The following is a 115,741-nucleotide window of genomic DNA, read 5'->3' on the forward strand; positions in this document are numbered from 1 at the left end:
AAATGAACCTTAAGTGCTTTCGTGATCTTGAGCAACTCCCTTGCTCTTCCTTAAAGTAATACAATCCTGTGCATTCATCAGTCAGACCTCAGTTTAATTTCTCATTCGAAGACAGCACTTAACAACACTCCCTCATTTGTGTGGTGCAAGGTCAAATTGGTCTCCTATCTTATGACTTTTAACCATAATCTAAATGCTACCAAATGAGGCAAGACTGCCATTGAAGTAATACATGGTCTGACTCACCACCTAGTGGAGAGAGACTGCATTTTATCTTTTATCGATTTTAGCCCCGGCCAGTGGAGCATTCATCCAGTGCGGAGCTAGACTGAGGATCTAACACCTGTGCAATCATATAAATGATCTGAAGCTGGCTTTTCAAGGAAAAGATCAACCAGAGTCTACACTTGGAATTCCTATTCATTGCAGAGATGTGCAAATCACTGTCATTTAATTAACTATCCATCATGAACTGTCCTAATTTGTAAAAAAAAGAGAGAGTCTGGCATCAGAGGTCAAGCCAATTTGCAAGTTAGTGTAATTTTATAATAATCCAAACTTTTATGACCAGTTCCACAGACAATTGCTAAACTATTATGCTATATGTTCTCTTTCTCTAGATACGTCCAAAAACATTACCAAGACATTAGCACATAATACTTGGTGCCATCAATTTATGTACAAATGGCTGTACTTGATAGAATGCAGATGTAATCTGGATGAAAAAACAAGATGCTGGAGGAACTCAGCAGGTCGGGCAGCATCCGTGGAGAAAAACAGACGGTCAACGTTTCGGGTCAGGACCCTTCTTCAGGATTTAAGATAGGAAAAGGGGAAGCCCAATATATAGGTGATAGGCAGATGTAGGTAAGAGATAGTGATAGGCAGATGTGGGGGAGGAGGAGAGAGCAGATCCACCAGGGGATGGGTCAAAGGTATGCAGGCAGGCAGCATGGGGGGTGGGGGGGGGGGGGTGGGGGGAGAGAAAAGGAGAGAGGAAAAAATATGGCGAGGTGAAAAAAGATAGGCTAAGAAAGGGAAGAAGAGGCAAGGTGGGGGGGGGGGGAGAGAAGGATTGGTTTACTTGAAGTGGGAGAATTCGATGTTCATGGCAACCAACTCACCCCCCCACCTTGCCTCTTTTCTTCCCTTTCCTAGTCTCCCTCTCTTTTCTCTCCTCACTATTTTTTCCCCTCTCCTTCCCCCATGCCACTTGCCTCCTTACCTTTGACCCATCCCCGGTGGATCTGCTCTCCCCTCCTCCCCCGCATCTGCCTATCACTATCTCTTACCTGCATCTACCTATCACCACTTTGTGCCCACCCTGCCTCCCCTCTTTTGTCCACTTGTCACTGCTCTGTTTCTCCCCCCTATATATTGGGCTTCCCTTTTTCCTATCTTCAGTCCTGAAGGGTCCGGACCCAAAACGTTGACCGTCTGTTTTTCTCTACGGATGCTACCTGACCTGCTGCAGTTCCTCCAGCATCCTGTTGTTTTTTTCCCAACTAGATTCCAGCATCTGCAGTCCTTTGGTTCTCTCAAATGTAATTAGGACTCTCATAGAAGAAGCAGTGAGCTGCTGGACAGTGATCAAGAACCGCTGATTGGAAATTTAACAGAAATGAACTTAAGTATCATTCTCAGCAGCAATCTGCAATTTAGAGAAACCAGAATTACAGGACCAACTGATGTATGGGAAATATTTCAATGGATTTGTTCATAAATCTCACTTCTACCAAAACATAAAAGAAAGCTCATTTTAAATCTTACAAAATTATCTACATTGACACACTGTCAGCAAGCATGCCTTGCCATGCAATTTGGATCACACTTGATTCAATCTCTCTGATCCTCTCAAGTGGTTTCCAGAAAATGTACATGCGATTTCCTCTGAATAAATTTTCCATGTCAAGAATATTGGATTTACCAAACAATATTTAAAATTAAACATGAAAACTTGTTTTTCCTCTTGTGGTGCTTTCATAGACATTATGATACAAACATTCCAACTTGATCAAAAATCACTTGATCTGGTTGATATTTTTCTCATTCTGGCTCCGAACCTAGGTTAGGTTGACTCTAATTTGGACCAAAGCAACTACCCCACTTTCACAGGGCCGAAAAGAGATGCATAAATACCGTCTGAAAAAGGTCGCATAGATGAAATACGTAGTACAAGGTCCACTGTGAAAGGCCGCTTTAAAGTAAACTAGATGAAAATCTCACAGCCATTTACTGCAGCATCCACTGATTTAAAAGGCTTGCAAACTACTGATGAATACCCCAAGGTTCCTCTCTACAGTCACTCATTTGGACAAACTGCCTGATAATAGATTGTGGCACAATGTAATCACATAATGGTTAAATTACAAGACTATCAGCAAGAAAAATTCAATTATTGGCTTTGCAAGTGTCCTTCACAAAAACCAACTCCAATCCTTTATCAATTTGGCCTAGTCTCAACTACTCTGTGAAGCACCCTATCAAGCCAAATCATTTATATAAAACCACATGCAGGTGCTGTTCATTTTACTGTTTCAAGAGAATCTGGGAAACAAATTGTACAAATATAACACAAGTTAAATTCAAAAGGAAACTTTGCCATTTACGTTCCATCAGACATGCAGTGCTCAGCTAGCAGACCATCAATATCAGAAATAAATATTCATTTCCTCCATCACCAGCAGGGAGTTTGTACTATCACGGAACACATTGCAGCAAGTTACCAAGGCTTTATCCAACAGCAGCTCATGAACCACAATTTGCACCTAACTTAATGAAAGCAAAATGCACATGGAACACCAGCACTTGACAAACCACTTCAAAGTGGCACACCATCTTAATGTGGGCATGGATTACCACTCAGCCAATGCTGGAATGAAATCCTGGAATCATTGCCCTTGTGATTGACATGGAGGGAAAAGCTTCAACCTGCAGAAAAGTAGAGATGATCTGTTCACTTAAGCAGAAAATTGTAAATAGAATTTAATCCAGAGAAGTGCAGGCTGATGCATTTGGGGAGCTCCAACTGTTCAAGGATATTTAGTGGTGTGGAGAAACAAAAGATGTCTGGAGATTTTTTTTTAAAAAAACTAACAGAACCAGTCGGAAACACACAAGCAGGCACTTTATGCAGGAACTGTGCATCTTGAGTTAAGGTACAGATTTGACACTGCATAGATTTCTGGTCAGCACATCATAGGAAAGACATCATGGCATTGGGAAGATTACAGGGAAAATTTACCAAGATGCTGCCAGCACTGGAAAATTGTCACTATGAGGAAAGATTATTGCTATGAGCCAAGACTGGGACAGAAAAAATTGAAGGGAGATTTCATTAAGTTGTGTCAACTTTTGAGACGCTGAGATAAAGTAAACAGGAAGGATCCATTTCTGTTAGTAAAGGAGTCAAAAGTTAGGGGGCATACATTTTAAGTATCTGTTCTCCATTTATTCTATATGTTTTCCAACCAGGGGGTGGTAAAGGTCTTAAAACTCATTTTCTGAAGGGGTAGTTTGGGCAGAAACCCTCACCACAGGCAAGTTATAGTTGGATGTACTTAAAGAACAGTGACCTACAGGTCAATGGACCTTGCGCTGGAAGGTGGAACGAGACACAATGTCCTCCTTGGGTAAATTTTCTTGGACTCCAGGAACAGTTGAACAACAATGTGGGAAAATCCTCAAAGCACTCATGCTCAAAAATTAGGACCATCTCTGGTGTTTCAAGGGAGATCATTAAATGTCAACATTACCCACATCTGAAAAGCAATGCCACTTCGACTAAAAATAAACCTGCCTCATTCCCAATCAGAACAAGATTTAACACAATGTGATATATTTCTCATCTGACTTGTACATGTCCTCTCAAATTGTTCCAATTGCTGAACCAACTGTAACCCTTTGGTAGCCAAGTTAAACTATGCTCTGATGTTCTGTCAAGCAAAAGCAGACAAGGATTTTAAATACCCACCTTCTCACAAAGCTCAAAATTCTAATGTCAATACATTCTGCATTCAACATGGAGTCAACGAGCATTGCCACAAGCAGCTTTAACTTACAGACGAGAACTTTCTGGCACAACCAACAGGGTATGCAAAAAAACATTTTTCCTTCTCAATGTATTCTTTTCAACTCTTCCAGACAGCCTTGAAACTCGTAATGCAAATACTATTCCTCACACAAATAGCTTACCTTTTCCACGTGCCACTAAATTAGGCATGCTCTTGTGAACTTGTTTTGTTTAAACAGATCCCGATCTCCATGCTGCTATCCCATGGGCATATAATATTTTAAAGCCATACAGGAAGACAACATTTTCTGGGAGTACATGTTCCCACCAAATTCTGCCCATATTTCATTCTGTGAGAAAAAAGAAAATAACTTTCAGAACAAAGGAAACATTCCAATCATTTATTTTCAAAGTGAATTCCATTTTCTAAAAAGAGTACCCGTGCTTATTTTGTACCTCAGCGAGAGCCAGGGTCTCTTGGTTTGGCATGGCATGCTCAAATGGCCCATTGTTTAAGAGGCAAAGATCCTTACCCATTTGTACTAAACCCCTGACTGGCACATTGCGAGATGAAAAGCACATTCTACAACAACAACAAAATAGTTTTTGCATTTAAAAAAAACCTATTGAGATTGTGAAACAGCAAGCAAATTATCTTCCAACAACCAAACCAATTTGATTCAACTACCTGGACATTGAAATACTTCTGATCTCTTCCTATTCAGGATCAATGCATACTTCCACCCATCTTCATGACATAACCAAGCTCTAACCTCTTTTCCTCTCCCACGAACTTAATGAAACCTGAGCCACCTTAACCACAGCACAAAGTCTTATATTATTCACTCAATTAGCTTCACTAACCTTCATATACAACACAAAAAATACAAGTTCATTGCCAGAAAACAACCAGTGATGTTAGCCCCGCTTAACATCTGGCATTTCTTGCAATCCTGCATCCTCTCATTCCCTTTGCTCTACAAATTTTTAAATCTCCCCTCCACTCATGATCTTCAATCTGTATAGAATAAACTGGTCTTTAAGTGCAGCTGCTCAAGTAGTCTCAGCATCTTTCAGCCAGTAACAAGGAGCGAAGGAAAAGTTAGATTTGTTGCCTGTTAATGCTAACCAACAATCCTCCCTATCACCTGTGTACAAGTGATATAACTACACTGCTATGTCTACTGAAAACATCAAAGAAACAGATGGAAATCTGACCCAAAAACAGAAAATGCTGGAAGCATATCAGGCAGCATTCATGGAAGGAGAAACATGATTAACATTTCAAGTCAAGGACCTTACTGTCTTCTGCCTGATCGATCAGCCCAAAGAACATAAAATAGGAATAAGCGTTCAGCCCCCAAAGACTGCTCTGCCATTCAAGATCATGCTTCATTGTTTACTTTCCCATACCAACTTAATCTCTCAATTTCCTGAAAATGAACAATTTCCTGAAAATGAACTAAAATCTACCCAACTCAGTCTTAAAAATACAAGGCCACTGACCCTCCACAGTCTTCCTGTGAATAGATTTCCACGATTCATCAGCCTTAAAGTGAAGAATTTCTCATTTCAATCAGAACAGCTGTTCCCTTGTTTAAATATCTTAGTTCCAAACATGGTAGTCTATATACTTTGTTAAGCCCTAGATGATCACCTGTAATTCTTCTTACTTCAAGATAGCCTTGGTCCTGTCTGTTTTCTCTCTCCCTGGGAGACAAACCCAACATACACACACACACATTAGGTTGGGAGACCAAACCTGCACATAATATTGCAGTCTCTTTGGAGTTCTATCACAATGAAATATTTTCACTTTATGGCAAAAAACCTCATGCCTATTTTCTATATTTTCAGGGATTCATGGACAAGGACACCTACACCATTGTGAACACCAATGCCTTTCCATCTCTTATCATTGAAGAACCAATTTTTCATTTATTCTTTCAAAAAGTGGATGATGTCACTCTCATAGCCAATTCCACTATATGCCACATCTTCACCCATTTAATATGTGCTTGTTTCTCTCCAAGTGTCTTTGCATCCTTCTCACAACCCACAATGCCAGTTTATCATCAGCAGCCTTCTTGGATCTATGACACTTCACTCCCTCATCCAAGTCATTGATAAAGATAGTGAACATACCTGCAGCATCCCACTAGTTATAGCATTCCAACACAGAAATGACTCATTTGTTCATACCCAGTTTTCTAACCAACTTTCAGTCCAATCTAATCTGCTTTCCCTCAATGTGGTAATCTTGTGGCATTCTATCAAAAATATTCTCAAAGTCCAAAGATACCAGAGCAACTGGTTTATCTTAAAACAATTCTGTTAGCTATAACCTCCAACCAAAATGTCCTGCTGTTTTTCATAAATCCATCTTGATTGCCCATTTAAATGGTCACATGATCTACTACCACTTTGAAGTGCTTAATAAACTAAAGCATTTTCCCCACTGCTATCAGAATCACTGATCTTTCACTTCACTGAATGCCATCATGCAATAGTTAGGATGATAATGAATTTCTGAGTACAGTCAAACTTTTATAAAAAAAATCTCCATACCCCCTCCCAGTTGCCACAATCAATTATTTGTGCAAGATCAAAAATGGCCACGTACGCTGGCTGGTGGTTCTTCCACAATTGTTCTTGCCTTTGTCAAGTAAGATGAAGTCCATTCCAACTCTGGACAGATGAATCCACATGAAGATATTGCAAAAGTAGGCCATTTGACCTTGTGAACTTGCTCCTCCGTTCATCAAGATCATGACTGATCTTCTACGTCAGTGCTATTTTCCAGCATTTTCTCAATATCCCTTGATTCCCTTAATATCAAGAAATCTATCAATTTCAGTTTTGAATGAAGTCAACTGCCAAACCTCCATACATGTCTCTGATATGGAATTCCAAACATCTACCACTCTAAGTGAAGTAATTTCTTCCCTTCAGTCCCCTGGTTGAATACTCTTTGACCAAGGGAAACATCCTCCCAGCATTCAGCTTGTCAAACCAATTAAGAATTTTGTATGTTTTTACGAGATCACTCGTCATTCTTCCAAACCTCAGAGAAAACAGTCCCAGCCAACTAAAGCTTGACCCACACAGAAAACCAGCCATCTTTGCAACCAATCTCATAAAGCCTCACTGTGTTCCCTAACTGATAAGCGCACCTTTTCATAGGCAAGGAGACCAAAACAATACTCCAGGTACTGTCTCACTAAGGCCTTACACAACTGCAGTTGGCCACTTTTACCCCTGTACTCAAATCCTCTCATCGAGTCCAACATATCATTTTTCTTTCCTACTCACTTTCTGCATTGGCATATTGGTTTTCAGTGATGGGTGTAATGGACACATAGGTTTCTTTGAACATCAAAGCTACCCAATCATTCAAAATTTAAAACACTGATTTTCTGTTTTGTGTACCCAAATGAATCACCTCACTTTTTCCTCATTATATTCCCTCTGCCATATTCTTGCCCAGTAATTCAGCTGTCTACATCCACAAAGTCCAACAACTCCAGCTATTTATCCCCACAATTAGCTTTCTGTCCAATAACCAATTTTCAGTCTATATCAGTGGATTATTCCCAATTCTGTGCATTACAACCTTGTTGACCAACCTCCTGCATACAACTTGATTGAAAATCCAAATACACCACATCCACTGGTTCCCCTCATTTTACTTGTCACATGATCTTAAAAAACATCCAATAAATTAGTCAAAACATGTTTTTTCTTTCATAAATCCATGCTGATTCTGCACAATCCTACTACTCTTTAAGGTGTTTCATTATTACTCATAATTCACAACTGAATCCAGCACCCTTCCTACCACTGACTTTAAACTGTCTGGTCACCAGTACCCATCGTCTCTCCCTCCTCTTTATTCAGTGGGGTAATATTTGTTACCCTCTAATCCACAGAAACAATTCTAGTATCTATATAACTTTGGAAAATAAGGCATTGACTATAACCAATTTTTCCAAAATTCTGGGATGCAAATCATCAGGTCTTTGGGGTTTATCAGCTTTCAGTCTCATCAAGTTATCTGGTATTCTGCAACTCAGGGAAGGAGCTCTTTGACCAGAATGATCGAGAAGAATTCTCGTAATGACTTAATGTGGCAGAAAGCACAAGGTTACTCCAGAATTACTGCAACCAGATGTCTTCTTTTGTGAAGATAGTTACATCTGCAGCACTAGGTCTCCTGGCACAATTATCTCTTCCCAAATCAAGAATAATAAGATTGTAAATTTTCACCTGAAGTACAGGTTTTAGTACTTAAGCGAAAATTTCATCTGCTCTGGACCCTTGTCTAACTGGTGGATAGTCCTTTCATCCTTTGGTCTGACTGGGGCACTGCCAGGATTTTAGCAGCTGCTGTGCTGTGAGTTGACTCAAAAGCACCACACATTGTCATGGCTATCCCTCGAGGTCAAGGATGATGGTCTTCGTTCCGTTGATCTATTTATGGGCTCTCAAGCCCACAGAGCGAAGACACCTGTGCATGTATTTGTTCAACGTGTACTTGATGTTGCACCACAAAAAGCACACGATACTTCACAAATCAACCAACTAATTCCAATGGCATGGAAACCACGACGATTGGAGCTGATGGATTTGTTGCAGCCTTCATCCACCTTCACAGCCGTTGAGTTCAAAATAACTTTGTCTGCCTGTTCCACCATTGAGGTCTTGGTTGGATTGTCCTTTGTCAGGGACCTCACCATCGACCTTACCGCCATGGGTGACCCTACCAGGAGCATAGCTCCAGACAGCATCTCTCTCGGGATCTCAGGACCACACAAGCTTCTCCACCACAACGAGGTGACAATCCATGGAGAAGACCACAAATCAGTCTGTCTCTATTAAGCAAATCTTTAAAGTGCTATCATCATTGGGTGCTGGCTGCCTCCATTTGTATCCTTCATTCTTGAATCAGTGGTATAGTCTGTGAATCCCAACCAACAATAACCATGAATCAGCCCTAAAGTCTGCCATAAATTATCAAATGATAAAGAGGCTCTTCACTTCTCTATCAGAAAAGAGAAGCATTGGTTTGATAACCAGTATATCTAGGAGCCAAGCAGATGATGCAGCAAGGCATTCTACTCCAACCTTGCAATGTTGCCCAGTTCCAGTGTCAATGCCACAGTCGGAAAGGATACAAATGCCTGGAATGGTGTGATTGGCAAGCAAGTCGCAGGTAAAATCAATTCCACCGAGGCCATCTATCAGAGGGAGGAGTGTATCACAGGTCAACTGTCAATTAGCAATAATAAGCTCATTATTCTCTCTGCCCGATCAAAGGGCAATTAAATTTATCACCCTTTGTAACATCCAGGCATTTCTCAAGTGATTATACTTGCCTACTGACAAATCTTGAGTAACAGCCTAACATCCCATATTCATATCAATAAATTGATGGCATGGAACTGGAATGAAGGGAAAAGTAGATTCATTTTAAAGAATACTTAATAAAAATTACAATTTGAAAGGGGAAAATGAACATGAGAAGACAGTGTTATAAAACAGAAATCAATTCCCCTCCAAATTTTGTACTGGACAAATGAGACAGGTGGGCAAATTTTAAGTCTGAAAACACTTACAAGTTTGCTTATCCAATTAAAACTAGAGAATTGGGTAAAAAGGACATGAAAAAAAACAGAACAGTCTTCACCATGATATTACAGAGGGACTTCTGTGTAATATGTGATTCTGAGTTGAGAAAACACCAAATAGATTGCTGAAACCCTATCTTCCCAGGCTGACTGTGGATGAACAAGTCATTTTTAAATCATTATGCAATTACAAAGAACCTCAAGCATGGAAAAGAAATTTAACCCAAATTGTCAGTGCTGGTTTTTCCTCCCATTCAAATACTCTCTTCTCACACTGCTCCCATATTTCATTCAAGAATGCAAGAAGTTCCTCAATACTCTGGTTGTACAGCTGCATGCAGTTCCATGTTCTCAACATTATTTGCATTAAAGGTTACTCCTATATTCTCATTCATGACTTTCATATATTTATTTCCTCTTGGTCTGGACTCACCCACCACTGGAGCCAGCTACCTCATCTCTCAAAGAAATCCCCCCCCCCCAGTCCCCAATTTTGAAGCCTTGTCCAGTCTCCTCTTACATTTTTAAGGAACAAGGGTCCTTGTTCATTCCAGCAACCTCTCAATTTTGGTAACAAGCTGGAACGTCTATTTTGTGCTGTCCAGGTTCTTGAATATCATTTTTGCATCAAGGAGACAAGAATTACACACAATATTCCAAGTGTGCTGCTAGTTGGAGCTTTACAAATTTTAAATAACCTCCCAGCTTTTGTTAGTGTAACTCTATAAATGATGTCAACCTAATTGGTTTGCAAGATTTTTCAGCCAGATTTTCACTGATTGCTTTTAATTTTTTTATTTCGAGTTTTTCTTTTGCCTCTCAGGCTAATTTCTTACCTTCCATGAACAAGCTGTTGTCTGGGACAAGGGCTGTGGAAAGATTACTTTATATTGAATGCACGTGATCTTGGTTCTTGAAACAAAGTGTGTAACATGGACCATAGTTTCTGAATTTTTTAAATATATGTAATTACAATTTTTTGTGAAATTTCAACATGACTTCAAAGATATGTAGCAAAACCAATAAAAATTGTAAACATGAAATGAAAAATGCAATTAATATTCATGGCTTATCTGACATGAGGAAGAAAGTTTAATGATTCTTGACGATCACCATGAGCAATACGGAATTGCTATCTCCAGTTATGTTGTTGCCTTGCTGAGTATTTCCAGCAACTTGACATAACATGTACTTAAAACAGTACTTGTTACAACCCAAGGACTTCTCAAAGTCAAACTAATTATTTTGTGATATACAGTCACTGTTAAAATGTGAGGAAACATGATAAATTTTTTACACCTCACACAAACAGCCATGCAGTAACTATAAATTAATTTTTGAGATGTTCATTGAGGGACAACTCTTAGTGAGAAAATCAGGAGAACTCCCCAGCTTTTCTACAAAGCACCTTGCAGTTTTCTGCATCCATCCAAGCAAGAAGTACGACTTAACTTTTGCATATGCTACAGAAATCACCATTCTCTCTGTGCTGCATTGGAAAACTTGTTTGGAAGATTTAATCAAATCTTTGGAAAGTTTTGATTTGAATTCACAAATTTCAGTATCAGTGAAACAAATCATAGAAACATAGAAAAGCAGGCACACACCTTATAAAACATCAAGTCTGCTCCACCATTCAATACGATTATGGCTGATCCTCCATTCAGTAAGTATTTTCCATTTTCTCCCCATACCTCTTGATGTATTTTGTGTTTAGAAACTATTCTCCATTAAATCTCAATTAAGGTACGACACTAGCATTTTTTTTCTAAAAATAGAAATAAATTTGCCTCCAAGTAAGTCATAAATTTCATTGTTTGACTTTCAAAATAAACTGTGCCCCTACCTCTTTCAACACACATCAGTGAAGCTGAACTCCAGATCAAATGCCAATACTTCATGTCGTAATTTCAAATGAATCAGGGAAAAAAATAAGTCTGATTTCCCATCTGAAGGCATAAATAATATGAAATAATAATACACGAGTACTATTAAACAACAAGCCAAAGTCTGTGCAGAATCTCTTTTGGAGGCGAGGCGAGGAAACTGTCACAGTTGGATGCAAAGTATTTATACACAAAAACAAGATAAAAACCTTAGATTTTGCATCAATAAAAGGTGGGGAATAATCCCACCGAAAAAAAAACCTTTGGATTTTAATGTGCGTGTTCGAGCTTTTGTTGAGATATCCATTTATATAATTTTATTTTACAAATACGAGATATACACACAAGATGCACTCACCATTGGCAGCATTTTTCCTATTTGGCTCTCACTCCTGTGAATAACAGAATAATATTAATACAAGCTATATTCAAAAGACACCAGGTCAATCTCCGGATTGTTGCTATAGGCAGAGACTAATTCCTCTTTTTTTAATGTTATTACCCCACAAATAATTAAACACAACTGTGCAAAACTGCACACTGCAGCTTCACATCCCGGATGTACCGCCTCCTATTACCTTCATCCTCGCCTCCTTTTGGTTCCCGCAGTTAGTTACCTTAACTCTCCGGAGATCCGATTGGATATGTATGATGTCAGTCAACTTCCCTCTAGACGCAATATCCGTTGTCAAATAACGACGGGCCGCGGAAGTTTTGTGAGCCATGCTGGGAATTGTAGTTTTCCCTCATGTTTTCGGTCAGTTACCAATATGGGAGCTGGCCCAGTATGAAGGAGTTCCTTTGGGTTAGATTCGGCAATTCTGCGGCACAGTTGATCCCTACAATACAATTCCAAAAGCAATGAAAATAAAGTCACAAACTATATGCAGGTGCCGAAAGGTGAATTATCACAACACTCAGATCGCAAATACACGCTTTCCTAAAAGCCTTTAATTACAGTGCACAGTTCAGAGCTTGACCACCAAATAATACCGCAGTAAATTCTGCACAAAGTCGAAATAATAAACTACCGTCAGTTGCTGCGTCTTTCTCTACAATAACCAGCCAGGCTAATTATTTTCTTGTTCCTGTACACATGCAGCCAAATTCTACTTCTCAGCTGGCCTTCCATACCATTTAATATTCCACCTAGTTTAATCCTACATTCCTTCTAGTTTAATTTCACCTACTTTAATCTCACCAAATTCAATTTTCATTAGTGGAGGATGTTTAGTGAAAGGACCATGCTTTCTTACACTTCAGTACAAGAGCCAAAGATGACTTGGGGACACGAGATCGCAAATGCTGGAATCTGAAGCAACACATAAAACACTGGAGGGACTCAGCAGGCCAGGCAGCATCCATGGAGGGAAGTGGACAGTCAACATTTTAGGCTGAGACCCTTCATCCAGACTAACAGATGAAGAAGCAACCTGATCAACCCATCTTCAGACATCAATTCCTTCATTTCAGCAATCAACTTAGTGAACCTTCTCTTTACCATCTCCATTACAGGTTGATCTTTCTTTAAATATGGACACCAAAACTATAAGCTGTACAGTTATTGCTTACATTCTAGCTTGAATGTCATTGTATAGCAAATGTAGAATGACAATGGACTTTTTAAGCACATGCAAATTTGAGATCCTCCTTCTATCTTGGAAGAGTCAAAAGTTTTAACAACATCAAAAAAAATCCATATGCAATAGTTGATGTTGCTTAATACATTTTCCTTGGAATTGCCAAGTGGAAAAGATCATGGCCATTGTATCTCTTAGTGGACAGAGTCCACTCGGTGATACTAGAGGAGCTTTTCAGCCAGTGAAAGGTGATAGTTTGAGGAAGGTACTTACGATGACTTTGCCCATGGCAGATAGGTAACCATTCTGTAACTCCCGCATTCTGACTTTTTTCCCTTCTTGAAGATGATCACAATGTGATGTTTGAGGTCCCTGGTGTGCTTTCCTCTTCAAAAAAAGATGAGGATTTATGCTAGAATTACTTTTCCATCATGTTTTATTACCGAACATGCTATATTTTAGAGCTGGACTGGGGATGGCACTGAGATTTTCCAGATGGTGTGCTCAGGTTTGGAGTTATGGATACTCATCTCCATGACAGTCCTGTAGATCTTCAAAGTGCTCTTTTCAGCAGGAGCTGATTACCCCTCTGTCCTTGATAAGCTCTCCTCTCAGCAGGAATGGTGTCTGGGTGTTTGGACCATGGATGGTCTTGACAGAGCTGACGAATCCAGGTATATCAATATAATGAATAAATACTGGTCCTCCTGCAGTCTTTCCAATTACCACCTGTTCTTTAGATTGCAAGTTTTCATTTGGACCTTCTCCTAACTGTAGATCTTTTTTTTACCCCCTTAAGTACAATGCTGTTTCCAATATAAAACCCTTTGTGTTTACAATCAACTAGTTCCTGAAATAATTGGATATTACTAGTGATAATAAAGCCCTGGTTTCTGGTTTTGGCAGCAGAACTGTGTGATTGCATGATTATGAGGAGCAAACCTCAATTCAGGTCAAATTTACCACTAAGGTTGTGATTTTGGGATATCACAGATGATCTGTTTTACCAACTTTCAATCCATTTTCCATGATAACCTTATCAAATACAAATATGTTGTTCTGAATCTTGACACCTCCAATTGACTCAGCATACATAATTGTCTGAGACAGTGAATTAGATTTTCCTCCAAATGGCATTATTCTAATTTAAAGTTTATACCTCTTCATTCTTGATTCGCAATCAGCTGAAATAATTTCCCTGCATCTTCTCTGCTGCATCTATTTTAATATTATAAACTTTTAACCTTTTGCACACAAGGGAATTTATACAATTACTCCTCACTATTTAATATTCTCAGCCCCATTCTGAGAAATCAACGTTGCATGCATCCAAGACCAATATATTTATAGTGAAGTTAAGTGTCCAGAATTGAACACAAGATGGATGGGTTCTCATCATGACTTACACAAATGATGAATAGGCACACTTTGCTCCCTTTCTAATGCAGCCACCTTGGAATAAAGGTCAACATTTAAAGAAGGAATCTCTGGAAATCATTAGAAAATTGGGAAAGTGTAATATACTGTCAACTTAAGTGTCATACAAACTGGAAATGGACCATAGAAAAATAGGTTAATAGTGGAGGTAGTTTGAAGGTCACATTAGAAGAGCAAAACAGTCATTAGGTTAGGGAAGTGCTTAGATTGCAAGGAATAGCCAGCTGGAGCAGATATAAACAAATGGAGGTTGGGATGTAGCTAAAGTGCAGGAGAGCTGATTATAAGATAAGCAGAGTCACAAACGAAGGGCAAGTCCAAAAATTAGAGCACCCAATTGCAGAGTGAATGGGGGAAATGGCTGTCTGGCAAAGGAAGGCGAAGTCCCATCTGTCAGGCAGATAGAGGCAACCCCTGCAGAGACAAAACAAAGATTAAATACTACAAAGTAGGTTAATGATAAAATTGTGCGATCCACATGTAACTATTGTAACATGAATTCGATAAATTGCTGGAAGTTTTCTGGGTCAATGACGTATCTTTGCACTCTCACTCGAAGTGCTCCCAGTTTACACTGCAACAGGGCCCAAATAAACCAATTTGTTTGAGAAACTCACCACTGCTGTACAAGAGATTTTTCTTTGTGTGCTGTTCCATTCTGAGCCATAATTAAGAGGGTGAATGGACCCCACATGAAAGCCAGATTCAGGGTGCAGGTTTAACACACAAATTCCTCCAACAATGTTCCATAAGCTTTATGATTGCCTTTTTAATCTATATTCCATTTTCTCACCATTCAGAAAATACTTGAATTCATCTTTCTTAGATCTACAACTTAAGCAATTTCAGCTGCCATAGTTTTAACAATTCAGCTAAAATAACAGAATTGTTAGCATACAGAAGGAGGCTCCTCCACCCATCAATTTTGTGCCAGCTACCAGTAGTGCAATCTGAGCAGCCTTAGATATAAATGCCTGAAATTGTTTAAGTTGCAGATCTAAGAAATATGAATTAAAGTATTTTCTGAATGGTGCTCTGCCCCCATGCCACGATTAATATTTATCCCTCAACTATCTATCCAATTACCTTCTGAAATCCATGATTTATTCCATATTCATTACCATGAAAGGCAGTGAGTTCCAGATTGTATCTTATAGTTAAAAGTTTTCCTCACATTCTTTGTATCATTGGCCAAGTTTTAAATGTATGCTGTCTGGTCCTTCACCCAAATGCTAATGGAAACGGCTTCCCTCTATTTACACCCGTTATGATCTTGTACACCTCTATCAAATATTCCCTCAACCTTCCTTCTCTATGGTTAGCAAACATTTCTCCAGCGCAACTTTAATCCATGCATGCTTTCAGATTGATTATTACATCTGTACTGTTCACTCTCCCCTCTCTCCCCTGTTAATTTGGTGCCACCTTCAAACAATACTTTATGATTTACTCCCTATTCCTTCATCCAAATTATTAATAAATGTGGTGAAAGGAAGAAGCAGATAAGATCCTTGGGAAATGCGTCTTGTCGCATCTTGGCAATCAGAGTATGTCTACTTTATCTTCCTCTTTGTCTTCTGTCTTGCATTCTATGACCAAGGCTAGCTGCAAATCCATAAGCCTGTATTTTTCTCAACAAACTTCTGTGTGGAGTCTAGCAAATGTCATATGGCACTCCATTTAGATAACAGCAAAAGACATTCCTTCTGTTTTGATCAACTGGATTTGAAATATTCCTAAATTCTGACAAGAACTGGCAAATCTGAAACTTTTACTTTCCAGAGATGCTAACTCACCTGTTGATTATTTACAGTTTTTCCTGTTTATCCTTCAGGTTACCAAACATGCATTTTCCTGTATGTATTGGTCAGACATTATTTACTTTTAATAAAGTCACACTAGCTCTCACATACTTGTTTGATAGTTCAAGTAGTTTGAGTTAATGGCAGATTCTAGGCACTTCTTGGTAACTGATATTGGCAGCCTGGAGTTACCCGTCTTCTCTCCCTTGCACTTAATAAGTAATTTGGTGACATTAACAATTTTCCATTTTAGCAGTATGATTCAAGAGCCAATTTTTGTTTTATCAATATTGAGCACATTTGTGTTATTTTGGGATTCTGTTCTTTCATTGGTACTGTATTCTCTTCCCCCACTGTGAAAAAGACATTCAGCAAATCTATCATTATCTTGTCATGTATCACCACTAAAGCTCATTCTGTTTACTGAGATCAATTCTCACTGAGCCATCCTCTTACTCTTAATGTATTTATCAAAGATTTAGGCTTAATTTATTTCATTGTCTCCTGTCCTTGATGTATACTGTGTTTGTTGCTTGACCCCCACTTCTCCCATTCTTGGTATCAAATCCCCTTTTGTCTCTCCAACAATTTGAAGCCCTCCAAACCTTAGAGATCCTTGCATTTCTCCAGTTTTATCCATTTGAACATCAGTATTTTCATGACTCCACCATATGCAGCCACACTTTCAGCTGTCCTGAAATAAGCCCCTGCAATTCCCTCCTTAAATCCTTTGTCATCTTCCTTTTTTAATTTACTCTTTAAACCCTATTGGACAACTGTCCAAACATCTTCTGATGTGGCACAGTATTAAACTTTGTCTGAGAAAGCTCCAAAAAAAACCCACGATATCTTATGATGCTGAAGGTGTTATATAAATCATCCATCTGGTTAAACTTGTTCTTTCCCTCATCTGTTCTTCCTTGCCTTCATTCCTGTTAAATAAAACCCTTAAGTCCTCCAGAAGGCTGTCTACTCATTGCTTCTATTACAGCTCTCCTGAAGATTCCTCCCTCACTACATTTTTCCAGTACATTGATGACTCTCACTGTTGCTATATGCTCATCTGAAAATTGCAACTCTGCTTCCAACTTCCATCCTTTTCACCTTAACATGGTTCAAATGCAACTCTTCACTTGCCTGATTTCAATATTTCTATTTCTAAGATCACACATGAGTTCGGTTAAAAAATGATGACAATGTTGAAAAATTAATATCCACACAAAAGTATTTAAACTAATAATATCACATAAAAGCTCTTCTTCCCTCTCCATGAAGAGTCCCTGGTGCAGTATGGATATCTGGAGTTGGCTCTCTGGTGAGCAGAAGACTGCACTTCAGTTTAACAATGAAGAAAAATTAATTGTAAAACTGAATTGCAGTCTTCTGCTCACCAGAAAGAAGACTACACCTGAGTTTTACAATTATGTGTTTGCCTGATGCCAGGTATAAGCAGATCACAGCAGAGGATCTGCTCCAACATTCCTGGTGCATTGTGTTTGGAAAAGATCGAGAAGGCAAAAAAGGAATGGGGGTGGGGGTTTTGATTAAAAGAAGCTATGTAACTGAAGGGCCAAAGGCAGAATAGATATTTAGTAAAATGAAGGGAACAAAAAAATTCAGAGTTATTGTACAAGAGGATATTGTACTGTATATATAGGTCACCAAACAGGTAGAAGAATCAAATTTGCTAGTAAATTAGACAACAATACAAGTTGTCAATGTTTACGGAAACTTTGCTAGATCTACTTCTGGGTTATAAAATTGGGCAAGTGGAGCAATTTGTGAATGGGGAATAGGAAATATTTCATAAGGCAGACAGCAATTGCAGGGGAATAAAAATTTCAGATCAACAATCTTCAGTCAACAATTTGTTGAAAGATCAATGGGCTGAAATGATAACTCAAGTTTCTCTCGCTAGATGCTGACTGACATGACCTAAATATCTATTCTACCTTTGGCCCTTCAATTACATCCTCACACCCACAGGAGCACAGGGTACAGTCAATTCATGGTGTACAGTCAGAGTCACCCCACACCAACAGATCACCAGGCAGTTCATAGTGTATACTCAGTGTCACTTCCCCTTCCCCCTCCACCGCCGCCACCATCCACCACATGGAATTAGTGTTGATAGGCATCATCAGCATGGAGAAGGTGGGCCGGCGAGCCCCATTTCCATGTTATGCAGATCTGATTCCACACCTTCTTTGATCAGAACTGCCACCTTATTACCTTATTATTATTATTACCATTATTATTGTTATTGCCGCTGCCAGCCACTGCCACCACCTTCTCTTTTTATTTCAAATTTCAGCATCTCCAGTATTTTAGTTCAGGGTCACAAAAGACTGTAGATGCTGAAATCTGGAGCAACAAGTAATCTGCTAGCGGAACTCAGTGGGTTGAGCAGCATCTGTGGGGGGGGGGGGGGGTGGGGGGAAGGAATTGTTGATGTTTCAAGTCAAAACCCTGCATCAGAACTAGGAGTGAAGAGGGGAGATAGCACGATAAAGAGGGAGAAAGGTGACGCGGACTGAGGAGTGAAAGATGACTGGCAGGTCAAGCTGGGTTGGGGAGAGGAGGACTGGAGTTGGAAGACGGTGACAGGTGGATGATAGATGGAGAGAAACAAAGAGGAAAAAAATGAGAGGCAGATGGAGTGAGGTGGTGGGAGAGAAGTGTTAAGGTTGGAGACAACTGCTGGAGGGTGATAAGCAGGAACACAAAGAGCTACCATTGCTGGAGTCAATGGTGGAGGAGGGGGGTGGGGGGGAAACCCTCCGGAGGGTTACCCATAATTAGAAAACAACAAGTTCATGCCATTTGGTTGTGGACTACCCAAGTGGAACAAGAGGTGTTGTTCCTCTAGTTTGCATTGGGCCTCACTCTGGCTGTGGAGAAGGCTGATCGGTGTGGGAACAGTGTTACGAACCAGCAACAAAAGAAACACTCCAAGTCATGTGATAAGTGCTAAAAACTACTTTATTAATAACTACTTATGATAATAAGAAAAAGTAAAAATGTTAGGTTAGAAGTAAAAATGTTAAACCTTGAACATTAACCCCAAAACTAAACTCGTAGTGTGTGTGTGGCAAAGTCCCAAACTCCAAGTCCAGGAATGGTTCTTAAAGTGAGCAAAGGCTTCTTCAACAACCACCGTTGTCTGAAGATAAAACGTAAATGTAGAGAGAACGTAGAGAATAATTGCAAAATCCAAATGTTCCACAATGGAACCCAAACAACACCTCAGTGTTTACTCGGTAGTGACTTCCTCACCCCAAAAAGCATCCGAATCGTGGCCGTCCACACAAATACCTGTTTCGCTCTACAGGTAGGCAACAAAGTGAACTCCACCGGATTACTCCCAATTTCCATACATGGATTGTAGCAACAGACACAGTTATTGTTTCTCATCCATCGATAGAGAAAACTAGCAGGCTGGTGTCTCTCTCTCTCTTCTCTGACTGACTTCGACTGACTTCTTCAACAACGTCATTACGTCCTTTATCATCTGTTGACATAAGCACACCACACACGCACACACACACCCCACTATGCTCTATCTTAAAGGGACATTCACCTAGTCCGTAACAACGGGAAGGGGAATTGAAATGGCATGTAACTGGGAGCTTGGGATAGCCATTGCGAAGAGAGCGTACGTGCTCTGTGGTGGTGCTCCAATGGTGACCCAGTTTGTGGTTAGTTTTGCTAATGAAGAGACTACTGGGAGCACCGAATGCAGATGAGGTTGGAGGATATCTCTGTCTCCACATTCACCATCCTCACACCCAGCTCCATATGCCTTTTTTCTCCTCTTGTCTGCTTCCACCTATCACGCACCTGCCTCTGTCTCCCAACTCCACCACTCCATCTTTCCCACCTGGCTTCATCTGCCCATCATCCCTCACCCCTTGTCAGTCCAATCATCATCTACCTGCACCTGTCTATACCTCTTCATACCAGCTATCTTCCCTGTTCCCTTTCAGTACTGATGCAGAGTCTGACCCAAAATGTTGACAATTCCTTTTCTCCCCATAAACACCGTTCGACCCACTGAGTTCCTCCAGCAGTTAGTTTGTTGCTTTTGGTTTGGGGTAATTGTTTAAGTTTTAGAATAATTATAGAGAAGAAACTAGCAAGCACTGTCCAAAAGAAAACTAATTTTTAGTAAATCAAATCAGGATCTGAAGGAAGGGAAAACAATAACTTAATGGATGAGATATAAAACAGGACACATTGCCTGAGGAATGGTATGGAATCCCAAAGCCGAAATCCAAGCCGCAGTTCCAGCAGCTTTTTGTATCACAACAATCAATTCCTTCACATCCTTAAATCAGGCACCTTGGGCTCAACCGTGGGGGGTTGAGCTGAACTGTGTTGTAGCCACCTCTCCATTCAACAAGTGCAGGTAGCCTGCAGGTTAACTAAAGCTATACATAAACATAGTATATCTGAAAGTCTGCTTCTCCTCATCATTAAATTTGCAATCCTGTACTTGCCAGTTTATCACACTACCCCACACTGCACCCTCCGACACTACACTGCTTCACCACCCTGCCCCATACTACACCCTCCGACACTGCACCACTTCACCACCCTGTCCCATACTACACCTCTGACACTACACTGCTTCACCACCCTGCCCCACACTGCACCCTCCGACACTACACTGCTTCACCACCCTGCCCCATACTACACCCTCCGACACTGCATTGCTTCACCACCCTGCCCCATACTACACCTCCGACACTACACTGCTTCACCACCCTGCCCCATACTGCACCCTCTGACACCGCACCGCTTCACCACCCTGCCTCATGCTGCACTCTCCGACACTGCACTTGCCTCACACCGCACCCTCCGACACTGCACTTGCCTCACACTGCACCTGCCTCACACTGCACCCGCCGATAGTGCACTGCTGCCCCACAATGCATCCTGACACTGCACTGTTGCCTCACACTGCAGCCTCCAACACTACACTGCTTCCCCACCCTGCACCCTCCAACACTACTACTGCCTCACACTGCACCCTCCAACACTACACTGCTTCACTACCCTGCCCCACACTGCACCCTCCGACACTGCACCACTTCACCACCCTGCCTCACATTGCACCCTCCCACACTGCGCTGCCTCACACTGCACCCTCCCACACTACACTGCTTCACCACCCTGCCTCACACTGCACCCTCCCACACTACACTGCTTCACCACCCTGCCTCACATTGCACCCTCCCACACTGCGCTGCCTCACACTGCACCCTCCCACACTGCGCTGCCTCACACTGCACCCTCCCACACTACACTGCTTCACCACCCTGCCTCACACTGCACCCTCCCACACTACACTGCTTCACCACCCTGCCTCACACTGCACCCTCCCACACTACACTGCTTCACCACCCTGCCTCACACTGCACCCTCCCACACTACACTGCTTCACCGACCTCTCCAGCGGGCCACTGGAGGCACGCGGACGCAGACGCGTCACGTGACCTAACCACGGCGTGAGCCGGCCGTTTGAAGCAGCGGGTCGCCACTGGGTGGTCGTAACCGTCCGACAGCGATTTCAGCGCAGCATCGCATTGCAAGTATTAATCTGAGCAACGTTTTATTGCAAGTGTTAACCCAGCAGGTATGAACCCAGCGTGAACCCAGGCAATATTGTGCAGTTGTTAACCTGACATAATATCGCACAGCAGGTGCTAATACATTATCACAGCGACTATTGATGTGACACGACATTGTACAGTGATATGGACGTATGAATGGGTTTAACACACACAAGATGGTGCAACAGTTATCGACCCGCGTATTGACCCACGCAATATCACACATTGGGGAAAAAATAGGTCCCCTTAAGGAGTAATGTGGTCGTCTGTGTGTGGAGAGATGGGAAATTAATATTTCTCGTCAATCTTTACCGAGGACAAGACCTTGGAAGCAAGGGAATTCAGGGAAAAGAGAACAGTGATGTCCTGAAACATATCAAAATTTAAAAAAAGAGGTGTTCATGGTCTTGAGGCACATAAAGCAGAATAAATCCCTGGGGCTTGACACGTGTAACCCAGCATATTGTGGGAAGCATGGGAAGATATTGCTGGGGTGCTGGCAGCGAATTTGGTATCATCAGTAGCCATGGGTGAGGTACCAGAAGAATGGAGGGTGGCTAATGTGCCTTTATTTAGGAAAGGCTGTAAGGACAGGCCAGGGAACAACAGGCCAGAGAGCCTAATATCAGTGGTGGAAAAGTTACTGGAGGGGATTCTGAGAGACAGAATTTACCTGCATTTGGAAAGACATGGACTCATTAGCAATAGTCGGTATGGCTTTGTGCGTGGGAAACCGTGTCTCATGAATTTGATTGAGTTATTTGAAGAGGTAATCAAGAATATTGATGAGGGCAGGTCGGTGGGTGTCTATATGGACTTTAGCAAGATTTTGACAAAGTCCCGCATGGCAGACTGGCATAGAAGGCATGGGATCCAGGTTGCGATAGCAAATTGGATACAAAATTGACTTGGTAGAAGGAGGCACAGGGTGGCACTGGAGGCTGTTTCTCAGATTTTAGATCTGCAACAAGTGGTGTACTGCAGGAATTGATGTGGGGTCTTTATTGTTCATCATTTACATTAATGATTTGGAAGAGAATGTAGATGGCATGATTAGTAAGTTTGCAAAAGACATCTACATTAGTGGTATAGTGGACAGGGAAGAAGGTTGTCTAAGGTTATAACAGGATCTAGATTAACTGGCATAGTGGACCAAGGAATGGCTGATGGAATTTAACTCAGACAAGTGCAAAGTGATGTACTTTGGAAAGTTAAACCAGGCCAGGTTATACACTTTGAATGGTAGGGCCCTGAGGAGAGTTATTGAACAGTGAGTCCCTGGGGTACAAGTACATAGTTCTCTGAAAGTGGTGATACAGGTAGATTGTCCTCATCTGACAAGGCATTGAATATGGGAGTTGGGACATGATGTTATAGTTGTACAAATCAATGGTTAGGCCATACTTGATTGTGTACAGTTCTCATCACCACACTATAGGAGGGATGTGATTTAAGCTAGAGAGAGTGCAGAAAAGATTTGTTATTAGTTATTAGCAGAAATTGGATAGGCTGGGAGTGTTTTCCCTGGAGTGAAGGAAGTTGAGGGGTGACCTTATAGAGATCCATAAGATCATGGGAGGCAGAGATAAAGTAGATGGTCACAGTCTTTTTCCCAGAGTAGGGGAGTCCAAAACTAGGTGGCATAGGTTTAAGGTGAGAGGGGAAAGATTTAAAAGGGACCTGAGAGGCAAGTTTTGCACACAGAACGTGGTGCGTATATGGAACGAGCTGCCAGAGGAAGTGGTAGAGGAGGGTACAATTACAACATTTAAAAGACACTTGGACAGATTAATGGATAGGAAAGGTTTTAAGGGATATGGGCCATGCAGGCAATTCGTACTAGCTCAGGAAGGCAACTTGGTAGACTTGGACGAGTTGGGCTGAAGGTCCTGTTTCTGTGCTATTATTGACTCTATTTACTCATTCTGGCACAATATTGTACAGTAGCTATTAACCACACAATAGTTTAAAACAGCTATTAATCTACAGAAAATCATAAAACAGGTAGAAGTTGGAGATAGCATTAAATTAAAGGAAAAGGATTATAATATTGGCAAACCTACCCACCCCCCACCCGCCAAGCCTGAGGAATGGGAAGATTTCTTAATTCAGTAAACGACCAGTGCTCAGGAAAAGGAAAGAAGTATGTGAGAAAAGGCTAGTAAGGAGCATAGAAACAGATTGTAGAGTTTTAATAGATGTGTGAAGAGGAAATGATTAGAGGAAGCAATTGTCTGTCCCTCACAGGATAAGACAGGGTAAATTGTATTGAGAAATAAAAAATGGCAGGGAAATTAAACAAATATTTTGTGTAGGCCTTTACAGAAGAACACAAAAATGCCTGAAAAGACTGGAGGACTACAGGCTTAGGGTATATGAGGTGCTGAAAGAAATTAGCATTTGTAAAATGCCAAATCTCCTAGACAAGCTAAGTGAATAGGCAAGGATATGGCCAAAGGAATATAATGTGGAAACACTTAGGTAGAGAAAATAGAAAGATGGAGTATTTTTTAAATGGCAAGAGATTGAAAAGTGTTGGTGTTCAGAGGTATTGGTGTTCTTGTACACACAGTACTATGAAGTTATTATGAAGAGCAGTGAACAATTAGGGCAAACAATATGCTGGTCTTTATTGAAAGGGGATTTGAGTACAGGAATAGAGTTAGCCATCACACTATATTATAGAGCTCTGGTGAGACCACATCTGGAAAATTCTGTGCAGCTCTGATATCACTACCTCAGAATGAATATCCTATGGTAGAGGGAGTGCAGCAAAGTTTCACCAGACTGATTCCTGGGATAGCACGTTTGTCATAGGAGGAAAGGTTAAGCAGATTCAGCCTGTACTGTCTTTAGTTTAAAAGAATGAGAATTTCATATGGGGCTTGACAGGGTAAATACACAGAGCTGACACCTCACTTAGTGCTGTCTAGGACTAAGGGTCACAACCTCAAAATAAAGAATTGGCTCTTCAGGACAGAGGCAAGGAGAGATTTATTCATTATAGGGTGGAGAATCTTTGGGGCTGATTAGTCTACTTCTGCTTATGTACACATGGTATTAACCTGACACAATATCATAGAACTAGTATTGAACCACACAATATTGTTCAGTGACTATTGACACAATGTGGTTTATACAGCAGTTATTAATCCACACAGTATCGCACAACTGATATCGATTCCGACACAATATCAAACAACAAGTATTGAACTACACGGTGCAGTAGGAATTGACCCACACAATATCATTCAGCAGGTGTTTACACAACACAATATTCCACAACATGTATTGACCCAACACAAAATCACACACCAACTATTGGCAATAACAATATTATACAGCTGATGGCAATCAATAGAATGTCATACAACCAACATAATATTTTGCAGTAGTTATTGAAGTGACACAATGCAGCAGATATTAATCAACACAATATTGGACAGCAGGTATTGATCGGGAACAATGTCATATACAAAGTGCTCACCCACACTATATTGTTCAGCAGGTATTGAACCAATATAATTTGTACAGCGAGTATTGCCCTGACACAGTATTAACCCACCCAACACCTTGCAACAGATACTGGCTGACACATTATCGGACAGCAGCTATTGATCTGACACAATATCAGACAGTAAGAATTGACCCATACAAAGTTGTTCAATAGATATTGACCTGTCACAACATTGTAGAACATGCATTGACCTGATGCAGTACCATACTGGCACATCACAGCATTGTATAGCTGCTGCTGGCCCATCATTATGTCATACAGTAGATACTGAGCAAACACAGTATGATATATTGACACTTTATTGATCAGCAGTTATTGAATCCAATAGAATTTGTACAGCAGCAATTGACCTGATACAATGTTGTATTGATTCACACATCATGCAACAGATACCTACTCTGGCACAATATTGAATAGCAGGTAATGACCCAACGTACTATCATACAGTAGGAGTTCACCCATGCAATGTCATACAACGGGTACTGACACAACACAGTATCACACAATAACTGTTAACACAACACAATGTGGTACAGCAAGTGTTGGACCAACATGACATCATACAGCAATCATTGACCCCACACAATATCCTTATACAGATATTCATCTGACCTTACGTGATTTATCCGTGAAGCTGTGGATAATGCCTTTCAGAAGGTTGTCATTCCACAGTTTGAGAGAGATGACAAAAAAAGAGCAGCAAGTAGTTCAGGAGACCCTGAAGGGCATCTTGCTTTCTTACCAGTATTCATTTCTGATTATTCACAAAAAGAGCTTTCCCCTAGGGAGCACAGTCTGAGCCAAGGCTGTACAGGGAGAAAGGAAAAACATCAAGAGAGTAAAAATGATAAGGGATACCGTCATTAGAAGAACAGGCAAGCATTTCAGGATGGTATATTGCCTCCTGATGCCGGGATTAAGTACGTAATTGAGCCACTGCAGAGGAAGGGCTCTAGATTTTTGGGATATTGGGACCATTTCAGGGAGAGTTGGAACTTGTACAAATGGACAGAATTCACCTCAACAGAGTCAGGAACAATGGGGCTGTGTGTTTGTGTTGGGGGGTGGTATTGACCTAATTTGGTTGGAGAATGTGCACAGGAAGATAACAATGAAAATGAAGAAAATAAAGGATGCAAAAGGCATAGGAGAAATAAAAAAGCACCTAAACAAGAAACACTTCTTTTAGAAAGGGCCAATCTAAGAGAAGGTACAAGGAAGTCAAAGATGGCTTTACGTTGGATTATTGTGTGGCAATAACAGTGAGCTGTCAAAAAAAAGGGTTCTAAAAAAGTGGGTTCTAAATATTCCTGGACACAAGATATGCAGAAAAGATTGGTAAGGGAAGAAAGGAGGGGGAGTGGCAGTATTGATAAAGGAGAATATTGCAGTGCCAGTGAGTGAGGATACGCTAGCAGGATTAAGAAGAAAATCTATCAGTTTAGTGTAAAGGAACAATAGAAATATGATTACTATAGGCTACTGACTAGTGGGTAGGATATTGAGGAGCAAATTTGCAGGGAAATTATGAAGATTGCAAAAGCCATTGAATAGTGCAGATGGGCACCTTAACTGTTTAAATATAAACTGCAATAACAATAATACAAGGGGCAAAGAAGAGGAAGAGCTTCTGAGATTTATTTATCCTTATGTTACTGGACCAGTGAGAATGCTGGCAGGTATCAGTGGGGACCATCTACGAAGCAATAATGGTAATTCCATTAGGCTTAGAATAGCTATGGAAAAGGGATATAGACCACTGCAAGGTAAAGGTAGTAATTTGAAGAAAGTCCAATTCCAATGGGATGACAACAGACTTGGCACTGATTAAACCTGGATTATTGGAGCTGTGAGGCAGCCCCACTATCTGCTGTGCTGCCTTGAAAACAAAAGTTCCCTGGATGCCTAAAAAGATGGAGAGGGAAAAAAGAACCTGTGACAGATGCTAGGTTATTAACAAAATTGAGAACCAGGCTGTTTACAGAAAGTTCAAAGGGGAAGTATAAAAGGAAATAGGACAGCCAAAGAGTGTGAGAAAAGATTGTCAGCAAACATAAAAGTGAATCCAAAAATGTTTAATTGGCAAATTAGCAGGAAAAGAGAAGAGACCAAAGTAAAAATCAACTTAAGGAGGCAAAGGGCATGTGGCGGTATTAAATGTGTACTTAACACAAGTGTTTACCAAGGAAGAAGTCTCAGCAAAGAAAGGTGTAGTTGAGATTTTGGTTGGGCTAAATGATCCCACAGTAGGGATCAACCCCACCAAAATATCCAATAGTAGGTAATTTTTCCCTTTCACTTTCCCACAGAAGATACCTGGTGCAGTATGCCTCAATATTATTGACTACCAAAGTTTACAAGCACACAGATGCAATCCTAAGGAAAGCGCACCAGTGTCTTTACTTTCTTAGGAGGTTGAGGAGATTCGGCTTGTCACCAAACACTCTACCAAGCTTCTACAGATGTACTGTTGAAAGTATCCTGACTGGTTGCATCATGGTCTGGTATTTGAATGGACAGGAATGTTAGAAGCTGCAGAGAGTAGTGAACTCTGCTGAATACATCATGGGCACATCTCTCCCTACCATTGGTAGTATCTACAGGAGGCACTGCCTCAAGTAGGCAACATCTATCATCAAAGGTCCTCACCATCTGAGCCATGACATCTTTTCACAGCTACCATCAGACAGGAGGTACAGAAGCCTGAAGTCCCACACTACCAGGTTCAAGAACAGTTACTTCCCTCCAACCGTCTGGCTCTTGAACCAACTGGAAAAATCTTAATCACTACAGTTCAGCAACACTATGACCACTTTGTACTAAAATAGACTTTGTTTTTTTTTCTAATTTTGTTCTTTCTTGTTTATGTTTTTCTTGCAAATGGTGTAGTGGTTAGTGTAATGCTATTACAGCACCAGCAACCTGGGTTCAATTCCCACTGCTGTCTGTAAGAAGTTTGTACATTCTCCCCATGTCTACATGGGTTTCCTCCAGGTGCTCCGGTTTCCTCCCACATTCCAAAGACGTACAGGTCAGGAGTTGTGGGCATGCTATGTTGGCACAGTAAGAGTGGCAACACTTGCGGGCTGTCCCCAGAACACCTTATGCAAAGATACATTTCACTGTGTGGTGTACATGTAATTAATAAAGAAATCTTAAATATGATGCTATGTGCCTGTAATGCTGCTGCAAGTAAGTTTTTCATTGCACCTGTGCATACATGTACTTGTGCATATGACAATAAAGTCGACTTTAACTTTGACTTTACAACAGCAAGTACTATCCCCACCACAAAATGGCATAGACCCTATCAACAATCAAAACAGAGCTTGCAACTCTTCACTTGTTCAATGTTCCTTCCTAATCATTACCACAGACACATTAATGATTTATTTCAAGATCATAAAATATTTACGAAATTTAAGGTTCAAAAAAATTGAGAGTTGTTTTAATGCATCTTTTAAAACATAAGAAAATAAGATCTAGGAGTGGAGGTATAGCATTCATTAATATCATGGCTGATCTTCTACCTCAACCCCTATGATCCCAAAAGTCAACAATTACCACAGTAACTTACCTTTATTGTTTTAGAACTATTTTTCAGGTGAAATGGCTGGAAGAAAAAAGGACATTCAAATTGAGGTATGACTAGATTATTTAAATTTAAATGATATTTTGAAATCTTGATAAATTTTAAGCATTAGTATTTTTCTCTGCCAGATTCCGATACACAATGAAGCAGAATGGGATGAAATGTTTGAAGCAAAAGGCTTATCAGGTTTGATTGTATCTTAATTTTTGGTAAAAATTTCGCCCTTAGTTGCTTAAGTATGATTATATTCACTTTTTTCAGTTAGTTTCACTTACAGTGCAAGGTAATAGGCTGAAAATGACATGGAGATCATATCATATGATTGCATGAAGTAACAAATCCTGTGCTATAATGAAAATGTCATCACTTTATTTTCATGTCTTCTTTAAAATAATCACAGATTGAGGGGGTTCTGCCAATCAAGTCTATGCTAGCTCTATGTAAGAGCAATCCAGCTAGTCCCAATGACCCAGTCTCTCTCCAAGCCCTTACAAGTACCTCTCCATTTCCCTTTTGAATACCAGCTGGCATTCCAGATGCTAACAATTTGCTAGATAAAAAATGATTTCCTTCAAATCATAATGAAAACAGCAGTTTACCTCTACTATGTGTGATGGTGCATCTCTAATAGCATGAACAGTCAAAAATAAGGCCTACATCTGTGTCTGTCCACAAACTCTTCCACTTATTGTCACTAGGAACCTCTGGGCATATCCTTACCATACTCATCATGTGTTAGTAGGGATTTCACTGGTTTTCACACCATATCTCATTGACAAGGGACAAGACCAGAGTCACAATAGTTAGATTCATAGAGTTATCCAGCATGGAAATAGGTCCTTCAACCCAATTCATCCATGCTAACCAAGGTGAATATCTGTGCTAATCCTATTAGCCTGAGTTTGGCCCATTTCCCTCTAAAACTTGTAAAGATTGTAATTGTACCTGCTTCTATCACTTCCTCCGACAGCTCATTCCATATACCCATCACCCTCTGTGTGGAAAACTTGCCTCTCAGATCCCCCTTAAATCTCTCCCCTCTCACCTAAAACCCACTACTTCTAGTTTTAGACTCCCCTACCATGGGAAGAAGACTGTGACTATCTATCCTATCTATGCCCCTCATAATTTTACAAACCTCTATAAGGTCACCCCTCAGCTTCCTTTGCTCCAAAATAGATGGAAGGTGTCTGTCAATAATGCTATCAAACAACTCTTACTTACAAACAACCTGATTCAGATACCTAGTCTGGATTTTGCCAGTTTTACTTTGCTCCATACCTCATCGCAATCTTGGTCTAAACGGTGAGCAAAGAGCTGAATTTCAAACCTGAGTGAGATTGACTGCCCTTGACATCAGGGCAGTGTGGTATCAAGGAGCTCTAGTAAAATAGAAGTCAATGGATGTTAAGGGGAAAACGCTGCAACAGATGGAGTCATATCTTGGACGAAGAAAGGTGGTTGAGGTTGTTGGAGATCAGTCAACTCCAGCCCCACAGCATCCTTGCAGGAGTTTTTCAGAGCAATGTCCTAGGCCTAACAATTAGTTGATTCATCAATGACGTTCCTTCCATCAAGAGCCAGAAGTGAGGATGTTTGCTGATGGTTACACAATGTTCAACTCTATTCACAACTCCTCAGCAAATGAAGGCAAAGTATCACAGATACTGAAAATTTGAAATAAAAATAGAAAATGATGGAAACACTCAGCAGGTCAGGCAGAGAGAAGCAGGGTTAACATTCTCCATCAGTGGCAATACATCTGATGGAAAGTCACTGACCTGAAACATTAACTCAGTTGCCCATTCCACTTATCTTCATCAAATGAAGTAGTCTTGAATGCAGCAAGATATACATAATATTTAGGTTGGGCTGATAAGCAGCAAGTAACATTTCTGCCACAAAAAATCCAGCAGCAACCATCTCTAGCAAAAGAGATTTTAACCATGTACTATAAATAATCAATGCCAAGTTTTCCACTAGAGGATGTGGATTTAAGATTTTTTTAAAGATATCTTTATTAGTCACATGTACATCGAAACACATAGTGAAATGCATCTTTTGTGTAGTGTTCTGGGACAGCCTGCAAGTGTCACCACGCTTCCAGTGCCAACATAGCATGCCCGCAACTTCCTAACCCATTCATCTTCCTAACCTGTACACCCAGAGGAAACCCACACAGACATGGGGAGAATGTACAAACTCCTTACAGACAGTGGCCGGAATTGAACCCTGGTCGCTGGCACAGTAATAGCATTATGCTAACCACTACACTACCATGGGAAAGAGTTAAGGGGGGCAAGTTTTTCACACAGAGGTGATGGGTATATGGAACGAGCTACCAGAGGAACCTCCAGAAGTGGTTACAATTAGAATGTTTAAAAGACATGTAGACATGTACACGGATAGAAAAGATTTAGATGGATATGGGCCAAACACAGGCTAGCTTGGACAAATATCTTGGTTGGCATGGATGAGTTGGGCAATGGACCCGTTTCCATGCTGTATAACTCTATGACTCATACGTACACCACTATTATACGTGACCTCATGGCCTGGCATATCTCACTTTATCATTACTACCATGCCAGGGAATGAACTGTGGTTCAATGAGAAGTGCAGAAGGTCATGCAGGGAGCAGCAGCTGGCATCCTAAATATGATGAAGTGCCTATTTAGTGAAGCTGCAAACCAAGACTACATGCATGTTAAACAGCAAAATGAGCATGCACTCATACAGAGCTAAGCAAATCTCACAGATCAAAACTCTGCAGTCCTATCACATCTAATCATGAATAGTGGTGGCAAAGTAAACTGCTGACAGAAAGAGGCAGCTCTAAGAATGTCCCCATTCTGCTGAGTACAGTATGTGAGTGCAATAAAGAGGGTTGAAGCAGTCACAACCATGTTCAACCAGATGTACCAAATACGTGAATCGATTTTGGCTTCATCCTGAGACCCCGACCATCATAGAAGCTAATCTTCAGCCAATTTGATTCAATCCATGTGATATTAAGAAACATGTGTGGGTACTGGATACAGCAAAGGCTATGTGACCAGCCAATATCTAACAAGCAGGTTAGACAAAGGAGAGTTGGATTTTATTTACTTGGATTTTCAGAAGGCCTTTGTCAAGTGCCACACACGAGGCTGCTAAACAAGCTAAGAGTCCATGGTGTTACAGGCAAGGTAATACCATGGATAGAAGATTAACTGACTGGCAGAAGTCAGAGAGTGGGGATAAAGGGTTCCTTTTCAGTATGGCTGCTGGTGACCAGTGGAATTCCACAGGGGTCACTATTGGGACCGCAACTTTTCACTTTACACATTAATGATCTGGACGATTCTTCAGCCAGAGGGTGGTGAATCTATGGAATTCATGGCACAGAGGGCTGTGGAGGCCAAGTCACTGGGTATATCTAAGGCAGAGATTGATAGGTTCTTAATTGGAAAGGAGGGTAAGGGTTATGGGGAGAAGGTGGGAGAATGGGGTTGAAAAAAATCAGCCATGATTGAATGCAGAGCAAACAATGGGCCGAATGGCCTAATTCTGCTCCTATATGCTATGGTCCTATCCTTACTGAAGACCTGCACTCCAGAATTAGTTGGACCTCTACCCAAGCTGTTCCAGCATGGTTATCTCAGTTGCACCTATGCATCAGTGTGGAAAATTGCAGAGGTATTGCCTATTCACAAAAAAGACAGGACAAATCTAATCTGATTAATTGCTGCCCAATCAGTGTATTCTAAATTGTTCGCAAAGTGATCGGAGGTGTCATTGACAGTTCAAACAGCACTTACCAAAAATCTGATCTCTTATCTTCAGCTTTAGTCTAAAAATGGACTAAAGAGCTGAATTCCAGAGCTGGGATGAGAATAATTTCCCTTGACATCAACATAACTTTTCACTGAGTGTAACATCAAGAAGGCAAAAAGTGAAGTCAATTCATTTATTTCAAGAATAAATTCAGAAAAATCATTAGAAGATGTGATAAAGCAGACTTTAGCAGAGCAACTATTGTGGAGCAGCCATTGTGAGAGTGGGCCAGTGTTTGAGTGGTAAGTAAAGAGGCTTCGGCAAGTAGAGGCCAGATAAGGTTCCTTGAATTTCCTTTTTAGTTTTAGAGCATTCAGGATGGCAGTTAGGGCAGTGGTATGCTCCTCCTGCAGGATGTGGGAGATCAGGGAGACTTCCAGTGTCCCTAAGAACTACACCTGTGGGAAGTGTGTCCATCTGCAGCTCCTGACTGACCATGTGAAGGTGTTGGAGCTGGACACACTCAGGATCATTCGAGATGCTGAGAGTTTCATAGATATGAGTTTTAGTGAGATGATCACACCTAAGGTACAGGCAGAATGTAGTTGGGTGACCACCAGAAAAGTAAAAGGGAGTAGACAGATAGTGCAGGATTTCCCTGTGGCCATTCCCCTCAAAATCAAGTATAGCATTTTGGATACTGTTGGGGGGGGGGGTGGGGGGAGGAGGGAATAACAATTCAGGAGAAGGCAGCAATAACCAGGTCTATGGTGCTAGCTCTGAGGCTCAGCAGGGGAGGGTGAAAGCTGACAGGACTATGGTGATAGAGGACTCATTAATTAGGGGGGCAGACAGGAGATTCCTTGGCTGCAAAAGGAACTCCAGAATGGTGTGTTATGTCCTTGGTGCCAGGGTCCAGTATTTCACAGAGCGGCTACAGAACGTTCTCAAGGGGGAAGGTAAGCAGCCAGAAGTTGTTGTGCACATTGGCACAAATGAGATAGGTAGAGAAAGGGATGAGGTCCTGCAGAGTGAATATAGGGAACTAGGGAAGAAGTTGAAAAGCAGGACTTTGAGGGTAGTAATCTCTGGATTACTTCCAGTGCCACATGCTACTGAGGGCAAGACTAGGAGGATATGGCAAATGAATGTGTGGCTGAAAATTGGTATGGGGGCAGGGATTCAGATTTTTGGACCATTGGGATTTCTTCTGGGGCAGAGGTAATCTGTACAAGAGGGACAAGTTACACCTGAACTGGAGGGGGACTAATATCCTGGCAGGCAAATTTGTTGGTGCTGCTACAGTGGGTTTAAACTAGATTGGCAGGGGGTGGGATCCCAAGCATTGGGGAGGCAAATGAGAGGCTGGAAAATGATGCAGAAGTCAGTGACAGCAAGTTGAATAGGCATGACCGGCAGAAGAATGGCCAGGAGCGAGGAAAACCTATTGGATTAAATTGCATTTATTTCAATGCAAGAGATCTGACAGGTCAGGCAGATGAACTTAGGACTGGGATATTATAGCCATTACAGAAACATGGCTAAGGGAGGGACAGGACTGGCAGCTTAATATTCAGGGGTACAGGTGCTTTAGGTGGGATAGAAGTGGAGAAAAGAGAGGGGGAGTTGCATTTTTGATTGAGGGAAATGTCACAGGACTAGTCAGAGATGAAATTACTGAAGGATCACCCAGTGAGGCTTTATGGGTGGAGCTGAGAAATAAGAAGGGGATGATCGCATGGTTAGGATTGTACTATAGACCCCCAAATAGTCAAGGAGAATTAGAAGAACAAATATGCAGGGAGATTGTGCAGAGTTGTAAGAATAATAGGATTGTCATTGTAGGGGATTTAAACTTTCCTAACATCGTCTGGGACTACCATACTGTTAAGGGCTAAGATGGGGTGGAATTTGTTAAGTGTGTTCAGCAAAGTTTCCTTGGGCAATATATAGAGGGCCCTACTAGGGAGAGGGCAAAGTTCCATATACTCTTGGGTAATAGGACAGGGCAAGTGACTGAGGTGACAGTGGGGGAGCACTTTGGGACAGTGACCATAGTTCAACTAGTTTTAAACTAGTTATGGAAAGGGACAGAACAGATCAACAGGTTCAAGTTCTAAATTGGGCAAGGTGAATTTCGACAGTATGAGACAGAAGCTTGCAAAGGTTGATTGAAGAAGGTTGTTTGCGGGCAAAAGGTCCACAGACAAGTGGGAGGCTTTTAAAGGTGAGATAGTGATAACTTAAGGTCTGCATGTTCCTGTTAGAGTGAAGGGCAAAGCTGGTAGGAGTAGGAACCCTGGATGACAAGGGATATTGAGGCCCTGGTCAGGAAAAAGAAGGCATGGGTCAGGTACAGGCAGCTGGGATCAAGCGAATCCCTGGAAGAGTATAAGGGATACAGGAGTGTACTCAAGAAGGAAATCAGGACGGCAAAAGGGGAGTATGAGATAATTTTGGCAGCGAAGATTAAGGAAAATCCAAAGAGGTGTTATAAATATATTAAGGGAAAAAGAGTAACGAGAGAGAGAATAGGGCCCCTCAATACCAAAGGGGATACCTTTGTGTGGAGCCGCAGGAGATGGGCAAGGTCCTTAATGAATATCTCTCCTCTGTTTTTACTGTGAAGAAAGACATGAAGACTTTGGAACTAGGAAAAGTAAATGGGAAGGTCTTGGGGATAATCCGCATTCCAGTAGAGGAGGTGCTGGATGTCTTAAAAGGTATGAAGGTAGACAGATCTCCAGGACCTGACCAGGTTTATTCAAAAACACTGTGGGAAGCTACAGAAGAAATTGCAGGAGCCCTGGCTGAGATATTTGAATCATTGTTAGCCAGGTGTGAGGTCCCAGTAGACTGGAGAGTAGCAAATGCTGTGCCTTTATTTAAGAAGGACAGCAAAGCTAAACCTGGGAACTATAGGCCAGAATCAGATTTGTTATCACTGACTTACATGACATGAAATTTGTTGTTTTGCGGCAGCGGTACAGTGCAATGACATCAAATTACTATAAATTACAAAAATAAATGGTGCAAAAAGTGGAATAACGGGTAGTGTTCATGGGTTCATGGAGCATTCAGAAATCTGATGGTGGAGGGGAAGAAGCTCTTTCTGAATCGTTGAGTGTGAGACTTGAGGCTCCTGTACCTACTCCCCGATGGTAGTAATGAGAAGAGGGCATGTTCCGATGGTGAGGGCCCTTAGTGAAGGATGCTGCCTTTTTGAGACGCTGCCTCTCGAAGTTGTCCTCAATAGTGGGGAGAATCATAGATTTAATAGATTAAAATAGGTTGTAAAGAACATTCATCTTCAGTTCACCACATATTTTAATATTGTCATTTTCTTAATATGTGAGTATGTAGTTCTGTAAGTTAATTACTGAATCTAATGCACAATATTTCAGTAGTGGATGTTCACCAAGGCTGGTGTGGACCATGTAAAGCAATCTTAAGTATGTTCAGAAGATTGAAAATGGAATTTGGGGATGAGCTGTTACATTTTCACACAGTAAGTATTTGTATAGTATAAAAAAATTGAAAAATGTTCCATTCAAAGCAAAAATTACTTGTTACAGCTTAATTTTACCTCCCAGGTTCAAGCCAGTCTTATTCCATTGCTACAAGGATTTGATGGAAAGTGTGAACCTGCCTTCTTATTTATTGTGGTGAGTTAAAAATATTAATGTTTACTGAAAGCAGTTATAGATTTATGAAATTTTTAAATGAGGAAGTCAAGATGAATTTCTATTAAACACAGGTTCAGTAATAAATGGAATATTGTGTCCAGCTGTGGGTGCTCCATTTAGGAAAGATATAATGGCTCTAAAAAAGGTACAGAAGAAATTTACTCAAAAGATTCAAAGGATGAGGGACTTCAGTTATGTTGATAGACTGGCAAAGCTGTGATTGTTCTCCTTGGAACAGAGGAGGTTGCAAGGGGATCTGACAGGGATAGTTAAAATATACTGTAAATGGCATAAATAGAGCAGACAGAGAGAAAAACTGTTCCTATTGGTGAAAGGATCAAGAACTGAGACATAGAATGAAAGTGATTGGTTGAAAAAAACCAAAAGTAATCTGAAGGAAAACATCTTGCACAACAAATAAGTAGGGTCTGGAACACACAGGGATGGTAGTGAAGGAAGATTCAGTTGTAGTATTCGGCAACTGAGTAAGTATCTGAAACGAAATAATTTGCAAGGCTATGGTGAGGGCAGGGGAGTGGAATTGACTGTAATGCTCTTACATAGAGCTGGTGCAGACATGAAAACCTGAATGGTTTCCTTCTGCACTAAGAATTCTGTGCAATTTTAAATTAATTTTCTTCTTTATCAGGCTGGTAAAATCGTGGATTATGTAAAAGGTGTCAATGCACCAGTTATTAATAAAAAAATTCTTGCATATTTGGAGATGGAAACTGAATACTATGAGAAAGGAGTAGAACGTCAAGAAGTAAGTATAATTAGCAACCTGTTATAGTTATGAAGAGATATCTTCTCCAAAATACTTTCTGATATCAGGATTCTGATACTGAGTTGCATCCAGAAAATGCTAATAAGTGCCGCATACATTCATTTTGAAAAGTCAATCTTTCAGCATCCATAACTTTATACTTAGTTGCAGCAACAATTTAAATAGATGAAATTAGGTACTCATATCGGTGAAGAAATTTAATTACATAATGCTCATATATTTACTGTTATAGAATTGAAAATTGTGAATTCTGACAAACACCATTTCCCATCAGTCTGATTATTTAACTGTCAGTTCCTGGGGTGTATCACCCTTTTCCCCCCAGTCTGTCCCCCGATATAAGTTCCACGTCACTATGCACATGATAATATTATTCCACATATAGCAGTCCTTTACAAATGTTGCATGGGAATTGAACCACTTTGTCCTGGGAGTACCTGTTCTTGGGCTCTTCTGGAACAACATTATCTTACCTGTAGGCCATCCTTTGGACCCCTCACTGGCACTGTGAATTATTCCCACATGGCCACCTTCCAAACTCCAGCCTGCCCTCTTGGTCTTGGTATTGTCCCAAGTTTCAGCTACCAAACTCTGATCTGGTGAAGAAGGCATTTGGCACATTGGCCTTCATCAGTCAGGGTATTGAGTATAGGAGTTGGGATGTTATGTTGCAGTTGTACAAGATATCGGTGAGGCCACACCTGGAGTATTGTGTACAATTTTGGATACCCTGTTATAGGAAAGATGTCATTAAGCTGGAAAGAGTGCAAAGAGATTTACAAGAATATTGCCAGGACTCGAGAGCCTGAGTTATAGGGGGAGGTTGGGCAGGCTTGGACGAAATTCCTTGGAGGGTAGGAGGCTGAGGGTATAGAGGTGTATAAAATCATGAGGGGTGTAGGTAGGGTGAATGCCCTCTCTTTTTCCCAGGGACAGGACCAAAGTGTCTGAGTTATAGAGAGGGCAAGGGTTCAAGGTGAGAGGGGAAAGATTTAAAAGGGACCTGAGGGACAACTTCTTCACGTAGAGGGTAATGCATATATGGAGCAAGCTGCCAGAGGAAGTGGTTGAGGCAGGTACAATAACAACATTTAAAAGATGCTTGGACAGGTACATGGATAGGGCAAGTTTAGGGAGATATGGGTCAAATGTGGGAAAATGGGACTAGTTTAGATGGGCATCTTGGTGGGCATGGCCGAGTTGGGCTGAAGGGTCTGTTTCCATGCTGTATGCTGATATTCCACTGCTCACCCAAGCCCCCTCACCCCACCCCCGAACATGGACTGCTCCACAGGTTAAAGTCATAAACTGGGACAGTGCCAATTTTGGAGGAATTGGCCAGGATCTTGCAGAAGTTGATTGGGTGAGACTGTTTGCTGGTAAAGGGACAACTAGCAAGTGGAAGGCTTTTAAAAGTATGAGATCAAGAATCCAGGGGTAGCATGTCCCTGCTAAGGTGAAGGGCAAGGCTGGCAAGTTTGGGGAACCCTGGTTGATGAGAGATATCGGGCTCTGGTCAGGAAATAGAAGGAGGCATACATTGGGTTTAGGCAATTGGGAGCAAGCGAATCCCTCAATGACTACTTAAGAAGGAAATCAAGAGGGTAAACGGAGGGTATGAAATGGATCTGGCAGGCAGGATTAAGGAAAATCCCAAGGAGTTCTATAGTCCTATATTAAGAGTTAAAGGATGGCTAAGGAGAGAATAGGTCCCCTTAAAAATCAGCATGGCCGTCTATGTGTGGAGTCACAGGAGATGGGCAAGATTTTCAACTAATATTTCTCTTCAGTTTTTACTGTGGGGAAAATGATGGATGGTAAAGAAATGAGGGAAATGAGTGATGATGTATTGGACCACATATGAATTATCAGGGAGGAGGTATTGGCGGTGTTAAAGTGCATTAAGGTGGATTAATCCCCAGGGCCTGACCAAGTACATCCTCGGACCTTGTGGAAATCTAGGGAAGAAATTGCGGAGGTACTTACAGAGATATTTGCTTCATCTTTAGCCAAAGGTGAAGTTCTGGAAGACTGGAGGGAGGCTAATGTTGTATCATTATATAATAAGGTCAACAAAAACAAGCCAGGGAGCTATAGGCCAGTGATTCTGACATTAGTGGTGGGTAAGTTACTATAAGGGATTCTGAGGGACACCATCTATCGACATTTGGACAGGCAAGGTCTAATTAGGGATAGTCAGCATGGCTTTGTGCATGGGAAATCGTGTCTGACAAATCTCTTAGAGTGTTTCAAAGAGGTAACCAAGAGGATAGATGAGTTTAGAGAAGTGGAACTTATTTATATGGACTTTAGCAAGGTCCTACATGGCAGTAGTCTGGAAGTTTAGATCGCGTGGGATCTGGGGAGACATAGCTAATTGGATTCATAATTGGCTCGATGATAGGAAGCAGAAAGTGATGGACAAAGCTTGTTTCTTAGACTGGAGGCCTGTGATTGGTGTTGTACCACAGGGGTCGCTGCTGGGCCTTTGTTGTTCTTGTGGGCTGCCCCCAGAACACTACACAAAAAGATGTATTTCACCGTGTGTTTCGATGTACACGTGACTAATAAAGATATCTTATCTTTATATAAATGATTTGGATGTGAATGTACAAGGCATGGTTAGTAAGTTTGCGGATTATACTAAAATAGGTGGTATCGTAGACAGTGAAGAAGGTTATCAAAAATTACAGGGGGATCTTGATCAGCTAGGTAAGTGGGCCGAGGATTTCAAATGGCTTTCAATTTGGACAAGTCCAAAGTGTTGCATTTTGAGAAGTCAAACCAGGGTAGGACTTATACAGTGAAAGGTCAGACCCTGGGGAATGTTGTAGAACAAAGGGACCCAGGAATGCAAGTACATAGATTGCTGAATACAGCATCATAGGAATACAGGGTGGTGAAGAAGGCATTTGGTATGCTGGCCTTCATCAGTCAGGGCACTGAGTATAGGAATTGGGACGTTATGTTTTAATTGTACTGTACAATTATTGTGTACAGTTTTGGTCACCCTGTTATAGCAAAGATGTCATTAAACTAGAAAGAGTGCAGAGAAGATTCACGTGGATGCTGTCAGGACTTGAGGGCCTGAATTATAGTGAGAACTTGGGCAGACTAGAACTTTATTTATCGTAATGTAGGATATTGAGGGTGATGTTATAGACGTGTATAAAATCATGAGGGGTATAAATATGGTGAACACACATTGTCCTTTTCCCAGGGAATGGGAACTAAAAACTAGAGGACATAGGTTTAAGGTGAGAGGTGAAAGATTTAAAAGAGATAAAGAGAATTGAGGGGCAACTTCACTCACACACACACATTCTCAAATCCTGCCATAGAAAGGTGAACATAGCAGCACACATTTAGTTCTGAAAATGTGCAATTCCCAGCCATTTGTGTTTGACTGCCAGTTTTTAGCAGAAGACCAGTGATTGAAATGGTCATTCAAACGGCTGTTTTTTTCTGCATATCATTACACTGAGTTCTTAGTAAACCTTCAACACATGTAACAACTGTACAGGAAATTCGTGAGACCGCACTCAGAGTACTGCATACATTTCTGGTTGCCGAGTTGAAGGAAGGTCGTCATTAAGCTGTAAAAATTTCATAAGGATGATACTGGGACTGGAGGGCTTGAGCTATAAGGAGAGACTGGATAAGCTGGGGCTTTATTCCCTGGAGTGTAGGAAGCTGATGGGTGTCCTTATGGTATATACAATCATAAGGAGCATAGATAAGGTGAATGGTCATAGGCTTTCTCCCAGGGTAGGGAGTCTAAAACTAGAGGGCAGAGATTTAAGATGAGAGGGGAAAGCTTTACAGGGTTCTGAGAGGCAAGTTTTTCACACAGAGGATGGTGAGTATATGGAATGAGCTGCCAGAGAAAGTTGTAGGGGTGGTTACAATTACAACATTTAAAAGGCATTTAAATGGGTACATGGATGGTAAAGGTTTAGAGGGATATGGGCCAAAAACAGGCAAATGGGATTAGCTCATGTCAGCAAATTGATCGGCATGGACAAGTAGGGCAAAAAAGGTCTGTTTTTGTGCTGTTTAACTCAATAATTCAATTATAGCCCTGCCTATGTTATTTATGCTTCACGATGTAGAAAATACATAGTTGCACCAGCAGAATAACATGAGTAAAATATCTGGAATGGAAATGATGATTAGTGTCCTGTTTTATATTTAACCAGATCCAAGCAGTTCAATTATATGATGTGGAAGATGAAATAGAAGAATTTATGCACGCAGCAACATCCAGACAAGTTGGTGAGTGATCCTGATGTAATAAAATATACCTTTTAAAATAAATGATAGAAGAGACATAGAAAGATACAGCAGAAATATACTCTTCAGCCCACCAAGTCCACGCTGACCATCAAGCACGCATTTTTATTCAATAATCATACACTAACCCACTTTATTCTCCCCAAATTCCCATCAACTGCTCTGGATTCTACCATCATATAAGCAGCATTCACAAAAAAACATAAACGTAAGTTAGATATAATTTTTACCAGAAGGAACACAAATAGAACAAAAAAAAAGTCCTAGTCACTTGGTTCATCTGCATGTTGGTTTTCAGTGACTTGTCTACATGAACTCCTAGGTTCCTTTGAAACCTTACTCAGCCTCTCATCACTTAAAAAATACTTTGCTTTTCTGTTTGGTTCATCAAAATGGATAACTTCTAATTTTTTAAAAGAAGAATAAGAGCTATCAGAGAGGGGAAAAAAACAAAAGAACTGTGAGGGGTAGAACAGCAGTTGCTGAAAATTTGAAACAAAAGAGAAAGCTAGAAATACCCAGCAGATCAAGCAGCAACTGTGAAGAGGAAAAACACTATCTGAAAAAGGGTCCATTCGGTCCACAAAGTTAACCCTGAGCTTCCAGTTACTTTCACCTTAATTCTCCATTCCACTCCTATTCTGACCTCTCTGTATTTAGCCTCCTATATTGTTCCAACGAAGAACTATGTTAGCTCAATGACCAGTGTTTTACCATCGGCACACTCAGCCCTCTACATCATATCCATTTATGACTATTTGTGATAGTAATTCATCCACCCCGTAGCAGAGGTGGTGTACCTTTGAATACAGGGTCTTTAACTTTTTAATATTTCTTTTACTCTTATTTTATTTCCACCTGCCTTTGTTCCTGCTGCCTATTCATTTTGCTTACTTCTTTTTCTTTTACAATATTTTTATTAAATCCACAAAAAAAATAGAGTACATGCATTAAAAAAGAGGATTAAAATACTACTGAATAGATTGTGTTAAATCATACCTAAGATCACAATACTCTAAATTAATAATCACATATGATAGTTAATAAAGAAAAAAATTGGAATATTTTATAAAAAAAAATCTACCCCCACTACCAAAAACCAAAGCTGCTTGATAAAAAAAACAAGGAAAAACCCTTGAAACATAACAATGTCAGCCAATGTCTGTATTTTAGTCACCAAATCAAAGGTTTTGAAAATAGTTCAAAAAAGGACCCCACAGGGTTTGAAAGTCTAAATTAGATTCAAGAATTGAACAATGGATCTTCTCTAGATTCAGGTATGACATAACATCCCATAACCATTGAGCATGTGTGGGCGGAATAACTTCCATCCACTTGAGCAACATAGCCCTCCTGGCTATAAGAGAAATAAAAGCCAGAATGTGTAGATCAGAAGCCTTCAAAGTTATATCTTTTTATCCAACAATCCCAAATAATGCAGTCAAAGGATTAAGTTTAAAATTTATTTTAAAAAGCACAGAAAAAGTTTGAAACACCTCTGTCCAATATTTTTTTAAGACTGACACATCCAGAACATGTGAATTAAAGAAGCTTCTCCGTTATTGCATTTGTCACAGTAAGGAGATATATCAGAATAAAAATGGGATAGTTTGTCTTTAGACAAGTGAGCTCTATGGACCACTTTAAATTGAAGGAGAGAATGACGGCGCATAATGACGAAGTATTAACCAATTTAAAAATTTCATTCCAAGTTTCCTCAGAGATTGACATTCGCAAATCTTGTTCCCAAGCATTTTTAATTTTATTAATGTTAGATATTGATCCATCGTGAAAAGGCTTCAAATTAAAAATTACATCTAATAAGTTTTTATCAGGACTCATGGGAAAAGAATGTAGTTGAGATCAAAGAAAGTCTCTAATTTGTAAATATCAGAAAAAATGAGCTTTTGGTAAATTATACTTGGTAGACAATTGTTCAAACGAAGAAAGGTGTCCACCAAACAGATCCTGAAAACAAGTAATACCCGATTTGTCCCACTCTTTAAAAACTGCATCAGTAATAGAAGGTTTAAAAAAATAATTAGAAAAAATGGGACTGGACAAAGAAAATCTCAATAAACCAAAATATTTTCTAAATTGTAACCAAATCCTCAAAGCGTGTTTAACTACTAAATTATCTGTTAGTTTATTTAATGATAAAAGAAGTGAAGAACCAAGCAGAGAAATAATAGAAAATTCTTTAACAGAGTTAGCTTCCGAAGAAACCCATACTGGACAAGCCTCTTGATTAGTGTAATGTAACGAAAATGTAAGATTTCATATATTGACTGCCCAGTAATAAAACCTAAAATTAGGTAGAGCTAAACCTCCATTCTTTTTAACCTTCTGAAGGTGAACTTTATTTAGTCTAGGATGTTTGTTATTCCATATGTAGGAAGATATAATTGAATCAAGAGAGTCAAAGAAAGACTTAGGAACAAAGACAGGTAAAGCCTGAAATAGATATATGAATTTGGGTAAAATATTCATTTTGATAGAATTAATTCGGCCAATCAATGATATAGAGAGAGGTGACCAACTTGATAAAACCCTTTTCACATAATACGATAAGGTGAGAAAATTTTCTTTAAATAAATGTTTATAGCTTTTGGTAATTGATATCCCCAGATAGGTAAGATGATTTGTTACAATTTTAAAAGGAATGTTAATATCAAGTGGTACCAGGTTATTCAAAGGAAAAAGTTCGCTCGTGTAAGTTCAATTTGTATCCTGAAAACTGACTAAAACAAGAAAGTAAAGAAAGCATAGGAGGTAACAAGGCTTCAACAACATTAGATATAAAAAGTAATAAATCATCAGCATATAACGAAACTTTATGGTTAATACCTCTTCTGGAGATACCAACGATATCTCTAGATTCTTGGAGAGAAATAGCCAAATCAAAGAGCAAAGGGCTCAAAGGACATCCCTGTCTGGTTCCACATTGAAGTTTAAAAAATTTAGAATTTTGAAAGTTAGTAAGAACTCGAGCAGAAGGGGATAAATAAAGTAATTTAATCCATTGGATAAAATCAGGACCAAAGTTAAATTTCTCTAAAGTTTTAAATAAGTAATTGCATTCAATCCGATCAAAGGCCTTCTCAGCATCTAGAGATATCCCACAATCCGATATTTCCTTAGACGGAGAATAGATAATATTCAATAAATGACAAATATTAAAATGAGAATATCGATTTTTAATAAAACCAGTCTGATCATCGGATATAATTGAAGGTAAAATGTTTTCCAATCTAAAGTTAGGCAGGGCCATACCACCATCCTTTTTTAGTTTTTGTAAGTATTTCTTACTTAATCTTGGGTTTTTATTCTGCCAAATATATGAAAGAATTTTAGAATCAATAGTGTCAAAAAAAGATTTCAGGACGAAAGTTGGAATCGCTTGAAATAAATATAAAAATTTTGGTAGAATATTCATCTTAACCGCATTAATTCGGCCTACCAATGATAAAGACAGAGGGGACCATTTAGTAAATAATTGTTTAACATGGTCAATTAAAGGCAATAGATTAGCTTTAAATAAGTCGTTATGTTTCTTGGTAATTTTAACACCTAAGTACATAAAATAGTCAGTTACCAATCTAAAAGGTAATTGCCTATAAATTGGGGTTTGCATATTTAATGGAAAAAGTTCACTCTTATTAAGATTTAATCTATAGCCAGAAAAAACACTAAACTGATCTAGTAGTGATAGTACTGCGGGGATGTAATATCATTTAAACGTAGGTAAAAAGAGAGTAATGAACAAACCATACTGGAAAGTACAATCAAAATGTACTCCAGTGGAGTTCCAGATAAGGTAACTAAGCAACAGCTTTGGCTGACAGCCCAAAATAGCTTCCCAGGAAGAAACCTACCCACCACCCAAAGACAGCAAGCCAGCAAAGAGACAGCTGGCACCTACCTAAAGACAGATTAACCCAAACTATCTCTGCTCAATAACTTTCAAGGTTAGTAAAATTAGAACCCAGTCATAACAATGAGCTAAAGAAACACGGTTACAAATGTAAAAAACAAGTGTCCTTATTTTGAAATGTATTTGAAAAAAATGATTAAAAAAAAATTGAAAAAGAATCAAAAAACATAAGCATCCAAAGTATTAGTAAGTGGTTACCAAAAAAATAAAAAACAGGAAATGTTCATAGAGAGGAGTATGAAATTATTCAATGGGAGTTTCCAAAAGAGCTGGGCTTCTCCGGGCGACTGAAACCATTTCTGCGAACCATTTTTCAGTATAATTCTGAGTCTTGCAGGGTAACGAAGAGACGGTTTGTAACCTTTCTGGTACAGATCCGACATGACCTTTTTAAACTTAACCCATTCGTTCATCACCTCGGGTGAGTAATCTTCAACGATTCTGATCTGACAATCTTGATAGTCACTCATTCCCCTTCGACGTGCTTCACGAATTAGAAGCTCCTTAGTTTGAAAATCATGGAGAGAGATGATGATTAATCTAGGTTTGACGCGTAGGGATTTTAAAAGCAAGTGATCAGTGTGCTCGATCAGTCTTAGGCAAAGATTCTAGAATATCAGGGAATAACTGAGTCAAAAGCTTTGCAAAGAATTCCGTAGGTTGATTACCTTCAGATCTTTCTGTTGAACCCAGAATTCGGAGATTGGATTTTCTGCACCTGTTTTCTAAGTCAGTAAGCTTCTGCTTTAATTTTTCATTATCTTTGGCTTGCTTTTTACAAAGGTTCTGTAAGTCATCAATTTTGCCATCCAAAACTGAAAGGTAGGCTTCATTCACTTTAATTTGTCCTCAATGATCTTCCAGGATTTTTTGAGTAGAGTCGGACTTGGAATTAAGCTGTTGAAGCTGCTTGAAAATAGCTTTCAGAGTTGCAGGAGGGACATCTTCCCTAGTGGTTTTTATAGCCTTAGCAACCCTTGTATTCATAATGAGATAAAAATCACATTTAAATTTGCTACTGAGGATGAAAGAGAAGGATTTCAAACCGGGTTGAAGAAGTAAAATATAGTGAGAGCAGCAGCAAATAGCTGTTACTCCACCAGCAGAGACTCTCCTGCTTACTTCACTTCTATCTTCCACCTTCAGCTTCCCTTCTCCTTACTTGATTCTCCTCTTAGATTCCTATCCCTCTTCCCTTTCCCAAAAATCTTAGCAAAATGCCCCTGGCATGGACTCCTGAAGACTGAATGATTTTTTAAGATTATTTTATGGGGATCTCCTTCAACCAAAACACTTGAGGAAATCATTTTTTGTTTAGGAGACCAAGAAATCCTCTAGAAGCAGGAAGCTGCTACATACCTTTTTACATAATAGACACCTAACATACACTATTAGTGGCATGGCCACCCAATAATTCCATTCTACGTTCTCTACAACATTCTGTGGAGCAGCTGGGATTGCCTATGGATATTATCTTGATACAACTGCTGGGATCACTGGCATAAACAATTCTGGGATTGTTGTTATCAAATCAAAAGAAACCTGTACTTACTGCAAGGACTGTAGTCTCTTAGTGTTACAGGATGTATACTTTGGTAATATTACAAGATGTTTTAATTGTTTTTTTTTTACAGACAAAATTTTTACTGTGGTGGTAATCAAACCAAATGCAGTTATTACTGGAATTGATAATAATATCAAAGAGCAGGTAAGTGATATAGGAACATACTAACATACCAATTCAGAGCAAGAATTAGGCCACTCAGCTCCTTAAGTCTGCTCTACCTATTCACAAGATCATAGCTGACCTGACTGTAACCTCACTCCTGTCTCACTGCTCCATGGTAGCCTTACACCATATTGCTTATTAAGTAACTATCTATCTATCTCTGCCTTAAAAATAGTTAAAGACCCTGCTTCCACTGCCCTTTGAGGAAGAGAATTCCAGTCATGACCCGTGAGAGAAAAAAAGTCACCATATCCCATCTTAAGTTTTATTTTTAAATAGTGACTCTAACTTCTAGATTCTCCACAAGATAAATATCCTCTCCATATCCACCCTTAGGGTCATAGGTTCTAAAGAGAATATGAGGACAAAAGAGAATATAGAAATACCCAGTAGATTTGGAACTTAAATGTTTCAGTGAAGTTACATCTCATATTTCTAAACCTCAGCGGGTGCAGAACACGCCTATCAAACCTTTCCTCATAAGACTGTTCAGCCTTTCCAGAAATTAGTGTAGTAAACCTCTGAACTGCTTCCAACACATTAACATCCATCTTTTTGTAAGGAGACCGATACTGTACATACTGCTCCAGATGTAATCTCAATGCCCTTCATGATTGAAGCATAACTTCCCTATTTTTGTATTCAATTCCCCTCGTAATAAATAATAACTTTCTGTTAGCTTTCCTAATTAATTGCTGCACCTGCAAGCTAGCTTTTTGGGAATCATGCATTAGAAAACCCAGATCCTATTGTTTTTTAGACCTCTGTGATCTCTCACCTTTTTGATAACATGTTTATGTCGTGGATATTTGTCCTGCCAAGTTAATAATTTCACATTTTCCAACATTACACTGAATTTGTCAAATCTTTGCGCACAACCTAACCTACTTATATCCTTTTGTAGCCTGCTTGCATCCTCTTGTGTTCTCTTCACAACAAGTCCAGTTGTCATATAATTCTAGTATTTTACTGCTTATTAAGAAACAATTATGTTTATTATGTTCTCTAAAGATTAGTGAGGCAGGATTGCAAATTATGGTAGAAGAAACAGCACAATTGACTGAGGAAGAAGCCAAAGAATTGTACGAATATAAAAAGCATCAGGTAAGCACTTTTCCAGAAGGGCAATAGTAGGTTATTGCTGATTATGCTACACAGCATTTAGGCATCAAATTATGTTGTAAAATAATTTGTGTATATTGAAGGTTTCAGAAGTTCTGTTTAAGAAGGGTATAACTGAAACAATGCACACTGCAGCTGCACATGGTGATTGTATGCTCATTGTCAGAAGAAAACAAACAAATAAGAAAAGAAGGCACAGTGGACATACAAAATTAGAAAATTGAAAAATTGAAGAACAAAAGTGGTAAAAAGGAAAGGTATAATGTTAACAGGTATTTAGAGATCTACAAAAGAATGCAAAGTAAAAATGAAGTCAGAGAAAAGAATAATTATGGATTGTATGCATATTTTGTAATTATTGCATTTAACAATTGTGTTCCACAGTTAATAGTTATAGGGTATAAGTGGTTAAGTTATCTGACTTTAATCTAGAGGCCTGAATTTGGATCCTACCTTAGCAGTTGTGGAGTTTGAACTCAGTTAATAATGTTGAATCTGGAATAGCAATGACTAGTTTTAGTAATGGTAACCAAAAAACTATTGCACTGTTGTAAAACCCCATCTGATTCACTAATGTCCTTTAGGGGAGAATATCTACCATCCTTATCTGGTTTGTCCTATATGCAACTCCAGTCCTACCACTGTGATTGGCTCTTAAAATGCCCTCTGAAATGGTCTAACGAACCTCTCAGCTGTCTAATCTAAGGATAATTAGGGATGGGAAATAAATGCTGGCCACAACAGTGCTGCCCAGATCCGATTAAATTAATATCCCTCTGATAGAATATTGTAACACTTCATTTGACTAACATTATGCTGTAGTTCTTACTTAATATTCAGATAACCTCTTTCTACTGCTGGATGTGGCAAGACAATAACACTTTCATTGGAAAAGTTAAAAGGCATCACGAGGGTCACTATTTACTAGATTTTCAACTCAGCCAGCCATATAATTACCATAGCTACATGAGCAGATCAGGGGTTGGGTATTTTGACTTGAGTGACTCACCTCATGACTTCACCATCTACATGCCTATGTCAAGGAATTCTCACTAATTGGTAGGATTGATGCAAATGTAAGAACACTCAAGAACTTAACAAAGGAACAAAACAGCACACTTGATTGGTAGTTCATCCATCACCAGTGCAGTATGGTACCAGTGAATGCTAACTTTAACATATGCTCACAGAGTCTAACAGCATGGAAACAAGTTCTTCTGTCCACCAAGCCTGTAATGACCATCAAGCACCTATTTGCACCAATCTATATGAATTCCATTTTATTCTCCCCACATTCCCATCATCTACCTCACAGATTCTACCACTCATCTACACACTAGGGGCAATTTACAGTGGCCACTTAACATACCAACTGACATGTATTTGGAACATAAAACATAGAACAGTACAGCACAGGAACAGGCCCTTCGGCCCACAATGTTGTGCTGAACTAATTAAGCTAATGATGCCCAATTATTAGCTTAATTAGCTAATTGGGCATCATATCCCTACAATCTCTGCATATACATGTGCCCATCTAGGAGCCTCAAAGTCCTCTATTGTATCTGCCTCCACCACCACCTCTGGCAGTGCATTCCAGGCACCCATCTCTCTCTCTCTGTAAAAACTTGCCCTGCAAATCTCCTTTGAACTTTCCCCTCTCACCTTAAATGTATGCCGTCTACTATTAGATATTTCAGCTCTGGGAAAAAGATACTGGCTGTCTACTCTAACTCTGCCTCTCATAATCTTATAAACTTCTATCAGGTCTCCCTTCAGCCTCTGCCACTCCAGAGAAAACAACCCTAGTTTGTTCAACCTCTCTTTTAGCATCTGCCCTCTAATCCAGGCAGAATCTTGGCAAACCTCTTCTGCACCCTCTCCAAAGCCTCCACATCCTTCCTATACTGGGGCAACTAGAATTGAATGCAATACTCTAGATGTGGCCCAACAAGAGTTTTATAAAGCTGCAACATAACTTGCTGACTCTTGAACTGAGTGCCTCAACTAATAAAGGCAAGCATGCCATACACCTTCTTTACCACCCTATCAACTTGTGTGTCCATTTTCAAGGAGCTATGGACTTGGACTGCAAGATCCCTCTGTACATCAATGCAGTTAAGAATCATTCCAATTAGCTATGTGCTTTCCATTTACATTTGATCTGCCAAAATGCAACACCTTACACTTCCCCAGATTAAATCTGCAACTGATCTATATCACACTGTATCCTTTGTCAATCTTAGAGCCATAGAGCCATACAGCATGGAAACAGGCCCTTAGGCCCTACTCATCCATGCCAATTATGTTGGCCAGCGAGCTAGTCCCATCTGCCCACATTTGGCCCATAGCCCTCTAAACCTCTCCTATCCATGAACTTATCTAAATGGCTTTTAAATGTTGCTAACGTGTCAGCCTCAACCACTATTTCTGGCAGCTCATTCCGAATACACACCACTCTTTGTGTGAAGAAGCTGCCCCCAATGTCCCTTGTAATTCTTTCGCCTCTGATCTTAAACCTATGCCGTCTTGTTTTTAGGGCCCCCCCCCCTTCTAGAAGAAGACTATGTACTTTCACCCTGTCTGTGCCCCTCATGATTTTATATACCTCTATCAAACCACCCCTCAATCTCCCACATTCCGGGGAATAAAGTCGTAGTCTATGCAACATCCTTGTAACTCAGGCCCCCAAGTCCAGACAACATCCTGGTAAATCTTTTTGGCATTCTTTCTAGTTGAATAACATCCTTCCTATAACAGGGTGACCAGAACTATACACAATACTCCAAGTGTGGCCTCACCAACTTCTTGTATAACTGCACTATCCACAACACCACCAGTCTTCATGTCATCTGCAAACTTACTAACAAACCCATCCACATTTTCATCCAGGTGATCTATATATATCACAACAGCAGAGGTCCCAGTATGGATCCCTGCAGAACACCACTAGTCACAAACCTCCAGCCAGAGTAAGACCCATTGACCACTACCCTCTGTCTTCTAAGGGCAAGCCAATTCTGAATCCAAACAATGAAGTCACCATGGATCCCATGCATCTTAATCTTCTGGATGAGCCTACCACGAGAGACCTTGTTGAATGCCTTAATAAAATTCATGTAGACAACATCCACTGCTTTACTTTCATCGATCACCTTTGTCACTTCATCAAAAAATTCAATCAAGTTACTAAAACATGACCCACCCCACACAAAGCCATGCTCACTATCCATAATTAGGCATGGTTTTCCAAATGTTTATAAATCCTATCCCTAAGAATCCTCTCCATTAGCTTCCCTACCATTGATGCGAGGCTCACAGTCTATAATTTCCAGGATTATCCCTATTTCCCTTCTTGAACTAAGGAACAATACTAGCTACTCACCAGTTCTATAGGACCTCACCTATGGCTAGAGGGGATGCAGATATGATGGTCAAGGCCCCAGCATTCTCATCTCATGCCTCTTTCAATAAGCTAGAGTATACCTCATGAAGCCCTTCACTATCCTCTATGTCCTTCCACTTGGTGAATACCGACACAAAGTACTCATTTAGGACCTCGCCCACATCCTCCACCTCCAAGCACATGTTTCCTCCTTTATCCTTGAGTGGTCCAACCCTCTCCTTCATTATCCTCTTGTTCTCGATGTATGTATAGAATGCCTCGGGATTCTTTTTAATCCTACTTGACAAGGATTTTTCATGGCCCCTTCTGACTGTAGTAGGGCTGTATTATAGACACCCCCCTATTAGTCAGCAGGAAATTGAGGTGCAGGTGTGTAAAGAAATTGCTCATAGTTGTAAAAATAACAGGATTGTATTAGTGGGAGATTTAAATTTCCCCAGGCCACCCAGAGTGTTAAGGGCCTGGATGGGTGGAATTTGTGAAAAGTATCAAGGAAAGTTTCCTAAGTCAATATATAGAGGGACCTACTCAGGAGGGTGCAATACTGGACCTCTTGGAGAACGAGGCATGGTAAGTAACAGAGGTGGCAGTCGGGGAGCACTTTGGCTCCAGTGATCATAATTCTATCCGTTTTAAGATAGTGATGGAAAAGGATAGGACAGGCCTACAGGTTAGGGTCCTAAACTGGAGCAGGACTAATTTTGAGGAAGTTAGACAGGATCTATAGGACCTCAGATTGGGAGAGCCTGTTTGAAGGGAGAGGAATGAATGGCAAGTGGGAGGCTTTTAAGAGTGAGATATCAGGAGTCCAGGGGCAGCATGTTACTTGGTAAACCTGGCAAGTTTAGGGAACACTGGCCGACGAGAGATACTGAAGCTCTGGTCAAGTAAAAGAAGGAAGCATGTATTGAGTGTAGGAGGTCGAGGACAAGTGAATCCTTTGATGACTATAAAAATATTAGGAGTACATTAAGAGGGAAATCAGGAGGGCAAAGGGAGGGTATGAGATGGATTTGGCAGGTAAGGTTAAGGAAAATCCCAAGAAGTTCTCTAGTTATATTAAGAATAAAAGGGTGGCTAGGGAGAGAGTAGGTCCCCTTAAAGTTCAGCAGGGCCACCTACTGTATGCCTCAAGCCACAGGAGATAGGTGGGATTTTCAAGGAACATTTATCCTCGGTGTTTACTGAGCAGAAAATCAGGGTTGCTCAAGAAATAAGGGAAACAAGTGGAGATGTTTTGGAGAACATTCATATTTCCAGGGAGGAGATATTTGCAGCCTTACAGCGCATTAAGTTGGATAAATCCCCAGGGCCTGACCGAGTACATCCTTGGACTTTGTGGGAGGCTAGGGAAGAAATTGCGCAAGCCTTTTTGGAGATATTTGCTTCATGGTTAGCCACTGACGAAGTTCCTGAAGACTGGAAGGTGGCTAACATCATTCTGTTGTTTAAGAAGGGTATCAAAGACAAGCCAGGGAACAATAGGCTGGTCAGTCTGACATCAGTGGTGGGGAAATTACTGGAGGGAATTCTGAGAGACAGGATCCACCAGAATTTGGATAGACAGAGTCTGATTAGGAGGAGTCAACATGGCTTTGTGCATAGGAAGTCGTGTTTGACGAATCTTTTAGAGTTCTTTGAAGATGTAACCAAAAGTGTGGATGAGGGTAGGACAGTGGATGTTGTCTCTTTGAACTTTAGCAAGGCTTTTGACAAGGTCCCGCATGGCAGGCTGGTCTGGAAGGTTAGGTCCCGTGAAATCTAGGGAGAGCTATTTAGGTGGATTCAAGATTGGCTTGGAGGTAGGAAGCAGATGGTGGTGGTTGATGGTTGTTGCTCGGAATGGAGACCAGTGACTAGTGGTGTGCCACAAGGGTCGATGTTGGGACCCTTTTTATTCATTATTTATGTAAATGATTTGGATGTGAATGCACAAGGCTTCGTCAGCAAGTTTGCAGATGACACGAAATTAGGTGGTGTTGTTGATAATGAAGAAGGTTATCGTAGATTACGGGGGATCTTGATCAGTTAGGGAAATGGGCTGAGGAGTGGCAAATGGATTTCAATGCAGATAAGTGTGAGGTGACGCATTTTGAAAAGTCAAACCGGAGTAGGACTTATACAATGAATGGTCGGGCACTGGGGAGTGTAATGGAACAGAGGGAGCTAGGAATAAAAGTGCATAGTTCATTGAAGGTGGTGTCACAGGTACACAGAGTTGTGAAAAATGTGTTTAACGCACCAGCCATCATTAGTTAGGGCATTGAGTACAGGAGCTGGGACATAATGTTGCAGTTGTATAAGTCGTTGGTGAGGTCGCACTTGGATAACTGTGTATGGTTTTGGTCACGCCGTTATAGGAAAGATGTGGTTAAATTCAAAAGAGTGCAGAAAAGATTCATGAGGATATTGCCAGGACTAGAGGGCCTGAGTTATGGGGAGAGGTTGACCAGGTTAGGCCTTTATTCCTTGGAACATAAGAGATTGAGGGGTGACCTTATAGAAATATTTAAAATTATGAGAGGCACAGATAAGGTGTTGACCTGAGGGGCAACTTTTCCACACAGAGGGTGGTAAGTGTGTGGAATGAACTGCCAGAGGAAGTGGTTGAGGTAGGTACAATAATAGCATTTAAGAAGCACTTGGACAGGTACATGGAGGGAAGGGGCCTGGAGGGATATGGGACAAATGCAGGAAATTGGGACTAGCTGGGTGGACAATGTGGTCGGCATGGACTCATTGGACTGAAGTGCCTGTATCCATGCTGTATTGCTTTATGGCTCTATGACTCTCCTAATTCCTTCTTGTTTTCTAACAACTTTATATTCCTCAAGGGCCCTGTTTGATTTTAGCTTCCTAAACCTTACGTATGCTGGGATGTGGGAGGAAACGAGTCAACCGGGGAAATATAGCTGGTAACAGGCAAACTCTGCACAGGTAGCACCAGAGGTCAGGATTGAACCCGAATCATTGGAGCTCTGAGGCAGCAGCTCCATTGCTTAACTGATCTACTAACAGTGTGACTGTGTCATCAGAATTTGCCAAAAGTTCTTAGACAGCACCATCCCAACCCTCAACCTTTACTGTCCAGAAAGTTAAGGGAAGCAAGTGCATGGGAATATCATCATCTTCGGGACACAGTCCATCCTGACTTGGAAATATTTCACAGCTTCTTAATTGTTGCTGGGTTAAACTCATGTAACTACCTGCTTAACAGCGTATTGGAACTACCTTCATCATTGCAGTGGCTCATTAAGGTGACGTGCAATATGTGATAGGAAATAAATCCATTCCAGAAATAAATAAAAATTACTACATTGATTTTATGGTCTTATGCAATCAGAAAATTGCACCATTGCACCAGAGGGGGTATAGAGAAGATTCACCAGGATGTTGCTTGGGATGGAGAGTTTCAGCTTTGAGGAAGGACCTGATGGACAGGGTTTGTTTTATCTGGAGTCAAGACTGGTGGGGACATGACTGAGGTATACAAAATTATGAGGGGCACAGATAGGGTAGATCTGCAAAAGACATTTCTCTTTAGCAGAAATGTCTATATTGGACAGTATAGGTTTAAGCTTAGGGGTTGGAGATTTAGAAGGGATTTGAAGAAGAACCTTTGATATACAGGGGGTGTTTGAAACTTGGAACTCCCTGCTTGATGCCTTCTTCAGCCATGTCATACACCTTCTTCACCACACTATCTACCTGTGTCACCACTTTCGAGGAACTATGTATTTGTACTCTTAGGTCTCTCTGTTCAACAACACACACCAGTGTCCTGCCATTCATTGTGTATGTGCTGCCCTGGTTTAATTTACCAAAATGCAACACTTTGCACTTGTGTGAGTTAAATTCCATCTGCTATTCCTTTGCCTATTTTCCCAGTTGATCTGTAATCTTAGACAACCTTCTTCACTGTCCATAACACCACAATTTTGGTGTCAGCTGCAAACTTACTAAGCATGCCACCTACACTCTCATCCAAGTTGTTAATATATATGACAAACAACAGTGGACCCAGCACTGATTCCTGTAGCACACCACTAGTCACAGGCCTTCAATCTGAAAAACAACTCTCCACTACCACCCTCTGATTCCTTCCACTGAGCCAATTTTGTATCCAGTTGGCTAGCTCATCCTGGATCCCATGTGATCTCACCTTTTGGACTACCATGTGGGACGTTGCTGAAGGCATTAGTAAAGTCCACGTAGACAATGTCTACTGCCCTGCCCTTATCACCTCTTCAATACACTCAGTCAAATTTATGAGATATGATTTCCCATGCAGAAAGTCATACTCACTATCCTAATCAGTCCTTGCCTTTCCAAATGCAAATAGATCCTGTCTCTCAGAATCCCCTCCAGTAACTTTCCCACTACTAACGTTAGGCTCACAGACCTGTAGCTCCCTGGCTTGTCCTTACAGCACTTCTTAAATAAAGGCACAACATTAGCCACCCTCCACTCTTCTAATACCTCAGCCATGGCTAATGAAGATAGAAAAATCTCTCCCAGGGCCTGAGCAATGCTTTCTCTTACATCCCACAATTTATTCCCCCTTTATGCATCTCAATACAGCCAAGACCTCTTCTTTTGTAATGTTAATATGTTGCAGGACATCACTGTTCTCTTCCATGAACTCACTGGCTTCCATGACCTTTTCCACGGTACATACTGTTAAGGTATATTCATTTAAGATGTCAACCTTCCTCATTACCGTCCTGTCCTACCTACTGGACTTGCTCGCTTTAACTTCTGTATTTGCCTTAACCTTCTCATCTGCCGCACTAGTACTTTGGATCCCACCCCCTGCCAGACTAGTCTAAAGCTTCCTGAGTAACTCTAGCAAATCTTCCTGCATGGATATTGATCACCCTCCAGTTCAGGTGCAACCCATCCCTCTTATACAGATCAACTCTGCCCCAGAAGAAATCCCAGTCGTCCAAGAAGCTGAATCCGTCCCTCCTGCACCATCTCCTCAGCCACATTCCTCTGCCCTCCTATTCCTACCCTCACGGGCATTATAGCACTTGAGTTCCTGTTTTTTAACCTTCTGTCTTACTCCCTATATTCACTCTTCAGGATCTCATCCCTTTTTCTACCCATGTCGTTGGTACCAATGTGTACAATGACCCTTGACTGCTCACCTTCCCCCTTGAGAATGCTCTGTAGTATAGAAATAGACGTGTGGGCAGGAAAGTTAATAAGAACACAGAAGTCAGGAGCACAGAGTAAGGAAAACGTAGTTATATCTGAATTCATTAAAGATAAGTCATGGTGAAAAGTGAGAAAATTTGAAAAGTAGAAAAACACTTTTGATAAGGAAATCACCAGGGAGTTTGGGAAGGTGGCATACGTTGAGGATTTTGAAGAGGAGGCAGGAGGGCTAGTAGACACTGAAGTCTTCACACAATAACATTTATAACACATTTAAAATATTTGAGTATGATGGTAACATGACATCTTCCTAATTCTCATGGTAAATCATTCTCTTGTGCAGCGAAACTATGAAGAGATCGTGCAAACAATGTCAAGTGGTGCTTGTGATGTACTGTTATTATCTGGTGAAATGAAAGGTTTTGAGTTTGATGTGGATGAAGCTGAAATTGCCAAAACAAATGACGATGACAGGTATGAGCTGTATAATTGCATCTTAAACATTGCTATCATATCTGCTTCCACTTTTTTTTTCTCATGGCCATTCCCCCATTTCTCATTTCTTTTTTCTTTTTCCCGTTCTTTTCTTTGGAGCAGACTCGATGGGCCGAATGGCCTACTTCTGCTCCCTTGTGTTGTGATCTTGTGATCACTACTTACCTAGGCAGTGCATCCAGGCACCTACCATTCTCTGTGTGATAGAGCTTGCCTCTAATTCCTCTAGATCCAGGCAAGTGGAGAATATTCCATCACATTCTTGAATTTTGCTTGTAATTGTGTATAGACTTTGGGGTGTCAGGAAGTAAGTCACTCATCATAATATACCCAGCCTCTGACCTGCTCTAGTAGTTACATTCTTTAGTGGCTGATCTAGTTGAGTATCTGATCAATGCTCACTTCCAGGATGTTGATAGTGGGGAAGACAAAATATCAAGGGTAAGTTGTTATACTCTCTTTTGTTGGAAGTGGTTATAAATTTGCAGTGCAAATATTTCTTGCCACTTATGAGCCCATACCTGAATGTTCTCTAGGTCTTGCTCATGTGGGTATATATTGGTTTATTTGCTGAGGAGTTGCTTATGGAATTGTACATCCTGCAATCATCAAGGAAATTCTCGCATATTGACTTTATGATTTGGAAATATGCTACTAATCCTTCATTATCAGTGGGTCTAAATCTTGGAAGTCCCTACCAAACAGCATGTAGTATTATCTTCACAAGAAGAACTGCAGCGCTTCAAGAAGACAGTTCACCACCAACTTCTCAAAGACAATTATAGATGGACAATAAATGTTGGCCTTGCTGAGAAACACTCAGATTCTGAAAATGAATATTAAAAATGGTCCTGCTGGAACCCAAACTGGGCATTGGTGAGCAGTTATTGGTGAGTATGTGTTGCTTGGTAACCACATGTGGTTATGCTTTGCAGCTTCACTAGGCGGTACCTTCCATCACTTTGCTGATGGTTGAGATGGATTTATTGGGCTAATTAGTCAGATTGGAGTTCTCCTATTCTTTGGAAACAGGATGTACCTGAGCAATTTTCCACACCGTCACTTAGATGCCAATGCTGTAACTAAGTTGGAACAACTGGGCTACTCATACAGCTAGTTCTGGAGTCCTGGTCTTCAACACTACAAGTTGAACAACACTACAAGAGTTCTTCGAGGAGGTTACCAAGAAGGTCGATGATGGAAAGGCGGTGGACATTGTCTACATGGACTTTAGCAAGGCCTTTAACAAAGTCCCGCATGGGAGGCTATTCCAGAAGGTTAAATCACTTGGTATTCAGGATGAGATAGCCAATTGGATTCAACAACGGTTTAGCAGGAGAAGCCAGAGAGTGGTGGTAGATGGTTGTCTCTCTGACTGGAGGCCTGTCACTAGTAGTGTGCCACAGGGATCGGCACTGGGTACATTGTTGTTTATCATCTATATTAATGATTTAGATGATAATGTAGTAAACTGAATCAGCAAATTTGCAGATGACACCAAGATTGGGGGCATAGTGGACAGCAAGGAAGGCTATCAAAGCTTGCAGCATGATCTTGACCAGCTGGGAAAATAGGCTGAAAAATGGTAGATGGAATTTAATGCAGATAAGTGTGAGGTGTTGCACTTTGGGAGGACAAACCAGGGTAAAACTTACACAGTGAATGGTAGGGCTCTGTGGTATGTGATAGAATAAAGGGACCTGGGAGTACAGATCGCTAGTTCCTTAAAAGTGGCATCACAGGTAGATAGGGTTGTAAGGAGAGCTTTTGGCACTTTGGCCTTCATAAATCAGGGCATTGAGTACAGGAGCTGGGATGTTACGTTGAAGTTGTACAAGATGCTGGTGAAGCCAAATTTAGAATATTGTGTGCAGTTCTGGTCACGTACCTATGGGAAAGGTGTCAATAACCTTGAAAGAGTACAGAAAAATTTACAAGGATGTTGCCGGGACTTGAGGACCTGAGTTATAGGGAAAGGTTGAATACATTAGGATCTTATTCCCTGGAGCGCAGAAGAATGAGATCTTATAGAGGTATACAAAATTATGAGGAGTATAGATAGGGTGAATGCATACAGGTTTTTCCCCAAGATTGGGTGAGACTAGAACTAGAGGACATAGGTTTAGGGTGAAAAGTGAAATATATAAGGGGAATCTGAGGGGGAACTTCTTCACTCGGAGGGTGGTGCAGGTATGGAATGAGCTGTGGAATGAACAATTGTAACATTTAAGAGAAGTTTGGATAGGTACGTGGATGGGAGGGGTTTGGAGGGATATGGTCCAGGAGCAGGTAGATGGGACTAGGCAGAAGATCAGGTCAGCATGGACTAGATAGGCCATAGGGCCTGTTTCTGTGCTGCAGTACTCCATGACTCTACAACAGAAATGTTGTTTAGCCCTATGGTTGTTAAAATTAAAATTTTATTTACAGCGTGGTAACAGGCCCTTCCGGCCCAACAAGTCCGCGCCGCCCATTTTAAACCCCCAAATTAACCTACCCGTACGTTTTTAGAATGTGGGAGGAAACCGGAGCACACGGAGGAAACCCACGCAGACACGGGAGAACGCACAAACTCCTTACAGACAGCAACGGGAATCAAACCCCAATCGCTGGCGCTGTAATAGCGTTGCGCATCCTGTGCCCTCAGTCATTTCTTAATGTCATGGAGACATGAATTGAACTGGTTAAAGACTGGCTTCCATGATGGTAGAGGTCTCAATGCTTCATCTAAGTGTTGTGCAATATGGAGGAGTACTGCTTCATCAGTCGAGGGACGACACTAGGTGGTAATCAGGAACAGTCATAGAGCAATACAGCACGGAAAAATGCCCTTCGGCCCAACAAGTACATGCTAACCACTGTGCCCACCCAGCTCGTCCTAACTTCCTGCATTCGGCCCATATCCATTCTAAGTCCTGCCCCTGCATGTACCTGTCCAAGTTGTTCTTACATGACTATTTGAACTATTGTACCTGCCTCAAATACTTCCTCTGCAGCACATTCCATATACTCACCACCCGTGAAAAAGTTGCCCCTCAGGCCCCTTTTAAATCTTTCCTCTCTCACCCTAAATCTATGACCCCGTAGTTTTGGACTCCCCTACCCTGAGGAAAAGACTGTTGCCATACACCTTATCTATGCCTCTCATAATTTTAAACATTTCTATAAGATCGCCCCTCATTCTCCTATGTTCCAAGGAATAAAGACCTAGCTGGCCAACTTCTCCCTCTGACTCAGGCCCTCTAGTCCTGGCAACACCCTCGTAAATATTTTCTGCACTTTTTCCAGCTTAACCACATCTTTCTTATGACAGTGTGAACAAAACTGTACACAGTACTCCAAGTTTCACAGTACTCACAGTGCACCAAGAGGTTTCATTGCCCTTGTTTAACTTGATGCCATGAGACTTACATAGAACAGTACAGCACAATACAGGCCCTTCGGCCCACAATGTTGTGCCAACCTTTAAACCTCGCCTAAGACTCTCTAACCCCTTCCTCCCACATATCCCTCTATTTTAAATTCTTCCATATGCTTATCTAGTAATCTCTTGAATTTGACAAAGGTGCCTGCCTCCACCACTGCCCCAGGCAGTGCACTCCATGCCCCAACCACTCTCTGGATAAAAAACCTTCATGAAGTTTGGAACCAATACTGAGGACTCCAAGGCATACTCCCTCTTGCCTAAATAAAATTGAGTCCTCACCTTTGGTAAATCTGGTGGCATAGGACATACCCAGGAATTACAATGGAGACTCTGGCATATTGTCTGTAGAGTATAGTTCCGTGTTGTTGTTTGTCGAGCCTATGGCACATATCTCCCAATTTAGACGTCAGTCCCCAGATGTTTCTGAGGATCCTTTGCTGATTTGCTGCCTAGGTCAATACCAGGTTACCAGGCTGGTTTATTCTCATTCTATTTGAATATAACAGAAATGGTAGATCAAAGTGTCTTGCTATGCCACTTCACAGGGCATTTAAGAGTCATAGAGCAATATAGCACGAATACTGGCCCTTCAGCCCAATTAGTCCATGCCGACCACTGTGCCCAACCAGCTTGTCCCAATTTCCTGCATTTAGCCCATATCCCTCTAAACCCTGCCCCTCCATGTACCTATCCAAGTGCTTCTTAAATGATACTATTGTACCTGCCTCAACCACTTCCTCTGGCAGCTCATTCCATATACTCACCACTCTCTGAATGAAAAAATTGCACCTCAGCTGCCTTTTAAATCCTTCCCCTCTCACCCTAAACCTATGCCCTCTAGTTTTGGAATCCCTTATTTTTGGACTCCCCTACCCATCCACCTTATTAATGCCTCTCATAATTTTAAACATTTCTATAAGGTCATTCCTCATTCTTCTATGTTCCAAGGAATAAAGACCTAGCCTGGCTAACCTCTCCCTGTAACTCAGGCCTCTTGTCCTGGCAACATCCTTGTAAACCTTTTCTGCACTGTTTCCAATGTAACCACGTCTTTCCTATAACAGGGTGACCAAAACTGTACACAGTGCTCCAAGTGCGGCCTCACCAATGACTTATACAACTGCAACATAATGTCCTAAGTCCTATACTCAGTGCCCTGACTGATGAAGGCTAGCATTCTAAACGCCTTTTTCACCACCCTGTCACCTGTGATGCTGCTTTCAACAAACTATGCATTTGTACTCCTAGGTCCCTCTGTTCCATTATACCCCCTAGTGCCCTACCATTCATAGTATAAGTCCCTACGCTGGTTTGACTTTCCAAAATGCATCACCTCACACTTATCTGTATTGAAATCCATTTACCACTCCTCGGCCCATTTCCTTAACTGATCATGATTCCCTTGTAATCTACAATATCCTTCTTCACTCTCAACATCTCCTAATTTCGTGTCATCCACAACCTTACTGATCAAGCCTTCTGCATTCACAAATAAATCATTTATATAAATAAAGAGTAACAAGGGTCCCAACACCAACCCCTGTGGCACACCACTAGTCACTGGCCTCCATTCCGTGAAACAACCTTCAACCACCACCCTCTGCTTCCTACCTCTGAGCCAATTTTGAATCCACCTAACTAGCTCTCCCTAGATTCCATGGGACCTAACCTTCCAGACCGGCCTACCATGCAGGACCTTGTTGAAGACCTTGCTAAAGTCCAAATAGACAACATCCACTGCCCTACCCTTATCTACCCTTTTGGTTACCTCTTCAAAAATCTCTAAAAGATTTGTCAAACACAATTTTCCATGCACAAAGCCATGCTGGCTCCACCTAATCAGACTTGGTCTATCCAAATGCTGGTAGATCCTGTCCCTTAGAACTCCCTCCAGTAATTTCCCCACTACTGATGTCAGGCTGATTGGCTTGTAGTTCTCTGGCTTGTCCATGCTACCCTTCTTAAACAACGGACATGTGTTGTAACAATGTGTTAGCTATTGTCTTATTCCTAAATTCTGCCAAAATGGCCTCATTGGCTGATCCCTCAAGCTACATTGGACTTGCTTGAATTATCCTCTCCATTTTTCTCTCCCACCTGCTTCACTGTTACTGTGCTTCCACCTCTCCCCCCCCAACCCCCATTTAAGTGCAACCCAAACTTCTTGTACAGGTACTACCTGCCCTAGAAGTGATCCCAATGATCCAAGTACCCTAAAGCCCTCCCTCCTGTATCAGCTCTTTAGTCACATGCTCATCTGTCCCATCCTCCTATTTCTACTCTCACCAGCATGTTGCACAGGGTGTAATCCTGAGATTACTACCCTTGATGTCCTCTGTTTTTAACCATCTGCTTAACTCACATTGCAGGACCTCATCCCTCTTTGTCTGTGTTATTAGCATCAATGTGTACCATGGCATCTGGTTGTTTTTCTTTCCCCTGTCAGAATGTTCTATACCCAGTCCAAGACATCCCTGACCTTAGCACCAGGGAGGAAAACACAAGCTTCTGGAAGAACTCAGGGGGTCAGGCAACATCTGTGGAGGCAAAGGGATAGTCAGGGTTTCAGATCAAGATCTTGCATTAGGACTAAGAGTGTAAAGGGGGGATAGTCAGTATAAAAAGATGAGGGGGAGGGGTGAAGCAATAGCTTGTTCCAGGTGAGGAGGGGTTGATGGGCAGGTGGAACAAGGCGGGGAGGGGAAAGAAACTAGGAATCAGGCAACGGGGGTGGAAGGGTGAGGGGAAGAGGTTGGAAAGAAGTGGATGTGTGAGAGAACCTGGCTGAATCTGGAGAGAAAGGAAGGAACAGAATGGGTGCAAATTACCTGAAAAAGGAGAATTCAATGTTCATGCCGTTGGGTTATAGACTATCCAAGCGGAATATGAAGTGCTGTTCCTCTAGTTTGCATTTTGCTTCACCCTGGCAGTGGAGAAGGCCGAGGACAGATGTGTTTGTGTGGGAATGGGGAGGGGAGTTGCAGCAGGGAGCTCAAGATGGCCATTGTGGACAGAGGGCAGCTTCTTGGCAAAGCAGTTGCCCTGACTCTGCTTGGTCTCAGCGACGTAGAGGAGGCCACATCGAGAACACCAAATGCAATAGACAAGGTTAGAAAACGTGCATGTGAATCTCTACCTCACCTGGGAAGGCTGTTCAGGTTCCTGGATGCTGGTGAAGGATGAGGTGTAGGGACAGGTGTTACACCTCCTATGATTGCAGGGGAAAGTGCCTAGGGCTAGGGAGGGGTGGGTGTGGAGGGATGATTGAACTAGGAAGTTACGGAGAGAGTGGTACCTGCAGAAACCTGAAAGGAATGGGGAGGGAAAGATATGATAGGTGGTGGAATGGCGTTGCAGCTGGCGGAAATGACGAATGATTTGCTGGATGCTGGGGCTGGGAGGGTCAAAGGTAAGAACCAAGGGAACTCTACCTCTGTTCTGCTTGGGGTGAGAACAGCATTGTGGGAAATAGAGGAGATATGGGTGAGGGCTCCATCAACTATAGTGGAGGGAAAGTCACGCATCCTGAAAAAGGAGGATATTTCAGATGTCCTGGAACAGAAAGTCTCATCTCAAGAACAGATGCAGCAGAGATGGAGAAACTGAGAGAAAGGGATGGCGTCCTTACATGAGACATAGTGGGAGGAGGTGTAGTCTAGGTAGTTATTGGAGTCAGTGGGTTTATAGTAAATGTCAGTGGATAGTTTGACTCCTACAATGGAGACAGAGAGATCCACAAAGGGAGCAAAGTATCAGAAATACTTCAAGTAAATTTGAGGGCAGGTGAAAGTTAATAGTGAAGTTGATAAAATTGACAAGTTCTGCATGGGTGCAGGAGACAGCACCAATGCAGTCATTGATGTAGCAGAAGAGGAGTTGGGGAGTGGTGCCAGAGTAGGTTCAGAACAAGAACTGCTCCATGTAGCCAACAAAAAGGAGGACCTAGTTAGGGCCCATATGAGTGCCCATGGCTACATTTTTGATGTGTAGAAAGTGAGTAGAATCAAAACAGAAGTTGTTCAGGGTAAGAACAAGTTCAGCCAAGCAGAGGAGAAGAGTACAGGTGAACTGTTAGTAGAGGTCCATGTTCCATGTTCTGGAAAGAAATGGAAAGGCCTGAGGTCTTTCTGAGGGTATGGAGGTGTATAGGGACTGGATGACGATGAGGCAGCGGGGGCCAGTGGTGGAGAGCATGCTTGGTGTCCCGGATGCAGGTGGGAAGGGATTTGACAAGGGGGAACAAGATAGAGTCGAAGTACGAGGAGATAAGTTCTGCTGCTCACCAAGACTTTTTCCTCCCCTACTGTACATTAGAGCCAACCATGGTGCCATAAACTTGTCTGCTGTTGCCACTTTCCTCTGGGAAGCCATCCCCCCAACAGTATCCAATAAGGACAGACGGACAGTATACCTGTTTGAGAACAGAATGACCACAGGCAACTCCTGAATTACCTGCCTGCACTATCTGCCCTTTCTGGTGGTCTCCCATCTCCTTTCTTTCTGCTTTCTTTCTTCCACTGCTTCATATATGCTGATACCTCCATTTTTTTGCAAAGTTAACACCTTTGTTTACAATTGTGAATGACAGTATGTTTCTTCACCGATAACCTGTAGAACACTCAATCCTAAAGAATCTATCAGTCTCTGTTTTCCATGATTTCCTCTTCGTCAGAAGTATATTGGCTCAGAGTTGAGGTCTGCAATCCCAACAAAGTTCATTCCTGACAAAGGGACCAGCTTATTTGCAAGCAACAGGCAAGTGCCTTGATGCTGCTCAACTCTCCTATGTTTAGCTTTTAAAGTCTCTGATGTACTCATCACCCGAACTATGTGTTCAATGTACAATCTTTTATTACCTAACTTGTTTGGTTTGATTTAAATAGGTAGTTTTGAGGCAAGAAAATGCAAGTCCAAGTTACACTGTTCTATCACTGCAAGGACAGAAGTGCAAAATATTCATTCCCTCTTTAATCCTCTGATAAACCAAATACAGGCAGTCCCCAGGTTCAGACAGGGTTCCATTCCTGAGAACTGGTTGTAACCTGAACTGTTTGTAAGTCGGAAATGAACAGAAACCATGTGTGGGAGAGGATCACAGAAACAGCTGTGATGGAAGAGTGAGCAGACGCAGGAAGAGCAGCCAGCAGCTGGCATCACTGACTCAGTGAGTGGGCAAGTGAGTCTGCTGAGCACTCCCAGCTCTGCTTGCCTCCACCCAGCCCCTGTGGCTCAGGGTGTGGGGGGGGGGGGGGGGGCGAGTGGTGGAGACAGAAGGCAGATAGAAATTCCCAGCTGGCAGAAGGTGCTTGGAGCCCCGCAGCATCCAGCAAATCCATCCCACTGGTCTCCCAAATGCTTGTCCATATGTACGGAGTGTCCATAAGTTGGGCGTTCATAACCCAGGGAGGTTTTGTATTAGGAACAAGATTATTAACACCAGGCAGGCACCTTATCACCTGGTTGCTGTCTCTATCCCAAGTGATAGACACTGTCCATTGCAAAGTGTCAGAGAAGCAGTTTATCACCTCAGAAAAGAGAGTCATGGATACGTTATGTCGAAAGTAAGTGGTGAAATTCCCTTTGACCTTTCCCTCATAAAACCAAGGTTCAAATCAAATTGCAGTTAGATTCTCCCTGATATGAATGCCACTTGAAATTGTTATTTGAATAGAAGAGTCCAATTTCCCTGCTATGGAATTTGCTTTGGCTGAAAAATGAGATTGAAATACCATGTCAAGGTATCATTTCAACTATTGTCTTCTGCCCAACCTGCCTGTGGCTCACGCCTGGAGCAGCAGTTGACTACATGGATATTTTGCTTCTTCTGTCTTATATCAGAATTTCACACTCAGATTTATGAGTTAAGATATGTATGCAACATCGAAGGAAATAAGTTGTTTTATTTGTTTTCCCTAGTGACGTTAGAGACCTAGCCCACAAGCTATTCAGTTTCTTCTTTCCCACAATTTATGAAAAGTACAAAAAAATTGAAAGGACATTAGCAATCATCAGACCACAACTTCTTGAATTACAAAAAGGTACAGTACTGTATAAGGCTGCTAGCATGGTTGTATTCTTTAATTTTTAAAAAATTTTTAAAAATTTTATTTACAGCATGGTAACAGGCCCTTCCGGCCCAATGAGTCCACGCCGCCCATTTTAAACCCCCAAGTTAACCTACCCATACGTCTTTAGAATGTGGGAGGAAACCGGAGCACCCGGAGGAAACCCATGCAGACACAGGAGAACGCACAAACTCCTAACAGACAGCGACGGGAATCGAACCCCGATCGCTGGCGCTGTAATAGCGTTGCGCTAACCGCTACGCTACCGTGCCGCCCCTTAAGGAGAGTAACTTGGCACTTAATTTAAGGGTATTACTTTTCTGCTTGGATTATATTCTAAGTAAGTAGGCTCTTTTTAAAATTAAGAGTATGACAGGGGAATTCAGCCCATGTTGTTTGATCTGCAGCATGTGGGAGTTTCTGGACTCTTCCTGCAAACTGGATGACCACATCTGCAGGAAGTACTACTGGTTTGACCAGTTTGAGCACTGGGTTTCAGAGCTCGAGGGCTGGCTAGAGGCACCATAATACATCTGCAAAGATGAATGTTATGTGGCTGGTACATTTTTAGAGGTTGTTCCCACAGCTTAAAGAAATGCAGTCAGAGAGAAAGTGGGTAGCCACCAGGCAGAAGAAAAGGACATAGACAAGTAGCTAAGGAAGCCTCAGAGTGTATCTATTTTTCCATGTGGGAAATGATGGAGGGTGAATGTTCCTCTGGGGAGTACAGCTAGAGTCAAGTCATTTAAAAGTGAACAAGTGAGAGTTCAGGGCCAATATGTTCCAATAAGGGTGAAAGGCACAGTGGACAAATTCAAGGAACTCTCAGCATCAGGGGATTTCAAGGGCTGGAAGAAAGAGGAAAAGCAAGCATGTGACAGATATAGAGAACTGAATCACCAATGGATAGGTGTATGACTAACTGCTGGTAAATAAGATTAATAATGATAGATTCCTGACAGATGGATATGATTAGCCAAAAGTTCTATTTCTGTGTTGTATGACTCTATCCTTCCTGTAGTCACCAGAACTGTAGTCCCACTGTAGGCTAAATAGTCTTATATAGTTGTCCTATAGCTTCCCTGCCCCAGCTAATGAAGGCACGTATCCTCTACGGCTTCTTAAATGCCTTTTCTACCTTTGCTGCTGCCTCCAAGGATCCTTTGACATGTACAGTAAGGTCCCTCTGTTCTCCTGATTCCTAGGGCCCTACCATTTATTGTGTTTATCTTAGTCTTGTTAGTTCTCCCAGAATGTATCACTTTAGGTTTTTCAAGATTATTTCTATCTGCTGTTCCTCTGCCCATCTTATCAACTCATCAATACTGTTCTGCCGTCGAAGACTATTCTCCTTACTATCAGTTTTCATTCTAATCATACCTCCTACATTCACATGCATATCATTAAAGTATATAGCAAACAGCAAGGGCTCCTACACCAATCCCTGTGGTACAGCATTTGTCACTGGCTTCCAATCGCAAAATAACCCTTGACCATAACCCTCTGCCTCCTATCATCAAGCTAACTTTGAATCCAATTTGCCAAATTGTCCTAGATCCCATGGGCTTTAACCTTTTGGACCATTCTTCAAATACCTTACTGAAATCCATCAAAGAATTCCATCAAATTAGGCAGACAGGATCTCCCCTGAAAGTTGTGCTGACGATGCTTGAGGAACCCCTGCCTTTCCAAGTGTGAATTTTTTAACCAATAGTTTCCCTGCTACTGATACTAGACTCACTGGCTTGTAATTATGTGGCTTATCTCTGCTGCCCTTCTTTGTTAAAGATTGGTATTGGGTTTATTATTGTCACTTGTACCAAGGTACAGTGAAAAAATTGTCTTGCATACCGTTTGTACAGATCAATTCATTACACAGTGCATTGAGGTAGTACAGGGTAAAAACAAGATACTACATTTGCTGTCCTTCAGTCATCTGGCAACTCCTCTGTAGTCAGAGAAGATTGAAAAATTTCTGCCAGAACCCCAACAATCTCCTCCCATAGCAGCCTATGATAAAATTGATTCAGGCCTTGAGGATTTATCCACCTTAGCCTGCTAAGGTATGCAATTCCTCTTCCTTTCCAAAGGTAATTTGTTCCAGATTTCTCCATCCAGCTACAATGTCCTTCTCCATAGTGAATACAGATGAAAAGTATTCATTTAAGACTTTGTTTCTGTCCTCTAGCTACATGCACAGATTGTCACTTTGGCCCCTTATGGCCCCTATACTTTCCCAGGTTACCTCTTTGCCCTTAATATAGTTATGAAAGGCCCACTTACCTTAATCTTACCCACCACTGCTATTTAATGTGCTCTAAAGGGCCTCTCCTATTTTTGGTTCTTTATGTCTGCCATAAGCTACCTCTTACTTATCTAGCCCTTGACCTCCAAGGTTCCATGGATTTATTAGCCTTTCCTTTGACCGTTACAGCCCTGAAATTGACCCTGAACTCCCACTATTCATTTTTGAATGACTCCAATTAGTCAGTGGTAGACATACCTGCAAATTGCTGCTCCTAGTCCACTTTTATCATTGGCTTTCCACCAATTCAGCACTGTAAATTATGATCCATTAATCTCTTTCTCCATAACTATCTTAAAATTTACAGAGTTATGGCCACTCCAAAATACTCTCCCACCACATTCCCAAATATTAGGGTGAAAACTGCACTTCTGGTAGGACTATCTATGTATGGGCTCAAAAAGCACTGTTAAACACATTTAAAAATTGTATCCTCTCTCAGTTAATATTGGGGAAGTTGAAATCCCTTACTACTATTAACCAATTATTTTCTTTTACATTTATATATGATCTGCCTACACTTTTGCTCTTCTATCTTGCACTGACAGTTTGGAAGTCTGTATTACACTCCCAGCAAAGTGATTGCCCCCTTTTGTTTCTAAGCTCCACCACGTGCCCTCATTTGAAGAATCTTTTAAGATATCCCTCTTACTTAATACAGTAATGGATTCCTTGATTAATATTCCAATGCCATCTCCTTTTCTGCATTACCCTGCCCCAACCCTGTCATACCTGTAGATTCTATACTCAGGACTGTTCAGTTGCTAGTTCTGCCTATCTTTCAACCATGTCTTTGTGATAGCAATTACATCATGTTCCCATTCTCAATCAATGTTCTCAGCTCATCTTCCTTCCAGCCTTGCCCTCCTCCCATGTGCCTTATCAAGTCCAAGTCTGCTCAGCTGATTGGACTAACATAGGTTTTCTTTTATATTTGGCTGTTTCTCATTTGCTAATGTGCTCCTATGTGTCCCATTCCTCTGCCAAATTAGTTTAAAATCTCTGTAACAGCACTAGCAAGCCACCTCCTATAAGAATGATGGACATGTTCCACTTCAGGTGCAACCCTTCTGGCTTGTATAGGTCCAACTTCACATGGTTCCAATGACCCAGAAACCTAAAGCCTTCCCTGCTGCAACATCTCACCGGCCACACATTTATCTGACCTATCCTCAAATTCCTATACACGCTAGTGTATTGTACCGGAAATAATCCAGAGATTACAACTCTACACGTCCTGCTTTTAAACTTTCTACCTTCCTCCCTAATTCAAGTTGTAGGAACTCATCTTTGTCTTTACCTATGTCATTAGTACTAAAGTGAACCATGATCTCTATTACTTTTCCCCTTTAGAATGCCCTGGAACCATTCTGTGACATCCTTGACCCTGACACCAGGGAGGCAACACACCATCCTGGATTCACATCTATGGCTGCAGAAGCACCTACCTATTTCCCTTCACTATCAACTACCACTATTGCCCTTGGATTCTCTTTTTCTCCTACCCCTCACCAACATCACATTACACACCTGTGCAGTTTAGTACCATAATAGAGTCACACAGCACAGAAACTGGCCCTTTGGTCCACCACGCCAACCATCAAATACTCATCTATACTAATCCCATTTACCAGCACTTGGTGCAAAGTCTTCTAATGTATTGGTGATTCAAGTGCATATTTAGATACATCTTAAATGTTGTAGGACTAGCTGCCTTCACCGTCCACTCAAGCAATGTTTTCCAGATTCCAACCACCCTCTGAGGTCACTGCACTCCAATATTCTCTGTGCAATGTAGTTTCAATGCCTCCTTTTTTATACACTCAAAAACACTAGTCCAGTCAGACTGAACTTAATAGAGCTTTAATGTAAAGGTCACAAGTACAATTACAAAGGGGGGTCCCAATCAGTCCAGGGTGAGATCACATGGGGTCCAGGGTAAGCTAACTAGATAGATACAAGATTGGCTTGGTGGAAAGAGTCAGAGGTTGATAGTGGAGGTTGCTTTTCAGATTGGAAGCCTGTGACCAGTGGTCTGCTGCAGCGATCAGTGCTGGGTCCACTGCTGTTTGCCATCTATATTAAAGATTGGGATGAGAATATAGGTGGCATGATTAGGTTTGCAGATGACATCAAAGTTGGTGGTATAGTGGACAATGAAGAAGGCTGTCTAACATTGCAACAGGATCCAGATCAAATGGGAAGGTGGTTAAAGAAATGGCAGATGGAATTTAACTCAGACAGGTGCGAACTGATGCATTGGAATTATGACAAGAGACCGGATGGGCTGGGACTGTTTTCCCCAGAGCACAGGAGGCTAAAGGTAACTTTATAGAGGTTTATAAAATCAAGAGGGGTATAGATAAGATGGATGTTTACAGTCTATTTCACAAGGTTTGGGAGTTTAAAATTAGAGGGCATAGGTTTAAGGTGGGGGGGGGATTTAAAGGGGGCCTGAGGGGCATGTTTTTCACACAGAGTGGGCTGGGTATATGGAACAAGCTGCCAGAGGAAGTGGTAGAGGCACGTACAATTACAACATGTAAAAGACATTTGGACAGGTTCATGGATAGGAAAGGTTCAGAGGGCTATGGCCCAAATGCAGGCAAATGGGACAAGCTCAGGAAGGCACCTTGGATGGCATGAACGAGTTGGGCCGAAGGCTTGTTTCCATGCTGTATAACACAATAATTCATGTGGCAGACGAATGTGTGACTGAGGCAGACAAATGCGTGGCTGAAGAATTGGTGCAGGGGGAAGGGTTTCAGATTTGTGGGTCACTGGGATATCTTCTGGGGAAAGTATAACCTGTACAAAAGGGATGGGTTACACCTGAACTCGAGAGGGATCAATGTACTTGCGGGCAAATTTGCTAAGATAAGATATCTTTATTAGTCACATGTACATCGAAACACACAGTGAAATGCATTCTTTTGCGTAGAGTGTTCTGGGGGCAGTCCGCAAGTGTCACCATGCTTCCAGTGCCAACATAGCATGCTCACAACTTCCTAACCCATACGTCTTTGGAATGTGGGAAACCAGAACACCTAGAGGAAACCCACGCAGAGAAGGGGAGAACGTACAAACTCCTTACAGATGGCGGCCAGAATTGAACACGAGTCGCTGACGCTGTACTAGCGTTACATAACTGCTACACCCATGCCTGCCCTATTGGGGAGGGTTTAAGCTAGGTTGGCAGGGGGATGGGAACCAGAGTGTTAGGTCAGATGATGGAGCAGTTGGTGTAAAGGTAGATGTGTTGTGCAGAGAGACTGTGAGGAAGGATAGTGAGGAGTGGATAGGGTATAAAGGTAGTCAGTTGGATGGCTTAAAATGTGTTTACTTTAATGCAAGAAGTATTAAGAATAAGAATAAGGATGATGGATCAGTACGTAGAATTACGATGTTGTGGCCATTACAGAGCCTTGGCTTTCGCAAGGGCAAAATTGGCTGCTTCATGTTCTGGGGTTCAGATGTTTCAAAAGGGATAGGGAGGGAGGTAAAAAAAGATGGAGGAGTAGCATTGCTAATCGGGGATAGTATCACAGCTGCAGAAAGGGAGGACATTGTGGAGGGATCATCTACTGAGTCAGTGTGGGTGGGAAACAGGAAGGGAGCAATCATTCTATTGGGAGTATTCTATAGGCCCCCCCCCAATAACCACAGGGACAATGAGGAGCAGATAAGTAAGCATTTCTCCCACATTCCAAAGACGTACAAGTTAGGAAGTTGTGGGCATGCTATATTGGTGCCGGAAGCGTGGCAACTCTTGTGGGCTGCCCCAGAACACTCTATGCAAAAAAGTTGCATTTCACTGTGTGTCTCGATGTACATGTGACTAATAAAGATACCTTATCTTATATTTTGGTAAGGTGCAAAAATAACAGAGTTGTTGTCATGGGAGACTTCAACTTCCCTAATATTGACTGGCACCTCCTTAATGCAGAAGGTTTAGATGGGGCAGAATTTGTTAGGTGTGTCCAGGAAGGATTTCTAACAGAGTATGTGGACAGGCTGATGAGAGGAGAGGCCATACTAGATCTAATACTGGGCAATGAACCTGGTCAGGTGACAGGCCTCACAGTGGGTGAACGTTTCGGAGATAGTGACCACAATTCCCTGTCCTATCGCATAGCCATGGACAGGGATAGGAGCAGACGATATGGGAAAGTATTTAATTGGAAAAGGGCTAATTATGATGGTATTAGGCAGGAACTTGGGAGCATAAATTGGGAACAAATGTTCTCAGGGAAATGCACAGAAGAAATGTGGAAGCTGTTTAGGGAACACTTGCATGGGGTTCTGGATAGGTTTGTCCTACTGAGACAGGGAAAGGATGATAGGGTAAACCAACCATAGTTGACAAGAGGTGAAGCATTTAGTCAAGAGGAAGAAGGAAGCATACTTAAGGTTCAGGAAGCAAGAATCAGGTGGGCTCTTGAGAATTATAAGGTAGCCAGGAAGGAGCTTAAGAAGGGACTTAGGAGAGCTAGAAGGGGACATGAGAAGGCCTTGGCGAGTAGACTTAAGGAAAACCCCAAGGCATTCTACACATAAGTAAGGAACAGGAGGATGACTAGAGTGAGGGTAGGACTGCTCAGGGATAAAGGGGAAATGTGCCTGGAGGTGGAGGAGGTAGGGGAGGTCCTTAATGAATACTTTGCTTCAGTGTTCACTAGGGAGAGGGACTTTGACAAATGTGAGGTCAGCATAGAACAGGCTAATGTGCTAGAGTATGTTGAGGTTAAGAAAAAGGTAGTGTTTGAGCTTCTGAAAAACATCAGGATAGATAAGTCTCCGGGGCCAGATGGGATATACCTCAGGTTACTACGGGAGGCGAGGGAAGAGATTGCTGGGGCGTTGATGATGATATTTGTGTCCTACCTGGCCACAGGAGTGGTACCGGAGGATTGGAGGATAGCAAATGTTTTTCAATAAAGGTAAAAGGGATTGGTGGGCAAGCTATTGGAGAGGATTCTTAGGGACGGGATATATGAGTATTTCGAGGAGCATAGTCTTATTCATGATAGTCAGCATGGCTTTGTGAGAGGCAGGTCATGCCTCACAAGCCTAATTGAGTTTTTTGACAAAACAAATTGATGCAGGGAGAGCAGTGAATGTGGTGTTTATGGAGTTTAGTAAGGTGTTTGACAAGGTTCCCCATGGTACGGTCATCCAGAAAGTCATGAGCCATGGGATCCATGGAGAGTTGGCAGTGGATTTGGAATTGGCTTGCCCACAGAAGGCAGAGGGTGGCTGTAGATGGAGCAACAGAAACACACTTCTATTAGGTCACCCCTCATTCTCTGACATTCCAAGGAATAAAGACTTAGCCTGGCCAACCTCTCCCTATAACTCAGACCCTCTAGTCCTGGAAACATCAGTAAATGGTTCACTAAAGGGCCTGAATCTGTGCTCTATGACACTATAACTATATAATTCTGATTATTTAGGTGAACGTTTGTATCACTGTGGCATTAAAGACTACAAATTGAGTGCTGGAAACTGGGTTCAGTATAGATAGGTACCTGATGGTGGCAGACTCATAGTTGGCTGAAGAGCCCATTTCTATGCTGTATAAAAGCCAGAATAAGAAGGTGGGGGGAGGGGGGAGCTCCTCCCACTCACCGCACCTTCCTATTTTGGCTTCTGCCCTCTTCCTTTCCAGTCCTGATGAAGGGTCTCGGCCCAAACGACGACTGTTTATTTCCCTCCATGGATGCTGCCTGGCCTGCTAAGTTCCTCCAGCACTTTTTGTATATTACTCCATATTCCAGCATCTGCAGAATTTCTTGTGGTACACTTGTATCTACCATTGCTAGGTAAGTTACTATGGTAATAGATTCGTGAATTTTGTATATTTTGCTGACTAAAGTGCCTAAGAAGAGGTCAAGATATAAAAGCAAAAGGGTTTATCAAATTTTCTGAGGAGAATTGTGGTTTAACTTTTATAATATAACCAATAACCTTGCCCATCTTGCAGATAATACAAATATTTGAGAAATATGAATACTGAATGTAAAACTCAAAAATACATCTGTGCACATTAGGCCTTTGAATGTCTACGGGCCAACCCTGGGTTAAGAACGCCCGACCTCTTCATATGAACAAGCTCCCATAATAATATTAAATTCAAAATTCTGATGTATGTACATACGTTTATTCCTGCAAACAGCAGAACTAGTTTCCTCTCTTAATACTTTTATTAATTGTTCTTTCTTATTAATCTTTTGTGTTTTTAACCATTCATTACAATACTGTGGAGGTATAGTTAACATAGCAAGTGATTTTTGTGTATTTCCTGACTCATGGGCAAAATCGATTTATGAACATCTGCAAAAATGGAACCTTTTTGTTACCTGAGGACAGCATAATAATTTATGCAATCTTCCCTTTAGTTGAGATATTAGAGGAGATCGCAAATGCTAGATTTACGGTTGGACGGCAAAAAGAAATTAAACTCAAAGAACGGCAAGTGACAGCATTTTACGGCTTAAGTGAGAAAAATGACTTGCCTCCAGAATTTGTGGAATATATGATAAGGTAATTTCTTGTTATAAAAACACGGGATGAAATTAGACTCCCAAGAGATCCAAAATGTGGGCAGGAAGTAGGTGACATGTCGTACTGAATGAGGGCATACAAGATCCTCTGAGTCTGTAAACCATGTATTGATCCATAGGCTTATGATTTAACATTGATTTGCCACAGTCAGCAAGCCCCAGTGTAACTGAGGGAATTAACCTATCACCCACTACTTAAGAAAAAATGTTACATGTTGTGAGATACCTGGCTCCACCATCCACTCAAGCAGTATGTTCTAGATTCCAACCATCTTTTGGGTGAAAATGTTCTTGCTTAGATCCCCTCTAAACCTTACGCTAAACCTATGCCCTCTAATTTTCGATACCTCAACCAAGGGGAATATTTTCCTACTGTCTACCCTATTTGTGCCCCTCATAATTTTGTATACTACACAAGAAAATAGGTGCAGGAATAGGCTACCTGGCCCCTTAAGGCTGCCCCGCCACTTAATATGATCGTGGCTGATCTACCCCAGGCCTCACTTCTTCTTCTGTGCCATTTCTCCATAGCCCTCAATTTCCAATCATCCAAAAATTAATCTACACCCATTTTAAGTACTTCTAATGATCTAGCCACCACAACCATCTGGGGTGGAGATTTTCAGAGAATCAATTTCAAGTTTATCATTGTCATAGGCATACATTTACAGGATATAAATGCCATGAAATTTTGCTTTTTGCAGCAGCATCACAGTACATTACAAGACAAGGACAAATGTAAGTTAACATAAACTTACATTAACATAGATTATACATAACTTACACGTGTGCAAAATAAACAACAAAATAAGCATGATGACACGAGGGAGACACATGAGATTCTGCAGCTGCTGGAATGGAATCTGGAGCAGCACACACAAAATGCTGGAGGAACTCAGCAGGTCAGGCAGCATCTATGAAGGGAAATAAATAATCGACTTTTCGGATCAAGACCCTTCATCAGGACTGGAGAGGAAGAGGGCAGAAGCCAGAATAAAAAGATGGGGGAAGGGGGATGAGCACAAGCTGTCAGGTGATAGGTGAGTCCAGGTGAGAGGGGGAAGATAGCTGGGTGGGGGAGTGGGAATGAAAGGGAAGGATGTGAGAAGCTGGGAGGTGATAGGTGGAAGAGGCAAAGGGCTAGAGAAGAAGGAATCCAATCGGAGAGGATATTAGACCATTGAATAAAGGGAAGGAGGTGGGGAACCAGAGGGAGGTAATGGGCAGGTTGTGAGGGTAGGGGAGGGGAAAGAGAAGGGGTGAGGTGGCCATGGGAATGAGGGAAAACAAAGGGAAGGGAAGGGGGAAAACAGAGGGAAGGGGTTAACCGGAAGTTGGAGAAATCGATGTTGATGCCGTTAGGTTGGAGACTACCAAGATGAAATATGATGAAGTGTTGCTCCTCTGCCCTGCATCTATCCTCAAGGTGGCAGTAGAGGCATCTGGCCTCAAGTTGGCCTCTACATTGCAAATTAAAATTAGGAAATGACAAACTTATTGAAATAATTGCTAGTAATATGCACACTACTAGAAATTCAAAACAAAAATAGAAAATGCTAGAAGCCCTTTGCAGGTCAGGAAGAAAGCAAGTAGAAAGCACAACTCATCTCCTTGTCAATTAAGTGCCCATTGAGTGCCTGAAAGCAGCTCCAATAAAATCTAATTTCTAGACCCATATTTTGGAGAAAAATGGCCACTCATTATCTCTGAAAATTTCAAAAAAAGGAAAAAAAATGTATTAAATGAAACACTTCCACTCACCCAGTTACATATAAATTGAATATATGGTGCTAGCTTCTTCATTGAGGTCTAATTTATCCATATCTCACATTGATGTCACAATCTGCCCATTCTACAGACTTCCAGCATGCAAGAGCATCACATCACTAACTTTTTTCTACTCCTCTTTCCATTATGACAACTCTCATGATTCTTGCTACAAATATGCATGCATGCAGCAAATAATACAGCCATATTTTGTCAATTATCTAGTTATCATTACATTGCTTTTTGCATACATGAGCTAATTGCAATTTAGCAGCTGCATTTTCTTTATTATACAGTGACTATTCTTCAAAAGCACTTAATTTTTTGTGAAGTGCTTTAGGATGTCCTGAGGACCTGAAAAGCAAAAAAATCAATGCAATTTTTCCTTGTTTAAACTGTCCACATAAATACATTTTCATTTCTGGTAACTCCTTCATGAATATAAAGGTTTAATGTTGGTGATTTTTATTCTTGAAGATCAAAAAATCATGTATAATTCGTCTACATTACAGCGGTCCAATATTGGCATTAGCATTGTTTAGAGACAATGCAATAAAACACTGGCGAAATTTACTGGGACCTGATGATGTTGAACAAGCAAGACAGGACTATCCAACAAGGTAGAACATTTTGTCTGATACTTATATGTTTTGTGATTGCTAAAGTGATTCATATTTCCTATAGTTCTCTAATTGGCAGACAGAATACTTGTGAACTTGTACAATTGCATTATTTGTCTGGTTGATTCCATTTTTGATCAGCTCTATATCTTACTCATCAGCTATGTAGTAGTAGAAATCAAAGACGTTCAGGGATGAGGATTATATTGATCCTGGTTTTTTTTCCAACGTGAAATCCTATTGGAAAGCAAATCAGGGCCAACGTGTCTAAACATCAAATGTGTTTTTTTAAATTCATTCCATGCATAAATATTATCTCTAAAAGGTATATGATCCTTTACAGAATAATCTCAATTCCCTTGCATTGACTGTAATATATGAGATACAGTTCTGTAATTTTAACGGTGCTGAAATTAGGCAAGGAAAGACTTTCTTTCCAGACTGTAGTGGGCACCTCCAGAGTGAATACAAATTGCAATCCTTTAACATACATTGGACCACAAAGGAATTTTGATCTACTGACAAACAAAGCAAATGACATGATCACCCCACGAAATGAACCTGTAGAGTATGTAAGTGTTCATTAACAGGCTTCGGATGATTTGCAAGACTCCAAAGAAGGCACAGCCTCTATTCTTTTGGATTCCATTCCTTTGAGCATAAAACACTTGCAATATCCTCGATGCACTCAGATTTCAGTTCTCCAAGTTAATCCAGACCTTGAAACATTTCAGGATAAAACTGGATCTTTGTCTGTTTTACTGTCCCTCATGGTATGACCATCAAGCATTTCTTTTTATCTTACTTGACAAGTGCTGAGCCATTGACATTCATAGTTGGATGGTTGAATATCCTCTTCCAATCCCCCTCTGCAGTTTTCCATCTCAACAGAACTGCCCTTGCTTGTTCTCCTCTTACTTGTCCAATTGTAACTACACCAAATCCAAAAGTACCTTTTAAAAATTTATTTAATTTTCAGGATTGGTGAACATTGATCGTGGCACTGAGCCATTTTCTTGACCTGCTGCAGTGCTTTTGATGAAGTTATCCCCATAAGGAGGGAGCAACTTGGCAGACAACATGCTTAAAGCCATTGTGCTTCTTGTGGTAGATGTCTTGAGTTGGTAGGTGCTGTTACATCCTGCCAACATAAATATATACCTAGAGTACAATTTGTAGAAGGGTCACATTACAACCACTGTGTGCCGGGAATGGTGGGAATTAATGTTCAGGATGGCAGATGGGGTATCGATCAAGTGAGCTGCTTTGTCCTGCCTGGTGTCAAGCTTTTTGAGAGCTGTTGGAATTGCAATCATCCAGGTGAGTGTTGAGTATTCCAAGATGCTCCTTACTGGTGCCTTGTAGATGGTGAGGAGGCTTTGCTGTAGTAGGAATTGAGACTCCTGAAGATATCTAGCTCCCTGATGTACTCTCATATCCACAGTATTAATGTGGCTGGTCCTGTTGAGTTTTTAATCAATAGTGACTCCCCAGGATGTTGAATATTGTCCATTGGTTAGTTGGACTCTCATTTGTTGGAGGTGGTCAATGCACTTTTTGCCACTTTTTTGTCACTTATAAGCGTTGGCTTGAATGTTTTCTAAGTCGCTGCATGTATTTGTTCATTTGCTGAGTTGTAAATGGAATTGAACATCATCTAAACATCAACAAGCTTTTGACCCTATGATGGAAGGAAGGTGACTAATGAAGTAGCTGAAGATGACTGAGCCTAGGAACAAACTCCTGCATTGATGTCCCGGGGCTTGGATGGTTGACCTCCAAAAACCACAACCATCTTCTTTTGTGTGAAGTATGACTCCAACCATTGAAGTATTATGCTGTTGATGGCATTGACTTCAAACTTAGCAGAGCTCTTTGATTGTCACATGCAATCAAAGACGACTGTGATGTCAAGGCCACTCATTCTTACCTCACCTCTGGAATTGAGCTCTTTGGTCCATGTTTTAACTTCACTGTCCACTATACCACTAATTTTGGTGTCGTCTGCAAACTTACTAATCACACTACCTACATTCTCATCCAAATTATAAATATATATGGCAAACAAAAGACTGTGACCCGTACACTAGGGCAAACATCCTCCATGCATCCAGTCTGTCCAGTCCTGTCAGATTTTGTACATTTCAGTGGGATTCATCTCTTTCTTCTAAATTCTGGAGAATATAGGTCTAAATTGACCTAATTTCTATTCAAATAACAGTCTTACCATGCCAGGAATCAGTCTGGTGAAACTTTGCTGCCCTACCTCTATAGCAAGGATATCCTTTCTTAGGATATTTCTTCATACAACACAGAAGAAGGCCCTTTGACCCACTGTGTCCATGCCAACCATCTCCATTTGCCAGCACTTGGTCCATAGCCTTCAATGCCTTGGCGATTCAAGTCCTCATCCAGATACTTCTTAAATATTGTGAAACATTTAAAACCTGTTTTCACCACTCTTCCAGGCAGTGTGTTCCAGATTACAACCACCATCTGGGTGAAAAAAAATTCCTCAGATCGCTCCCTAACCTTCTTACTCTTCACTTTAATGGAAGAGTAATGTTTCACATAATGGAAACATCTGGTTTAGATGTTTCCATTATGAGGAAATGTTTCTCACTATTCAACTTATTTATCTATGCCCCTCATGATGTTGTATACCTCTGTCAGGTCCCCTTAGTCTCCTTCCCCACCAAGGAAAACAAACTCAGGCTATCCTACCTGTTCTCATAACTGAAACGTTCCATTCCAGGCAACATCCTAGTAAATATCCTCTGCACCCTCTCCAGTGCAATCACATTCTTCATATAGAGTGGTGACCAAACCACAGACAATACTCAAGCTCTGGCCTAACCAAGGATTTATGAAGTTGTACAATGGCCTCCATGCTCTTATATTCTATGTCCTATCTAATGAAGGCCAGCGTCATATATGTCATCTTCACCAGCTTAGCAATTTGTGCTTCTATCTTAGGGATCCATGAACATGTACACCAAGATCCCTCTATTCCTCAATATTTCCAAAGTGGATGATGCATGTAACAGAATGAATGGTAATAAGAAAAAGTAAAGGAGTAATTATTGGTCTAGAGGAAGTAGAAATGCGAATAGCAGGGGCTGTAATGTGTGTTGTCAAAAGATGAGGTGCTTTTCCTTGAGCATACATGATCTACAATGGAACAACATAGCACATGGAGGTCAGAGTAGTGAGAGTGCAAGCAGGAAGGAGAATTAAAATAACAAGTGACTGGTAGCTTGGGGTCACACTTGCTGACTAAACAAAGGTATTCTAAAAAAAACTCATCAATCAGTCCCTTTGGGATGACTGCACTCAAGATGCCTGTCTTGTATCTAGTCTTGCATGAATCCAAATTTTTCATGTGCTGATGAGATTCTCAGGAAATATTAGGATACCTTTCACTATTTATGTATTCCTTATTTTTCTTAGCCTGCGTGCAAGGTTTGCATTAGAAGATATTCCATTTAACCAGCTACATGGGAGTCAGGACATTGAAACTGCAATGAAGGAATTACAGTTTTTCTTTCCTGTCGAACATACATTGGTGGCAATTAAACCTGATACTGTACGACAAAACAAAGGTAGGTGCCATAGAGTAGGAGAGGAAAAATATAGTATTTGCTTAATATTATTTTAGAGAAGCCTAGTAAGTACACAAAGGAGAAAGAAGTAGAGGGATATATTGATGTTGTTAAATGTAAAAGGGTGGGAGGTGGGTTTATAATGCTTGAATCGATTAGGTCAAGTGACCTGTTTCCGTGCTTACATGAAATATGATTTCATTTTATGTAATTAAAGATTACATAACTGCATTCAGGGATTGCTCACTGCTTGATTTAAAACACTATTAAAATGATTAAAATAATACTTAAGCTATTTATTTGTTTAAACATTTTTGAAATAAAATTTCCAAAATATTGTACTCCAGAACTTGGGGCTTGAAAATTGATTTTTGCCAGAACTGTTTCCAAGCATGATGCGAACACCTTCATCTCTAAAATAGCAGGGTGCAACAGAATTCTGATTACAAGCTGGATGTGCACTGATGGTTATATTGGTATGAATATTGATAGGGGCATCGAAGGCCCAGATAAGAAAGATTGATATCCTTTCCATCTACAAACAAAGGCCAGATGCCCTTTTGGAACTCCCGATATAAAATTGTGTTGTTCTGAATATAGTTAGTGTTGTGTTGACTGCATTTCAGAAAACCAAAGCTACACAGAGCTTAACCTGTAGTTCATCAAGGGATCACAGCACTGTGCTAAAGATGTATACTTGTAAAACAGATGGTCAAGGGGTTCCCCACAGTAAAATTGCTAATTTTTCTAACCACCTTTCATATCCTCCCAATCATGTTGGAACTATCTTTTTCCTGCTACCCTGTCCTAATGAAACTGAACATATGCCACAGTTCACTTGATCGATAATAATGTCTGAAGTCTAATATTAAGTGAACCCTGGAATATGCCAGCATATAGATTTCTAGGCCACTGAATCAGGAAGCAAAAAGATGCAGTACTTCTCCTTTTAAATGACCAAAACAAGTCATAATACCTTCAGGATACAGATATCATGAGAACATAAGAAATAGAAGCAGTTGTGGGCCATTCAGCTGCTTGACCCTGCTCTGCCATTTAACAAGATCATGGCTGATCATCTACTTCAGTGTATCTTTAATGTCTTAAAGTCTATTGATTTGTATCTTGAATGTACAAAAATCCTTCGATTCACAAATGATTGACTTATGAATTTTTATGATGCCAATGACTCTTGGGAGGAGATACAAATCGAGATTTTCAATGCTGTTTTTCAGATAGGGAACACTGTACTAATATATGCATAATGCAGTTATATGTATTAATTATTTGGATGTGAATGTAGTAGATCTGATTAGTACATATCCATGTTACACAAAAATTGGTAGTGTTGTTGATATTATGATAGTCTTAGGCTACAAGGAATTGTCGACGTTTCAGGTTGAAATCCTACATCAGGATTGTACCTCCTTAGACTATAAGATAACTTTGATGAGTTGCTAAGGTGGGCAGAGAAATAATAGATGGAATTTAATTCTGGCGATGGTGTGAATTGATGGCTATTGGGAGGACTAATAAAACATGCACAATGAATGGTAGGGCTATAGGGAGAATTGAGAAACAGGGAGATCTTGGAGTACAAATCCAAGGACCCTTGAAGGCAACAACACAAATAGAAATGATGGTTAAAAAGGCATAGGGGGCACTTGCCTTCATTAGCCGGGGCATAGAAAAAAAGAGCAGGGAAGTTATGGTCCAATTTTATAAAAATTGGTTAAGCCAAAGGTGAAGTACTATGTATGTTTTGCTCACCACTCTATGAAAGGATGTGATTGAATTTGAGAGGATGCAGAGAAGATGCAACAAAATTTGACTGGGATAGAGTATTTCAGTTATATGGGGATACTGGATTGGTTAAGTTGTTTCTTTTGGAGTTGAGGTGTGTACCCAAGAGAGTTTCTTAAAGCAGTATGTGGATAGTCCAACTAGAGGAGGGGCCATACCGGACCTTGTGTTGGGAAATGAGCCTGTCCTGGTGACTGACTTTTCAGTGGGGGAACATTTAGGAGCAGTTAATGTAATGCTATTACAGCGCCAGCGACCCGGGTTCAATTCCAACTGCGGTCTGTAGGGAGTTTGTATGTTCTTCCCATGACTGTGTGGGTTTCCTCTGGGTGCTCAGTTTCCTCCCACATTCCAAAGACATTTGGGTTAGGAAGTTGTGGGCATGCTATGTTGGCGCCAGAAGCGTGGTGACACTTGCGGGCTGCTCCCAGAACATTCTATGCAAAGATGCATTTCACTGTGTATTTTGATGTACATGTGAATAATAAAGGAATCTTATCTTAAGTATTAAGATAGCAATGAATAAGGATAAGTATGGACCTTGTGGGAAAGTATTAGATTGGGGGAGGGCAAATTACATGAGTATTAGGCAGCAGCTAGGGAGAGTTCATTGGGAACAGCTGTTTTTTGGGCAAGTTCACATCTGACATGTGGACATTGTTTAAGACCAACTGTGAAGAGTAAAGGACTGGTATGTTCCAGTAAGAAGGGAGGACAAGGATGGCAAGGTAAGGGAACCTTGGATGTCGAGAGAGGTTGTAAATTTAATCAAGAAGGAAAACAAAGCATGTGTGAGGTTTAGGAAGCTAAAATTGAACAGGGTCCTTGAGGAATATAAAGAAGCCAGAAAAGAGAGTCATAGAGCAATACAGCATGGATACAGGCCCTTTGGCCCAACGTTGTCCCAGTGTCCTGCATTTGCCCCATATCTCTCCAGGCCCCTCCCTCCATGTACTTCTTAAATGATACTATTGTACCAACCTCAACCACTTCCTTTGGTAGCTCATTGCATATACTCACCCACCTCTGCATGAAAAAGTTGCCCTTTAGGTCCCTTGTAAATCTTTCCTCTCTCACGCTAAATCTATGCACCCTAGTTTTGGACTCCCCTACTCTGGGGAAAAGACTGTTACTATCCACCTTATCTATGCCTTTCATAATTTTAAACACTTCTATAAGGTCGCCTCTCATTCTCCTATGTTCCAAGGAAGAAAGACCTAGCCTGGCCAACCTCTCTCTATAACTCAGGCCCACTAGTCCTAGCAACATTTTCATAAATCTTTTCTGCACTCTTTTCAATTTAACCACGTCTTTCCTATAACAGGGTGACCAAAAGTGTAACCAGTACTCCAAGTGTGGCCTCTCCAATGACTTATACAACTACTCCTATACTCAGTACCCTGACTGATGAAGGCCAACATGTTAAATGCCTTTTTCACAACTCTGTCTACCTGTGATGCTGCTTTCAGTGAACAATGCACTTGTACTCCTAGATGCCTCTGCGCCTTTACACTCCCCAGTGCCCTACCATTCATAGTATAAGTCCTACTTTGGTTTGATTTTCCAAAATGTATCACCTCACACTTATCTGTATTGAAATCCATTTGCCACTCCTCGGCCACTTCCCTAACTGATCAAGATCCCTCTGTAATCTACGATAATCTTCTTCACTATCAACAACACGTCCTAATTTCGTGTCATCTGCAACTGTGTGATCAAGCCTTGAGAATCCCCCCCCTTCCCCCCACCAGCTCTCCTTATTCCCTCAAGAAGGGAATTAGGAGAGCTGGGGGAGTGGCATAAAAAGTCCTTGACAAGTAGGATTAAAGAGATTCCTAAGACATTCTTTACATACATCGAGAGCAAGGCGATAACGTGGAGAGGTTAGCACCACTCCAGTAAAAAGAAGGGAAAATGTACTTGGAAGCGGAGGATGTGGGTGAGGTCATAAATGAGTACTTTGCATTAGTGTTCACCAAGGAGAAGAATATGGGGGATAGTGAGACCAGTCTGGAGCATGCCAATGTGCTAGGGCATTTTGGGATAAAGAAAGAGGTAGTATTGGGCCTTTTGAAGAACATTAAAGTAATGTTAGAGAAGACGATTGCACAGTTCTTGTGGAGACTAAGTCCTGACTTCACTTCGAGGACACTCTCTGTTGTGTTATGTTGCACTACATACTTGCAAATTGGAATAGTTTCAGAAAAAATCCAGCAGCTCACAAATATGCATCCATGAACCCCTGTAGATCATCTGCAGTAGCAGAAATGTATACTACCAAAATCCCAGAATGTAGGTCATCAGTTCCTGGGGACTTATTGCATTTTGATCCCATTAACTTATAGAGTCATAGAGTAATACAGCATGGAAACAGGCCCTTCAGCCTAACTCATCCATGCTGACTATGGTACCCACCAAGCTAGTCCCACTTGCCTGCATTTGGCTCCTATACCTCTAAACCCTTCCTATCCATGTACTTATCCAAATGTCTTTTAAATATTGGACCAGCCTCAACTACTTCCACTATATACGCACCACCCTCTACATGAAGAAGTTGCCCCTCAGGTCCCTATTAAATCTTCTACCTCTCACCTTAAACCTATGCCCTCTAGTTTTTAGTTCCCCTTCCCTGGGAAAAAGACTATGTGCGTTCAGCTTATCTATATCCATCATGATTTTATACACCTCTGTAAGGTCACCCTCAATCTCCTACGTTATAAGGAATAGTCCCAGCCCGCCCAACCTCTTCCTATAACTCAAATCCTGGTAGCATCCTGGTAAATCTTCTCTGCACTCTTTTCAACTGAATGATGTCCTTCCTATAACAGGGTGATCAAAATTGTACACAATACTTCAAGTGCCATCTCACCAACGTCCTTTATAACTGCAACATAACATCTTAACTCCATACTCAATGCCCTGACTGATGAAGGCCAGCGTGTCAAACGCCTTCATCACCACCCTGTCTACCTGTGACACCACTTTCAACAAACTATGCACTTGTACTCGTAGGTCCCTTTGTTCCACAATACTCCCTAGGGCCCTACCATTCACTGTATGGGCCCTACCATTCACTGTATAAGCCCTACCCTGGTTTGACTTCCCAAAATCCAACAATTCGCACTCATCCGAATTGAAAGCCACTTGACTATCTTCGGCCCACTTACCGAGCTGATCAAGATCCCCCTGTAATTTTTGATAACCTTTTTCACTGTCTATGATACCACCTATTTTAGTATCATCCGTAAATCTACTAACCATGCCTTGTACATTCACCCCCAAATCATTTTTTAAATAACAAACAACAAAGATCCCAGCACTGACCCCCAGAGGTACACTGCTGGTCACAGGCCTCCCGTCCGAGAAACAACCTTCAACCATCACTCTCTGCTTCTTACCATTGAGCCAATTACAAATCCTATTAGCTATGTCTCCCTAGATCCCATGCGATCTAACCCTTGTTGACCCTTACCTCACTCAAACTGACTTAGGTTAGGTAAATGACCACACAAACTTAATTAATTCAAAACTCACACTTTATTGTATCTATGCAAATATCCACGTAAATTATGTTGACCCAGGGCCAACAACTTAAGTCCTGAATACTATTGTTCCCTTTGTGCCAATACCCACTCCAACTTACAACACTGAAATAGGGGATCTCCCATTGGCCAAACGATTGATCCTTCTTCTTCCTGCACCTGCCATGGGGGTCTTCTTTGCATTAGTTAGTCTCCAGAGTTCTCGCTGCTTTACATCTGAAGTCCTCCATTTTTATCCTCGTTCTTATCAGATCGATCTGTTGTGTTTCGATTTCATTGGCTCAGGCTTATCTGGCTAGCCTGTGTCAGCTTCTCATTGAATCTGGCCCAAGGCTACAAGCAGTATTACTTTATTACTCTTCCACCAGACTTGGGCCTCATGTCCCTTTCTTTGTTCTCCCTGAGTCAGACCAGTTCAAGCCAGTTTAGCCAGGTCAGCCAAACACTGGACTCAGGTTACTTCAGGTCACAGACACAGACTACCCTTTTCATAAGCCTGCATCTTCTATCTTACCAAGATCATCTCACAAACAACTTCTTATTTGGAAATGATCTCTAGTTTAGCAGATTATTGGCAGGGGCCTCATTGTGTCCACTTTTAGTTGCTTTGATCAAGCCGTCCCTGAGGAAGAACCAGTTCACAAAGCAGTTCACAAAATGGAGGTTGCGGAACAGTCTCACAAAACAACATCCTCCATTCCTTCCACCACAGCAAGAACAAAGAGATTTGGTTTGTCTACTTCCACTGTCCTTGACATTCCAGTTAGATGTTTTTTCCCATATTTTAATTCCTTCATGGCCAACATCTTCCCCCTTTTCATCCACAGAAAATTCTAGGGATCACATTAATTTAAGTCCAGGTGAATACAAGCCAAGAGGAAAACCAGCATTCATGATTACATCAACTAATGTTGGTATAATAAAAATATTAGTAAAATATTTTGTATAAGGTCAGATAAAAACACTGCAAAAGGTTTTGAATGGCCCTTAGCATGCATGCATCTAAATTGTTTAAGTTGCCACTGAAAGACGCTTAAGAAAATACATTGGATAATCATTAGAACAAAGAGTTGAACGATAATAAAGCATAAAAGAATACAAATTAAAGGATGTGCATTAACAGCCAGACCCCATTTCCAAACCTTATTCCAAAGGGAGGGATTCTGCAAAATATCATTAGCTAAATCCACATGATCTTTAATAGTCGTGGATAATTCATCCCATTGTCTGATAATGGCTATATTAGTATTGATAACTCTATCCCATTCTGCAGTAAAATGAGGAATGGGGGAAGGGCAGTAGGTACATATCTAGGTAAGTCCTCAACAGTATCGTTGATATATATACTTAGGTGAATGGGTGGTTTTACCACAGGTTTGGGTAATACTTGTCTGGCCAAAACTAAGTCTCTTGAAACATTGGAGATAGAAATGTTGGGGCTATACAAACTGCAATTTAAAGACCTCTTTTTATAGCATGTGCTTGAAATGACAATGTAATAGGTATCATTCACCAAGGCAAATTTCAGGAATGTCCTGTTACTGGCAGGCAAGATAGATAGAGAACATTTATCCTAAGAAACAAAACCACAATCTAGTAACTCTGTCTTAACCAGATCCTCTGGATCGACCCAATATTCTTCCTTTTGATGACAGAAAGTCAATTTTATCCCCCTTGTGGATCCCTGCCACTTTATAGCATGGTTGGTTGGGTTACTAAGTGAAATCCATACTTCTTTCTAATATCTCCCAATGTTATGAACTTTGTATAATGGGTATGTTTGGTTGTCGCTATGGTAAGAAATAAGAAGAACTGGCCCAATATACAGTGGTTCAGACCCATCTCTACAATTTCCAACGAGATGATTGGTCAAAGTGAATTCCCTAATGTGGCACCCTGAGGTGCTGGTGCTTACCCACTCATTCAATTGTTCATCTGAAATCCAATCAGGAACCCTATGGTTCTTGAATTGCACTATATTGATCCCAACTACAGAAAGTAACCATGAGGTATACGTTGTACAAACATCATCCTTAATATGTTGAGTAGTTTTATTATTAACCCTGTCAATAATTAGGTTTGTCATATATCGCAAGGGTTGTAAAATATGGAGCATATCCGAAATGTTTGCATGTTGCTTGCCTAGAGTGTTAATCCCTCCCATATATCCTAATAATATCAATTCACAATTTCTTTCACCTTTTGCAGTAGAGAATTCAACTGAAGGTTTACCTCCGCAATACCTTGTGTATTTACCATAGAAACTCCAGTGGCGTATCCCAATCCCATAAATTCAATAAGCTCCCTTCTTTGCCTCTCTCATGTTTTAAATTCTAAATGGGTGAACTGTTTAATTAATAGATGTTGGAAAAAGCTCCTGGAGGCTTATTCCACACCAGCTGGGAATTTGGAGTGAGTCAAGTTGAACAACACTGGCACAGGTCTATAATCTGGTGCTAGGATAATTCATTCTTCTGTTTCTTGCAAATCATGTCCTATCCCCCTTGTATCTATCTGGGCCTCATCACACACCAAAGGACTAGTAACAATAGGTACTGCAATAGTTGTGGTATCAGTTGTCGTTGGTTGACCCTACCGTGGGGATAGGTGTTGGGGAAAGGTCTCAGGCAGCAGAGCAACTGAAATGGAGTTGCCAGGAATACACACTTACTGATCACCTTGTTTCTGATTTGTATTCATGCCAACATTACCATTACATTCAAAATGAAGTTGTATTCAATTGATCAGCCTTTTGTTACCCGAAGTCGGACCCATAAAAGAGTGACTTCCCACTGTCATCCGAGCACTTCCATCCTTTCCCCAAGTCACCATTACTCTATCACAATTATCGACAGATCTCAGTCTTTTGAAAAATTTTGTTTAGCTTCTTCATAAATTCATACAACCATTTCACCTTCCTCTTCCACACATTACCAAGGTATCTGACAGGATGGAAATACAGTTTTTCGTGAACGTTGCAAATTATTCATTTGCAACGAACCTAATCTTCATTCCTTGCATCTGTCTGGGTGAATATTCAATTGGCCAATAGTACAGTTTATTGTACAACATGTAACCTTCAACAGGACCTTCAAACACTTTCAGGCCACTCTGCAATAGTATACCAACACTGATTATTTTCAGATACCTGAAAAAAATGTCAAGAGCAGTTTCTGTACTTATCTAATCATCCGATACTTCCTCTAAATTCAACTTGTCCATCTCCCGCATTATTCCCGTAAGGTCTCTCTCTCATTGTCTTGCCCTTGTTTCAGCAATTGCTTAGCCTTAACCCTTCAGTCCTTGTCTTGATACAAACAGTCCCTTGGGATCTTTTGCTATCATAACTTGACATTCGTGCAGTTCTCCGGTATAATTAAAATTATCTGCAACTATATCTCATTGGTCAGCATGGACTCAGTGGCTGTAGGGCCTGTCTCCATGCCATATTGCTATCACTCATCTCAAACCTGCAGTAGCAATGTTCTGAAAGGCAGGGCTGACTGACTGAACCATCTAATTTGACCATTCAGCAACAGCTAGATAGTTGTGTGTCCTTTGTTATTATGGTGAGGGAATTAGGGCTGATGATGTAAGTAAAATGCCGAACTGCCATTTGGACCAACCCACTATTTAATTTGCATTTTACAGGACAAACACTATAATTTCATCAAAACAAATTCTTCCAACGGAACTCAAGCTCAAAATCATATGGTGTCACAACCAGTCTCCCTGTCTCCGGTGTCTCCTGGACTCTCCCCCATTATCATAGGCACTACTGGGGCCAGGGGGGCTGAAGGCTCAACGTCCTCATGGAGAGGTCCAGAACAAGGCAGGCCATTCCCCCAATCATCCTCACAATTGTAGTATAATCTTATTCACCAAATCACCCCAATCTGTATCACCATCATCGTTAGTCCTCACCCCAAATGAACATATCAATCCTTTCTGGGCCGAGAGTTGACCTTGCAGCTTCTCCATCTGCTTTAAACACCGGTGTGATTGGTGCTGTTTGCCCTCTTATCTAGATTGGTGCTGTTTGTCCTCTTATCTAGTGCCGAATTCTGCACTACATTGGTAGCAGTCTGTAAATCCTGACACTGACTTCTCCATTTCTTTACTTCTATATTCACCTTTGTACACTATGTTTGTTCCATATTTTAATTCCATCATGGCCAACGCCACCCAGACTAGCCTGCCAAGCAGGACCTTGTCAAAGGCCTTACTAAAGTCGATATAGACAACATCCACTGCCCTACCCTCATCTGTCTTGGTTACCTCTTTGAAAAACTCAAGAGATTTGTCAGACATTATTTCCCATGCACAAAGCCATGCTGACTATCCCTAATTATCCCTTGCCTATCCAAATATTGATAGATCCTGTCCCTCAGAATCCCCTCCAGTAACTTACCCACCACTGATGTCAGACTCTAGTTCTTGTAGTTCTTTGCTGCCCATCTTAAATAATGGTACAGTATTAGCCCCCCTCCAGTATTCTAGAACTTCACCTTTTGGTAAGGATGAAGCAAATATCTCTGCAAATGCCTGCACAATTTCTTCCCCAGCTCCCCACAAAGACTGAGAATGCAGCAGGTCAGGCCCTGGGGATTTAAACACCTTAATGCATCCCAAGGCCACCAATACCTCCTCCCTGGTAATTTGTATTTGGTCCAAGACATGATCACTCATTTCCCTCACTTTTTTTGCATCGATCATTTTCTCCACGGTAAAAACTGATGAGAAATATTCATTAAATATCTTGCCCATCTCCTGTGGCTCCACACATAGATGGCCATGCTGATTTTTAAGGGGACCTATTCTCTCCCTTGCCACCCTTTTACTCTTAATATACCAATAGAATTTCTTGGGATTTTCCTTAACCCTGCCAGACATATCGATCTCATACCCTCTTTTTGCACTGCTGATTTCCCCCTTAAGTGTACTCCTACACTTCTAATAGTCTTCGAGGGATTCGCTTGTACCTGGTTGCCTAAACCCAATGAATGCCTCCTTACTTTTCCTGACCAGAGCCTACAAATCTCTCATCAACCAGGGTTTCCTAAACTTGCTAGCCTTGCCTGTCATCCTAGCAGGAACATGTTGCCCCTGGACTCTTGATAACACACTTTTAAAAACTTTCCACTCGCCAGTCGTCCCTTTACCAGCAAACACTCTCACCCAATTGGCCTCTGCAAGATTCACCTAATGTCTCCAAAATTGGCCCTTCGCCACAGAGTTATACAGCACAGAAACAGGCCCTTCGGCCCAACTCTTCCATGCTGGCCAAGTTGTCTACCTGAGTTAGTCCCATTTGCTTGCATTTGGCCCATATCCCTCTAAACCTTTCCTATCCATCCATCCATGTATCTGTCTAATGTGTTTTAAAAGTAATTGTACCCACTTCTATACCTTCCTTTAGCAGCTTGTTCCATATACCCACCACACTATGTGTGAAGAACTTGCCCCCTCGGGTCCCTTTTAAATCTTTTCCCTCTCACCATGCCCTCTAGGTTTAGACTCCCCTACCCTGGAAAAAAGACCATGACCATTCACCTAATCTGTGCCCCTCATGATTTTATATACCTCTGTAAGGTCACCCCTCAGCCTCCTATGGTCCAGGTAAAAAAAAGTCCCAGCCCATCCACCCTCTCCTTATAACTCAAGCCCTTCAGTCCTGGCAGCATCCTCGTGAATCTTTTCTGAACACTTTCTAGCTTAATGACATTGTTACTATAGTTGGGGGATCATAACTGCATACAGTACTCCAATTATGGTCTCACCAATGACTTATGCAATCCCAACTCCTATACTCAATGCCCTGACTAATGAAGGCAAGCATACCAAATGCCTTCTTCACCACCCTACCTACCTATGTCTTCACTTACAGGGAACTATGTACCTGTATCTCTAGGTCTCTCTGTTCTACAACATGCTCCAGGGCCATATCATTTACTGTGTAAGTCCTGCCCTGATTTAACTTACCACCTTGCACTTCTCTGAGTTAAATTCAATCTGCTATTCTTTGGCCCATTTTCCCAGATGATCTAGATCCCACTGTAATCCTATAATAACCCTCTTCACTATCCATTACACCACCAATTTTGGTGTTATCCACAAACTTACTAATCATACCACCTCATCCAACTCGTTAATATATATGACAAACCACAGGGGCCCTAATCCTCCCAACCTACCCTTCACTCTAACAGGAACAAGCAGTCCCAGAACTTTCCTTATCTCACTCTAAAAACCCTTTCACTTGCCAGACGTCCCTTTACCTGCAAATAGCCTCTCCTAATCAACTTTTGCAAGTTCCTGTCCAAAGCCTTCAAAGTTTGCCTTGCCCCAACTTAAACATTAACTTGTGGACCAGTCCCATCTTTTTTCATAACTATTTTAAAACTAATATACTTATGGTCACTGCTCCCAAAGTGCTCCCCCACTGACACTTCAGTCACTTGGCCTGCTTCACTTCTCAATAGGAGGTCCAGTGTTGCCACTTTCGAGTAGGGTCATCAACATATTGTTTGAGAAAACTTTCCTGGACACATTGAATAAATTCCACCCCATCCAAACCTTCTGCACTATGGTACTCTCAGTCAATATGAGCAGTTGAAATCACTATTATTCTCAAACCCATCTGTGATCTCCGTACATATTTGCTTCCTCATTCCCACAGACTCATGGGGGTCCTATAGTACAATCCCATCAAAGTGATTATCCTTATTTCTAAGTTCCACCCATATAGCCTCACAGGATGATCCCCCAAGAATATCCTCCACATACTGCCATGATGTGCTCCCTAATCAAAAATGCAAATCCTCCTCTCTTACCTCCACTTCTTTCACGCCCTTTGCATCTGTAGCCGGAATATTGAGCTGCCAGTCTTGCGGCTCCATCAACCATGTCTGTTATGGTTATAATATCACAGTCCCATCTACCAATCCATGCCCCGAGTTCCTCTGCCTTACCTTCTTGCATTAAAATAGATGCAGTTTAGTCTATCAGACCTTCCTCGCTCCTAGTCCAGATGAAGGTTTCCACCTGAAATCTTGACTGTCCATTTCCCTCCATAAATGCTGCCTGACCCACTGAGTTCTTCCAGCATCTTGTGTGTTCCTCTCGAGACAAAGCCTTGATATAAGGTTTTCAAAGTTTGCCAATTATACAAAAATAGCATGTTATGATGAGGACATTGTGATTCTGCAACAGGATATAGATTGGTTGAGTGACTGGGTAAAAACCTTGCAAATGGAGTTTAATGTGGTCATGCACTTTGGTAAGAGGAATCAAAAGGTGGATTATTATCTAAATGGAAAGAGACTGCAATTCAGAGGATTCCAGGTTTTCTAGTGCAGACAGTTCCAACAAGTATTTAAGAAAACATAAGGCATGTTGGCCTTTATTGTAAAGGGGTTGGAGTTTAGGAATAGGGAGGTTTTGTCACAGTTGTACAGGGTGTTGATGAGACTACACCAAGAATCCTGCATATATTTTCAGTCCTCTTACCTAAAAAAATAATATAGTGGCATTGGAGGCAGTCCAAAGGAGATTCACCAGGCTAATTCCTGGGGTGAAAGGGTTGTCTTCTCAAGAGAGGTTAGACAATTTGGGTTTGTATTCCTTAGATTTTGGAAGAATGAGGGGTGACCTTATTCAAACATATCGGATCCTAAGGGGGCTTGACAGGATAGATGTTGAGATGTTTCCACTAATAGGAGAGTCACGAACAAGAGGACATAACTACAAAATAAAGGGCAAGTCAGTTAAAACTAAGGTGTAGAAATTTCTTCTCTGGAATTCTCTGCCCCCAAGGGCAATGGAGACCAGGTCATTAAATATATTTTAGGTAGAGATCGATAAATATTTGAAAGATCAAGGAAGTGAGAGTTATGGGGGACTGGCACAGAAGTGGATTTGAGACCAGTGTAGATCATCCATGATCATATTGATTTTTGGGACAGGCTTGAAGGACCAAGCAGCCTACTCCTGCTCCTATTTTCTAACGTTCTTGTATATTTTAGATTTTTACTAATGCCAATGTCTTTGAGTACCTCATTTACTTAAGGCCTATTGTTCTTTGTTATCTCCAAGAACTTTTCTTTGTCTTCTTTCATAAATACTAGAGGAGGTCATGGAAGCTATGGAGTTCAGGAAAGAGAACAGTGATATACTGAAACATATCCACATTAGGAAAGAGGAGGTGATGATGGTCTTGAGGCACATAAAGGTGCATAAATCTCTGGGACCTGACCAGGTGTATCCTAGGATATTGTGCGAATCAAGGGAAGAAATTGCTGGGGCCCTGGCAGAGATCTTTTATCTTCCTTAGCCATGGGTGAGGTACTGGAAGACTGGAGGGTGGCAAATGTAGTGGCTTTATTTAAAAAGGGCTGCAATGTCAAGCCAGGGATATACAGGCTGGTGAACCTAACATCAGTGGTGGGATAGTTACTGGAGGAGATTCTGAGGGACAGGATCTATCTGCATTTGGAAAGGCAAGGACCGATTAGGGATAGTCAGCATGGCTTTGTGCATGGGAAGAAGTGTTTCACGAATTTGGATGAGTCTTTTGAAGAGGTGACCAAGAGGATTGACGAGGGCAGAGCAATGGACGTTGTCTACATGGACTTTAGCAAGGCCTTTAACAAGGTCCCACGTGGTAGGCTGGTTTGCAAGGTTAGATCAAATAGGTGCAAAATTGGCTTAGTGGTAGGGAGAAGAGAGTGGTTATGGAGGGCTGTTTTTCAGATTGGAGGCCTGTGACCAGTGGTGTTCCGCCAAATTCAGTCCCCTGCTGTTTGTCATATATGGTAACAACTTGGATGGGAATGTAGGTGGTATGATTAATAAACTTGCAGATGACACCAAAATTTGTGGTGTAATGGACAGTGAAGAAGGTTTTCCAAGGTCACAACAGGATTTAGATCAACTGGGAAAGTGGGCAAATGAACTGCAGATGGAATTTAACTCAGACAAGTACAAAGTGGTGTATTTTGGGAAGTTAAACCACTACTGGAGATACACAGTGAATGGCAGGGCCCTGAGTAGTGTTGTGGAACAAAGGGACCTAGAAATACACGTACATAGTTCCCTGAAAGTGGCGACACAGGTAGACAGGGTGGTGAAGAAGGTGTATGGCATGCTTGCCTTTATCAGTTGGGGCAGTGAGTACAAGAGATGAGACGTCATGTTACTGCTGTACAAGATGTTGGTGAGACCACACCTTAAGTGATGTGTACAATTCTGGACATCGTACTGCAGGCAGCACATGATTAAGCTAGACGGGGTGCAGAAATGTTTCAAAAGGATATTGGTGGGACTGGAGAGCTTGAGTAGTAGGTCGAAACTGGATATATTGGGACTGTTTTTCCCGGAGTGAAGGAGGCTGAGTTGTGACCATAAAGAGGTTTATAAAGTCATCAGGGTCATAGATAAGGTAGATGGTCACAGTCTTTTTCCCTGGGTAGGGGAGTCTAAAACTAGAGGGCATTGGTTTAAGGTGAGAAGAGAAAGATTTAAAGGGGAGCTGAGGGGCAAGATATAAAGGCAGGTACATTTACAGTGTTTAAAAGACACTTGGCCAGCTTCATGGATAGGAAAGGTTTAGAAGCATATGGTGAAACGCAGGCAAGTGCGACTTGCTCAGGTAGGCACTTTGAATGAGTTGGGTCAAAGGGCCTGTTTCCATGCTGTATAACTCTGTGACTCTACAAGACAGACGCAGACTATTTAATTTCTCTGCCATTTCCTTCCTTCACAAAATAATTTCTCCTGCCTTAGTCTGTAAGGGACCCACAATAACTTCTGCTACTCCTTTCCTTTCTGACTGCAAGAAACTTCAGAGAGTTGTGGACATAGCCCAGCGCATCACGGAAACCAGCCTCCCCTCCATGGACTCTTTCTTTATCAATGGCTTATTCTGTTCTGCTGAACTCTGAAACTTTCCCAATCCTCTGGCTTACTGCCTTTTTTGACACTAAAAGCCTTTTCCTTTGATCTAATATTATCTTTAACTTGATATCCTCTGCTGATCCAATTTTCCTGTTTTTTTGCCATATATACGTTCCTTATAAACTATGCATTAACTCTTTACTAGTGTAATGGAGTGATACATCACATAAACAGCCCTTTTGTTCCACCACATCCATGCTGACCAAGTATGTATCTTTACTAATCCCCCTTAATAGTGCTTGGTCCATCGCCGCCTTTGCCATGGCGATTTAAGTGCTCATCTAGATCATCTTTAACTGTCAAGAGAGTGCCTGTCTCCACCATCCACTTAGGCAGAGAGTTCCTCATTCCAGCCCCCTGGGTGAAAAAATCTTCCTCAGATCCCCTCTAACCTCTTACCCTTTATGCTAAACATATGCCCTCTAGTTTTAGATACCTTGACTATGGGTAAAGGTTTCCTATTATCTACCTCCCCATGTGACTCATAATTTTATATACCTCTGTGAGATCTCTTCTCAACCTCCTCTGTTCCTGGGGAAACAGCTTATGTAATTTCTCCTCCTAACTGAAATGCTTATGCAACTTGCACCAAGTTCCTGATTAAGTTATTATTCAATTTTTAAAATGTTATTTTTTTTGCGATCTCTCCATGGTCCCTGTAATTTCCCTCAGTTCCACAATCTGTTGAGATCTCTGCAATTCTGTCTATCTTCATATTCCCTGTATTAATTGCTGCCCTTTTGATAACATCCCTTCAATTTCCTAGGATCAGAACACTGGTATTCTCTCCCTAAACCTCTCACCTCCTTTAAAGACATTCCATAAATCTAACTTTCTGACTAAGCTTTTGGTGAGCTGTTCTAATATCTCCTTTTTGGCTTGGTGTCAAATATTATTTGATGCCATATTTGTAAAACATTTGTTTGTATTACAGGCACTATATAAATGGGTGTTGCTCTTATATTTATCAAAAGGAGCTAAAAGAAGCAAGCACTGGAGATACTTGATGTTTTTTGCTGATTATGAGGGTATCATTTGAAACAGATGGGAGAATAAGAAAATGGTAGAAAAATTTTAAAAATACATTGTCAAGGAAGAAGACAACGAAATACTGTCAGAAATATTTGAGAACCAGGGGTCCAGTGCAAATGAGAAAGTAAGACAGATAAGTTTTAATTTTAAAAAACTAATAAAGAAGTTAATGAACCTGAACATTGATAAATCCCAAGGACATGATGATCTATATCCCAGAGTTTTGAAAGAAATGGCTATGGAGATAGTAGATGCTCTCTCTATCATCTTCCAAAATTCTCTAGATTCTGGAACAATTCTTGCAGATTGGTGGGTAGTAAATGTGTCCTCACTTTCTAAGAAGTGAAGAAAAGAGAAAACAGCGAAATACTAACCCGTTATGCTGACATCAATACTGGGAATATTCTGAAATCAGTAATAAAAGATGTGATATGACATCTAGAAAACAATCATATAATTAAGCAGAGTCAACAGGGATTTATGAAAGGGACATCACGTTCAACTAATATATTGTGGGGATGTCTCAGAGCGATTGCAGAACATTCACAAAGAGGAGGATGAGCAGCCAGAAGTTTTGGGCAGGTTGGCACAAATTACATAGGTAGAAATAAAGATGAGGTCCTGTGGAATGAATATAGGGTATTAGGGAAGAAGTCAAGAAGTAAGACCTCCAGGGTAGAAATCTCTGGATTACTACTTGTGTGTTGTGATAGTGAGGGAAAGAATCAGAGGATATGGCAAATGAATGCGTTGCTGAAGAATTGGTGCAGAGGGCAGGGATTCAGATTTTTGGATCATTGGGATCTCTTCTGGGGCAGGGGTAACCTGTTCAAAAGGGACATGTTACACCTAAACTGGAGGGAAACCAATATCCTTGTGGGCAGCTTAGTTCATGCTACTAGGGAGGGTTTAAACTAGATTGGCAGGGGTGTGGGATCCTAAGTGGAAGTGAGCCAATTGAGAGGCAGGATAGTGATAGAAAAGACAGTGAAAGCAAATTTATAAAGCAGGACAGGAAGGAGCATGGCGAAGAGTGAGGAAAGTCGGTTGGATTAAATTGCATTTACTTCAATGCAAGAGGTCTAACAAGTAAGGCAGATAAATTTAAGGCATGGATAGGTACATGGGATTAGGATATTATAGCCATTATGGAGACATGGCTAAGGGAAGGGCAGGAGTGGTTCCTTACTGTTCCAGGATACAAGTGCCTTAGGCGAGATAGAGGTGAAGGAAAGAGGAGGGGGGAATTGCTTTTTTGATTAAGGGGAACATCACAGTGGTAGTTAGAGATGACATTACTGAAAGATCATCTGGTGAGGTTTTATGGGTAGAACTGAGAAAAAGGAAGGGGATGATCACCTTGTTGGGATTGAACAATAGGCCCCCAAATAGTCCTCAGTAATTAGAGGAACAAATATGCAGAGAGATTGGGGAGGGTTATAAGAATAATAGGATTGTCATTGTAGGAGATTTGACCTTTCCTATCATTGACTGGGATTGCCATAATGTTAAAGGTCACCCATTCTAGACCTTTATATACTGCCTGAGGACACTTTCCTGAACACACTGAATAAATTCCACCCAGAGGGCTCTACCAGGGAGGGGGCACAGCTTGATCTACTCCTGGGAAATAAGGGGGGCAAGTGACTGAGGTCACGATAGGGGAGCACTTTGGGATCAGTGACCGTAGTTCCGTTAGTTTTATAATAGCTATGGAAAGGGACAGGTTCGAGTTCTGAATTGGGGCAAGGTGAATTTTGACAGTATTAGTCAGGAGCTTGCAAAGGTTGATTGGGCTAGGTTGTTTGTGGGCAAAGGGACCTATGGTAAGTGGAAGGTTTTTATAAGTGAGGTAGCAAGAGTTCAGGGAATACATGTTCATGTTAAAGTAAAAGGCAAAGCAGCTGGAAGTTAGGAACCCTGGATTTCAAGTGATATTGTAACTCTGGTCAAGAAAAAGAAGGAGGCTTTGGTCAGATACAGGCAGCTGCAATCAGCTGAATCACTGGAAGTATATAGAGGATGCTGGAGTATACTCAAGAAGGAAATTCGGAAGGCCAAAAAGGGGCATGAGATGGCTTTGGCAAAGAAAATTAAGGAGAATCCTAAGAGATTTTTTAAGTATATTAAGGGAGAAAAATGACTAGGGAGAGAATAGAGCTCCTCAAACACCAAGACAGAAATATATGTGTGGAGCCACTGGAGGTGGGCAGAGTTCTCAATGATTATTTCTCCTCTGTTTTTGCCGTGGAGAAAGATGTGAAAACTTGGGAACCTGGTAAAGTTAATAGAGATATTTTGGGAGCAGTCCATATTGCAGTAGAAGAGGTGTTGCATGTGCTAAGATGTGTGAAGGTAGACAAATCTTCAGGTCTGAATGAGGTATATCCAAGAACACTATGGGACGCTAGAGAAGAAATTGTGGGAGGCCACGCTGAGATATTCACCACATCACTGTTCTCTGGTGAGGTGCCAGAAGACTGGAGGATCACAAATGTTGTGCCTTTATTTAAGAAGGGCTGTAAGGATAGACCTGGTAATTATAGACCTGTTAGCCTAACATCAGTGATCGGTAAGTTGCTAGAAAGCATTCTGAGGGATAAGATATACTTACATTTGGAAAGGCAGGGGTTGAATAGGGGTAGCTAGCATGGCTTTGTCCATGGGAGATGTTGTCTTATGAATTTGATTGAGTTTTTTGATGAAGTGGCAAGGAAGGTTGACGAGGGAAGAGTGGTAAATGTAGTAAATAAGGATTTCAGTAAGGCTTTTGATAAGGCTGCTCTGGAAGCTTAGATTGCATGGCATCCAAGGAGAGCTAGCAAATTTGGCTAGATAGCAGGAAACAGGGTGATAGTGGAAGGATATTTCTTAGACTGGAGGTCTGTGATTAGTGGTGTGCCCCAGGGGTTGGTGCTGGGTCCATTGTTATATGTCATCTATGTTAACGACTGTATGAGAATATATGAGGAATAGTTAGTAAGTTTGCAGTTGACACTAAAATAGATGGTATGTAGACAGTGAAGAAGGGTATCAAGAACTGGGTGGGACCTTGACCGGCTGAGTAGGTGGGCTGAGGAATGGCAAATTGAATTTACTTCAGATAAGTGTGAAGAGTTACATTTTGGAAGGACAAGTCAAGGTAGGACTCTTACATTGAATGGAAGGGCCCTAGGTACTGCTATAGAACAGAGGGACCTTGGAATACAAGTGCATAGTTTCCTTAAAGTGGAGTCACAGGTAGAGAGGTCAGTAAAGAAGGCTTTTGGCATTCTGGCCTTTATCAGTCAGGGTACTGAATATGGAAGTTGGGAGGTTATGTTGTGATTGTATAGGATGCTGGTGAGGTTACACTTGGAGTATTGTGTTCAGTTTTGATCACCCTGTTATAGGAAGGATGTACTTAAACTGGAAAGAGTGCAAAAAAGATTTACAAGGATGTTGCCAGGATTTCAGGGACTGAATTATAGGGAGAGGTTAGACAGCTGGGCCCTTACTCCTTGGAGCATAGGAGACTGAGGGGTGATCTCATAGAGGTATATAAAATCATCAGGGGCATAGATAGGGTGAGCAATCTTTTTTCCAGGTTTGAGGAATCACAAACTAGAGGACATAGTTTTATGGTTAGAGGCGAAAGTTTAATAAGAACTTGAGGGGTAACTATTTTACACAGATGGCGGTAGATATATGGAACCAGATGCTAGAGGAAGTGGTTAATACAGGTATATTAGATACAGTTAATAAGTATGTGGACAGGTATATGGATGACAAGAGTTTAGAGGGATATGGGCCAAGTGCTGGGAAATGTGATTAGCTTGAGTATACATTTTGGTTGGCATGGACATTTATGGGTTGAAGAACCTTTTTCCGTGCTGTATGATTCTATGACCCTATTGAAATTCTTTGAGGATGTGGAGTATTGGATGCCGTGTTACTGATTTTTGAAAGTCTTTTAATAGGATCCCACACAAGAGGTTGATGAAGTTAGAGCACATAAAATGGATGTAGTTGGCTCGTGGGTTGGTTAACAGATATAAAACAGTATAAATAGGTTCTTCACAGGTTGTGACTAATGGAGTACTGCAAGGATCGGTACATGCACTCAACTCTTCATAGTCTATATCAATGATTTGGCTGAAGGAACCAAATGTAACAAGTTTGCTGATGATACAAAGCTAAGTAGAACTGAGTAGTGATGAGATGTAAAGAAGTTTGAAGGGGATATAGACAAACTAAACAAGTGGGCAACAACATGGCAGGTGGAATACAATGTAGAAAAATGTGAAGTTATGCACAACATCTGTAAAAACAGAAATGCTGAGTATTTTTAAATGGCAAGAGATTGCAAAGCTAACAGCAGGTGCAGCATAACTAGGGAAACGAATGGTATGTTGGCTCTCATTGCAAGACAATTAGAGTACAAGGGTAAAGACATTTTACTACAAACATAAAGGGCCCTGGTGAGTGCATGCCAGGGGTATTGTGTATAATTTTGTTCTTATTAAAAGAATAAAGTAACTGCAGCAAAGATTGACAGACTGGTGGGTCTGTCACATGAGGAGAGATTGAGTAGGCTGTGCCTCTGTTCTCAAGAGCTGAGAAGAATAAGTGATGACCTAACTGAAACTAACAAAATTCTTAGAGGACTTGTCAGGATAGGTGCAGGGTTGTTATTTCCCTGGTTGAGGAGTTTAGAACTAGAGTTAAAGAGTCAGAGAGTAATACAGCTTGGAAACAGGTCCTTCGGCCCAACTTGTCCATGCCGACCATGGTGCCTACCAAGCTAGTTGCATTTGCCCATGTTTGGCCCATAGCCCTCTAAATCCTTCCTGTCCATGTACTTATCCAAATGTCTTTTTACATTTTGATTCGGAGTTACAGTATCAAAGTAGAGATAGACTATTTAGGACTAAATTGTCTTCACTCAGAGGGTGATGAATCTTCGGAGTTCTCTCACTAGAGGGCTTTGTCAACTCAGTCATTGATTGCATTCAAATCAGAGATCAATATATTTATAGATATGAAAAGTATAAAGGATGTGGGGATAGGATAGGAAAGTGGTGTTGAGGTAGCAGATCATCCATGATCTTACTGAAGGATGAAGCAAGCTTATGGGACTAAATGACATCTTTGTGTTCCTACTTTTATTATCTTATGTTCTTATTTATCAAATATTCTTTTTCAACCCTAGATATTATTATAGCCAAAATCCATGAAGGAAGCTTTACAATCTCTGCAATTAAATCAATTGTGATGTCCCAGGAGATAGCAGCAGAGTTCTACAAAGATCATGAAGAAGAGCCATTCTTCAACCAATTGATAGAAAGTGTATCTCAGTAAGTAATTAGGATTGTAAGTAGACCTTGCCTCATGGAAATGAGCTCACCCACTCTTTATGGTACTCTGAAGATACTAAATGTTATTGCAAAGAAACACAATTAAATAGTAATCCCCAGATTGTCCAGGACATGTATGATAATGTAAAATTGACAAAGAATGAAACAAAAGTGATTTAGCCTTATCATTCACCACCAGTTCCTAACTGGAATGCAGCCTGGTCTAATGGATTGAACATTCCTTCATGGGAAAATTCTAATCTCCTGTTTTGACTTAAGTACAATATTGACAAAAGGTCAAAAGGAACATCATAAACTAACATTACAGTTCTTTTAATGAAGTAGATTTGAAACAAACTATTTACAAATTCGAAGTCAGAGAAACGTTATCAGTCATAGAACTATGAATATTGAAGTAAGGGAGGATCTGAAATTAGACTGACACTGGAAACAATGTTTTGTGCTCATTAATTTCAGGTCTTTTATGGCAGCTGGAAATACTCAGCAGGTCAGGCTGCAGAGAGAGAAAACCTTTTCAGGTTGATGACCTTTCAACAGAACCACGTAAAGGTTTACTTACAGATTAAAAACTCATGGTATTGGGGTAGTACATTAGCAGGATAGAGGGTGAATTTGGAGTTATCCATTTTGGGAGAGAAAACAGAAAGGCTGAGTATTATTTAAATGGTGATAGATTGGAAATATTGATGTACAAAGTGATCTGGGTGTCGTTGTATCCTGGTCAGTGAAAGCAAACATTCAATTGCAGCCAGCAGTAAAGAAGGAAAATGGTATATTGGCCTTCATTGCATGAGAATGTGAATACAGGAGAAGGATGTCTTGCTGCGATTAGACAAGGCCTTGGCGAGACCACAGTTGAAGTACAGTGAACACATTTGTCCTTCTTACCTAAAAAGGGATATACTTGCCATAGAGGGAATGCAATAAACGTTCATCAGACTGATTCCCAGCATGGCAGGACTAATGTATGAGGAGATATTTCGTCAACCATGCCTGCACTCACTTGTGTTTTTTTCTTCTAAGCTCCTATATGTTTTAGTGCCATATTTCTTACCCATTATTATTTGTTTGTCTCTTTTGTCTATAAATGTTTCCTTATATCTTTCCTGTCAATGCCCTTGTAATTTTATCTACCTTTGTCAGCTCCTCCCTCAGTCTCCTCTGCTCTGAAGAAAATAAACCCAGCCTATCCAATATCTCCTCATTATTGAAATGCTCCTTCCCAGACAACATCTTAGTAAATCTCTTTTGCACGCTCTCCAGTGCAATCACATTCCTCCTATCCCATAGTGTGCCAACCAGAACTTCATACATTATGCCAACTGTGGCGTATCGGAAGTGTTATACAGTTGTACCAAGACCTCCACGTTCTTCTATCTTATGCCTAGCAAATGAAAGCCAGCATCCTGGATTCCTTCTTCACCACCATATCTACCTATGCTGCTACATTTGGGATCTATGAACTTGTACACCAAGGTCCCTCTGTTTCCTTAGAGCCCTACCATTCACAATGTGTGTCCTATCCTTATCAGACCTTTCAAAATGCATCACCTTGAACCTACTGGGTTTAAGTTCCATCTGCCATTGCTCTGAAGTTACCAGCTGATCATTCTATCACAAATCTCCAGTATCTCCTCATACAGCAGTCCTACTATCAACCACACCAACAATTTTCATGTCATTTGCACACTTACTAATTGTACCAACCACATTCATATCCAGATCATATATGACAAGCAGTAATGATTCTAACACCAATCCCTGTGGTGTACCCCTCGTCACTGTCTTTCAATCACAATAGCAACCATCCAACTACCACCCTCTGTCTCCTATTAACAAGCTAACTTTGGATCCAATGTGCCAATGTGCCTTGGATCCCATGGGATCTAACCTTTTGGACCTGCCTTCCATGTTAGACCTTGTCAAAGGCCTTACTATGTCAACCAGGTTGCCCTCATCAATATATGTTGCTACTTCTTAAAAAAAAATTAGCCAGACAGGATTTCCCACCAACAAAGCCACGTTGACTGTCCCCGATCAGCCCCTGCCTTTCCTAGTGTTTTCGAGATTGGGTTGATTAGGCTTATATTCACTACAGTTTGGTAGAATGAGAGGGGATACTAGATACCAGGAGATACAAGTAGAAAATACAAAATTCTAACAGGACTAGACAGGCTTGATTTGAGAAGGATGATTCCTCAAGGCAGGGGAGTCCAGGACCAGGGTTACATTCCAAGGATAAGGGGTAAGCTGTGTACAGCTTAGCTGAGGAGAAATTTCTTTTATCACTGAGTGATGAACCTGTAGAATTCACTCCCATAGAAAGTAGTTCAAGCCAAATCATTAAATTGAATTAACTTAAATGGAGTTTCTACCAAATACACCAAATGTTTTATTCTTTTAAATGTGGATGTTACACATATGCTTTGATTTTATATTACATATTTATTATCATTTTCCTCAATTTTCAAATATATTTCATCATCTACATACTAAATGCCTCACACAAATGCTTTGATTCCTCTTAAAATATCTACCTTCAGGCAACACAGTTATTTTATTATCTGGTCTTAAAAGTCTTTTTATATGGAGACAGTGTGGTGGCAGAATAACATCCATTATTTTCTCATTTATAAAGAAAAATTACAATTTAGTTTGTGGAAGTTATACCTTTTCAATTTGAACATACTGAAAAGAGGTATTGTAACATTTTTGGATATCATTTGTTACTTTATTAGAATGTTAAAGTTTTATTTCGGTTGTTTTAGGGGTCCATTAATGGCTATAATTCTCACCAAGGAGAATGCTGTTAAGGAGTGGAAGGAACTGATGGGACCTGTAGATCTTGAGCTGGCGAAGACATCTTTTCCAAATTCCCTTCGGGCTCAGCTTGAGTCTAGTATTTTAAAAAATGGGCTTCACAGTTCCTCCAATGCAAAACATGCTAAGGACCACATTAAGAAATTCTTTGGAGATACACTCCTAGATTCATTTGGAGTTGTTCTAGGTAATTTTATTATGATTCCAGTTTCTAAGTGCAGTGTAGTGTTTGCATATTTCAGTTCATCTATTAAGCAATGTGGTAACATTTATCAAACTCAGTACAAAATTTAATTTGTTTCACACATTTGCCAACCTCTACACAAGAAAGCAGATGCAAGAGTAAGGCTACCAGGACCCTCAAGCCTGCCTCACCATTCAATATGATCATGGCTGATCCGAGTTGGTCTCAGTTCCTCTTCTATGCCAGTTCCTCGTAACTCTCAATTCCTCAATCTTTCAAATATTTATCTATCTCGACCTTAAATATATCCAATGATCTGACCTCCACTACTGTTTAGGGCAGAGAATTCCAGAGATTCAGTACCCTCTACATTGAATATAGAACAGTACAGCACAGAAATAGGCCCTTCAGCCCAGTTTGTCTGTGTCAACCATAATGCCAATCTAACTATTCCCATCTGCCTGCATGTGATCCATATCCTTCTATTCTCTGCCTGTTCATGTACCTGCTTCTTAAATGTTACTAGCATATCTGCTTCCACCACTTGCTCTGGTGTTCCAGGCACCTACCACTCTCTGTAAAAAAAAACTTGCCACATAAATCGCCTTTAAACTTTCCCCTTCTCACCTTAAAGCTATGCCATATAGTATTTGACATTTCCACCCTGGGAGAAAGACTCTCACTATCTACCATATCCATGCCTCTCATAATTTTATATACTTCAATCAGATCAGCCCTCAGCTTCCAACATTCCAGAGAAAACAATCCAAGTTTGTCCACCCTCTCCTTATAGCTAATACTCTCTAATCCAGGCAACATCCTGGTGAACCTCTTCTGCACAGTCTCCAACTCCTCCACATTCTTCCTGTAACATGGCGATCAGAACTGCACACAATATTCCAAATGTGGCCTAACCAAAGTTTTATACAGCTGCAACTTGTCAACTTTTATACTCAGCACCATAACCGATGAAGTCAAGCATGCGGTACACCTACGTTACCATGCCATCTACTTGTGTTGCCGCTTTCAGGGAGCTATGGACTTGCACCCTAAGATCCCTCTGTACATCAATGCTCCTAAGGATCCACAAACAAAACAGAACACCACTGGTCACAGACCTCATTAGAATAACACCCTGTCATCACTACCCTCTGTCTTCAATGGCCAAGCCAATTTTGAATCCAATTTACCAAGTCTTCAGGGATCCCATGTGCCTTAATCTTCTGGATCAGCCTACCATAAGGGACCTTGTCGAAAGCTTTACTAAAGTCCACATATACAACATCTGCTGCCCTAGCCTCATCAATCATCTTTGTTGCCTCCTTAAAAAAGTCATTTGTAAGACATAACCTGAGAGAAGAAATATCTTTGCACCTCAGCTTTAAATGACCAGGCTCTTATCTTGTAGCCTGTAGGAGCTGGTTTTCAGTATGTTGGATCTAGTTGGTAAGAATAACTCTAATTCTCAGCAAAACATACTGCTCACACTCACTTTTCTACTGTCACTCTATCTGTATTCCCATTCACACTTTCAGTTGCATATTTGGACAGGTGAAAGGAGTCTAAGCATTAACCACTGGCACCAGTAATGGTATGCATGTGAATTTTAAAGAGATACAAACAATTTAAAGCAAATGGCAAAACAGGAGGTAAACATTCCTTGGAGTATTAACAAAGGTTCAAAAGACATTTCATCTCTTCAACAGCTTTTGTCAAGGCTGAAATGAGATGCTCAATCTAAAGAATAACAGAGAAAAGTGAAGGAAAATGAAAGTGATAGCTCTGGTCACATTCCATAAGCAAATGAATTGTCTCCTACCCTCAATTCTATTTTATAACTATTGAAGGAGAGATATTGTACTAGGTATCTATGAAGAAGGATCAGTTTTGTAGCATGCTTGGAAAGAGATGGAGGGAAATTTGAAACAAATAAAATGACATAGAAGCTCTTCAGCAACAGGCTAGGATTCAATGAGGTAAAAGGAACATTCTCAAGTCAAATGACCAGATGTCTTATAAAGACATGCATAAGGTGGGCCAGAGGGTGCATGGGCTCCTCCATCCCTACCAATAATCAATACGCATGTGTAAAGGTGAACATATGGACACGTGTAATATGTGTGCATTTAATGTGCTCCTCCAAAAACAGTCATATTTAAACACCTGCACAAGACTGTGGACCTTTATAAACCTATGACCTCTCAAGAACTTCCCATACCCAGAAGACAGCAGGGCAAGCCTCCATCCAAGTGAGAATAATAAGCCTTATTGATAGAGAACTCCAAGCTCTCCTGGAAGAGATGGAAGGAAGGAGACCCAAAGGTGTGGGTACTGCCAAACCCGTCAAGGAGATAACATACTAACACAGTTGGAGTGCCGTTGATACTGAATGTTAACTCCCTCACCCTTAAGATTACATTGGTAGTTTTTCAAAATTTTAATAACCCTAACAAAACAGGCAAGGTAATACATAGGATTTCACTCACTTTTTCTAACTTTTCATCCTGGACAACAGAACAACTACAGTACACCTCCCACATTTCAGAGAGGTTGCATTGCTAGAAAACCATCGTGATTTTCCGTAACATGACCCCTTGACAAAAATTGACAAGATTTGTTGTTTCTTTTGCACTTTGTGTTTATTTAGGTATTTTTCTCACATAAATCATGTAACAACAAATCTTAATACTATATCTCAAATATTTTGGTAATGATTTGTGGATTCTGTAATGGCAAATTTCCGTTACCCGAACTGTAATGCAGCGGTACACTGTATCATCTTTTTATAGTGAAACCTAATATTGAATTCATCACAGTGCACTTATGTAAAGGAAGGTACTTGGCTTAATGATTCTGCATCATAGCTATACAACTCAGCCTACTAGTCTCATGTGAACAATGTTAGAGCCTGTGGTCTATCTAACTTATTGCATATCACAATGTGGACAGTCTCTCTGGAAGATATGTAATTACTACCATGTGTAGAGACCAAAACTGGACAAGGTTTTGTAAGGAAGGCTTAACCAAGACCCCATACAGAAAAAAACTAGTATTCTTCATCTTGCTGCTGACTGAGCACTAAATTATCATCCTCACATCCCTGGGAAGCACCACACAGACAAAAATTTTCACCTGCTTCCACTGACTCTTTAGATCTCAAGGTGAAGCCCTTTCTGAAGATTTCTGTGACATCAGAGGTTACTCGAAGAAGAAAATTGATGATCTTGAGACAGTGGAAGAACAGCAGGTCTTGTCCATCAGGGAGCTGGAGTGGGCAATTTTTAACATGATTCACCCTAACATTGGTGTAATTTCCCATCTATGTGGATCAAAAGGTCACAATCCAGGACCTTTGACCTTTGTCAAAGAGTAAATCACGCAGCAAGTCAGGAACCGTAGAAGAATTAAAGGACTTGGCTAAGGTATTGCTTTTTAATTTTAACTGCCTCTCTCACAATGACGTCTGAGTGGTTTCCTTCACAGCCCTGTCAAAGGTTGCAGCATATGTGCACAGGATGTCGTGATCTGTGACCCTGATGACTACTGTGACAATAGACTGTTCATGACATGGGACTTGATAGGGCTGCTCCATATTTGTGAACTCCGATTTTTTCCCCCTCACCCCCTCAACTTCCCTTCCCCTGCTTTTCCCCCTTTGTCCCTCAGCTTTCTATCCTTCTCCATTTCCCCTCTTCCTCTCCATTTTTTCCTCTTTCCTACTTACCACCTCTCCCTAACGTCCCAATTTTCTCTCATTTCATGGCACTGTGTGTGGAGCGTTGTCTTCTTATTAGTGCTGACAATCTTCCCAGTGGGCAATGCATGAAAGAGATTACAGATGAAAGCTCAGGCAGCAACTGCTGTCTATGAGACCATATGTTGGCTTCCAATGCTTTTGAATGGGAGAGCAGCAGCAACTTGACAAATGCATGCGTGCACTGCACCCAAACTGATGTTACATGGTTTCCCATTTATCTGTCAGAAATGTCCCCGAGTCATATAATTTGGTGTACTTGTCACCTTCCATGCTCCTGAGTTAGTGCTGTGCTCGGATTTCCAAGGTTTAAGGACACTATGCAGATCACCAAAACTATGTTGATTTCCAGAAAGCCTACATAAAAGGCTGATTTGTAAAGTTCAAGACATCGATCGAAAGGATCAATGGCAACATAGGTAAGAAATTGCTTCAGGTTCAGAAAGCAGAGAGTCTTGGCAACTGTTTTTAAAACTGGTGGGAGGTAGATGGTGATGTTCCCCAAAGGTCAATGCTGTTTTTCATATCTGTTAAACAGTATAGGGAATAGGAGTATCTGAGACTCAGGAGATGAGTCCTGAAACTATTACAGGGGGCTAATCCCATGAGAAACCAACTGTAGAAATTATACATAGTTAAAGTGATGTTTGCCCAAAAATATCTGTAGAAGTTATTGCTTAAGTTCTTCAGTCTGACTTACTCCTAACTTATCCTGAGTGCATTAACAATGTAAACCCAGGAAGCACACAGCTGTTGTACTATAGGTATTCATTTCAGCATTTGCAAAGGAAACCAAAAAGAATGGAGCACAGATTGCAGAAAGACTTAGAGAACACAAGGAAATTCTAAATGTTTTAAAGGTACGCATGGATAAAATTGGTTGTGACCCAATTTCTATGGATTATAATATTTCTGGCATCTTTTTACATCATTACTGCTAGGATAATACAACATAGAACATTCACCTATGCTTGAATTATCTTCTGAAACAGTTCCTTCCAAATACTTACATTTTGCAGTTGTTATATTGGCCTTAAGTACAAAATGACCATGTCCTTTATAGTAGCATATAGGGCAATTAGTTTGCAAACTGTGACATAATTTTTGTTAGAAATTAAAAATACACACAATGTCCTAGGGACTTCCATATGGAGTAGCCCTATCAAAGTACCAGGCCACAACTGAGCCATTGCCACCACAGATCACAACACCTCATGCACAAGTACTGCGACCTTTGGCAATGCTGTTTGCATGCAGTAACTAAGCACTCATAATGCATTGTGGAGAGCTGATGAAAATAAAAAGTAATGCGTGAGTGAGAACGTTTTACTTCTTGTATGGTTCCTGACGTGATTTTCTCTTTGTTCAACTGTGAGCAAACAACATAACTCATAGATTATGATCTCCTGAAATTACACCAGTGTTAGGGTACATCATGTTAAAAGTGCCCAGGTCCAACTTCCTTGCAGATGAGACATGCCAGAAATGGATACAAGCACTTCAAAACATGTGCAAAATACTTTCATATGTGACTTACACATAAAAAAGGGGCAGATTAGTATTTGCAAATTCAATTTCTGAACTATGAAACAAAAGTTTCCTTGACTATGGTAACAATAGGTGTAATAAAGTTAGTAGACATAACTTGAGGAAGTAAGGCAGGTATTCAGTGACGTAAAATGAAGCTCACTACATGATAAATAAATGAAATTATTAAATAAACTATTACAAATAAATCAAAGTGTGTCATTTTAATTCCAAGTGTAATTATTATGTTTGCTTATAATTACAGATGTGGGAGTAACTATTTCCAGTACAGCTTTGCTATCAGTGTCCCCTTCAGCTGAGCCTAGTACCACTGCTATTGAACTTCCTGAATTAGTGGACATGGAGGCTCCCACTGATGAGCAAGAAATAAATAATTCTGATGGTAAAGTTGCACCCGAGACCCAAGATGTATCTGTTCCTGGGGAATTTGCTGATTCTGACACCCTAAATGCATCTGCACCTGTTGAAGATCTTGATTCTGGTACTAGAGATGTTAATGCTCCTGGTGAAGTCGCTGTTATCAGCACCAGCGACATAACTGCTCCTGTTGAAATATCTGATGTTGGCACAGGAGATGTAGCTTCTCCTGCTAAAGTCCCCGATGCTGGCACAGCAGATGTAGCTTCTCCTGCTAAAGTCCCTGATGCTGGCACAGCAGATGGAACTGCTCTTGCTGAAGTCCCTGATACCAGTACCCAAGACTTAATGGTTCCTGATGAAGACCCTGATGTTGCCATCCAAGATATATCCACACCTATTAAAGGCCCTGATTCCACTACTCAAGATGTATTTGTTCCTAGTGAAGCCCCTGATGCCAGTAACTTAGATGTTTCCATTCCTGGCGAGGCCCCTGACTCCACCACCCAAGATATACCTGTTCCTGATGCCACTATAAAAGATGTATCCATTCCTGGTGAAGCCTCTGATTTGACCATTCAAAACGTACCTTCCTCTAGTGAAGATCCTAATGCCGGTACCCAAAATGTATCTGCTGCTAGTGAGGTCACTGATTCCACCATTCAAGATGTTTCTGCTCATGGTGAAGCCCCAGATGCCTCTGATTCCAGTTCTCAAGGCTTGTCTACACAAGGTGAAGCTCCTGATGCAAACACTGAGGATATATCCACTAAAGCACCTGATGATAATGCAGAAGATTTATCTGCTCCTGCTGTAGCCTCAGATGCTGATGGTGGAGAAACATCTGTTCCTGTTGAAGCTCCTGATGCTAACACTGGAGGTACATCTGCCGCTATTGAATTCCCTGATGCTGGCAACGAAGAATCATCTGCTCCTATTAATACCACTGATGCCAGCAATGAAGATGTGCCTGCTCCACGTGAAGTACCTGATGCTGATGATGGAGGTACATCTGCTACCATTGAAGCCCCTGATGCTGTAACTGAAGATATACCTACACCTACTGAAGCCACTAATACTGGCAGTGAAGATGCATATGCTCTCTGAAACTCATTGAAACATTGTTTCTCTCAGACTGGCATGCTGACTGTTTCCAGAATTTTCTTTTTATTTTAGATTTCCAGCTTCTGTAGTTATTTTTATTTTGATTTTCACCTGAATGTAGTTTTTCCAGTTACTGTAACTGCTGTCTTCTAACACCCTGAATCCAGCACTGATTATAATCGCCAACACAGAGTACACTTTTTGGTTCATTTAGCCAAATTCATGGCTCCCTAGCTGAGAAGCCTTAAAAGACAGATTCTGCATCTGTGTAGTTTATATTATCATTAATCCCAATGGTAATATTTCTTGTGACATCACAACCTGTCTGAAATTTGTAAGCTGATATCTAACTTTTGCATTCTCAAGGAGGTTCTGGAAAGTAAAACAGACATGAAGTCAGATAATTATTGAACTAGAATAAGTACGGTATATGATTTTACATCAGCTGTAAACAACATTCATGGCCCTTCAAAGAAATTGACCAAACCAAATAAACAAATGCAAATTTCAGTGGTTCCAAGGTATTTTAGTAATATTCTATAAACCTGATATTTCCTTTATTACTCAAGTGTAAATAATTCATGAATTGTATTTGCCTTGTTCTTGTCAAAGACCTTGATTGTGAAGAGTTAGGTAAAAGTCTAATAAATATTGCTTTTGAATTAATCATTGTTGATTTACCTTCCAATTCAAATACTCCATTCTGGGCATTGTGATGTCACATAATGATGATACACTCTTGAGAAACAGAACATGAGTTTATGACTACCCACCTTAGTGGTGAGTTTCCAATCTCTGTCTCAATGTCAGGAAGTCATTAAGGCAATCACAGTTCTTTAGAAAAAAACAACCTGCTGGAGGAACTCAGTGGGTCAAGCAGCATCTGTGGAGGCCGAGGGATGGTTGACATTTTGGGTCAAGATCCTGCATCAGGACTGGTGCAGGGTCTCGACCCGAAACATTGACCATCCCTCTGCCTCCACAGATGCGCCTGACCCACTGAATTCATCCAGCAGTTTGCTTTCTGCTCCAGATTCCAGCATCTTTTGTGTCTCCCGTCACCGTTCTTTTGCAGTAGAAAATAGTGGCTTAGATTGTCATCACTTGAAGAACTCTTGTTACATTTTCTCATTCCAATAATGCCGCCTACATGTATTCACAACATATGAATAAAGTAGGCTCCAGTACTCAATAGGAAAAATTATAGTCAAATAATCCCTTAAACTCTTTGAATGGAGCTTTGTATTTTGCCCCTCTTCCCACAGTAGGCAAGAAATCCCTGATGTTGCTACTGTCTTCATGTAGTTGGTACAATATGTTCAGATAATTTCATTCAGATTTATACTTGTTAGAGCATTATTGGCAGGCTCATTGTACCTGAACAATTTGTATTTAATTTCAACTTATGGAATCATTGAATGATGTAGCACAAGATGCCATTAGTCTATCATGCTGGAGACTTTGGAGGAAAAATTAATTCAACTAGCCACATTTTATAATATACTGCTCACTTATTTTAGCACTCATTAATTTTTCTTACTGTAACAGTCTTCATACTCACCTTCATGCCACAAAGTGTTAAGTTACAGGCTGGGTCTTGGATGACAAAGTTTATTTCATCTGCAAAAAGCTTATGACTATATTCAGGAAATTACAGAAAGACTGGGTAAGCCTACAACAAGAGCCACAACAATATCATTGAGCAGAAGAACACAAGAACATAAGAACAGCGTAGACCATCTGGGCCTTCAAGCTGATTATCTACCACACCATAGTGCCATTTTCCTGCACTATTCCCATATCCCTCGATTCCCTCAATATCCAGAAATCTATTAATCGGTCTTGAATTAACTCAACAATTGAGTCTCCACATTTCTTTGAGAGAGAGAATTCCAAAGATTCACCACTCTCTGAGTGAAAAAGTTTCTCCTCATCTCAGTCCCAAACTTATCTTAAATCTCCTCAGCCAGGGGAAATATCCTTTCTGCAATACAATAAATTCTTGAACCTGAGCGTTACTTTACTTACCCAAACTGAAGACATCATCCTTAATTCTGGGACATTAATAACAGATGCCTTGACCTGATTCTTGAAAAATTAGCTCTGTTCCTCTTTCCACAGATATTGCCTGACTGCTGAGTGTTTCCAGCATTTTCTATTTGTAAAATGTTAACACCATTTCTCTACCCAGAGAAGCTGCATGAATTTTCCATGGCCTTCATTATTCCATTTAAAATTTAGGCCTTGAAAAACCACTGGGTAAACCACCTTTCAAGTACATGAAGGGAGGAGTTTTCAAAGAATCTCAGGATATGCCCTGAAATGCCTCTGGAAATGGTGGGCAGAAATAGAGATGTACCAAAAGGTCTGGAATATACTGGGGCAATCTCAGTGGTCAGATCTGACACATATTCACCATTTTTTGTCCCTGGTGTAACTTATGCATTCTCCAGCCACAGGTATTTTGGAATGTACATTTCTCTAGCCCTCTCATCTGAATA

At 41.0% G+C, this 115,741-nt stretch overlaps 1 protein-coding gene across 1 annotated transcript; it reads left to right on the forward strand.

Annotated features, from left to right (window-relative positions):
• Nucleotides 1–21,871: 21,871 nt before the first annotated feature.
• On the forward strand, nt 21,872–113,243 carry LOC127574465 (thioredoxin domain-containing protein 6-like). The gene is made up of 17 exons (XM_052023484.1): nt 21,872–21,982; nt 29,068–29,118; nt 29,197–29,254; nt 36,229–36,332; nt 36,418–36,489; nt 37,160–37,276; nt 41,497–41,572; nt 47,159–47,232; nt 48,265–48,357; nt 57,285–57,415; nt 66,780–66,901; nt 75,632–75,776; nt 78,076–78,183; nt 81,634–81,785; nt 103,308–103,452; nt 106,242–106,480; nt 112,024–113,243. The coding sequence occupies exons 2-17, from the start codon at nt 29,086–29,088 to the stop codon at nt 113,241–113,243; spliced, it is 2,889 nt and encodes a 962-aa protein (XP_051879444.1). The 5' UTR covers nt 21,872–21,982; nt 29,068–29,085.
• Nucleotides 113,244–115,741: the final 2,498 nt, after the last annotated feature.

This window comes from Pristis pectinata, chromosome 9 (assembly GCF_009764475.1).
Source record: "Pristis pectinata isolate sPriPec2 chromosome 9, sPriPec2.1.pri, whole genome shotgun sequence".
Taxonomy (NCBI): Eukaryota; Metazoa; Chordata; class Chondrichthyes; order Rhinopristiformes; family Pristidae; genus Pristis; species Pristis pectinata.

Coding starts and splice junctions, on each gene's coding strand:
- LOC127574465 (XM_052023484.1), top strand. CDS start 29,086: ATGGCTGGAAGAAAAAAGGACATTCAAATTGAG. Junction 36,490..37,159: donor CTGCCTTCTTATTTATTGTG/GTGAGTTAAAAA, acceptor CTTCTTTATCAG/GCTGGTAAAATCGTGGATTA. Junction 81,786..103,307: donor TACTGTACGACAAAACAAAG/GTAGGTGCCATA, acceptor TTTCAACCCTAG/ATATTATTATAGCCAAAATC.